The 124,362-nt window shown below is 47.0% G+C and overlaps 1 protein-coding gene across 3 annotated transcripts; it reads right to left on the reverse strand.

Annotated features, from left to right (window-relative positions):
• Positions 1-41,253: 41,253 nt before the first annotated feature.
• On the reverse strand, positions 41,254-98,613 carry LOC140427771 (interferon alpha/beta receptor 2-like). Of its 3 annotated transcripts, none has more exons than XM_072513407.1 (8): positions 98,374-98,613; positions 86,947-87,028; positions 73,458-73,587; positions 69,269-69,492; positions 68,459-68,637; positions 58,276-58,447; positions 53,967-54,088; positions 41,254-47,099 (listed from the first exon to the last, which is right to left on the reverse strand). In XM_072513407.1, exons 2-8 carry the CDS (start codon positions 86,993-86,995, stop codon positions 46,428-46,430), a joined length of 1,548 nt encoding a protein of 515 aa, XP_072369508.1. In that variant the 5' UTR covers positions 86,996-87,028; positions 98,374-98,613; the 3' UTR covers positions 41,254-46,427. The 3 variants fall into 3 exon arrangements, with proteins under 3 accessions (XP_072369508.1, XP_072369510.1, XP_072369509.1); XM_072513409.1 differs by lacking the exon at positions 98,374-98,613 and adding an exon at positions 83,840-84,079; XM_072513408.1 differs by lacking the exon at positions 98,374-98,613 and adding an exon at positions 83,840-84,112.
• Positions 98,614-124,362: the final 25,749 nt, after the last annotated feature.

Below are 124,362 nucleotides of genomic sequence, written 5' to 3' on the forward strand. Positions count from 1 at the left end.
GCTGATGTACCACGCTTCGGGACATCCTTTCCTGCAGCGTATGAGGTAGACAACGTTGGCCGAGTCGCACGAGTATGTACCGCGTACCTGGTGGGTGGTGTTCTCACGTGTAATGGTGGTATCCATGTCAATGATCTGGCACGTCTTGCAGAGATTGCCATGGCAGGGTTGTGTGGTGTCATGGTCGCTGTTCTGAAGGCTGAGTAGTTTGCTGCAAACAATGGTTTGTTTGAGGTTGCGCGGTTGTTTGAAGGCAAGTAGTGGGGGTGTGGGGATGACCTTGGCAAGATGTTCATCTTCATTGATGACGTGTTGAAAGCTGCGAAGAAGATGTTGTAGTTTCTCCGCTCCGGGAAAGTACTGGACGACGAAGGGTACTCTGTCGGTTGTGCCTCGTGTTTGTCTTCTGAGGAGGTCGGTGCGTTTTTTGGCTGTGGCGCGTTGGAACTGCAAGGTCAACCTCAAACAAACCATTGTTTGCAGCAAACTACTCAGTCTTCAGAACAGTGACCATGACACCACACAGCCCTGCCATGGCAATCTCTGCAAGACGTGCCAGATCATCGACATGGATACCACCATTACACGTGACAACACCACCCACCAGGTACGCGGTACATACTCGTGCGCCTCGGCCAACGTTGTCTACCTCATACGCTGCAGGAAAAGATTTCCTGAAGCGTGGTACATTGGCGAGACCATGCAGACGCTGCGACAACGAATGAACGGACATCACGCGACAATCGCCAGGCAGGGATGTTCCCTTCCAGTCGGGGAACACTTCAGCAGTCAAGGGCATTCAGCCTCTGATCTCCGGGTAAGCGTTCTCCAAGGCAGCCTTCAGGACGCGCGACAACGCAGAATCGCCGAGCAGAAACTTATAGCCAAGTTCCGCACACGTGAGTGCGGCCTCAACCGGGACCTTGGATTCATGTCCATTACATTCATCCCCCACCATCTGGCCTGAGCTTGCGAAATCCTACCAACTGTCCTGGCTTGAGACAATTCACACCTCTTTAACCTGGGGTTACCCCTCTCTCTGGATCTGTAAAGACTTAATTACCTGCAAATGCTCGCATTCTAAGCATTGTATTGAATCTCTGAATTTGTCTATATATATGTTTCTGGAACATATTCACCTGAGGAAGGAGCAATGCTCCGAAAGCTAGTGTTTGAAACAAACCCGTTGGACTTTAACCTGGTGTTGTAAGACTTCTTACTGTGCTCAACCCAGTCCAACGCCGGCATCTCCACATCATACTTGAAGTAAGTGAGGAACCTTGGCTCACAGTTGATGTGTTGGACTCTGAGTTTAGGACGCTGATGTACCAGGGAGGGGAAAAGTCACCTGGATTTCCAGGAGGCAGCCTTAGGTGAAGTTTTTCAGATTTGATTTGTGGCCAGGGAGAGGAGGGCGTGCATCCGAGTGAGTGGCAGGGGGGTGGGCACGGGAGCAATAGGTCAGAAGGTGAGAGCATTGAGGGAGAACTAGGGAATAGGGACAGTGTGGCTCTGAGGCAGAGCAGACGGGGAGAAGTTGCTGAACACAGCGGGTCTGGTGGCCTGAAGTGCATATGTTTTAATGCAAGGAGCATTACGGGTAAGGCAGATGAACTTAGAGCTTGGATTACTACTTGGAACTATGATGTTGTTGCCATTACAGAGACCTGGTTGAGGGAAGGGCAGGATTGGCAGCTAAACGTTCCAGGATTTAGATGTTTCAGGCGGGATAGAGGGGGATGTAAAAGGGGAGGCGGAGTTGCGCTACTTGTTCGGGAGAATATCACAGCTATACTGCGAGAGGACACCTCCGAGGGCAGTGAGGCTATATGGGTAGAAATCAGGAATAAGAAGGGTGCAGTCACAATGTTGGGGGTATACTACAGGCCTCCCAACAGCCAGCGGGAGATGGAGGAGCAGATAGGTAGACAGATTTTGGAAAAGAGTAAAAACAACAGGGTTGTGGTGATGGGAGACTTCAACTTCTCCAATATTGACTGGGACTCACTTAGTGCCAGGGGCTTAGACGGGGCGGAGTTTGTAAGGAGCATCCAGGAGGGCTTCTTAAAACAATATGTAAACAGTCCAACTAGGGAAGGGGCGGTACTGGACCTGGTATTGGGGAATGAGCCCGGCCAGGTGGTCGATGTTTCAGTAGGGGAGCATTTCGGTAACAGTGACCACAATTCAGTAAGTTTTAAAGTACTGGTGGACAAGGATAAGAGTGGTCCGAGGATGAATGTGCTAAATTGGGGGAAGGCTAATTATAACAATATTAGGCGGGAACTGAAGAACATAGATTGGGGGCGGATGTTTGAGGGCAAATCAACATCTGACATGTGGGAGGCTTTCAAGTGTCAGTTGAAAGGAATACAGGACAGGCATGTTCCTGTGAGGAAGAAAGATAAATACGGCAATTTTCGGGAACCTTGGATGACGAGTGATATTGTAGGCCTCGTCAAAAAGAAAAAGGAGGCATTTGTCAGGGCTAAAAGGCTGGGAACAGACGAAGCCTGTGTGGCATATAAGGAAAGTAGGAAGGAACTTAAGCAAGGAGTCAGGAGGGCTAGAAGGGGTCATGAAAAGTCATTGGCAAATAGGGTTAAGGAAAATCCCAAGGCTTTTTACACGTACATAAAAAGCAAGAGGGTAGCCAGGGAAAGGGTTGGCCCACTGAAGGATAGGCAAGGGAATCTATGTGTGGAGCCAGAGGAAATGGGCGAGGTACTAAATGAATACTTTGCATCAGTATTCACCAAAGAGAAGGAATTGGTAGATGTTGAGTCTGGAGAAGGGGGTGTAGATAGCCTGGGTCACATTGTGATCCAAAAAGACGAGGTGTTGGGTGTCTTAAAAAATATTAAGGTAGATAAGTCCCCAGGGCCGGATGGGATCTACCCCAGAATACTGAAGGAGGCTGGAGAGGAAATTGCTGAGGCCTTGACAGAAATCTTTGGATCCTCGCTGTCTTCAGGGGATGTCCCGGAGGACTGGAGAATAGCCAATGTTGTTCCTCTGTTTAAGAAGGGTAGCAAGGATAATCCCGGGAACTACAGGCCGGTGAGCCTTACTTCAGTGGTAGGGAAATTACTGGAGAGAATTCTTCGAGACAGGATCTACTCCCATTTGGAAGCAAATGGACGTATTAGTGAGAGGCAGCACGGTTTTGTGAAGGGAAGGTCGTGTCTCACTAACTTGATAGAGTTTTTCGAGGAGGTCACTAAGATGATTGATGCAGGTAGGGCAGTAGATGTTGTCTATATGGACTTCAGTAAGGCCTTTGACAAGGTCCCTCATGGTAGACTAGTACAAAAGGTGAAGTCACACGGGATCAGGGGTGAACTGGCAAGGTGGATACAGAACTGGCTAGGCCATAGAAGGCAGAGGGTAGCAATGGAGGGATGCTTTTCTCATTGGAGGGCTGTGACCAGTGGTGTTCCACAGGGATCAGTGCTGGGACCTTTGCTCTTTGTAGTATATATAAATGATTTGGAGGAAAATGTAACTGGTCTGATTAGTAAGTTTGCAGACGACACAAAGGTTGGTGGAATTGCGGATAGCGATGAGGACTGTCTGAGGATACAGCAGGATTTAGATTGTCTGGAGACTTGGGCGGAGAGATGGCAGATGGAGTTTAATCCGGACAAATGTGAGGTAATGCATTTTGGAAGGGCTAATGCAGGTAGGGAATATACAGTGAATGGTAGAACCCTCAAGAGTATTGAAAGTCAAAGAGATCTAGGAGTACAGGTCCACAGGTCATTGAAAGGGGCAACACAGGTGGAGAAGGTAGTCAAGAAGGCATACGGCATGCTTGCCTTCATTGGCCGGGGCATTGAGTATAAGAATTGGCAAGTCATGTTGCAGCTGTATAGAACCTTAGTTAGGCCACACTTGGAGTATAGTGTTCAATTCTGGTCGCCACACTACCAGAAGGATGTGGAGGCTTTAGAGAGGGTGCAGAAGAGATTTACCAGAATGTTGCCTGGTATGGAGGGCATAAGCTATGAGGAGCGATTGAATAAACTCGGTTTGTTCTCACTGGAACGAAGGAGGTTGAGGGGCGACCTGATAGAGGTATACAAAATTATGAGGGGCATAGACAGAGTGGATAGTCAGAGGCTTTTCCCCAGGGTAGAGGGGTCAATTACTAGGGGGCATAGGTTTAAGGTGAGAGGGGCAAAGTTTAGAGTAGATGTACGAGGCAAGTTTTTTACGCAGAGGGTAGTGGGTGCCTGGAACTCACTACCGGAGGAGGTAGTGGAAGCAGGGACGATAGGGACATTTAAGGGGCATCTTGACAAATATATGAATAGGATGGGAATAGAAGGATACGGACCCAGGAAGTGTAGAAGATTGTAGTTTAGTCGGGCAGTATGGTCGGCACGGGCTTGGAGGGCCGAAGGGCCTGTTCCTGTGCTGTACATTTCTTTGTTCTTTGTTCTTTGTTCTTTGAGGCAGGTAGAGGGATTCAGACAATAGCACTGGAGGAGCTTCAGTGTTTGCACTTATCCAGTGCCCAGGCTCGAGTTTCTTGCATAAAAGCAAAATACTGTGGAGGCTAGAAATCTGAAATAAAAACAAAGCATGGGACATACTCTGCAGGTCTGGTAGCCTTCACAGAGGGAGAAAAAGGGTTAACACTTTTGAAGATGAGTCATATTTGACTCAAAATGTTAGCTCTTTCACCGATGCTGCCAGACCTGCAGGGTATTGCTTGTACTTGTTTTTATTTAAGATTATTGCAGCCTGTTTGGAAGAGAGCAGGAGTTGCATAAGGAATGAGTAGACCACATCATAGTGATACAGGGGGACATTCAAATTGCAGGAGTCAAAAGGAACATAATAGTAGTTGAGGCCGGTATAGTAAAGGGGACAGATACTGTTCTCTGCAGCTAAGAGCATGAGTCCCAAAGACTTGCCTGGTGCCAAGCTAAAGAGTATTTCCTCAGGGCTGGAGAAAAACTTTTGGTGGGATTCTCCGCAGCCCGACGGCGAAATCGGGATCGGCGATCGGGCGGAGAATGGACTCTGACGCCGGATCCAGGGCATGCACTGATTTTATGCCGGTTTGCGATGCTATGCCCCCTGAAAACCGGCATCATTGGGACGAGCGCCGTCCTCTACCTCAATGTTTTTCAAACGTTTTGTCCCGGGACCCACTTTTACCAACTGGCTAATCTTCGGGACCCGTGCCGGCCAACCTTCACGATCAATGCCGGTTGACCTTCGCAACCGAGGCCAGCCAACCTTCATGGCCCACCATTATTTCTTACCTTTAATGCAACAGGTGAGCCTGCTTCACCCTCACGATCTCACTTGCTTCATCATTCAATGTTACATTTCTGCTAAGGACTTCAGCTGACAATTCAAGTTCTTGCTGCATCCTTTGAAAAAAAGAGGTTTGTCCTCGAACACGTCATGTCTTTGAAGTTTTGCGGGTTTTAAACTTTCATTTCCCTGTACCTCCCTGCATATAACACACATGGGCTTTGCATCCTGATTTTCATTGGCATTATTAAGAAAGCCACACCTCAGTAAATTATTTTTAGACTGCTTTGTACCCGACTTCAGTTTTTTCTTCGTTGAGTGTTCACCAGAGGCCCTGGAGCTCTGCATACAGCTCACACCAGCTCTGCTTTGTCCTGCCGTGGACTCTCCTGTGAAGCCCTCTCCAGCAGATTCAGTTGTGAGATCCAGGCCTGTTTGTGTCTCTGGCCCTCTCTTCCTTGTTACAAATAATCCATCTTCAGTTCTTCACACAATCCTGGTGCTTGCTTGCTGACAGCAACAATTGGAGGAATCTCGCCTTCATGATTTTGCGCCCGTGGCATGGGCGTAATGGGTGTGTGATGTCAGTGTACGTGCCGCGCTCGTGACTTGCTCTCTGCCATCGCTTCTGGTCAGAAGACTCCATCGTTTGTATTTAAAGGCCAGTCGCGGCCAGCATTCTTAAAAGCCCATGGCGGCCGTTGGATGCTGCGACTGATCGCTCCATGGCCTTCCTGATACACACCCGCGACCCACCCGCGGGTTGCAACCCTGAGTTTGAAAAACCCTGCTCTACCGGGTGTAGTCCATCCCGATCCACACGACACTCCAAGCATGTAACTTCCTGAATGTAGAATACGCACTTTGCTCTCTTGAGCGGACACCCGTTTCAGAAAACCGATGGAGGACTTTGTCCAGAGTTGTCAGATGCTCCCTTTCTGTGGCTCTGGTCGCCAGTACGTCACCCAGGTAGACTGCCACATGCAGTAACCCTCTCAGGATGTTCTCCACAATGCGCAGAAAAATTGTACAAGCTGATGTCACTCCAAATTGCAGCTTTGTGTATTTGTAGAGGCCTCTACGTTATGGGGTCTTCGGCATTCCTGCTATGGATAGGGATCCCCCTTTTGGGTCGCTAGCCTTGGCTCGGTGTCCTGCAAATTCAACTGTTGAACTCCAATACTTATTCTCTCTAAGGTCTACGTCCCAATTACCGAAGCTGTGGCCTCCAGCTCTAACGAGTGGCCATTCACCTGGATGGTAATCCTTATGGGGCAACTCGTGGAGTGGCAATGCAATTCAACTACATTCATTGCTGGTCGTCAGGTTGTTCGAAGTGGAGGGGCTGGGCTCTGGGCTGGCGTCTCCCTTGGGTAGAGTGGTGAGCTTGCTGGTTTCCTATCCCTGCGGTTTTGCCGGCCACATGTGTCGCGCCGCCTTGATCATCCTCCATTGATTCCAGGAAGATGTCCCACCTTGCAGTAGCGGCCTTTGATTAACGGGCCTGGTCCTGGTGGTTTTTGGGCCAGGTGGGGTTCCGGGGGTCCCAATCGCAGTCTAGCTGTGTGCCTGAATGGGCAGCATCCTACGTCCCACAGGTGGTCAGAAAAATAACCATCTGATGATCATCTCTAACGATAGCGTTCGCCTTAAAAATATAATAATTATGCTCCAGGTATTGAGTGCAGTCCTCTGCATCCACATCGAATGCATCAAGCCTTTTCAAAATGGTGCAAACCAATCCCTTTGTGAAGGCTGTGTTCCAAATGGTTCGCAGTGCCGACTGGATTTCCGCTTTAACATCGTCGCCAATTTAGAAGTCACCACGGAGTCCAGAAAGGAGAGTCAAACGAATATTTTATTTCCAAAAGTGAAGAATGGACAAGTAACAGTCCCACTCGGGGCGACTCTTCAGTTTGGCTCTTACCTGGGCCGGTTTTTAAGGTATTAAGTTAACTATCCGCTGGCTGATGGGCCTCCGCCCCCTCAGCGGGAGAGATAGTACTGCACAAGGCTCACAGGGAGATTAATCGGGTCGTCTCTGTGGAACTCGTGGGGGTTCTAACACATGGAAGTCACCCTGTAGAGGGCAGTAATGAAATCAACGTCATTAATTACCTTGGCCAATTTAGGAACATAACGTGGATCCTGTAAGTTTTTGTACTGAAAGCATTTGATTTTGAAATGGAGAACTGAAATTAATGCGATTTGAAAATATTTCTTAAATAGTGGTTCAGCCACAAACAGTTTTCAATAAGCCTACAGACAACTTCAGATGTATTATTATTTTTGCTAAATTTAGGTAATTTTAAATTTTGTATTTAAACAGCTGTTGGGGAGGAAAAGCTGAAATGAAATTATAGAGAGAGTTAAATAAAAGAGCGACCATAATCTCACTGAATGGTTTAGGGATTAAATGGAATAAAAAACTAAAAGTAACAAAATTCAGAGTTGAGAGGATGACACAGCTCTACCTTGGCAGCTTCAAACAGTGGTTAGCACTGATGCGTCACAGCGCCAGATTCCCGGGTTCGATTCCCACTTGGGTTACTGTCTGTGCGGAATCTGCACGTTCTCCCTGTGTTTCCGTGGGTTTCCTCCGGGTGCTCCAGTTTCTTCCCACAAGTCGCGAAAGACGTGCTTGTTAGGTGAATTGTACATTCTGAATTCTCCCTCTGTGTACCCGAACAGGCGCTGGAATGTGGCGATTAGGGGATTTTCACAGTTACTTCATTGCAGTGTTAATGTAAGACTACTTGTGATAATACTAATGATTATTATTATTAAATTCACCTTTTGTTTCCTAGATGAGCAGTTTTTATTTGAAAATATTTTATTAAGGCATATATAATAATTTTAACAGTTTTCAAGATGAAAAAAGAACAAAACAAATAACACCCACCCAACCAACAACCAAACCCAGCCAACATGGCTTCATACACAGTTCCCCAGTGCCCCTTTCCCATTAACTATTTTCCACCTCAACCAGCCCCCCCATGCCTTCTTTCCCTTTAGCCCCCACTCTATCTGCTGACAGCTTAATTTTCCCCAAAGATGTCGATAAACGGTTGCCACTCTGGATGAACCCTAACATTGATCCGCTCAGGGCAAACTTGCTCTTCTCAAGTCTGAGAAACCCAGCCATGTTACTAACCTATACCCCCGATTTCGGGGGTTCTGAGTCGAATAAGATCCGTCTCCGAGATATCAGGGAGGCAAAGGCCAACACAACGGCCTCTCTCGCCCCCTCGACTCCTGGTCTTCCGATGCACCAAAAACCGCCATCTCCGGACTCAGAACCACCCATGCCTTCAGCACTATTGACATGACATTGGCAAATCCTTGCCAAAATCCTCTAGGCTGCGGATATGCCTAAAATGTGTGGACATGATTTGCGGGTCCTCCCGCACACCTATCCTCCACCCCTTCAAAGAACCTGCTCATACAGGCCACAGTGATATGCGCCCTGTGGACCACCTTGAATTGTATCAGGCTGAGCCTGGCACAGGATGAGGATGCGTTGACTCTACTCAGGCCATCCTCCCACAACCCCGCCTCTAACTCCCTGCCCATTTCTTCCTCCCACTTCACGCCCCTATCGGGGCTCCCTCCCATTCCAAGAGTTGTTTATAAATTTCCGAGATCTTCCCCTCCCCCACTCCCATTTTAGACACTACCTTAAACGTATCCCCTGGGGCGGCAGGTGCAGAAAGGTCGAAACCTATCTCCGTGCAAAGTCCCTCATGAGCAGGTATTGGAACCCATTTCCACCCGGCAGCTCAAACTCCTCCTCCAAATCCTCCAAGCACGGAAAGCTGCCGTCAATAAACAGGTCCCCAAACCGCTCGATCCCAGCTCACTGCCACCTCCGAAACCCCTATCCAGCCCCCCCCCCCCGGCGCAAACCGGTGGTTACCACAAATTGGTGTCCGTACCGATGCCCCCTCCACTCCCATGTGCTTCCGCCACTGTCCCCTCACCCTCAAGGCCACCACTACCACTGGGTTTGTGGAGTACCGAGCCGGCAAGAACAGCAGAGGTGCTGTTACCAGTGCCCCTAATCTTGTGCCTCTACATGAGGCTGCCTCCACCCGCTCCCACACCGTCCCGCCCTTGCTACCCACTTCCTAACCTTTGCTATGTTCGCCGCCCAGTAATAGTTGCTGAAATTCGGTACGGCCAGCCCTCCCCCCTCCCCCCTCAACCCCGCTCCAGCAGCGCCTTCTTTACCCGCGGGGTCTTACCCGCCCACATAAACCCAGAAATCACCACATTCACTCTCTTAAAGAAAGCCTGGGGGATAAAAATAGGCAGACACCAAAAAACAAACAAAAGCCTCGAGAGAACCGTCAACTTTACCATCTCCCCATATTCGTACACCGCCCCTCTCGCCTTTCTCAACTGCCCCACCGCCTTCCCTGTAGAAAGCAACCCAAACTCCATCTGCAGCTTCTGCCACTCCTTCAACAACCCCACCTCCGGGGCCTCCGAGTACCTCCTGTCTACCTGGAGAATCTCCTTCACTAACCTATCCATCTCCACCCGCTCGCCTTCTACCTGTGGGCCCATATCGAAATAAACTCCCCTCTCACCACTGCCTTCAATGCCTCCCATACCATAATTTCCGAAACCTGTCCCGTATCATTTATCTCCACATACCTCTGAATGGCCTCCCTCACCCGCACACACACCTCCACTAATAGTCCTGCATCTAATCTCCAGTGCGGCTGCTGGCCCCCTTCGCATACTCACCTGCAAGATGCGGGGTATGATCCAACACCACAATTGCCGGGTATTCAACGTCCACCAACCCCACCAGCAACATCCTATCCATAACAAAAAAGTCAATCCGGGAGTACACTTTGCGTACATAGGAAAAAAATGAGTACTCTTTCACTCTCCACCGCCCAAACCTCCACGGATCCACCCCTCGCATGTGTTCCATGAACCCCATCCCACTCACCATGACGTATCTGCCCTCCGAGACTGCCATTATACTTCCCACTTCAAACACCACTTGCTTATTAATCAGAATCGCCTCCCCCCTTGTTTTAGAATCTAGCCCCGAATGGAAACCTTCCCTACCCACCTCTTCCTCAGCCTTGCCTACCCACCACCCTCAGATGTGCACGTCCGCCTTTAAGCTTTTCAGATGTGCGAACACACGGGCCCTCTTGACTAGCCCATTCAGCCCTCTCACATTCCATGTGATCAGCCTAGTCGGGGAGGCATTCTCCACCCCCCCCCAACCCCTGCCTCCTGGGCCAGCCTCCAGCCCGTGTCCTGTGCCTCCTCAGGCCATCCCTCAGGCGCCCACCGATATCGACCCTTACCATGTCACCTTTCAACAACCCCTCCCCTGTCAGCAGTCTTCTACCCCCTCCCTTCCCCCCACCCCATAACAAAATAACAATCCCAACCCCCATTAACACACAAACCACCTGCTCACCCCCCACTGCGCTTCCGTGAGCTAGCCCGCCCAGCTAGCCTGGTAGCTCCCGCCCATGGCACCAAGCATCCTACCCCCCACTGATTCCCCTCCCCCTGCTCAACCATTCTCCCAGTGCAAACTTTACAATCCCCACCAAACACAAAGAACAGAGCAACCCACCATCCCCCATCAAGAATGAAACAACCCAAAACAGAGCAAGGGCCCCAAATACAGTGCAAAGGTGGTTCATACAAACCAGATGAAATCCAAAACAGGAACATCTCCCCAGAGTTCAATGTCCTCCTTCTCCTGCCAGTCCATTGTCTCCAACAAATTCCATTGCCTCCTCTGGCGACCCAAACTAAAGTTCCCGGCCTTCATATTTTACCCACAGACACGCTAGGTATACCATGTCGAACTTCAGCCCCTTAAAGAGGGCCACCTTCACCTTACTGAAGCGCGCTCTCCTTTTGGCCAGCTCTGCACCCAGGTCCTGATAGACGCGCAGCTCGCTGCCTTCCCAAGTACAGTGCCTCGTCTGTACTTGCGAAATCCTACCAACTGTCCTGCCTTGAGACAATTCATACCTCTTTAACCTGTGATTATCCTTCTCTCCAGTTGCTTCGTCTGGACCTGTAAAGACTCACATTCAAAGTATCATACTGCATCTTTGACTCTGTCTATATATATGTTTCTGGAACCCACCTCTTCATTCACCTGAGGAAGCAGCAGAGCTCCAAAAGCTAGTGATTCAAAACAAACCTGTTGGACTTTAACAGAGAACAAAGAAAAGTACAGCTCAGGAACAGGCCCTTCGGCCCTCCAAGCCTGCACCTGGTGTTGTAAGACTTCTTACTGTGCTCACCCCAGTCCAACACCGGCAGCTCCACATAATAAATTGTAGGGCACCACTCTCATGGAGGGCGGGGAAAGACAATGGTATAGTGGTAATGCCACAGGACTAGAAATCCAGAGGCCCAGACTAATGCTCAGGAGCTATGGGTTCAAATCCCATGGCAGCTGGTGGGATTTCAATCAGTTAATAAATCTGGAATATAACGTGAGTACTTTCCTTTACCACAACCTGCAATGCTTATTTTTGTAATTTTTATCCGGTCTAACTGTCTTGTGTCGTGTAGTCTATTTCCCGTTTGCAGTTTCAACCACCATTTGGTCTGTGGTGCCAAATAATATCTACAAAATCTAAAGGTTAGTTTAAAATACCGAACATACGAACCTACAAATTAGGAGCAGGAGGTGGCCATTCGGCCCGACAATCCTGCTTTGCCATTCAATAAGATCATGGCTGATTAGATTGTAGACTCAACTCCACATTCTGCCTAGCACCAAAACAGATAACTCCCTTGTTGGTCAAGAATCAATCTACCTTTGCCTTAAAAATATTCATTGACCCTGTCTCCACCACCCTCTCGGAGAAGAGAGATTCTAAGATTTACAACCCTCTGAGACAAAAAATACTTCTCATCTGCGTCTTAAATGGGAGACCATTATTTTTAAACTGTGTCCCCTAGTTCAGTGTTCTTTGAACTTTTTTTCCAGGGACCCATTTTTATTTTTGAAATATATTTTATTGAAATTTTTCAAACAGAAAATTTCTGTTTTTACAACTTAATAAAGGAATATACATTAAACGTTGTTTAAATAATATATTAAACTAACAACAAATGAAAAAAAGAGATAAACAAAACGCAAATATCAACAACTGGCAAAAAGCAAAAACGCAGGATAATACCACCCCCCCCCCCCCCCCCCCCCCGGGTTGCTGCTGCTGTCCTTTCTGTTTTTCCATTATCGTTCCGTGAGATAGTCAAGGAACGGTTGCCACCGCCTGGTGAACCCCTGAGCCGATCCTCTTAACGCATATTTTATTCATTCCAGTCTTATGAACGCTGCCATGTCGTTTATCCAGGCCCCCACGCCCGGGGGCTTCGCTTCCTTCCACATAAGTAGAATCCTTCGCCGGGCTACTAGGGACGCAAAGGCCAAGACATCGGCCTCTTTCGCCTCCTGCACTCCCGGTTCTTCTGCAACCCCAAATATAGCTAACCCCCAGCCTGGTTTGACCCGGACCCCCACCACCTTTGAAATCACTCTTGCCATACCCTCCCAGAACTCATGCAGTGTCGGACACGACCAGAACATGTGAGTGTGGTTCGCCGGGCTTCCTGAGCACCTTCCACATCTATCCTCCACCCAAAAAACCTGCTCAGTCTTGCTCTCGTCATATGCGCTCTGTGTAGAACCTTAAATTGAATCAGGCTAAGCCTGGCACATGAGGACGAAGAATTTACCCTACTTAGGGCATCTGCCCAGAGCCCCTCCTCGATCTCTCCCCCCAGCTCCTCTTCCCATTTTCCCTTCAGCTCCTCTACCATCGCCTCCCCCTCGTCTCTCATCTCCCTGTATATTTCGGACACTTTACCTTCTCCAACCCATGCCCCCGAAATCACTCTATCCTGGATCCCTTGCTTCGGGAGCTGCGGAAATTCCCTCACCTGTTGCCTCGTAAATGCCCTCACTTGCATGTATCGGAAAGCATTCCCTGGTGGCAACTTATATTTTCTTCCAATGCTCCCAGACTCGCAAACGTCCCGTCTACAAACAGGTCCTTCAGCTTCCTAATTCCTGCTCGCTGCCAACATTGAAATCCCCCATCTATCCTCCCCGGGACGAACCTGTGGTTATTCCTTATCGGGGACCACACCCAGGCACCCGTCACTCCCCTGTGTCTTCTCCACTGCCCCCAGATCGTCTAGGTCGCCACCACCACTGGGTTTGTGGTGTACCTTTTCGGGGAGAACGGCAGCGGCGCCGTCACCAGCGCTTTTAGACTCGTTCCCTTACAGGACGCCATCTCCACCTTTTTCCATGCCGCACCTTCTTCTTCCCTCATCCACTTACAGACCATCGACACATTAGCGGCCCAATAGTAGTCACTCAGACTCGGCAGTGCCAATCCCCCTCTGTTCCTACTGCGCTGCAGGAACCCCCTCTTTACCCTCGGGGTCTTTCCCGCCCACACAAAGCCCATAATACTCCTGTCTATTTTTTTGAAAAAGGCCTTTGTAATCAGGATGGGGAGGCACTGAAACACGAAAAGAAACCTCGGGAGGACCACCATTTTAACCGCCTGTACTCTGCCCGCCAATGACAGGGGCACCATATCCCACCTCTTAAAGTCCTCCTCCATCTGCTCTACCAGTCGCATCAGGTTAAGTTTATGTAGGGTTCCCCAGTTCCTGGCCACCTGAATCCCCAGGTATCGAAAGTTCCTTGCCACTCTCCTCAATGGCAGAGCATCTATCCCCCTGCCCTGTTCCCCGGGGTGCATCACAAAAAGCTCACTCTTTCCCATATTTAATTTGTATCCCGAGAACTCTCCAAACTCCCTGAGTATCTGCATTACCTCTGGCATCCCCTCTACCGGGTCCGCCACATATAGCAGTAAATCATCTGCATATAGTGACACTCGATGTTCCTCTCCCCCTCTAAGCACCCCCTTCCACCTCTTAGAGTCCCTCAGCGCTATGGCCAATGGTTCAATTGCCAACGCGAACAGTAACGGGGACAGGGGGCACCCTTGTCTTGTACCCCTATGTAATCAAAAGTATCCCGATCTTTGCCTGTTTGTAACAACGCTTGCCACCGGGGCCCCGTACAAGAGTCTAACCCATCTAATGAACCCCTCCCCGAACCCAAATCTCTTCAGCACCTCCCACAGATAGTCCCACTTCACCCTATCGAATGCCTTCTCTGCATCCATCACCACCACTATCTCTGCCTCCCCCTCCGGTGGGGGCATCATCGTCACCCCCAGCAGCCTTCATACATTGGCATTCAATTGTCTCCCCTTTACAAACCCTGCCTGGTCGCACTGCAGCGGGTCTTTGTCTCGTTTCAGAATTAGCGATATCGTCGCCTCCGACATTGTCGGGGGTAATATCCCCCTTTCCTTAGCCTCATTAAAGGTTCTCGCCAAGAGCGGGGCCAGCAGGTCCATATACTTCCTATACAATTCCACCGGGAACCCGTCTGGTCCCGGGGCCTTCCCTGCTCAGGGACCCATTTTTACCAACTGGCCAACCTTCGGGACCCACACCGGCCGACTAGCGCGACCCACACCGGCCGACCTTCCCGACCCACGCCGGCCGACCATTACGCCCCACCATTTTCTCTTACCTTGTTTGCTGCTGACAAAAATGGAGGAAATGGTTTTGGGTCCCTTTGGCCCTCGTACACGCTCCTCCAATGGAACCAGTTGGATGAAGGTGAAGCCTTCCGGTGTCGGAAAGTATGGAGTCTCCAACTGTCCAAATTATTATTCTGCATTTTTTCCTGTAAAATTTTATCAAATAAACCCCCCCGAAATTGTAAAAAAAATAAAATTAAATGATACAATAAATGAAAAATATAAAAATTAAATGAATAAAATAAATGAATAAAATGAATAAACCACCCCCCCCCCCCCCTGGAACTTGTAAAGCAAAAAGCTGCGACCATTTAAAAAAAAAGCGGCCGCACTGCGCATGCGTGCCCGATCATTGGCGCGCACGCGCATAGCTTTGCGCATGCGCGCTGATGATCTGGCACGCATGCGCAGTGCGGCTGCATTTTATTTACATGTTCGTGGCCATTTTGAAGGCTGCTTGCAGCCGGCGTTCTTAACAGTCGGCTGCTGTGGCTGTTGCGCGCAGATTTGCGCGTTCTTGAGCGCAATGACGGACGGCTCTGCGGCCCTCCCGACACCCGCTCGTGACCCACCTGTGGGTCTCGCCGCCGAGTTTGACAATGCCTGCCCTAGTTCTAGTCTCCCCCACAAGGAGAAACATCTTTCCAGCATCTACCCTGTATAAGAGTCTTATATGTTTCAATAAAATCACCTCTCAATCTTCTAAACTCCAATGGATACAGGCGTAGTCTGTCGAACCTTTCTGTAAGATAACACTCCCAATCCCAGGTATTTTTTTTAAGAGTACCCAATTATTTTTTCCCAATTAAGTGGCAATTTAGCATGGCCAATCCACCTAACCTGCACATCTTTGGGTTGTGGGGGTGAAATCCATGCAGACACGGGAAGAATGTGCAAACTCCACACAGACAGTGACCTGGGGCTGGGATCGAACCCGGATCCTCAGCGCCATAGGCAGCAGTGCTAACCACTACGCCATCGTGCTGCCCTTCAATCCCAGGTATTTGATGGAACCTTCTCTGAACTGCTTCTAACACATTATCTTTTCTCATATAAGGAGAATATCTACAAAACTGTGCACAACACTTTAGACATTGTCTCACCAATGCCCTGTTCAACTATGGTAAAACACCCCTATTTTGAAATTCCATTCCCCTTGCAATAAATGGCAACATTCCATTTGCCTTCTGAATCACTTGCTGTACCTGCATTCTAACTTTTCACGATCTATTATACCAGGACACCCAGATCCCTCTGTACTTCAGAGTTCTGCAATCTCTCCCCATTTAAATAACATGCTGCTTTCCTAATCTTCCTGCCAAAATGGAGAAATTCATACTTTCCCATATCATACTCCATTTGCCAAATTTTTGCCCACTCACTTAACCTACCTGTGCAGACTCAATGTCCTCCAAAATATTGTGTTGCTGGCAGCAAACTAAAACTAAGAAGGGTCAGTGTGTGGGAAACTATCTACTGATGACAATGTTATCAAGGTTTCATTTGGTTTTACTGATTTTTTAATACTATAACAATACTCCACTTCAGGCTAAGGATTCAATGGAACAATTCTGGAGAAAACTTTAAAAACAGGACACTGGGTAGTGGGAAGATCTGGATTGATGCTTCTTGTTAGCGTAAATGAATCCAAAAGAATCACTCATAGAACTGTACAGCACAGTAAAGGCCCTTCGGCCCACGATGTTGTGCCGAACTAGTCTGAAACAAAGATCAAATCAACCTACTCCCAATCATTCTAGTGCAATCCAATCATAACAATTATACATTGATTTTTAGAACCAATGAAATTGGTTGCTAGGCAGCTGGGAAAGGTGAACTCATCTCATGGACAACTAGGGGGTTACTCATGGTCTCATGATATCTTCCAGATGCCCTTATCACCTGTCCTTGGGTCTTATGCATACATGGCTCCCCTTATCTTAATTTTGTTAAAGGCTGGTACTATTGTCAGCATCCCACAAGAGCATCTGCCCAGGGGCCGCTGATAAGGAGCATTTCGGCTGAATGCGCTTTTTCTGTTTTGTGTCTGTGTGAGACAGTCCTTACAAGGAATGTGGCCAAGTTAGTTAGCTAAGTCCCATGATGCCTCGCAAACATTTCACTGCTAGTCATGATTATATCTTTTGGTATACACTATATTGTGCTTTTAAAAATGCATGTGGCTTGTACAATATTTATTGCAGGTGCTTCTGCACTGGGAAACACACTTCAACACTTCTGTATTAGCTATGCTTACTGGAATAAAAGTATTAAAATAACTGCTTAGCTTTAAGGTTTTAGTGAGATATTTGATTGACAGCTAAAGTTCACTAAGCTTAACAAACCTTTCTTTGGAAGGTAAGAACTGCAACATTTTGATCATGCTTGAAAGAAGAAAATGCATTACTTTTTCCATGGAGTTCTAGGTGCTGCAAGATCTGCAGATCTGAAAATGGGATGTGGATTGCAACGAATGATTAATTTCATCTGCATTGGGGTGCATTAGCAGGCCTGTCAAACAGCATGGTGGACCAACTGTGCATGTGGCTTTGTACAAAGTTTGGAGTCTATCGTTCAAGTAAGGGAATGCTGGCCAACTCCACTACTACACTTATGGACTAAACTGAGCTGCAGCATCTTATGACTGGTGTCTCAGCTTCCTTTGCAGCTCAAGCAGAAGCCACTGCAGTGGAAGCTCATTCTTAAATTTGAAGTCATGTTGTGTGTTGGCATGCAATTGCAATTTGCTGTTATGCCTGCTTGGCTGCAGATACCATTGTTCAAAGGGGCTTGCAAGGACTCATAGCAGCCCAGCAAGTTGTCTTTCAACAACATGCAGGGGTGTTGGGGTAGTGGTACTGTGGAACATGAACCCACACTCCTCTCTCAGTATTAAAACAGTTGTCCTCTCAATGCTGCCTCTCTGCCAATGCCCTTCCTGTGGCTTGATAGCCAGCCAACCTAGACTGCCGATAGTCATGCAATGGTTGTGCATTCCATAGCTGTACCGTCTAGAAAAAGAACTGCAAATAGCGATTTTGCAAGGCCATCTGCAGTCTCTTCCACTGAAAGCCAGCAGCCTTCCACTAGCCCTGCTGCAATCATGGGTAAGCATTGCACTAGAACAACCAAAGGCACCCAGCAGGCAGACACTGAATCAATGAAGGGTGATTTTATTGCCCTTTTTATGGAATATTGAATTGCTTGATTTTATAAAGTGTGTTTGTGATGTTTCTTTTGTGGTGGCTTTTATTTCAGCATTCTGTCCAAGCGGACATTGTTATGTACAAAGAACACAGAACAAAGAAAAGTACAGCACAGGAACAGGCCCTTCGGCCCTCCAAGCCCGCGCTGACCATGCTGCCGTCTAAACTAAAATCTTCTGCATTCCACGCCCTGACTACTCCCTGAGTAAAGAACCTACCTCTGACATCTGTCCTATATCTATCTCCCCTCAATTTAAAGCTATGTCCCCTCGTGCTAGACATCACCATCTGAGGAAAAAGACTCTCACTGTCCACCCTATCCAATCCTCTGATCATCCTGTTTGCCTCAATTAAGTCACCTCTTAACCTTCTTCTCTCCAACGAAAACAGCCTCAAGTCCCTCAGCCTTTCCTCATAAGATCTTCCCTCCATACCAGGCAACATTCTGGTAAATCTCCTCTGCACCCTTTCCAATGCTTCCACATCCTTCCTATAATGCGGCGACCAGAATTGCATGCAATACTCCAAATGCGGCCGCACCAGAGTGTTGTATAGCTACAACATGACCTCATGGCACGGAAACTCAATCCTTCTACCAATAAAAGCTAACACACCGTACGCCTTCTTAACAACCCTCTCAACCTGGGTGGCAACTTTCAGGGATCTATGTACATGGACACCGAGATCTCTCTGCTCATCCACACTGCCAAGAATCTTACCATTAGCCCAGTACTCTGTCTTCCTGTTATTCCTTCCAAAATGAATCACCTCACACTTTCCTGCATTAAACTCCATTTGCCACCTCTCAGCCCAGAGCTGCAGCTTATCTATGTCCCTCTGTACTTGTAACATCCTTCCGCACTGTCCACAACTCCACTGACTTTAGTGTCATCTGCAAATTTACTCACCCATCCTTCTACGCCCTCCTCCAGGTCATTTATAAAAATGACAAACAGCAGTGGCCCCAAAACAGATCCTTGTGGTACACCACTAGTAACTGGACTCCAGTCTGAACATTTCCCATCAACCACCACACTTTGTATTCTTCAGCGAGCCAATTTCTGATCCAAACTGCTAAATCACCCTGAATCCCATGCCTCTGTATTTTCTGCAGTAGCCTACCATGGGGAACCTTATCAAACGCTTTACTGAAATCCATATACACTACATCAACTGCTTTACCCTCATCCACCTGTTTGGTCACCTTCTCAAAGAACTCTATAAGGTTTGTGAGGCACGACCTACCCTTCACAAAACTGTGTTGACTATATCTATCAAATTATTCCTTTCCAGATGATTATACATCCTATCTCTTATAAACCTTTCCAAGATTTTTCCCACAACAGAAGTAAGGCTCACTGGTCTATAGTTACCGGGGTTGTCTCTACTCCCCTTCTTGAACAAGGGGACAACATTTGCTATCCTCCAGTCTTCTGGCACTATTCCTGTAGACAAAGATGACTTAAAGATCAAGGCCAAAGGCTCAGCAATCTCCTCCCCAGCTTCCCAGAGAATCCTAGGATAAATCCCATCCGGCCCAGGTGACTTATCTATTTTCACACTTTCCAGAATTGCTAACACCTCCTCCTTATGAACCTCAAGCCCTTCTAGTCTAGTAGCCTGAATCTCAGTATTCTCCTCGACAACATTGTCTTTTTCCTGTGTGAATATTGACAAAAAATATTCATTTAGCACCTCTCCTATCTCCTCGGACTCCAAGCACAACTTCCCACTACTGTCCTTGCCTGGCCCTACTCTTACCCTAGTCATTCTTTTATTTCTGACATATCTATAGAAAGCTTTAGGGTTATCCTTGATCCTACCTACCAAAGACTTCTCATGTCCCCTCCTGGCTCTTCTTAGCTCTCTCTTTAGGTCCTTCCTAGCTAACTTGTAACTCTCAAGCGCCCTAACTGAACCTTCATGTCTCATCTTTACATAAGTCTCCTTCTTCCTCTTGACAAGTGTTTCGACTGCTTTAGTAAACCACGGTTCCCTCACTCGACCACTTCCTCCCTGCCTGACAGGTACATACTTATCAAGGACACGCAGTAGCTGTTCCTTGAACAAGCTCCAGACTTCCATTGTGCCATCCCCTGCAGTTTTCCTCTCCATCCGATGTATCCTAAGTCTCGCCTCATCGCATCATAATTGCCTTTCCCCCAGATATAACTCTTGCCCTGCAGTATATACCTATCCCTTTCCATCACTAAAGTAAACGTAATCGAATTGTGGTCACTATCACCAAAGTGCTCACCTACCTCCAAATCTAACACCTGTCCTGGTTCATTACCCAGTACCAAATCCAATATGGCCTCGCCTCTCGTTGGCCTATCTACATACTGTGTCAGGAAACCCTCCTGCACACATTGGACAAAAACGGACCCATCTAATGTACTCGAACTATAGCGTTTCCAGTCAATATTTGGAAAGTTAAAGTCCCCCATAACAACTACCCTGTTGCTTTCGCTCCTATCCAGAATCATCTTTGCAATCCTTTCCTCTACATCTCTGGAACTTTTCGGAGGCCGATAGAAAACCCCTAACAGGGTGACCTCTCCTTTCCTGTTTCTAACCTCAGCCCATACTACCTCAGTAGACGAGTCCTCATCAAAAGTCCTTTCTGCCACCGTAATACTGTCCTTGACTAACAATGCCATACCTCCGCCTCTTTTACCACCTTCCCTGAGCTTACTGAAATATCTAAATCCCGGCACCTGCAACAACCATTCCTGTCCCTGCTCTATCCATGTTAAAAATCGCAGTTAAAAATCCCGAAGAAAAGCAGGCAGTAGCAGACATACAAGCCGTTAAAACACACCAGAACCCCGCATGGGTAAATGAAGGAAAGAACAACCCCCCACAAAAGTCACAGGAGTGTTACAACTGTGGACAGTTGGGACACTTTGCAAGGGAATGCAATGCCCCACGAAAGCCACAGAGAGCACAGCAGACGGGCACTCTAAGTAAGAATAAGACAGAGCCCATACATAGCGTGAGCACCCGTTCAGATCAGACGGCCCTGAACGGAACGGACTGACGGTGTACGGGCTCCCCCAGTTGGGTCTGCGACATCCTTTGGGATAGGTCCGGACGACCGGTAGTTGCAGCGAAAATACGGGGACAGCCCATCGAGTTTCTCTGGGACACAGGAGGGTTCTGCACCACAATAAATTCCTCCAACATGTTCCAAAAGGACACGTGGCCCACTACAGCCACCATCACCCTCAGTGGCTTTACAGGCCACTCACAGCAGGGACACATCACAGGCCCTGTACCCATTCAAATCGGCAACATCACCACCAAGCACCCCGTAGTTTTAGTTGACCTGTCCCACACAGCAGAACACATTCTGGGAATAGACTTCATGAACTCCCACCACCTTTCATTTGATCCAGTCAACCAATGTGTCTGGAAAATGGCAAAGTCTGCAAGAGCCCCCGCAACGGTCACAATAGGTGAATACGCCAACAAAATTAGCGCAGTAGGCGAATTTTGGTTTAACCCGACGACAATTAGCACGGACAAGCAGGTTAGGGCAGTTTTACAGGAGAACAGGACAGCATTCGCGACCCACAAGCACGACTGTGGATGGATGGCTGGTTCAGTACAAATCACAGGACCTGACCCTAGACCCCAAAAACAGTATGGATTTCCCCAAGAGGCAGAGGGAGAAATCGCAAAAGTAATCGAAAGTTTATTAGAGCAGGGTGTACTTAGATCAGAAGCCTCCACTAATAATGCCCCGATTTGGCCAGTGAGAAAGCCCGATGGATCATGGCGACTGACCATCGATTACCGGGAACTCAACAAAATCACCCCCGCAGCAGCCCCACAGTAGCAACAAGTCCCGAGATTTACAAGGCTGAAAGATTTCACAGGCTGAAAATCCCTGCTCTACAGCATCTAAAACTCTGGAGGCGTAAGACACGGGCCTTAACTGTTCGTGCCGTTCCTGAAGGAGAACGGCCGAAAGGGTGCGGTCTGTGCTTGCTACCTCTATCGTATGGGGGAATCCTACACCCCCCCGAAAGCGCACTAGTGAATGCAGTTCAGGTCTCGCAGACTAATATCGAGGATTTAGTGCAGGCCCAGAAGCAGGACAGCAATCTCAGGGAGATTTTGAAAGGAAACTATCCAGCACCCTACGAGAGATTTAAAAATGCTCTGACCACACACGACGGTGTGGTGTTAAAAGACACCCTTTATGTGGTTCCTGAACAGGACAGGAATCAACTGATTTGTTTATTCCATGACAGTCATGGACATCAGGGAATTGATCCCACTACAGCCCACCTCAGGCGGCTGTGTTGGTGGCCGAGTTTAAAGGACGATGTAAATCACTACATTTTCCTGCTCAAGCAGGGACTCAATTCCCGATACTTTACGGTTTTGGACATCAGTAATGGATTCTGGTCCATTCCATTGGCAAAGGCGTGCCAGTACAAATTTGCCTTCACCTTTAAAAATCAACAGTACACGTGGACATGCCTTCCACAAGGATTCCACAACACCCCCTCCATTTTCCACCGACAGCTGGCAAATGGTTTATCAAAATTTTCTCGCCCCGAATGTCTGGTCCAGTACGAAGACGACCTACTACTGCAGACAGACACCAAGGAAGAGCACATTGAGCTGCTGGCCGAACTCCTGGAACTCCTACAAGCAATTGGATGTAAAGTTAACCCCAAAAAGGCCCAGATTTTGGAAGATAAGGTGATATTTGGGTACAATTATCACACACGGTAAACGCGAGATCGAGCACAAAAGAATTGACTCGATTGCAAAATTGCCCCTTCCCTAGAACGTTTCAGCCCTCCGGTTGTTTTTAGGACTGGTTGGCTACTGCCGAAACCACATTGACGGTTTCGCCAGCAAGGCAGCACCCCTCTCAGACCTCCTAAAGAAAGGAGCCCCCTGGGAATGGCTTCCACAGCATACGGATGCTGTGGACTCTTTGAAACAAGCACTCATAGCTGCCCCCGCACTACAAGTTCCAGACCCACTTTCCCCCTATGCGATAGAGGTAGCAAGCACAGACCGCACCCTTTCGGCCATGCTCCTTCAGGAACGGCACGAACAGTTAAGGCCCGTGGCTTAGGCCTCCAGAGTTTTAGTTGCTGTGGAGCAGGGATTTTCAGCCTGTGAAAGGCACCTGCTCGCAGTATTTTGGGTAGTACAGTATTTTCCGTACATCACCGGACTGAACCCCATCACAATCCTCACAGAACACCCCCCCCACCCTACCTTTACTGGACGGACGACTCAAGGACGGTACAGTTAGTCAGATTAGAGCAGCCAGATGGACCCTTCTTTTGCAGGGACGGGACATCACTGTTAAAAGGACAAAGACCCACACTTTTTTAGCCGACAACCTACAGTACCCCGGAACCCCCCATGAATGTGAAATTATATCTCCACACCACAACACAGGCCCCTTTATTGCTAAAACACCCCCCCAGAAAGATAGGTAGTTCCAGAGGCCCCCCAGAGCCCCAAGCACACAGACACGTGCGAACCCATAAAGATATATGTGGATGGATCTTCCACAATATTAGAAGGGAAGCACATAACAGGATGCGGTATTTATGTCGAGGATGCGCAGGGACGCGCCCTAGAAGAAATAGCAATAAAACTTCCAGGACACTTAGGCGCACAGGCAGCAGAACTTGCGGCCATTGCATACATAGTGGAACACCCAGATTCCTTCCCCAGCCCAGCAGACATATACTCGGACAGCCTCTATGTCTGCAACAGCCTCACGGAATTCCTGCCCCTGTGGAAAGCAAGAGGATTTGTTTTGCAGACGGAAAACCCCTCCCCTCAGCCCCATTGCTCCGTCACATTTTAGAGAGAGCACAGAACAGGACTTTTGGGATAGTCAAAGTTTGAAGTCACCATCGTTCCTCCCCCCCTGGAAATGTAAAGGCTGACGCACTGGCTAAAGCAGGTTCCAGGCACGGATATTTTTGGACACCCTCCCGAAACCGCACCAGTGAATGCAGTTCAGGTCTCGCAGACTAATATCGAGGATTTAGTGCAGGCCCAGAAGCAGGACAGCAATCTCAGGGAGATTTTGAAAGGAAACTATCCAGCACCCTACGAGAGATTTAAAAATGCTCTGACCACACATGACGGTGTGGTGTTAAAAGACACCCTTTATGCGGTTCCTGAACAGGACAGCAATCAACTGATTTGTTTATTCCATGACGGTCATGGACATCAGGGAATCGATCCCACTACAGCACACCTCAGGCAGCTGTGTTGGTGGCCGAGTTTAAAGGACGATGTAAATCATTACATTGAGAATTGCCTTATCTGTGCCCAGAACAACCCGGACAGATACGCCAAAAAGGCTCAGCTCAGTCACACCCGACCCGTTAATGGCCCCTGGACTAACCTTCAGATTGATTTTATAGGACCATTGCCCCCTTGCAGGAATGGTTATAAATATGTACTCGTGGTGATAGACACGTTTACAAAATGGGTGGAAGCATTCCCATCCAAACACTGCAAAGACCACAGCCAAGATCCTAACTCACCACATCTTTACGAGATGGGGAGTCCACCGCACCATTGAATCCGACCAAGGTTCCCATTTTACGGGACGTGTCATGAAGAACGTCCTCACGATATTTGGCCTTACCCCAAAATTCCACATTGCATACCACCCCCAGTCAAGTGGTATCATGGAGCGCATGAATCGGACCCTAAAATCAACCCTGAGAAAAATGGTCCAGCAAAACAACACCACTTGGGATTCAGTCCTCCCTTTTGCGCTGATGTTTCTGCGAAATACTGTTTCCACATCCACAGGTTACACCCTACACACTCTCATGACCCGACGCCCCATGAAAGGCACAGAATTTTTATTGGGATTAGACTTGACCAGCCCCGAAGTGACGGCCCTCACACACGAGAAAGCAGTAGAACAATTAGTGGCGAATGTTAAAACGGCTCAGCTAGCAGCCGCAGTGAAATTGGGCACAAGGAAGAAACAGAGCAAGGCCTGTTTCGATAAGACAGTGCATGCGACTGAGTTCAGTGTAGGACAGCAGGTCATGCTCTCCGTATACTATCCCAGCACATTCCTGTCACCTAAGTACTCGGGTCCGTACTCCATTGCGGACAAAGTAAGCCCTTCCGTCTACAAAATAAAGTACCCCAATGGAAAGACTGCGTGGTTCCATATCAACCAGCTGAAGGCATATGGAACACAGTCTAACCACGCACATCACGTCATGCTCGATGCAGCAGACCACACCCCGCCCACAGCCAACGTAACCCTACCCTCCCCCAGAATGTCCAGCCCAGCCACGGACTCAACCTCGACTCCACCCCCGAAATATACACTCCGCCCCAGAACGCCCACAGACTGCAGCAGCAGCGACAGCGACTGTGACTCGGACAATAGCCACAGCACACCACCCTACTATCCCCATGCAACAGGCCCCACACCCACCGAATCTGAGCACGATTCGAGTGATCCCTTCACGATCACTTTCCCAAACAAACCCCACCACCGACCACCGACCTACAATGACAACCCCGATTCCGTCCCCACAGAACTAGACACCACCTATTGGCACAGAGATAATTCGTACAGACTCGTCCCGAACGACGAGAGTGATCACACCATGCAGCCCTATCAGCCCTGATACACTCAAGAGTTTGGCATCCGGGAGAAGATGATGACTTGGAGTCTGACTCCCAAAACGAGAACCCCTTTGCGACCCTGTTCGCAACCGATAACTGAGGTGTCCAGATGATGTTTTAAAAGGAACCGCTTGGGAGAAAACGGTGTCCTTCCTGATGGAACCTGCAGCATGTTTTATGTTGTTTGTAGTGTTTTGTTAAATGTTGTATGTCAGACCGGAATTTTTTTTTTTCCACGGCCCTACGACACCACCCTTCTGATGCCCACTGGCAGTCAGAGAAACTAGTTTGGCCAGACGCTAGTTCAGCGGAACTAGTTTGTCCGCAGAGACTTGTTAATGTCCCAGACGCCAGTTCAGCGGAACTCGTCTGTCGACAGATACACAGACCCCTGTTCATAACTGCTCTTCTGGTTCGAGGGAAGAACCAATACGGCAGCCCCCCACGATGACTACATTTCTTGCCCGTTCTTGTTGGTTGCTCAGTCAGTGGAGAAACGGCATTGGGACCCGCCCTGCCTGGGAAACCCCCCTCTGGTCAACTATGCTCGGGTAGGGCACACGCGGCATTGGTCGCTGTCCTACCCGGGGACTCCATCCAAATCGTACCCATACGCACCTCATTTCGGCAAAGTTTTGTTCACAAAGTTTTGTTTGTTTTCAGGTAACCCTTAGGTTGCCAACCTTATGCTATTTACATCCTCATACATTTGGATGGTAAATTGCACAGCCTGCGAGACGGCTCGCACTGGTTCATTATTTGTAAGGGTGTCTTGTCCTGAAATTTTGTTTTTGAAAAAAAAAAATGAGGGAGTCACACATAGTGACCAATTATAAAGGGAGTAATTGTCACTAAAGGACAGACAGGATATCATATGAGATATTAAACCAAGATAGTAACAGACACTATGCTTGATCACACAGAACTCCAGAAGCTCCAGGAGAAGAGAAGAGACGAGAAGAAAAGAGAAGAAGAACCATGAGGACATCCTCCGCGTGGCTCATCACCCTCATGGACATTTGGTTGCGCGCGAACGCGAACCCGCTGACCTCAACCCCCCCCCAGCCGTTAATGATTCACTCCCCCACAGCACCCAGAGCCCAGTCACGAGCGACACCACACCATCTTGGTGTGACAGGTTTATAACCTGGTACTCCCTGTCCTACTTGATAGAATCCCTATTGGTATTGGCGATACTCTGCTGCATCGTGCAGACTATTCGTCTGAGAAAATGGAGAAGGAGAGCCTACCGCAATCGCACCCCGGTATATAGAATAAGATCCCCTATTTTCGGATACGACCAGACCCCCCGACCCCCGCGATCTATAATAAAGAGCATTCGTTGTGATTTGTTGTAAATAAAGAAATGTTCATGAGCAATTGTACAATCCTGAGCTTGACTGCCAAGCCAGAAAATGTGTATAAAACTGCTATGATTTTGTTTATATGGTTTAGGAAGTTAGTGTGATGAAATGTTTAAGTGAGTGTAGTATATTAAGGATAGTTAGAGGGTCCCATTTTCTTGTTTTGTAATGCATGTCGCTGTTTGACATAGCGTCCCTCAGAATTGTCAGTTAAACATTTTTTGCATAGTTATGGTCAGTGTAGAGGCCATAGGCGAGTGCTCGCCGGGTCAGGGAATGAAAAACAACGCAGTTATGTGATCCTTCACGCTTCGCGTTAGGATCACAAGGAGGGTGTGTAGCCACCTGGGTTGGCCAAGTCCCGATTTAAAATGGAGAACAGCAAAGGCTGGAGGGAAATTCAGCCAACACAGGCAGAAACCAGCAGGTGCAAGTTTACTGTGTATCAAACTCTGCAAAAGCCCAGACAGCATCGATACAAGCAGCCATCTGCATTAGAATGTAGCAGCCATCTACATACTAATAAGCAATCCCCGTGAACAATCGCAACATTTGGGACAAACAAAGCTAATCCAGACTCCCCGGCGCCAGCAGGAGCCAACACAAAAGAGGTTAATGGACACCTCAAGACCACCCATCGATCAGGGAACCGCTCCAGTATTGGAGAAATCGAACCAAGTGATTGGAACGAAGTCCAATCACCTGGAACCAGGTACAGGGTCTGCCCCGAAAGGCGGGAAGCCCCAGGGGACTATAAAGTTAAGCACCCAAGTTCAAATCGTTCTTCTTGACCGGGTCACTCAGCAACGCGAACCAACCTTGACCGTGACCGGTTCAACTGTCGCCGATATCCAGTAAGTCTTAAGTCAATGTTCGCTCCGAGATAGGTGCTCCTAGCTACCAATCCGTACCAACTTCGAATCCCGCAGACTCGGAACCCGAACGAAAGGCCATTTCTTCCCCTGACCTGGTGGACCAGTCCGAAGCTAAGTATAGGCCTGTTAGTCGTAGAAGTAGCTTAGACGTAGAATTTGTGCATGAGTAGCGATTACTGTGTACAATAAATGTGCTTTGATTTGAATCTTACTAATCGGTGTATTGAGTTATTGATCATTACTTGGACTTGAACCTCGTGGCGGTATCATAAAGATACCTGCCGATTCGAGAGCAAAGGTTATAAAACAGAGCCAATTGAACCAACCAAAAGTTAGCAACACCTTCTCCCCATACTCGTACGCTGCCCCCTGCACCTTCCTCCACTGGGCCTCAGCATTCCCCGTAGTCAGCAAATCAAACACCGCTTGGAGGCTCCGGCATTCCTTCAGCAGCCCCTCTTCAGGGGATTGTGCGTATCTCCTATCCACCCTCAGTATCTCCCCCACCAATCTCTCCCCCTCCATTCTCTCCCTCTTCTCCCTGTGAGCCCTGATTGAGATTAGCTCTCCCCTGACCACCGCCTTCAGAGCCTCCCAGACCACACTCACCAGTACCTCCCCATTATCATTGGCCTCTATGTACCTTTAAATGCACCCTCGGACCCCCCCACAGACCTCCTCATCCGCCAGCAGTCCCACATCCAGGCGCCACAGCGGGCGCTGGCCCCTCTCCTCCCCCAACTCCAGCTCCACCCAGTGTGGGGCGTGGTCCGAAATCGCTAGGGCTGAGTACTCCGTCCCCTCCACTCTTGGGATCAACGCCCTACTCACCACAAAGAAGTCTATCCGTGAATAGGCCTTGCGCACATGGGAAAAGAAGGAGAGCTCTCTCGCCGCTGGCCTGGCATACCTCCACGGGTCCACTCCCCCCATCTGATCCATAAACCCCCTCAGAACCTTGGCCGCAGCTGGCCTCCTGCACGACCTCGACCTGGATTGGTCCAGTGCCGGGTCCAGTACCGTATTGAAGTCCCCCCCCATTATCAGGTTCCCTGCCTCCAGATCCGGGATCCGGCTCAGCATGCGCTTCATGAACCCTTCATCGTCCCAATTCGGGACATATACATTCATCAGCAACCCCCGAGCCCCCTGCAGCCTACCACTCACCATCACATAATGGCCCCCTCTATCTGCCACAATACTCACCGCCTTGAAAGTCACCCGCTTGCTCACCAGGATTGCGACCCCCCTGTTCTTCGCATCCAGCCCAGAGTGAAAGACCTGCCCCATCCATCCCTTCCTCAGCCTGATCTGATCCGCCACGTCCAGGTGCGTCTCCTGCAACATAGCGATGTCTGCCTTTAGTCCCTTTAAGTGCGCAAACACCCGGGCCCTCTTGACCGGCCCATTCAGGCCCCTCAAGTTCCACGTGATCAGCCGGATTGGGGGACTACCCGCCCCCCCCTCACCCTGCTGACTAGCCATCTCCTTTCTTAGGCCAGCCACGTGCCCACGCCTCCCGCACTCTCCAGCCCCCCAGACGGGGGCTCCCCGCCCCGACTCTCCCTCTTACCTCTAGCTCCCCCTCCGTCAGTACAGCAGCAACCCAGATCCGCCCCCCCCCCCAACTCACCCCTCCCCCGGCCAGGCAATTTCTTAGCCCCCCTGCTCCCCCCATTGCACTCCCGTAAGTCAGCTGACTCCTGCTGACCCCGGCCGCTCCCGCCTCTGCCGACGATTCCCCGATTGAATTCCCCCTCGAAGTCCCCCCCCCCCTTCCCCACTCCCCCTACAAACCAGTGCGAGCTCCCGTCCGGTACCGCCCTGATACACGATCAATGACTACTAAAGCGAGGTTGTAGTCCAATTGAAGGCTTTAATAAGCTAGATGTTTCCCCCAGCAGCTCAGGTACAGAAAGAAGGCTGCTAGGGCGGCACAGGCTCTTATACCCCGCCTTGCAGGGCGGAGCTACCATACAGCTTAACCAATAGGAAACATACAATATCTACCAATGGTGTTCCAGCATTACCAGGTACTGTAATACCTCTACACAGACTACCACACACCCCTCACGTCGGGCCACGCCCCCCCTTTTACGCGGGAAAAAGCCCGCGTTCCTGGCCCCGCCCCCTGTGGCACAGCTCCTTTCTCCTGCAGTCTCTCCCCGATCCCCAGGGCCTCTGGCCCCCACACCCTCCTTCAAACGCGGGGAACAGCCCCTCCCAAATCAATACACATACCCAGAAAACACACTCATCAAATCAAATTGCGCCTTCCTACTCCCCAGCATCCTCATAACCTGCCACAAACCAGCAATTCGAGTCCAGCTTTTCATTTTGGATGAAGGTCCACGCCTCGTCCGGCGCATCAAAATAGTGGTTTTGGTCCTGATGCGTGACCCACAGCCGCGCTGGCTGCAACAGCCTAAACTTCACCCCCTTTCGATGGAGAACCGCCTTGGCCCGGTTGAATCCTGCCCTCTTCTTAGCCAGCACTGCACTCCAGTCCTGGTAGATGTGGATTTCAGCGTTCTCCCACCTGCTACTCCGCTCCTTATTCGCCCACCTCAGGACACACTCCCTGCCGGTGAAACGGTGAAACCTCACCACCACAGCCCTCGGCGGCTCATTCGCCCTCGGCCTCCTTGCCAGGACTCTGCGTGCCCATCCAGCTCCAGTGGCCTCAGGAAGGCTCCCATGTCCATCAGCGTGCCGAGCATCGTAGCCACTTACGCCCCGACATCCGACCCCTCCACGCCTTCAGGGAGACCCAGAATCCGCAGATTCTTCCTCCTCGACCTGTTTTCCAGGTCCTCGAACTTCTCCTGACATTTTTTGTGTAGCGCCTCGTGCGCCTCCACTTTCACCGCCAGGCCCAGGGTCTCATCCTCGTTATCAGAGGCTTTCTGCTGCACCTCCTTAATCGCCTCTGGGTCTCCACCAGCCTCTCGATCGACGCCTTCATAGGGGCCAACATCTCCGTCTTCAACTCCGCAAAGCAGCTTTTCAGAAACTCCTGCTGCTCCCGAGACCACTGAGCCCACGCTGCCTGGTCTCCACCCGCCGCCATCTTGCTTTTCCGCACCCGCTCTCCTCTCTTTTCCAGTGACGTTTTTTTGACCGCTCCGCTCCTGGTCCACTCCATTCAGTACAGGGGGAACCTCACTGCTTCCTTCCCACACCGGGAATCGTCGTCCAAGTGCCGCTGGGGCTCCTTTAAAGGGCCCAAAAGTCCATTCACGGCGGGAGCTACCGAACGTGCGACCTACCCAGGCATAGCTGCAACCGGAAGTCGTGATTCTATATTTATACATACACAAAGAAAAAAATCAGATGTTACAGTGACAGCAAAAAGCACTGGGGAGCTTTTAAAATCTTATGGCCAAAATCTAAATTAAAACTAATGAATAGTTTTAAGCATGCCACATGTGAAGTTATACAATAATATAGCTTAGATTTAAAGTTTCACAGATTTAAAATAAATAACAAAACTTATGTTCACTTACAAATAAATAATAATCAATTAATTCTGATGAAGAATTAAAGTTGAATGTGCTTTCAATGCGTGATGAGTCACACCGTTTTTGGGTAGTGCCAAAGTTGCACAGGGCACCTATTAAAATGGAAGTTGATAAGGGAGCTGCTGTCTCCCTAATTCTTGAGACCATCCATGAACAGAAACTTAATCACCTGCCTTCAAAACCAGCAGGTGTATTCTTGAGCGCCTATACTGAAGAGACAGTACCAACGAAAGGTTACGTCACAGTCAAGATTGAGCTAAATGGACAAACCGCAGTGTTACCATTCCATGTGGGGTGAGGAGGTTTTCCAGCTCTCTTTGGCCACTCTTGGCTGGAAAGGATTACGTTGAAATGGAACGCTATCAACAACTTAGTTGATTAAAAGTCAGACTTACAAACCCATAATGGAAAAAGACACACTGTGGTCCACACTGAAAGATGTACAAGCTTCCCTGAAGATTAAGGAAAATAGCCAGCTGAAATTTCTCAAGGCTAGAGCTATACCGTTGCAATATCTCCAAAGGTTGAAGCGGAACTACTGGATTTGTGGAAATAGGATCTTTGAACCCGTCACTAGTGACTGGGTAACCCCTACTGTACCTGTCATGAAATGGGATGGTACAATTTGTATCTGCGGAGACTTTAAGACAACAATCAATCCGGTACTACATGCGGATCAATACCCACTATTTGATCACAGGCCTAGCAGGACGGCAAAGGTTCACCAAGGTTGACCTATCGCAGGTTTACCTGCAAATAAATGTGGCAGCTGAATCTCAACATCTACCTATCCAAGGCCGGAATTGAACCCGGTCCCTAGCACTGTGAGCCAGCAGCACTAACCACTGTGCCACTGTAGTCCATTATATCTGGGCGCCGTATTGAAAATGCACCCAACATCTGTGATGAATGTAATTGGTATATATATTATATTATATGTATTTGTTGCAGTAATGCTTTGAAGCGTGAGTTCGAGGTTGGTTTAGCACAGTGGGCTAAACAGCTGGCTTGTAATGCAGAACAATGCCAGCAGCGCGGGTTCAATTCCCGTACCAGCCTTCCTGAACAGGTGCCAGAATGTGGCGACTAGGGGCTTTTCACAGTACTTCATTGAAGCCTAATTGCCACAATAGCGATTTAATGTTATTATGTTAGGGTGTGGCTATATCTGCTGCAGTAAAATTTTTAAATATCCTGGTTTAAAGACAGGCCAACTTTGTGGTGGCAGAAAGTGTAATTAAGAGATCGTAAAAGTGAGATCATCATTCTACAAGAAGAGGCTCTCATGGGTTTTTGTTATAATTTTTGGGGAGTAGATAATTGGAGACATTGGGAGCGAACTTCTAAGTGTGATAGCGAGTGGAAAATACCGCAAGCTCCCCCATGCTCAGTCAGGCAAGGCCATCACTGCTATAAAACATTAATTGGTCCACTGAACGAGGCCCCACGGGGTTCACGCCGCAAATCTTGGTTCACCGGCTGCTTCGCCCGGGACCGCACTCGCCAGACCCCCACTAACGCGTGACAGCAGCATTTAAATTGCCCCTGAACAGCCAACCCCACTCCACTCGCAGCCATGCCGCCATGGAAACCAGCCCCACGCTTTGGTGAGACTGACCTGGCACGACTGTTGGACTCGGTGGAGGCCAGACGGGGGATGCCCTGTAACTCCGAAGGTTCAGGAGGGTCAGCCACAGGGCTGCCAACTCTGCCTGGAGGAATTGGCAGCAGGCATCAGCTCGGGGAGCATTACCAGGAGGACTGGCACCCAGTGTCGTAAAAAGGTCAATGACCTCCACCGGGCCGCGCGGGTAGGTTTGCACCAGAGTCTCTCCCCCCCCCATACTCTCCTCCCCTACTCCCCCGCAATATTCCCCAGCAATGCTTCCCATTCCCCCCTCCATATGGCCTGTCCACCCAAGCCCCTTCCAGAAACCCCAAGCCCCCACCTCGTGAGTAACTACACCTACGGCTAACGATACCCGCTCCCTGTCCCCGCAGGAGACGTTGGCCCATAACCGACGGGAGAGGGCCCACACTGGTGATGGAGCGCCGGTCATCAGAGTCTTCACCCCCTATGAGGAACGGTCCCTGGAGGTTGTGGGGGTGTCCGAGGGCAGATCGGCCACCAACATAGAGGTGGACGCACGGCCCAGAGGTGAGGATCCACAGCCACCACCCAGAAGAACTGTCAAACATGAGTTGTTATGACTGACCCATCCCTTCCACTGACATGTCCATTCTCCCGCAGGACCTCCAGCCGACAGCAGCGGCCAATCCGGGTGGCGCCAGCAATGCGTGGCACCGAGGCCAACACTGCTGGGGTGGGGATTCCAGTGAAGAGCATGACATCAGCAGCATGAGTGGAGGTGACTCAGTCGGTAATGGCCATGGCTGAGGGCCTCGGCAGAATGCCCGACTTGCTTGGAAAGTGACCCAGTACCGGGCGGACATTGATGAAGTGCTGCGGGACATGTCCCCATCTCAGATAGGAATGGCCGAGGCACTGTGGAGCTTGTCCCAATCACAGGTGGGCATTGCCGGGGCACTGCAGAGCACGCCCCAGAGCGTCAAAACCATGCTGCAGGCATTGGGAAGCCGCCAGGGATGGCAGAGCCAGAGGATGCAGGGGTAGCCAGGGCTCAAACCAGTTGCCCTTCCATCTTGACGTGACACCCAGAGCTATACAGGCACGGACAGGGAGGAGAGGACACTGGATGCCAACCCGGACCTATCCCATGGTGTGGAGGCAACCAGCGGGTGAAGCAGATGAGGATGAAGGCCTCCCTGGCCCTCTGGGCTTGCTGGACTCTCACTGCTGCCATCTTTCCCCCATCCTCCGGTTGGTCCTGTGGGTCTCCCCAGGTTCTTCCTTCAGCCCCTCCTCCGTCTCCTTGGTGGCTACATATTCCTCCCCCTCCATCTCCAGAATATCATCCCAGTGCTGTACCAAGATGCGCAGAGCGCAGCAGACCACCATAAAGCAGGCAACCCTCTTGGAGGTGTACTAGAGTGCACCACCAGAGTGGCCGAGACATCGGAACCGCATTTTGAGCAGTCAGACGCACCGCTCAATGACAATCCGTCTGGCCTCATTGTATCGGTCTCCACATCAGTCACCAGCTTGTGTACTGGCGTCATTAACCAGGTCCTGACCCTAGAGCCAACCAGCCCAGAGGCTGGGGATGTCCAACTGCCCTAGGATGAAGCTGTCATGCACACATGTGCATGATCTTCATGTTGTGGTTGCACACGAGGTGGAACCCCTCCTTGTTGATCCCATTGACCGTCTGGAGTAACGGAGAATCCCGCCGGCGGGTGGGGCAGATATGTGGCGCGGTGGGGAGGAGAATCTAGCTGCTGGTCAGTTTGTTTCTCTGGCCCTCTCTTCCTTATTACAAAATGACCCATCTTCAGTTCTTCACACAGTCCTGTTGCTTGCTGGTAGCTACAAAATGGAGGAATCTCACCTCTGTGATTTTGCGCCCAAAGCACTGGATGTGTGACCTTCTCTCTGCCGCTTCCTCTGGCGGAAAGACTCATCGTTCAAAGTTAAAGGCCGGTCGCGGCCGGCATTCTTTTTTTAACTTTGAAACTTTACTTCTAATACCAAACTTTTCCAAATTTATGACATTTTACTGCTAAAGGTTAAAGCAACTTCAATTGAATATGTGCAGCCTTACATTTACACACAAGCTTTGTTTTAAAAATATTCCCATTTCTTTAGAAATTTAACCAATTCTGGAAAAAAGTACAATCTTGTTTTTATTTTACAAACAACTTCAGGGGAGATTAAGTAACTTGTCAAACACACACAATGTCACACTATTTCTTTTTGGTTCCACTGCATTGCACTATCCAAACATCCAAGTCACCTCCTGCTCCATTCTCACCAAAAGCACTTACTTTCCAGAGAGTGGTGACGCAAAGTGATGCCCTATTGACTGGCCTCGTTTCATCAAACAAATTTTGTCCAAACGAACAAGTGTCTAAAAAAAGGTTAGGTGGGGTTACTGGCTTATGGGGATCGGGTGGAGGTGTGGGCTTAATTAGGGTGCCCTTTCCAGGGGCCGGTGCAGACTCGACTGGCCGAATGGCCTCCTTCTGCACTATAAATTCTATCTATGAACCAGTATTCCGACAAACCTGGCCTGGCTTCCTCACTGTATCCACCCCAGTCACAGACCATTCCCGACCAGTGCTTACTGTTGTGGGTGTGCAAATGGACGTTGTGCTGGCCGTTGAACAGATTGACCAAGTAGCCGCAGGCTGCATACTGCCGATTGGTGGTGGGGGACGGGCCAAGCAGCGCGCGAAGGACGAGCAATAGAGCGGAGCTCCAAGCTGGGGCCTTCACTGTTAGCATCGCGTCTAAGTGGACGCTTGTCAGGCCCATTCCCCCCCTCCACCGCTCTGTGCGCGGTGACCAGCACACAGCCCAGCATTGCGCCGCCCGCCCCCTCAAACGCCGCAACCATTCGGGACTGCCCATGGCCGGCATTCTTAAAAGCCGGTCGCGGCAGTTGGGAACTTCTTCCCGCGATCGGAAACGCCACAACTGATCGCTCCACGACCCTCCCGACACCCAGCCGTGACCCACCTGCGGGTCCCGATACGGAGTTTGAAAACCCCTGATGTAGGGCACTCCCAGACAGCTGGTGAGCGCAAGGTGACATGCGTGGCATCTGCTAGCCCGAGACTTGGGACATCCTGTCGATGACGGAGAACCCTGCTGCCTGGGCACCTTCTGGGCCTGGGTCCATGTTAAAGTTTTTATAGTTTGTTGCCCAGGCAAACAGGGCGTCCTATTGGGATGCTAGGCGATAAACCCCGCATGCTACATGGCACACCTACCCATGGGGATCCACTTGGGAAATGCGAGGTGCTCACTACTATGGTAGTCAATTCCAATTGGCAACAGTCTTCAGCCGCGTGGACAGAGGCCTCTGCGGTTAGTGGGAGTTATGGGTGGTTAGTGGGGCAGACAAGCAGGGGCTAGTGTTGGCATGGCTGACTCGGAGGCAATTAAAGCCCCCTCCCAGCCAAAACCATGGGCAGCACCCCCTGCTCCGCCTCCCACCCCCATGGTGGTCCACCCCGACTGAGGTTGGTCCCCAGTTGCCCCCCACCCTTCCGAGCACTGGGGTTGCAACCCCAGTGCCATTGAGCTCTTTGCCTGTGAGTGAAGATTGCTTCTCACCTCCTCGGTCCCCGCAGGAGCTCTTCCACCAGTACTAATCAGCACCTGCGTGACCACTTGCTGGGGAGGCCATTAGATAGGAGGTCGCTCCCGTTAATTGTATGGAGATTGGATTTAAGTGATGATTATTGGTTTCTCGCTATGCTAAGGTGCGATCTGGATTTCGCCAAGGTGAGCAGGCCGGTTAGATTTAAAGAGATCGACAGCCGGCACGGTTCTCAATTTTGGCTTCTCCGCGATTTAATGGTCTCATCTTGCTCTTGCTTAAGTGCAATACGGCCATTAAATTGCGCTCATTGTGTTTAAACTTAAGTAATTAGGTCATGGGGTTTGAGTGGGATAAAGCTGATGTAGTAATGAGTGGAACCAGGTCTGTGGCAGTCAGTTTTTGGAAGCTGTGAACTGAACAGCAGCATTTGGCAAAAGGTTAAGCAGTCGTCTGACTACTCGGACAGAACGTCTCTCCCTCTCCAAGCAGCATTTCCAAGAAATCTCTATTCTAAACAAGTAATTCTGTGTTTACTAACTTTATTTAAAATTATTTTTTGACCCGTGATGGATTTTGCTTGTTTGGAGATGAAGAAGGTATCAGTTAGGAGTTGAAGTGTTGCATCTTATTGTTGAACAATTGACAGTTGAACAATGCATAACTGGTAATAATAAGCTATAATTCTGTGATAAGGTAGTTTAATAGTGTTGCTAAGTTTGTTTTAATATACCATATCCCTATGTGTGTGTGGGATCTCTCATGGAGCAAAGAATCCTTCCCTCACAGTTCTCCAAATTAAATAAAGTATTGGGGTTCATGTCCACGAGGGGCTTTTCACAATAACTTCATTGCAGTGTTAATGTAAGCCTACTTGTGACAATAAAGATGATTTCTTATTTTTTTTATATCCTGGTAAATGTTGGGGTCTGGTCTGGGATGGTGGTACATCACTGACCCATTATTGAAGTAAGAAGATGGACGTCCAAAGGATATGCAGAAACATTGAGACTGGATGATGGACCTCCTCCAGAACACCACATCTGGAAGATGCAGTTGAAGATCCCCCAACCCACTGCTGTGGTACTCCATGGTCCTGTGTGGGTGGTGGTCTCCATCCTGAATTCTGGATCTAGCCCCAGGCATTGTTCAGATGAATCCCAACATCTGCATCCATGTGTTCCAAACGTGTGCTAGTGTGCGGTCAATTCCACCCTACTTGACCCAGAGTCGTAACACAATTGAATTAACCAACAATTCTTGGAAAATACCCAAAGTTTTGCCCCAATAGTTAGTCTGCGGTTTGTAAATTTGAACAATTACTTTTCATTTTTAAAAATAACTTATGAATTATGAGCAGCAAATACAACTGGTTAACGGTTACTATTCCTAAACCCCTACTTTAACTTTCCTCCCCACTCTCTCAATAGATTCACACACACACACGACAAGACAAACACAGCGGGGAGGTGAAAATAGTCTTTCTTTCAGATGGTTGCCTTTAAGCAGACCTTCCTTCAAAGTAAGCTATCAGACCTAGGTCGCTGTTGCAGCCTGTAATCTTTTTCTCTATAGACTCATTAAGGTCGATGCAAGTTCAGAAATACTCTCTCGCTAGAGAGGCTGTGAGTGCTGTATGAGAGAGCAGCTCCTTTCCCCAGAGGGTCCAGGATTCACTGAGCTCCATGGGTTTCTGTAAATCATTCCTCAAGAAGGACCCAATCACCACCTGTTACCAGGCAGAATACAGCCTTTTGGCCAATTCATTGGCCACCAGCCAAACAATCGAACCGAGTCCCGCCACATCTCGGGGGTGGTGAAAAGTCAAGGTCTTGCTGTCTAAAGCTAGCAGCACCATATACTACGTTGCACTTCTCGAATTCCTCCTTCTCTCTGCTACTTGACTTAAAGATACATGTCCATTAAGCATCCATGGGTCAAAAATAATAATGGCAGAAAAGGGGAAATAAGAGAATCAGCAGGAAGGACCCTAACACGTGTTTCACGCTCGCTTGTTTTCCCGCCAGCATCCAAGACAATTGGGTATTTGGAGGTGGCGGTGGGGGAGGTCAGACCTGCGTTTGCATCCCATTAGCAGGATGCAGATGGGTTTAATTCCAGCCTCCAGTGGTGTTCCTGATCTACCATGGTAGGCACCATAAGATCCCGCAGTAAACCCACTGTGGCGTAAAACAGATTTCTGGCCTCCCGCTGACCTCTTTCCTCCCTGCTCACTGTTAAACCCACCACCAGGGGAATGGCAGAATAGAGCCCTGCAAGTCTGAAACAGGTTGCAGATTTCAGTTAAGCACCGCCTGAGTGAAATCAAGATGTTACAGCATTTATTTTGCCAAAGTCAAAATAGAAATATTCCTTGAAAATCCTGGTGGGTGTAGCCTCCTGTTGATATGGGTTTTGTTCTCCACTTTCTTCTCCTTTAGTGCAGCTTGTTCTCTCGTTGCCTCTCGTCATGCTGCAGGCCCAAGGAGGTAAAAACTCCGACACTCATGAGGGGGAGAGCAAGTGGTCTGAGCAGAATTAGTAAAGCGAGAACCAATGCCTTCACTTTATGCCACACCATTCCCTCTAAAATAACTGCAAAACAAAACACTTCTTGCTCGGTAACTGCCAATAGAACCAAGTGGTTGATAATCCCTCCTTCCTTTTGCTAAACGCATATTCAAGTTTTGACAGTGCACGTTAGTTGAAGCATTCATATTGAAAATGGCATACTAAATTTGAATCAGCATTACATACAGAATATAGACTTTACATATTTTCTGTGCCTCTGCCAGTAACTTGCCTAAAATGCCATCTGGCATGGTCTGCACCAGTCACGTGCGTGTAGCACAGGCACAATTTTGGACCAAATCAGCACAAGGTAGCACCCAAAAGATCAGTATTATGTGGACAAATTTGAAGTTGTGTCATTATACACCAAGAAATGTTTGTCCTCAAGAAAGAGGCATAATTGTGGAGCATTATGGAATCGTAGAAACCCTCCAGTGCAGGAGACCATTCAGCCCACCGAGTCTGCACTGACCCTCTGAAAGAGCACCCCTACGTCAGCCTAAGCCCCCATCTTATCCACATACCTTTTGGACACTAAGGGGCAATTTAGCATGGCTAATCCTCCTAACCTGCACATCTTTGGACTGAGAGAGGAGCACCCAGAAGAAACCACGCAGACACAGGAAGAATGCGCAAACTCCAGTGTCATCCAGGGCTGGAATTGAACCCGGGTCCCTGATGCTGTGAGGCAGCAGTGCCAACCACGGTGCCACCCTTAATTTTGCATGAAAAGGAACTAATATTTCATATCCTCAATTTAAATTTAACTGCATGCAGCACTACATACCAAAGTATTATTGTAGATCTCCATAACAATCAGTCTTTCATGTTCTTGTAGTCCTGACCTCTAAATCCTTAAAGCTATTTAAATGCATATTCTTTGTCTCCTTCCCTTATAATCAAGACCAATCATATTCCTGCAAGTATGTGAGGGATGGCAGAGGGACAGATGTTATTTTCATTGTCAGAACTAAAGAGAGGGAGGTTCTGACAAAGAGCCGAACTGACTCGAAACGTTAACTCTGCTTGCTCTCCTTACAGATGCTGCCAGATTTGCAGGTTTTTCCAGCATTCTTATTCTTGTTTCAGTCAGATTCCAGCATCTGGAGTACTTTTCTTATTTTACTTTTAGTTAAAGTTCACACTGATATTACTCACTATCATACAACAGAAGTACAAAAAGAGTCCTAAATCAGGGGAATAGTTAAAGAAAGATGTGATGTTAGACCAGAAAGGAATGTACCACATTTACTGTTGGCATGGGTTCCCAGGACAGAGGCAACTGCATTATATGTTATATTTATATTCAATATACACCGTTTGCTATTACATTAAGAATGTATAAATCCTAACCAAAATGGAGGATAACAAGTTGCAGAGGCATCATGGGTTTACTTGGCCACATTCTTGCAGCAGGTCAGTTTACACGGGACACACAATGACTCATCAGCAGCGAGACTGGATCAAATCAACACAATGACCCATTCAGCAGCTGGATGAGATTACGCCAGGCTGTTGTCTCCGAACAATTGAACCAGCTAACAAAGTCAAGATGAGGAAGCCTCATAGCTTGCAAGCAATTGTGAAAACCAAGGGACAGTTGCTAAGGATCAGGTTATCATTAAGAAACTTCTGCCCGTCTACGAGTTGATCATGCAGCCCCACCATGTCTGATAACTAATTTAATTGGGTCAATATGTAATCTATAATCTGTACAATTGGCTCGTGTCCAGCCAAAGTGGGCTGAGGAACTGTTCAAAAATGCTAAATATCGATGATTTGCCTTTGTTCAGGAAAAAAATGCATGTTGTGCCCAGTGGCTTGCTTCCCACTGGGGTAATCAATAAACTGTTTGACTTTTGGAGCAGACCCGAGTATGGAGTGATTCTTTCCCGCTAACATCTACTGCACGTATCAAAAGGTGCATTGCCACCCTTTAAATAAAACACATTACAATAAAAGTTTATATTGAAAAGTGTAATGTCATTTTATTTTTCATCAGCTTGAAGACAATGGCAAATATCCACATTATATTGAACAATTAACTTGAGAAGACTTGCATTTTACACATTATAAAATTCAATTAGTCCTAAAAAGTACAAATCAATATTTGCAGTGATATTAATAGAAAGGTTACAATATCCACACTGCATCCTGCATATTCTGATAGCACTCACGACACTAGAAAGTGTGATATTATTAACCATTCTTTTCACAAAGTAGTGCCAGAAACCATCATCCTAACATGATTCTAGTTCAAATTTGTCATAAGTTTTAAATGATTAGTACTCTCATGGCTCGTCCAATATTGTTCAGGTAGCTTCTTAGAATGAATAAACATACTGTCAAGTCAAAAATGGGATAATTTTTTATTTAGAAACAACTGTTCCATTTTTTAATGCTGTGGTATTGACATGAGGCATAGGATTCAGCCCAAACTACAGTGATCAAATCAAATTCTTTGTACTTAGGTGAAGCAAGTTCAATGATGTGTCATGGAACAAGCTTTCTGCCTGCTCTCTCTTCCTACCCATGGGTTAGTTAACTGATCTGAGGTGACTAGAGGTACATGGCAACTTTGGAATGCAGCAAAGACGAACAAGCAATTCTGCATACCCACCTCTTTGCTATCTGCCGGTGGGTATGCCCATGGAGTAACCACACAAGTGGGCAGGTGAAAATACATATGTATATATGAAAGCAACATGAATAGCAGGCAACAGTTTTTAAATGCTGAGATGTTATATTGTTAGGATGTGTGAAGGATTCCTACCATTCGGTTACCAAGAGTACTTTGTGATTACTGGAACTCAGTAGAAATTTAAGTTAAAACTTCTCAGTTGAAGGATTTCTACCATTCGGTTACCAGCAGCAGTTTGCGATTACTGGAACTCAGCAGAAATTTGCAGTTAAAACTTCTCAGGTGCCAATAAGAATGGTTTTATTTGTCTTCTATTGATTACAATTTGAAAGTCATTTAAAAGGCAATTCGTAGACAATTTGAAGCTTTCAAAAAAATCACAGACATTATCTTCTTGCTCAGGCAGACAGCTCGACAATAACTTTTAAAAGATCAAAGTCTGAAAATGAAATTCAGTAATTGGCCCTAGTATTCCTCCAATTAACACTGCTGTCTCACAGCGTCAGGGACCTGGGTTTGATTCGGACCGTGGGTGACTGTGTCGAGTTTGCATGTTACTGCGCTGTATTGTTCTATGTTCTACGTGGGTTTCCTCCGGATTCCTCCTATAGCCCACGGGTGTGCTGGCAAAGTGGACTGGCCATTCTAAATGGCCTTAGTGTCCAAAGGCTAGGTGGGGTTAAGGGGAACGTGCGGGAGAGTGGGCTGAGGCTTGGTGCTCTTTCAGAGGGTCGTTGCAGATTTGATGGTCTGAATGGCCCCCATTCTGCACTGTAGGGATTCAATGAAATTGGGATAAGGCACATTATGGGGAGGCACAAAGGCAACTTACAATTTGTGAACTACTAGACTTGAATACTCAACAGTGTACTATTTCTCAGCAGACAAAAGAACCAAAGTAACAGGAACAGGACCATACTACTGCCTCTCGAGCTTCCTCAATCAATCATTACAACCATGGTGGACTTTCTACCGAAATTCCACTTTCCTGTCTACTTATTTTATCCCTCGTTTACCTGAGAGAACCAAATCTATTTATGCAAGTCTTGAATATACTCAACCATGGTACATCCATACCTTCTGGGGTTGATAATTCCAAAGATTCGCAACACTGGTTGATGAAATTGATCATCTTAGCCTTAAATGATCAACCCCTTATAATGAAGTTCTGCCAGTGTTCCTAATTCCCCAGTCGGGGGAAACAGCCTCTCAGTCTCAAATCTGATCTGTCAAGTGCCTTCAGTATCATGTATCTTTCACCAAGATCACCTCTAATTCTTCAAAACTCCTGTGAAACAGGTCCAATTTACTTGGCTTCTAATCCCAGGGACTGATCAAGTGAACATTCACTGTACTATCTCCTTTGCAACTTTATCCTTCTTGAGATAGAGACAAAACATCTACTCCAGGTGCGGTCTCACCAAAGCCCTAAACAACTGTTAAAAGACTTCTTTATTCTGCTACTACCACCCCTTGTAACAAAGACCAACATATCATTTGCCTTCCTAATTGCTAATTTTATGTCTGAGTATCAGCATTTAAAAGTTTCACACCTCTTTAGAAAATATTATTTTTTTCTATTCTTACCTGACAAAGTCAATAACCTCACTTTTCCATATTATAGTGTTTCTTTGTTGACCATTGACTTAAACTGTCTATTTGCAGCCTGTCTGTCCTCCTCACATCTTATATTCCCATCTAGCTTTCTATTGTCAACAAATTTAGACACGTTACTCTTGGTTTCTTTGTCCAAGTTATTAACAGGCCTCAGCAGGAATTCTCGCTACACTCAAGTCACAGCCTGCCAACATGGTCCATTTATCTCTACTTCCTGTCAGTTAATTAATCCTTCATTCATAACAATGTATTGCCCTGAACTCCATGAGCATTTACCTAGCCTATCAACCTTTTGTGTGGCATCTTATCGAATGTCTTTTGGAAATCCAAGTATATCTACCGGTTCCCATTTAGCTAGTCTATTAGTTACATACTCAAACACGATTTCCCCTTTTTTTGGACCATACTACGATTTTCTACATGCATTGTTAAGATTTCCTTAGTAATAAATTCCAGTATTTTTCCCAATGACTGATGTCAAGTTAACTGGATTTGCAACTGCATGCTAACTGTCAGAACACAATTGTGGCCGAGGCAAGGAGGGCTCAACTTTGCACCACAAGGTATTCTGCGATCTGCAGCCGTGTAAGAATTACAACTAGAATTAGATTTAAAACAGTTTGCCTAATATAAATTAATTTCGCATAAAGCAGTCTATGAATTGCTGCATAAAACATGGGAAATCACATTATAAAAATACAATAGGCCATATGGAGAAGGAAGATTTTCCAGCCATTACACATCCATAGTGAGAACACCCCTCCTCTAGCTGCAGTTAAAACTGCATTGTTGCTAGAGTGAAGACTTGGTTATTTTAAAACCATTAGTTGAGGAATAATGCCGCCAAGGAATGTAAATACCCTGTGGGTATCAGTACATCTTTGTGCAAGGAGGCAATGGGAATAAAACTGCATATATAGCAAATAACAGTTATTTATTGGATTTCATCAGAACAACAAATGAACATACAGCAGAGCTCACCAACACGGAACATTGACTTTTCTCTCACCATAGGTGTTGTCTAATATGGTATTTCCTAGATTTTCACTTTTTCAGATTTCCAGTATTTTCAGTATGCTAAATTTGTTTTACAGGAGCAATTTGCTTTCAGTTCAAAAACAAGTTTCCTTCAAGATGACAAAGATAAATCATGAATAGCTGGTCACTTCCCTTAAAAGGTGGAATAGCAGATGCCAACACCAAGAAATTCTTAATTTATAAAACAGCATTCGACAAAAAGTTCTCGCAAGCTACGGAGAATCAAAGGAACGTTATGTACCTTCATATTTTGAAGGGAACAAGCCACACTACCATAACTAAACTTTATTAACATAGAACATACAGTGCAGAAGGAGGCCATTCGGCCCATCAAGTCTGCACCGACCCACTTAAGCCCTCACTTCCACCCTATCCCCGTAACCCAATAACCCCATCTAATCTTTTTGGAAACTAAGGGCAATTTAGCATGGCCAATCCACCTAACATGCACGTCTTTGGACTGTGGGAGGAAACCAGAGCACCCGGAGGAAACCCACGCTGACTCGGGGAGAACGTGCAGACTCCGCACAGACAGTGACCCAGCGGGGAATCGAACCTGGGACCCTGGCGCTGTGAAGCCAGTGCTATCCACTTGTGCTACCGTGCTGCCTAAATGTGAATATTGAATGCGAAAGAAATGTAGAATGCTGTAGACTGCCATGAATGAAACCAGAATGCACAGAAACAAGAAGTCTAGAAGAGGTGTTTTGTACTGTATGTCTTGCTTAGCTTGCCATACATTGCAAGCCAGTGCAATATGGGATTGCAGAATCCATGTTATTAGTTAGTTCGGTTGCTCCATCACTTCAGCAGCCAAACTAACTAACAACATGGATTCTATGATCTCACAATCACTGGCTTACAATATACGGCAAGCCCAGCAAGACACAGTACATAATTGGGAGGGGCAAAATCATTCAGCACATCAATTTCCATGCATGATGATGTGATTATGGATTTCTCTCCAAAGCACCTGATAACCTTTGTTTTTGTTAGCTCATTTTCTTTTCCCCACCTCCTTTGAAACCCTTCATTTCATTTATCAACATGCCAATCCAGAGCATTTGTAGAAGAAACGGACAGACCCAAATTAAGTATCTTCTTTGGTAGTTTCTTCCACATATCTATAATCCTATGATTTTTGCACTTATGTCCCTATGTTCGTTATCCAAATTATTTAATATTCATTTCATCAATATTTTGTAGTAACAAAAATGATCAATTACTTATTGGAAGCACTTCTTTCCCTCAGGTGCTCATCAATATTCACATCATCAGCCCCCAGCTTTGGCAGATAAATTGAAAACGGAGACATCTTAATAAAATGAGGCACGATCAATTGAATAAAGACTAGAGTTGGATACAACTGAGGCTTTATTGCTCTAAGATGTGTGGCCTCCCACAGCAGTTGGCGAAATGGCTGCTGAATGGAGGACACGCATATTTATATTCCGCCTACTGGGCGGAGCCAGCAGGCAGGAACTACCGGCGAACCTGTAGTACAGGTCCTACTTATATCACCTAATACAGGTGCAACAGTGGTTTACCACATAAAATATATCAGCACCAAGCTGGACATTCTACTCAAGCTCTATGGGGATATGAAGACCCAACATTTTATTTTTTGCTAAGCTAAATTAGTAATTTAAATTCCTCTCAGCAGCTTAAAAAGCTCAGATTGGTCACTTACTGCCAGATCCAAAAGGAAAACCCCATCAGCTGAACCTGTTAAAATGAAGACATCAAAAACACAAAGCAGCAGTGTTTTTGCTTCGAAAAGTTCCAAAGATATTCCAAACTATTTTACAAAAATACTTATCCCATCTCATGCAAATATACCTCAGCGCCTCATATAATCAGAATGTAAAGCCTGGGGAAGAAGTGAAGTGCCTGGTATGTCACAGCGACTCGGTTTTTCGTACTGGTAAATTGAAGGATTGTCACAAACCTTAGAAAGCAAAGAATTGCTCAAATCATCAGATTCTACACTATCAGGTTCATGTGCCTCCTGGTCAAACATATTTTCATTTGAAAAGTCTACAAAGCAACAGTCTTCGTCATGGATTTGGATAGACCACAATGGGACATCAGAAACATTGTTTGCAGAAGCTGAACTGCTCTTTCTGCTGTGGATTGTCTCTGTCTGGCTTGCGGTCTCAGCACCTGGGAAATCATTTTGTATCACGTCTATTGGAGCCACCCGACAGTCATCGAGATTAGTGAGAAGATGTCCAGGTACTGAGTCACATAGTCGATCATCACAAGACATTGTGCTGGCTTCATCGGTTCCTACTTTAGAAAATGTACTGGAACTCTGAGCACTGTTCTGCACAGGTACAGTTAATGAATTCTGTTCATAGCCGGCTTCCTCAAAACAATTCATTAATTCCTCTTCACTGTCTTCTTCAAGGTTTTCAATTTTCTTTTCTTTGAAATGAACAGGTTCCAAACTGCTGAGTTTTTCTTGCACATTATTACAATTGTAGACAGGATGGATGTGTTTCAAATTATTCTGATGGGGAAGACAAAGTAATACATTCAATTTAAGTGTTCAAATTACATTACGACTCTTAATTTTTTTTCTATTTCACCTCAAGTTGGGGTGCTAGAATGTGATCCAATTCAGCAGAATTTGTGGAAATGCACAGAAGCGGGAATCTTGGATCAGCCCCACCCTCCTTACTTGCAGCACGTTTAGGTCAATTGGAGCAACCTCATGATCAGCTGGCAAATGTGGGCAGGATCAATATAAAATTAGGAAAGATCATTGCTGTGCCCTTCTGGCTTGTCCGGTTACATGTCATACCACATGGTACACTCCGTTGGGGAAATCCCTTATCCGAAATGCTTGGGGCCATGTGCGTATCAGATTTCAGGATATGCTGCGCACATGTGGTGCGCATTGGGAATTGCGCATGTGCAATTAGCGTTGGGAGCTGACCATCACCTGGCAGTTTGTGGGATTTCCCATCCTTGACATCACTTTGGCGCTCGAAAAAAAGGGCAGATTTTGGAATTTTGGGGTTTTCAGATAAGGGATGCTCAACCTGTACTCCCAACTGGGATTTCATGGAGATACTGCTGAATCGTTACACTTGAAAATGTAGCCATTAAAAATAAATTTATGATTTATTAAAGTTTATGACAATCAGTGTCATTTAGGTACAATGTATTAGCAGCATCGTTCTATACTAATGTATTAGTATAAAATAGGATATTCAAATAGATAGCCTGAAAAACAAATGTTTTCACGTACAGAAAAGGTCATTCTGCTCAACAGTTTTATCCCTTAATGCAACAATCAATACAGTATCATCTTGCTCGTGTGCCTTTGTAATATCAATCAGGTCACTTCACGTCTTCACTCCCCACAAATTTTCTTGGCCTTTATAGAATTTAAATTTCCAGTACCTAGAAGCATCTTTATTGCATGCCTAACTCGTCCATGAAGGCAAAATATATTCTTTCCTGATTGGTACCATGCCAAAGATGAGATCTGACTAATACCTTTCATAAACAGTACAATCTATTATGTTGTACTTAAAATTCTAATGCAGCCCTTTTCTTATTTTACTGTACTGAGAGTTTCATGAATCTAGCTGCTATGTTTACGACTCTTTAAAAATTATTTCATGGGATGAGGGCATTGCTGGCTAGGCGATCATTTATTGTGCATTCCTAATTGACCTTGAGAAGGTGGTGGCGCGCTGCCTTCTTGAAACGGTGCAGCCCATGTGGTGTAGGTACACCCACAGTTCTTGACTAGTACACGTAACAGACGAGGACCTGCGAGTGGGTATCTTTGCATCAGTCATCATGGTGGAAGACACCAGTAGGATGTCAGATCTCCAGGAGAATCAGGGGGCAGAGGTGAGTGTAATGGCCATCTCCAAGAGGTTCTGGGGAAACTGAAAGGTCTGAAGGTGGATAAATCACTTGGACCGGATGGACTACACCCCAGGGTTCTAAAAGAGATAACTGAGGAGATCGTGGGGGCATTGGCGGTGATCTTTCAGGAATCACTAGAGGCAGGGAGGGTCCCAGAGGACTGGAAAATGGCTAATGTAACACCCCTGTTTAAGAAAGGAGGGAGGCAGAAGAAGGGAAATTATAGGATAGTTAGCCTGACTTCAGGCATTGGTAAGATTTTAGAGTCCATTATTAAAGATGAGATTGCGGAGTACATGGAGGTGCATGATAAAATAGGACTGAGTCAGCACGGCTTCGTCAAGAGGTGGTCATGTCTGACCATCTGTTAAGAGTTCTTTGAGGAGGTAACAAGGAGGTTAGATGAAGGAGGACCGGTGGAGATGATTTATTTAGATTTCCAGAAGGCCTTTGTCAAGGATTGGATAGGATTTTTTTTATTGTCACATGTATGGAGGAGGTACAGTGAAAAGTATTGTTCTGCGTGCAGCTCAGACAGATCATTCCCTACATGAAAAGTACATAATACGGCAAACATAAAATACACAATGTAAATACAGAGACACAGGCACCGGGTGAAGTATACAGGAGTGTAGTACTACTCGGTAGAGAAGATCATAGATTATCATAGAATTTACAGTGCAGGAGGCCATTCTGCCCATCGAGTCTGCACCGGCTCTTGGAAAGAGCAGCCTACCCAAGGCCAACACCTCCACCGTATCATAGCCCAGTAATCCCACCCAACACGAAGGGCAATTTTGGACAGTAAGGGCAATTTATCATGGCCAATCCACCTAACCTGCACATCTTTGGATTGTGGGAGGAAACCGGAGCACCCGGAGGAAACCCACGCACACACGGGGAGGATGAGCAGACTCTGCACAGACAGTGACCCAACCCAGAATCGAACCTGGGATCCTGGAGCTGTGAAGCAACTGTGCTGTCCACAATGCTACTGTGCTGCCCTTGTGATGTGTGAAGAGATCATATCAGTCCATAAGAGGATCGTTTAGGTGTTTGGTAGCAGTGGGGATGAAGCTGTTTTTGAATCAGTTAGTGTATGTTCTCAAACTTTTGTATCTCCTACCCGATGGAAGAAGTTGGAAGAGTGAGTAAGCCAGTTAAATAAGTTATGAGACAATGGTGTTAAGAGTAAGATCCTGGCATGGATAGGGGATTGGCTGACTGGCAGAAGGCAGAGTGTGGGGATAAAGGGGTCTTTTTCAGGATGGCAGCCAGGCGACTAGCGGTGTGCCTCAGGGGTCAGTGCTCAGACCACAACTTTTCTCAATATACATGAACGATCTGGAAGAACGAACTGAAGGCACTGTTGCCAAGTTTGCAGATGATACAAACATATGTAGAGGGACAGGTAGTATTGAGGGAGGGAAGGGGGGGGGGGGGTGTTGCAGAAGGACCTAGACAGGCTAGGAGAGTGGGCAAAGAAGTGGCAGATAAAACAATGTGAAAAAGCATGAGATTATGCACTTTGGAAGGAGGAATGGAGGCATAGACTATTTTCTAAATAGTCCCCCTGTTGTCAGCACCTCATCCAAGAATGTGGAAGTCGGCTCTACTGGGAAGCCCTGTATCTCCTTCCTGGCAAAGTCTTGTACCTGCATGTATCTAAACATTTCCCCCTGCCTAGGAAATCAGAAGCAAAAAAGAACTTAAGGTCAGTGTTCAAGATTCTCCTAAGGTTAACGTGCAGGTACAGTCGGCAGTTAGGAAGGCAAATGCAATGTTAGCATTCATGTCAAGAATACAAGAACAGGGATGTACTTCTAAGGCTGAATAAGGCTCTGGTCAGGCCCCATTTGGAGTATTGTGAGCAGTTTTGGATCCCGTATGGAAGGAAGGATGTGCTGGCCTTGGAAAGGGTCCAAAGGAGGTTCACAAGAATGATCCCTGGAATGAAGAACTTGTTGTATGAGGAACGGTTGAGGACTCTGGGTCTGTACTCGTTGGAATTTAGAAGGATGAGGGGGGATTTTTTTATTTTTATAAATATTTTTTTATTCTCCTTTTTCACATTTTCTCTCAAATTTACACCCAATAATAAACAATAATCAGTAACGAATGTAATGTCAATTCCCATATCACTAACAACGATCCCATCCTCCCACCAAACCCCAGACATTGGCCCGCATGTTAACATTAACAAATGACAAAAATCAGGAATCAGGAATCACCCACAGTCACCATTAACACATACAGTTCCCCTCCCCCCAACCCTCCCAGCCCCCAACCACCCTAATGTTCGATGTGATCCAATTCTCGAAAGTGCATAATGAATAATGCCCATGAATTGTAGAACCGCTCCATCCTTCCCCCCAGTTCAAATTTGACCTTTTCAAGCGTTGAGAATTACAGCAGGTCCCCCCGCCACGCCAGGGCACAGGGTGGAGAGGTTGATTCCCACCCTAAAGGATCCGCCTTTGGACCATCAACGAGGCGAAGGCTACAACATCTGCCTCCGCGCCCGTTTCCAACCACGGCTGGTCAGACACGCCGAATATGGCCTCGCGAGGGTCCGGGCCAAGTTTCAGGTGCACCACTTTAGAGATTACCCTAAACTCCTCCTTCCAGTAATCCTCCAGCTTTGGACAGGACCAAAACATATGAACGTGGTTGCGGGGCCTCCTCCGCAACGTTCACACACATCTTCTACCCCCTCGAAGAGCCGGTTCATCCTCGCCCTTGTGAGGTGCGCTCTATACACCACCTTCAGCTGGATTAGCCCCAACCTTGCACACAAGGTGGAGGTGTTCACCCTCCGGAGCACCTCAAACCAGAACCCCTCCTCTATACCCTCTCCCAACTCTTCCTCCCACTTTGCCTTGATCCTTCTAGTGGCGCCTTCTCCTCCTCCAAAATAGCCTCGTAAACCGCTGATACTACCCCCTTCTCCAGTCCCCCGGTCGTCAGCACCTCCTCCAGCAATGTGGAAGTCGGCTCTACAGGGAAGCTCTGTATCTCCTTTCTGGCAAAGTCTCGTACCTGCAAGTATCTAATTATTTCCCCCTGCTCCAGCCCATACTTCGCTCCCAGCTCCTTTAATCCCGCAAAACAACCCCCAAGAAATAATTCCTTCCCCCTCCCATCTCCGAAAATTTCCATCCCACTTCCCTGGCTCAAATCTATGGTGCCCCCGAATCGGCATTTCCCTTGACCCTGCCCCAACCCGAAGTGCTCGAAACTGACTCCAAATTCTCAACAAAGTTATTACTACTGGACTCCCTGAGTTTCTCCCCGGGGCCGTCGAGAGCGGCGCTGTCGCCAGCGCCTTCAATCCCGACCCCCTACACAAACTCTCCTCCATTCTGACCCATTGGGAGTCAACCCCTCTGACCCAGCTCCGTACCTTCTCCACATTCGCCATCCAGTAATAATACAACAGATTTGGAAGACCCAAACCCCTGCCTGCCTCTCTGTAGTAGCACCTTTTTAATTCTGGCCACCTTCCCTCCCCATATGAACGAGGTAATCATCCCTTCAATCTCTCTAAAAAATGCCTTTGGCAGGAAAATCGGCAGGCATTGAAAAATAAACAGGAATTGCGGCAGCACATTCAATTTAACCACCTGTACCTGACCCGCCAATTACAGAGGGAGACCATCCCACCTTGCCAGATCAGCTTTCACTCTCCCCACCAAACTGGAAATGTTGTACCTACTGACCAACCCCCCCCCCCCACAACAATCTCGGGCAACCTGCACCCCCAGGTATCTAAAGTGAGTCCCTGCCTTACGGAATAGCAGCCCCACCCCCCCCCCCCCCCCACCCCTGGCCGAGACACCACAACATTTTCACTCTGGACTAGATTTAAATTGTGCCCTGAGAAAGACCCAAACACCTGAAGCAGCTCCAGTATTCCCTATTGACACACTTGGTTCCGACACGTATAATAGCAAGTCATCGGCATATAAGGTCGCCCTATGCTCTATCCCCCCCACCGTACTATCCCTTTCCATACCCCTAAACTTCTTAATGAGATGGCCAATGGCTCAATCGCGAGTGCAAACAGCAGAGGGGACATAGGACATCCCTGCCTAGTCCCACGGTGGAGAGGAAAGTATTCGGAGCTGATGTTATTTGTGCGGTGCTGGCCCTCGGCTCCTTATATAATAGCTTTATCCAGCCCACAGATTAGGTCCAATTCCAAACTGCTCTAGAACTGCCATCAAGTACCCCCCATTCGACCCGGCCAAACGCTTTCTCGGCGTCCAATGCCACAACCACCTCGGTTTCCTTCCCCTCCGCCGGTACCATAACCGCTTTCAATACCCTCCTAATGTTCGAAAAGAGCTGCCTCCCTCTCACAAACCCAGTCTGATCTTCACCTATCACCTTCGGGAGGCACTCCTCTAGCCTACCTGCCAGTACCTTCACCAATATCTTTGCGTCCACGTTTAAAAGTGATATGGGCCTATACGACCCACACTTCGTTGGATCCTTATCTTTCTTAAGTAACAGGGAAATTGATGCCTGCCCAAAGTTTTGTGGTAACACCCCTTTCCCCATCGCCTCCTCAAACATCCCCACCACCATCAGTGGTACCAGCTTATTTTTCAATTTTAAAAATAATATTCCAACGGAAACCCATCTGGCCCTGTCGCCTTCCCCGACTGCATCCTCCCAATCACATCTTTTATCTCCTGCTCCATTATCGCCCCCTCTAATGTAGCCCTGTCCCCCTCCCCTAACCTCGGGTACTCCAGCCCATCTAGAAATTCCTGCACCTCCTGGCCTCCCCCAAGTGGCTCTGACCTGTACAATCTCTCATAGAATTCCTTAAATACCTTGTTAATCTGATCTGGAGATACCACCACCAACGACGAGGGGGGGATCTTATTGAAACTACAGGATACTGCGAGGTCTGGATAGAGTGGACATGGAGAGGATGTTTCCACTAGTCGGAAAAACTAGAACCAGAAGGCACAATCTAAGACTAAAGGGACTATTCTTTAAAACAGAGATGAGGAGGAATGTATTCAGCCCAAGGGTGGTAAATCTGTGGAACTCTTTTCCGCAGAAGGCTGTGGAGGCCAGATCACTGAGTGTCTTGAAGACAGAGATAGATAGGTTCTTGATTATTAAGGGGATCAGGAGTTATGGGGAGAAGGCAGAAAAATGGGGATGAGAAAAATATCAGCCATGAATAAATTGCGGAGCAGACTCGATGGGCCGAGTGGCCTAATTCTGCTCCTCCGTCTTATGGTCTAGGTATCACTAGAAATCATTAGAAACCAGGCACTGCTCAAACAAGGGCACTGCTCATAAATCATACATGAGAAAAATGCCTCTCTCTCTGAGCCAAAGGATTGAATTGCTAAAATTGTAAATCACACATTCTAAAGCTATTCCATTAAGCTCTTCCATTAAGCACTGAAAAACTATTGTTGCATGCAATGTTTCAATCTGACAATCTTTTTGAAAATCAGTTACTTACCAGAGCTTGTGGACCGTATTTGCTTAAGAAACCAAGGTAGCCTCCTTTGTATAATACTACGATGACCATGACCAAGCCAACTCCCAAGCCACACAAGAAAACTATTAGTAGTGTTTGCGGTACTGCAAAAGAATGGGATATATGAGAAACATTTCTTTGTGCCAATTTTCCCCTCCCTTAGGACTAACCAGATCAATGCTGAAGCAAATCCCATTTTTTAATTTAAACTCTGTATGGTCTTCATTTAAAATTTAAATGCGGTCAGACCTCTTTGCAAAAGCCAATTTGCGTTCTTTAATCCATACTAGCTGATACCTGAAGACACACTAACATTATCAGCGAAAAATTATATAGGATATATAGCACAAAAGCAGGCCATTTGACCCAATCAGGCCATGCTGGTGTTTGTGATCCACTTGAGCCTCCTCCAATCTTCTCATCTAAATCTACCATAACCATCTATTCCTTTCTCCCTGCGATGCTCATCTAGCTTCCCCTTAAAAACATCTAAACTATTCACTTCAACCATTCCTTGCGGTAACGTGTTCCACGTTCTTACCACTCTTTGGGTAAAGAAGTTTATTCCAAATGTCCCAGTGGGTTTCTTGGTGACTATGCTCACAAGTTTTCCTTTGTTCTTCATTTTTATATGTTAACAAGTTAAAGTACCAGACTTAGGAGTGTAATTATTGGCGACTACCAATGGTTGCATGTAAACTTGGGCAAAGTCATACTGTATGAGCATACTAGTCTGGTTTTGCTGCAAAGCTAGGTCTGATGTGACAACCTAAATTGCACGTGCAGGGATAGCAGTTTCGTTTTAGAAATGCAGATACATTGGATGAGCTCCAATGGGATTCTAGCTCAATATAGCTTTGACACTGTCATTGGCCAAGCACATGCAACACACGCTATTAAAAGCATTAATAGGTGGATCTCTTTCATAGTTTTCTCCCTCAGGTTATCTCATTAGCATGTTCAGTGAATCACTCAGCCATAACATTTAGAAATATGTTAGATTAGGATTGTGTGGAGTTAGCAACATTTCGGCTCAAATGAAAGAAGAAAACAATCTTCTAAAGTTCCTGCTCATCATTATGCAGCTAGTTTAACCTCAGTGGTGAGAGAACTACTAGAAACTTCCTGTCTGAGCTTAATCCATGCTTCTCCAAGTGAGATTATTATAAATTATAGCTAGCACAGATCTTTATTTTTTTTAAAGACACATTGTGACAGTCCTAATCTGTTGAGTTCTTTGAAGCATCAAGAGAAGTAAGGTTGTTCAGTGCAATGTTACATATGGACTTTTGAAAGGACTTTGAAGTATCACATAACTAACTTATTTGAAAAACGGAAGCACGTGGGACCAAAAGGTCAGTGGTAAATTGGATGTTTAACTGGTTAAGGGGTAGGAAGCAAAAGATGGTGGTGAACAGATATTTATTGGACTGGGTGTCAGGGTGAGTGTTAGGACACTTGCATCTGCGTAAAGGGAGTGCAATTTTGAAATTGCAGATGATACTTGGCAACATAATGAATAAAATTGTAACTGACTTCAGGAGGACATTAACTGGTGAACCGGGCACACATATGACAGATGTAATTAAATGTAGTCAATACTTGTCCCTCAAGCATCATCAATGAACAAAAAATGATATGGTTGTTTCTGGGAGCTTGCTAAGTGCAACTGACTGCCGCATTTCTTAAATTACAGCCAGCGTAGTGACATGTAAAAGTCATCGATGGCCCGAGGTGCTTAAAAAGTGCTAAAAATGCAAGGTACTATTTTCTTCCCTCAAATGTAAGATTATACACTTCGGGAGAAATATAAAGAGACAGTAGAATATAAACGCAATTTTGAGAAGGGCGGGACATATTTACAAATTTTTTTAAACCAGCAGCACAAATTGATAGTTAATATGGTAGATAAAGAGCATATGATGTTTGGTTTTGTAAGTGGGGGCATTAAATAGAAAACCGAGGAAGTCATGCTAAACCGTACCAATATCCAGTAAAGCTTCACAGCTTGAGGAAAGTGCACAATTCTGGGCAACATGTTTCAGGAAGGATTTTAGGCTATGGAGGGCTCAGAGGAAGGGTTAAAGAATTTCAATAATGTAAAGTGACTGGAGAAGCTGATGTTCTTCTTGGTGCACAGAAAACCAACGGGAGATTTCGTAGAAGTATTCAAAATTGTGGGTTTTCATTAGAGCAAGTGCAGAGAAAATGTTACCTTTGGCAAGTGGGTCAGTAATCAGAGGTCAGAGGTTTAAAGTAAGTGGTAAAAGAATTTGAGGGGAAATGAGAATTTTTTCCCTGGGTTCGATCTTCTAGGAATTTCCAAAATACAATTGGATACATACTTAATGGCTAATTTGTTGGGTTATGGTGAAATAACTGGGGTGTGAGACTATAATAATAATGATCTTTATTAGTGTCAAACGTAGTGGCAAAAGTAGGCTTATATTAACACTGCAATGACGTTACTGTGAAAATCCCCTAGTCGCCATATTCCGGCGCCTGTTCGGATACACAGAGGGAGAATTCAGAATGTCCAATTCACCCAACATGCACATCTTTTGGGACATGTGGGAGGAAACCGGAGCGCCCGTAGAAAATCCACTCAGACATGGGGAGAACGTGCAGACTCCGCACAGACAGGGACCCAAGACGGGAATTGAACCTAGGCCAATAAGTGCTGTGAAGCAACAGTGCTAACCACCGTGCAAGTTAGGCAGTTCTTACGATAGGTCAGCACAGGCGTGATGAGCCAAATGGCCCCCTTCTGCGCTGTGAGATTTTAGGTCTGTTTTGGGAGTTTGTTGTAATACCCTTGCAATTGAACACCCAGCCAAGAATATGAAGGAGTCACCAAGATGGTGTTCAGCGCCCACAGAACCATGCTCCAGCTCAATGCCTTTCTAGGAAGGGAGCGGAGAAATTTGGAATAGTGCAAAATCTTTTACATAGAAACATACATAGAAAATAGAAGCAGGAGACGGCCATTTGGCTCTTTGAGCCTGCTCTGCCATTCATTATCATGGCTGATCATCAAGTTCAACACTCCTGATCCTGCCTTCTCCCATATCCCTTGATCCCTTTAGCCCCAAGAGCTATATCCAATTCCTTTTTGAAATTACACACCGTTTTCACCTCAACTACTTTGTGGTAGTGAATTCCACAGATTCACCATTCTCTAGGTGAAGACATTTCTACTCACCTCATGAGTCTTAAAAGGCTTCCCCATATCCTCAAACTATGACCCCTAGTTCTTGACATCCCCACCATCAGGAACATTCTTTCTGAATCTATGCTGTCTAATCCTGTAAGAACTTTGTACGTTAATATGAGATCTCCTCTCACACCAAGCTCCAATGAATATAATCCTAACCAACTTAGTCTCTCCTCATAGGACAGTCCTGCCATCCCAGGAATCAACGTGGTAAACCTTTGCTGCACTCCCTCCAGAGCAAGAACATCCTTCCTCAGATAAGAACACCAATACTGCACACAATAATCCAGGTGGGCTCACCAAATCCCTATACAATTGCAGTAAAACCTCCCTATTCCTATACGCAAATCCTCTCGCTATGAAGGCCAACATACCATTTGCCTTCTTTACTGCCTGCTGTACCTGCACGCTTACTTTCAGCGACTGATGCATAAGATCAAGGTCTCGCTGAATATCCACCTCAGTTTACACCCAAAATATAATCTGCCTTCCTATTTTTGCAAACAACGTGGATAACCTCACACCACCTCCATTGTAGCATTGTGCGGATACAAACTGGGACAAAATGAGCAACGTCAAATTTTTCTTAATTCCTCTCAAGGAGGAAAATTTATTTCAAGAAACAAGACCGATAGTGTCCAAGCAATGCATTATAATTGTGTTTAGTTAATTTTCACGCCAAAAGAGATTAAGGGGTTAATTTTACAGATGCTGCCAGACCTGCTGAGATTTTACAGCATTTTCTCTTTTGTTATCAGATTCCAGCATCCACAATAATTTGCTATTATTAATTTTAACCTAACCCGCCTAATTATGTCATATTGGGCAGGGAGTAACTCTGGCATTCCACCCAATCCTGTCAGATTCTGCCCAGGAATGTTAGGTTAAAATTACATCCTAAACTCCAATTGATTTACATCAACTTTAAATCAGCCTGAGTAAATATTAATCCCACCCCACGCCCACAAATATGGTTTGGATGGAAAATGTTGGTAATTTGAACTAAAACTTGGGGTTTAAAATTTAAATGAAGAAAGCTGGATCCCTGTCATCCCAGCTCGTGCCACCATTCTGTACCTTTAACTTTACTCTCATACTGCGTGACTATACATTTCGTTTCCAGAGGGTCGGACTGGTCTTTATCAAAAGTAAACAGTCTTATTGTGACACAGTAATTTGTGTTAGGTTGCACGTTTGCAAATATTTCTTCAACACTTATTTTCTCTGTGCGTTCAAGCACATCTCTAATCTGTTGAAGGAAAGAGGCCAGAGTTATATCCAAATCAATATAGAACAATTAAAATTCTAAACTTAGAAAATGGACTATTGAGACAATATTGCATTCAAGTGCTTTGTTGTAGACCAATTTATATAATAATAATCTTTATTGTCACAAGTAGGCTTACATTAACACTGCAATGAAGTTACTGTGAAAAGCCTCTTGTCGCCACATTCCGGCCCCTGTTCGGATACACAGAGGGAGAATTCAGAATGTCCAATTCACCGAAGTCTTTCGGGACTTGTGGGAGGAAATCCGTACAGACATGGGGAGAACATACAGACTCCACACAGACAGTGATCCAAGCCAGGAATCAAACTTGGGTCCCTGGCGCTATGAAGCAACAGTGCTAACCGCTGTGCTACCATGCCACCCATGCAATGAAAGGTAAACTCAAAACAGGCACAGAAGTGTTGCTCAGATGCAAGTTTTAACAATTTTGTTTTCTCTATTTAAGTACCCACAAAGAATTGAAGTGTTTATTATAAATAGATAGAAATGTCATTTTTGACAAACCTGTCCCCTCTAGACCCAGATCCTTCAATCACATAAATCTTTAAACTTTCGACTGAGAAAGAAAGACTACGAGAAGGATAGACTCTACCAGAAGAATATACCATCAGTGGCTAAATAACGAAGTTAAAGGTGCTATCAAATTGAAAGATTAGATATATATGCTGTGAAAATTAGTGCTAGGCCTGAAGATTGGGACTGTTTTAGAAACCTGCAAAGGATGACTTAAAAGGGAGAAATTGACTATACTGGAAAACATAAATAACATTCCAAGAATAGTAGAAAATCATGAGGCAAAAGGGGAGGAGTCTGTAGGGAAAAAGTAATGGGAATATTAAAGGCTGACAAATGCCCTGGAGCCACTGGCCTGCATTCTAGGCTTTAGTAAAAGTGCATGCTTTTGTGATATTCAAATTTCCCTAGATTCTGGAAAGGTCCCATCAGATTGGAAAATCACAACTATCACACCTCTGTTTGAGACAGGAGGAAGACAAAACTGTCAACCAGTTAGTTTAACATCTGTCAAAATACTAAAATTCATTATTAAAGATGTAGTAATGGAACATTTAGAAAATCATAAATCAGTCAGCATAGTTATCATAATAATCTTTATTATTGTCACAAGTATACATAGAACATAGAAAATACAGCACAGAACAGGCCCTTCAGCCCACGATGTTGTGCCGAACTTTTGTCCTAGATTAAGAACAAATTAATCTACACCCCATCATTCTACCATAATCCATGTACCTATCCAATAGCTGCTTGTTTCAACCCAACTACTTCCACAGACAGTGCATTCCATGCCCCCACTATTCCCTGGGTAAAGAACCTAACTCTGACATTCCCCCCTATATCTTCCACCATTCACCTTAAATTTATGTCCCCTTGTAATGGTTTGCTCTACCCAGGGAAAAAGTCTCTGACTGTCTACTCTATCTATTCCCCTGATCATCTTAGAAACCTCTATCGAGTCTCCCCTCAGCCTTCTCCGTTCTAATGAGAAAAGGCCTCGCACCCTCAACCTTTCCTCGTAAGACCTACTCTCCATTCCAGGCAACATCCTGGTAAATCTATACTTACATTAACATTGCAATGAAGTTACTGTGAAAATCCCCTAGTCGCCACACTACGGTGCCTGTTCGGGTACACGGAGGGAGAATTCAGAATGTCCAATTCATGTAACAAGCACGTCTTTCGGGACTTGTGGGAGGGATCCAGACACCCGGAGAAATCCCATGCAAACACGGGGAAAATTTGCAGATTCCACACAAGCAGTGAAGGAAAATAGTTTTTAGTTATTTGAGGATATATTAAATAGGTATAAAGGGGAACCAGTAGATGTAGCGTATTTGGATTTAAGGTGCCATGTAAAAGCTGGCACAAGATAAGAGGCTGTGGCTTTGTGTTGTTGATATATTTGCATGGATAGAGGACTGGCTAACGCAACAGTTGGGGTAAATGAGTAAGTTTCAGGATGGCAAACCCGATCTTGTGGAGTGCAATAGTTGAGCCCTCAACTATTTACAATCTATATTAATAATGAATATATTTTAGCCAAATTTGCAGACAATATAAAGATAGGTAGGGTAAGTTGTGGGGGGATACAAAGAGTTTGAAAAAAGATATAGATAAGTTAAGTGAGTGGACAAAATTTGGCAGATGGGAGTATGTGGGACACTGAGGTTGTCCACTTTGGCAGAATAGAAAAGCCGAATATTGTTTAAATGGAGGAAGAATGATGAATGCGGCAGTTCTGCGGGACCAGGTGCCCTTGTACATAAATCACCAAAAGTCAGCATGCAGCTATAGTAAGTAATTAGAAAGGAAAATGGAAGGTTGGCCGCGATTGCAAGGAGAATGGAGTGTAAAGGTAGGAAGGACCTGCAGCAACCATATAGGGCATTGGTGAGACTGCCCCTGATGTACTAGTTTTGGTCATCTTACTCAGGAGGGAAATACTTGCATTGGAAGCAATTTCAGATAAGGTTCAAGAGGCTAATTGCTGGGATTAATAATCGCTTGTCACAAGTAGGCTTCAATGAAGTTACTGTGAAAAGCCCCTAGTCGCCACATTCCGGCGCCTGTTCGGAGAGGCTAGTACAGGCATTAAACCCGCGCTGTTGGCCTTGTTCTGCATTACAAGCCAGCTGTTTAGCCCACTGTGCTAAACCAGCCCCTGAGCTTACACTTCCAGCATGAGCTGTGATGGCTATCTGTTCAGGTTGCTTTTGTGGTATCTGTCTGGGGAAACTCCTGGTCTTATATTCTCCTGTCTATCTCCTACAATGGGCCTCAGTGCTATCTTAGGAGGAAAAATTGAACAGGTTGGGCCTTTGCACACTGGTGTTTAGAAGAACTGGGGGGGGGGGGGAGAGAATCTTATTGCAGTGCAAGATTGTGAGGGATTGACAGGATAGATGCCGAGAGGATGTTTCCTCTTGTGCATGAATCTACAACGGGGGTACAGTTTAAAAATAAGGGGGCTCCCATTTATGTGGGGGAGAGATGTGGAGGAATTTCTTCTTTCTTATTAAAAAAAAAATATTTATTAAAGTTTTTTACCAACCAACACAATTTTTTCCCCTTACAAACAATAACCTCCACCCCCGTAACAAAATAACACAAAATCGCACTGAGCAAGGTATATACATGGCAAAATGGTATATTTACATAGCTTTATACACTGGCTCTCTCCCGCACGTGCCAGTTTCCCACACCCTTCATGTTATCTCCTGCTCATCCATCCCCCCAAGCAATCACCCATTCCCCCACCCCCCCTCCCAGGGTTGCTGCTGCTGCTGACCGACCTTCCTCTAACGCTCCGCGAGATAGTCTAGGAACGGTTGCCACCGCCTGTAGAACCCCTGCGCAGACCCTCTCAAGGCAAACTTAATCCTCTCCAGCTTTATGAACCCAGCCATGTCGTTTATCCAGGCCTCCAGGCTAGGGGGCTTCGCATCCTTCCACATTAGCAAGATCCTTCGCCGGGCTACTAGGGACGCAAAGGCCAGAATGCCGGCCTCTTTCGCCTCCTGCACTCCCGGTTCGTCCACTACTCCAAATATTGCTAGCTCCCAGCTTGGCTTGACCAGGACTTTCACCACCTGAGATATTGCTCCCTCCACTCCTCTCCAGAACCCCTCCAGTGCCGGGCATGACCAAAACATATGGACATGGTTCGCCGGGCTCCCTGAACACCTTCCACATCTGTCCTCTACCCCAAAGAACCTACTCAACCTCACCCCCGTCAAGTGCGCTCTGTGAACCACCTTAAATTGTATCAGGCTGAGCCTGGCACATGAGGAGGAGGAATTAACCCTACTCAGGGCATCAGCCCACAGACCTTCCTCGATCTCCTCCCCCAGCTCCTCCTCCCATTTACCCTTCAACTCTTCTGCTAGTGCTTCCCCCTCTTCTTTTATCTCTTGGTGTATTGCCAAAACCTTGCCCTCCCCGACCCATACACCCGAGATCACCCGGTCTTGAACTTCTTGTGCCGGGAGCAACGGGAATTCCCTCACCTGTCGCCTTACAAAAGCCCTTACCTGCATATATCGAGAGGCATTTCCCGGGGGTAACTCAAACTTCTCCTCCAGTGCCCCTAGGCTCGCAAACGTCCCGTCGATGAACAGGTCCCCCATTCTTCTAATCCCCGCCCGATGCCAGCCCTGGAACCCCCCGCCCATCTTCCCCGGGACAAACCGGTGGTTACCCCTGATCGGGGACCACACCGAGGCTCCCACTGCACCCCTGTGCCGTCTCCACTGGCCCCAGTTCCTTAACGTTGCCGCCACCACCGGGCTCGTGGTATACTTTGATGGCGAGAACGGCAGCGGTGACGTCACCAATGCCCCCAAGTTCGTTCCTTTACAGGACGCCATCTCCATCCTCTTCCATGCCGCCCCCTCTCCCTCCATAACCCACTTGCGGATCATCGCCATATTTGCTGCCCAGTAGTAGCTCCCTAGGTTTGGCAGCGCCAACCTTCCTCGGTCCCTACTGCATTCCAGGAACCCTCTCCTTACCCTCGGGGTCTTATTCGCCCACACAAACCCCATAATACTCCTACCTACTCTCTTGAAAAAGCCCTTGGTGATCACGATGGGAAGGCACTGAAACACAAACAAAAACCTCGGAAGGACCACCATTTTGACCGACTGCACTCTACCCGCCAGCGAGAGCGGTAACATGTCCCATCTTTTGAAGTCCTCCTCCATTTGGTCCACCAACCTCGTCAGATTCAGTTTATGTAGGGCCCCCCAACTCCTGGTTATCTGGATCCCCAGATACCGAAAACTCCCCACCGCCCTCCTCAGCGGTAGGTCCCCCTATCCCTCTTTCTTGGTCCCCTGCCTGTAATACAAAAAGCTCTCTTACCTACATTGAGCTTATAGCCCGAGAACTCCCCAAACTCCCTCAGTCTGCATGACCTCCACCATCCCCGCCACGTACAGCAACAGGTCATCCGCGTAGAGCGACACCCGATGCTCTTCTCCCCCTCGGACCACCCCCCTCCATTTATTAGACTCCCTCAGTGATATGGCCAAGGGTTCGATCGCCAATGCAAACAACAGGGGGGACAGGGGGCACCCCTGCCTCGTTCCTCGGTACAGCCGAAAGTACTCTGACCTCCGCCGGTTCGTCACTACACTCGCCACCGGGGCTCTGTAAAGGAGCTTAACCCAGCTGATAAACCCTCCCCTGAACCCAAACCTACGCAGCACCTCCCAGAGGTACTCCCACTCTACTCGGTCAAAGGCCTTTTCCGCATCCATAGCTGCCACTATCTCCGCTTCTCCCTCCACCGATGGCATCATTATCACGTTTAAGAGCCCCGCACATTAGTGTTTAATTGCCTGCCCTTTACGAATCCCGTCTGGTCCTCACGAATCACCCCCGGGACACAGTCCTCAATCCTCGTGCCAGCACTTTTGCCAATAACTTAGCGTCCACATTGAGGAGCGAAATCGGCCTGTACGATCCACATTGCAGTGGGTCCTGGTCTCGTTTTAGAATCAAGGAAATTGTCGCCTCCGACATAGTCGGGGGCAGGGTCCCCTCCTCTCTTGCCTCGTTAAAGGTCCTCACTAGTAGCGGGGCCAATAGGTCTACGTACTTTCTGTAGAACTCCACTGGGAACCCGTCCGGCGCCAGGGCCTTCCCCGCCTGCATACTCCCCAAACCCTTGCTCAGCTCCTCCAACCCGATTAGTGCCCCCAAACCAGCCACCTCTTGCTCCTCCGCCCTCGGGAACCTCAGTTGGTCTAGGAATCATCTCATTCCCTCTTCCCCCCCTGGGGGCTGGGATCTGTACAGCTCTTCATAGAAGGCCTTGAATACCTGGTTTATTTTTGTTACACTCCGAACCGTGGCTCCCCTTCCATCTTATGATTCCCCCTATCTCCCTCGCTGCTGTCGTCTTAAGGAGCTGGTGTGCCAGCATCCGACTAGCCTTTTCCCCGTACTCATAGGTCGCCCCCTGCGCCTTCCTCCACTGTGCCTCCGCCTTCCCCGTGGTCAACAGGTCAAACTCCGTCTGGAGCCGTCGTCTTTCCCCAAGTAATCTTTCCTCCGGGGCCTCTGCGTATCTCCTGTCCACTCAAAATCTCCCCCACTAACCTCTCCCTTTCCATGCCCTCTGTCTTCTCCCTATGAGCCCTGATGGAGATTAGCTCTCCCCTGATCACCGCCTTCAACACCTCCCATACCACCCCCACTCGCACCTCCCCGTTGTCGTTGGCCTCCAAGTACCTTTCGATACACCCCCTCACCTTCCCACACACCACCTCATCTGCCAGCAGTCCCACATCCAGCCGCCACAGCAGGCATTGGCCCCTCTCCTCTCCCAGCCCCATTTCCACCCAGTGCGGGGCGTGGTCCGAAATGGCCATGGCCAAATACTCCGTCCCCTCCACCCTCGGGATGAGTGCACTGCCCAGAAGAAATCTATCCAGGAGTAGGCTTTGTGCACGTGGGAGAAGAAAATTCCCTGGCCTGCGGTCTTGCAAACCTCCATGGGTCCACGCCCCCCATCTGATCCATAAACAACCCCCCCCCCCCCGCCCACCTTGGCCGCCGCCGGCCTCTTTCCCGTCCGTCCTTGATCTGGAGCGGTCCAGTGTTGGGTCCAGCACTGTATTGAAGTCCCCTCCCATTATCAGGCCTCCTACCTCCAGGTCCAGAATGCGCCCCAAAATGCGCTTCATGAATCCAGCATCATCCCAGTTCGGGGCGTATACATTTACCAACACCACCCACGTCCTTTGCAACCTACCACTCACCATCACATATCTCCCTCCATTATCCACTCCGATAGTCTTGGCCTCAAATGGCACATGCTTTCCCACCAAAATTGCCACCCCTCTATTTTTCGTGTCCAGTCCCGAGTGAAATACCTGTCCTACCCATCCCCTTCTTAACCTGACCTGGTCCGCCACCTTCAGGTGTGTCTCTTGGAGCATAGCCACGTCTGCCTTCAGTCCCTTCAAGTGCGCGAACACTCGAGCCCTCTTCACCGGCCCATTCAGGCCCCTCACGTTATCAGCCAGACCCCCCCCCCCCCCCCCCGGACTAGCCATCTCCTTTTCTGGGCCAGTCCCGTGTCCGTGTCTCCCTCGCCCTCCAGTCCCCCAGCCGGGGGACCTCCGTCCCGACCACCTCTTCTGTGTCCCATTCCCTTTCGGCCAGTGCAGCAGCAACCCTTTTTCCCCCCCCTCTGCTAGACCCGTCTAGCTTTTTTGCTCCCCACATATCACTCCCGTAAGTCAGCTGACACCTGCTGACCCCGGCTTCCCCCGCCGTCCCTTTGACCCCCCCCGTGTGGGAGTCTCCCAATCAATATACGTTCCTTCGTTCCCCTTCCCGCACGCGGGAAAAAAAACCCGCGCTTTCCAAAGCCTGCCCCGCCCCCTCTGGCGCAGCTCCTGTCGCGGCCTTGTCTCTCTCCCCCAGCCCATATAACATTTCCTGCGCGTGATTGACCCCCTATATACAACAACCATCATACATCAACCCTCAAACACCCCCCACCCTCACAAACCCTCAGTTAGAGTCCAACTTTTCAGTTTGTATAAAGGTCCACGCCTCTTCAGGCGTTTCGAAGAGTAGTGTTGGTCCTTGTATGTAACCCACAGTCGCGCTGGCTGCAGCATTCCAAATTTCACTCCTTTCCGATGCAGCACCGCTTTGGCCCGGTTGAAACCCGCTCTCCGCTTAGCAACCTCCGTGCTCCAGTCCAGGTATATTCAGATCTCTGCATTGTCCCACTTGCTGCTCCGCTCCTTCTTGGCCCATTTCAGGACCCTCTCCCTGTCCGTAAACCGGTGAAATCTCACCACCATCGCCCTTGGCGGCTCATTTGCCTTGGGCTTCCTCGCCAGCACCCGGTGCGCCCCGTCCAGCTCCAGCGACCTCGAAGGGGCCTCTGCGCCCATCATCGCCCCAATCATCGTGCCCGCGTATGCTGCGGCATCGGCCCCCTCTACTCCTTCTGGGAGACCCAGGATCCTCAGATTATTTCTCCTCGACCTGTTCTCCAGGTCTTCGAGTCTTCCCGCCCACTTCTTGTGTGGCGCCTCGTGCCGCTCCACTCTCACCGCCAGGCCCAAGAGCTCGTCCTCATTCTCACTCACAATTTTCTGTACCTCCTGGATCTTCACCTCTTGGCCTTCTGGGTTATCCCTAGTCCTTCAATTACCGCCAGCATAGGTGCCAGCATCTCCTTACGCTGCTCCTCGAAGCAGCGCTTGATGAATTCCTGCATCTCCTCTTTGTCCCCGGCCGCCGCCATTTTGCTTTTTTCCCCTCGCTTCTCCCGCTGCTCCAATGCCGCTTTTTTGGCCGTTGCACTTCGGGTCCGGTCCATAAAAGTTGGTAGGGGACCTCTCCCTTCTCTTCCCCACGGGTTGTCTGTGAAAAGAATTCCGTTGGGGCTCCTCTAGCGAGCCCGAAAGTCCGTGATCGCGGGAGCTGCCAAATCGTGCGGCTTAGCTCCGCATAGCCGCAACCGGAAGTCGGAATTTCTTCTTTCAGCAGGGTGGTTAGTGTTTGGATTTCTCTTCCCCAGCAAGTAGTGAAGACTAGGTCACTGAATACATTAAAGCCTGAGTTTTGATTGACAAGGATGTTGAGGGTTGTGGGGAAGCAGGAAAGTAGAGGTAAGGCCACAATCGGATCAGTCTTGAATGGCAGAGCAGGCTTGAGGGGGCTGAATAGCTTACACTTATTTCTTAGGCTTTTATGCTAATACACATCTTCACTTTAAAAGCAGTTAGTGGTTTCCTTTCAAAAGCAGTCATCAGTCATTTGGAAGACACCAATCTGTTCAACTAGCTTTCTTAATCATTTTTTATCTCTTCAGAATTGTTTGGCTTCTGCCATTGGTAACACTGAGCAACATCATAATTGACATCCTCTGTAAATGTGTTTTGTAAATAAGATTCCGATTTACATTATTAAATACAGTTGACCACTCCAGTGCCTATCCTATTCTATGTCAGTCCTGTGTGGTACAATCCAATTGGGTAATGTATCTGTCATTATGGAGTATCTGGCAATGTTTGCAAGCTGTGAGATGCAAGTTAGAGGCTTGCAGCAGTGCTAGGTTCGTTAGGGAAAGGTGAAGCAATGAATGTTAGGTATGTATAGTGATTGATAATGTTGATGGGCGAGTCTTGGGGTGTGACATTTGAAGATGCATCCACCTACTAACCTTGACAACTGTGTGTTTGATCATGGAACCTTTTACGGCACTATACGCAGGTCCTTGAGCCTACACTGCTAGCATGGGCTGTGATGGCCACCTATTCAGGTTGCTTTTGCGGTATCTGTCTGGGGAAACTCCTGGTCTCCTGTAGGTAGAGGAGTTTTATATTCTCCAGTCCACCTCCTACAATGGGCCTTCAGTACTGTGGGGAACTTAGGAGCATGTGCTCTGTGCTGGTGAGGCGCTATTCAGTGTGCTTCCTGCTTGGGCAGTTTCCCTAGGTACCTTCTGCACTTGTTACAGCCAGACTGCATTTCTGCTGCAAGAGCACATCCAAACACCAGTCAGCAGTGTTGAGTAAACAAACATTTTGAATGAGAAAGGAATGAAGGAACAAGCTTATGTAGCACAACCTCATAACCTATAAATTAATTTTGATGTTTTTTGTACGTTTTTAATTACATTTGAAAGCATTTGACAGGTAAGTTGTAGATCTGCACACAGATGATCATTTATGAGGATTTTCTTTTTTTTAAAGATTCAAAGGAAGAAAAATTTACCCTTCCTAAACAATCAAATTAGGTTTCTCAGGTTTTAGGTGGTGTTTTGAGGGAAGGCTTTCCAGAGAACAAAGTAGCACTTATAACAACCAGAACAGAGTTTTGAAAACATTCACCCAGTTGTGTTATTTGGAAATTAAATGTTTGTGGAATTGCATTTATCCAGAAAACAAGACTGTTATTCATTTTATTAAATCATACCTTTTCCAGCTCTCCACCTTTCGACACAGTAATGCTGTAGTACAATGCAAACAGAATATCTAGGAACGATTTGGATCCAAAGTCAGGTATAAATGGTGGGATTGATGGAATATCAAAATTAACTTTCAGCTCGCCGATAGTGCTCTCTGAGAGATTAAAATTAACTGGTCGTAGTTTTGCTGGAGAAGAAAAAAAATTTGAATTGAGAGGTAAAACATTTACAAGTTAACAGCATTCAACTGTATTATCAAAATAAACTAGCACCAGAAATTGAAAGAAATATTGAACTTTCTAGTTTAAGAAAATCATATATATTCTTGTCCTGTTCAAACTTATGCCATCTGAAAATATTACATTTGATTTCTACAACCAAAGTTTTACAGAGTTAAACTTACCAATATGCTGAAATTTGGTTTATCTTTCAGGCTTTCTTTTTTAACTTTCATTGTGAGCAACATGGTACACGATGGCAAGGTTAGTGGTAACATTTCATATACAGTTAAACAAATAAACCTTGCCGGAGCACGTTATTTGAACAACATTCGCACATTAAAGTTTCTACAAGTTTGGAAAGAGTACACACAAGCACAAAATGGTAAAATAGGTTAAAAAAAATTCAGTGAGAGGGAACTTGTGCAAAAGTATGCAGGAACAGAAAGTGCTTGGCAGCGAAAATATATGTAGTGGGTAGTTATAAATAAAAATGATTTGCAGATGCGCAATAACAATGAATATAATGAGTAAGCCAAACATGATTATGGTCTGAAGAAATGCTGTACAGAGCCAAGAACTAAAAGATGACATGCTTACAGTCGTCAAGGGGCTGAAACACGTTTGAGGAAGTCCAATTGGATTCATCCATTTCTGTAACTGCTTTAACCCGAGTAAAGTAAGATTCATAGATGTCAGTGAACTCATTGGTTAGATCACATGTTCGATTTGAGATCAATGAACAGTTCTGCACAACAACCCATGCACGCTCTTCATCGTTTGTTTGGTTCACGTTCTGTGGGTGTTCTTCCATACCGAGTGTGCTATTTGGAATTTAAACAAACATTTTGAACAGAGGAGACATATCAAGGTAACCTATTATGTCTCAAATGGTTACTGCAAAAATAAAATCATGCCATCAACTATTTTGTGAAGAAGTAGTAACCCTAGCTAGACTAGAGCTTTAATCCCACTGTTTACACCTGACTAGATTATAAGATTACATAAAATATAGGGCACACAAACAAGTCATTCCGCCCAACCAGTCTATGCTGGTGTTTATGTTTCACTTGAACCTCCTCCAATCTTTCCTCATCTAAATCCATCAACGTAACCCTCTATTCTCTTTTCCCTTATAGGCGTGTCCAGTTTCCCCTTAAATCTTCCATACTATTCCCTTCAACCATCCCCTGTGATACCATGTTAACCATGCACACCACGTTTTGGGTGAAGACATTTATTCTCATTTACTTGTTGGATTGCTTGGTGACCATCTTATATTGATGGGTCTCTAGTTCTGCTCTTCCCCAGAAGAAACATTCTCTCTGTATCCACTATCAAAACCTTTTTATTTTACTGATCTCTTTTAGGTCAAGCCTCCGCTTAATTTCTTCACAAGAAAAGAAACCCTGCTTGTTAAAATATTTCCTGATACGTATACTCCTGCATTTCTGGCATCTATCCCTGTAAATCTTCTCTGCACCCTCTCCAGTACCCCTACTTCCTCTTTAATATGGTGACCAGAGTTGCGTAACCAAGATTCAATACAGGTTTGGCATAACCTTTCTACTAGTCAATTCTATCCTAGAAATGAAACATATTGCTTGCTTTTATTTTTTTTAATGGCCTTGCTAAACTGTGGCACAGCTTTTGGTTATTAATGTATTTGATTTGATTGAAACCTTTTAAAGACCCTGAGGGATATTGACAAGGTAGAAAAGATGTTTCCTCTTGTTGGAGAATCTAGAGCGAGGTCACTTTTTTAAAAATAAGGCATCACTCATTTAAGATGGAAACGAGGTGAAAGCACCAAGGAGAAAGTGTTGAATAGACTGTTGGTCTAGACTTAGAGTTGACCAGATACCAGAACCGTATGAGATGCATCCAAGGATAGTGAAGGGAGCAAAAATGGAAATTGCAAGGGTGCTGGCAATAATCCTCCAGTCTTCTCTAGACTCAATGGAGGTGCCAGAGGGCTGGAGAATTGAAAATGTTCGTTGTAAGAGTAGCTCCAGCAATTACCAGTCAGTTTAACCTCAGTGGTGGGAAAGCTCCAAGAAACAATTATTTTAAATAGAATTAGTAGTCACATGGAAAAATGGGGGTTTATTAGCAAGAGCCAGAATGGATTTCTAAAGTGAAAGTAGTGCTTAACTAACTTGCTAGAGTTTCTTGAGGTAACAGAAAGGGTCGATGAGAGCAAGGCAGTTGATGTGGTGTACATAGACTTTCAGAAGGCATTCGATATAGTGTCACACATCAGACTTGAGAGAAACAACAGACTTGAGAGAAAAGTTATAGCTCATGAAATATAAGGAATAGTAGCAGCAAGGATACAAAATTGGCTGAATAATAGGAAGCAGAGAGTAATGGTCAATGGATATTTTACGGGCTGCAGGAAGGTTTGTAGTGGAGTTCCCCAGGGGTTGGCATTGGGATGCTTGCTTTTCCTGATATTATATTAATGATCTAGATCTTGGTGTGCAGGAGACAATTTCAAAATTTGCAGATGACACAAAACTTGGACACGTTGTAAACTGTGTAGACAACAGTGCAGAACTTCAAAAGAACATAGACATGTTGGTGGGGTGGGCAGATAGGTGGCAGATGAAGTCAATGCAGAAAAGTGGGAAGTGATGCATTTTGGTAGGAAGAACATGGAGACACAATAGGGGTAAAATTCTTAAGGTGCAGGAGCAGAGGGACCAGGATGTATGTGTGCATAGATCATTGAAGGTGGTAGGACTGGTAGAGAGGAAAGTTATAAAATCATATAGTATTGTGGGTTTTATTAATGGGCATAGAGTACAAAGCAAGGAGGTTATGCTGAACCTATTCAAGATACTAGTTAGACCTCAGCTGTAATATTATGTACAATTCTGGGTGCCACACTATAGGAAGGATGTAAACACATTGGAGACAGTGCAGGGGAAGTTTACAAGAATGGTTCCAGGGATTAGAAACTTCAATTATGAGGATAGATTGGATGTTGGGACTTTTCTCCTTGGAGAGAAGGCGGCTAAGAGACGTCCAAAATAATGATGGGGCTGGATAGAGTAGATAGGAAGAAGCTGTTCCCACTTGCAAAAGAATCAAGAAAGAGAGGGCCCAAACTTAAAGTGATTGGCAAAAGAAAAAAATGTGATGCTAGAAAAAAACCCAAAAAACTTGGTTCAGGTCTGGAATGCTCTGCCTGGAACCATGGTGGAAGCAGGTCAAAGAAAGGCATTGAAGACAGCATTAGGTGATTACATGAATAGAAATATGCAGTGGTATGGGGAAAGGCAGGGGAATGGTGCTTAAGGCTTATTTTGGAAAGAGGGTGCAGACATGATGGGCCAAATAGTCACTTTCTACGCCGTAACAATTCTTCTCAAAAGGTTGTGGGTTTCTGAAACTCTTTCCCTCAGAAGGCAATGGAAGCAGAATTTGTGAATATTTTTAAAGCAGAGCTAGATAGATTCTTCATTAATAGCCATGATCTTATTGAATGGTGGAGTAGGTTCAAGCTCCTGCTCCTAATTAGATATGTTTGTATGCTGCAATAACAAAACATACTGCATTTTGAGATGATCGTTTGACCTCATATTCATGTCATCATTGCTCAACTTTGCCCCGGTCTCAGCATATCCTCTGCTGAAACCCACATTCATGCCTTTGTTACCTCTAAACCTGACTATTCTAACATACTCCTGGCTGGACTCCCACCTTCTACCTCCAGTAACTTGGTCATCCAAAACTCGGTGTCTTAACTCACAGCAGGTCCCATTCCACTATCACCCTTGTGCTTGCTGGCCTTCATTGGTTCCTAGTCAAACAACTTCTTGATCTGAAAGCTCTCACGTTTTGTGCTCAAATCCCTCCATGGCCTTCTCCTTCCCCCAATGCTCTAACTCCATAACCCTCCGAAATATCTGTGCCCCTCCAATTTTACCATTCATGCATTTCCAATCATAACTGATCCAGCATGGATGGCTGTGCAGTCAGCTGCCTAGGCCACAAACCCTGGAAGTCCCTCCCTTCACCTCTCCACATTACGCTCCTCCTTTAAGACACGTATTAAAACCAACTCTCGGACCACGCTTTTGGTCATCTTATTCAATATCTTCAGAAGTGTTCCAAGACCCTTCAAAAAGGCCCAGTCGAACAAAAATGGACAGCAAGCGACAGCAAGCCAAGTAAGAAGATCACAGTGACCAAAGAATTGCTGACAAAGGTGGGTCTTAAGTGCTTCAGCAGAATTCCAGATCACCAAAAAACATTAATTATGTTTCTCCATGGCCATTGACAAACCTGGTGAGTATTCCAAGCATTTTGTGCTTTCAATTCATCTTATTTATTTAGTTAAGTTAATTAAAGGCTGTGGCTGAGGCAGAAACACGCCTGAAGAAATTCAAACATTGGGTAGCAGGAAAGACAGCCACGGATTTAGTAGGCAAAATGTTCAAACTGTGGACGGGAAAGAGACACTGGGAAAAAAGGTGCGGTAGTTTGAAAGGACCGAGGTATTGAGTACGTCAAATTCGAAAGCAAGGAGCAGGAAGGAGCTGTTATGTTCTTTTCAACTGATTGGAGACACAATTAGAACTCAGTTTCAACCAAGATACTGAAGAAATTTTATTTTCTTCCCTTGAATGTACATTCCTCACTCCTGATCGTCTTATAAGGCTGCTCCACTACAGTGTCCAGCCAAATATACAGGCATACAATTTGACTTTAACAGGTCAACAAATACTTGCGTTTTTAAATTATAATTTGAAAAGATGAGAAAAGACCAGGATGTACATACCTTAAAGCTAAGTATTGCACTGTGTAGCGAGTTGTGAATGGTGTACCGGTTCCTGCTTCCCACATTAAGACATGATGCAAGTTTTCCGATGGAAATGATAGTTTGACAGGTGGAGGGACCACAGCAATAACTGTAACAATATTTTTTTAAAGTGTAAGTATCAATTTGCAGAAGTTTAAGCACCACCCCAACACCTCTGCGCAATGCATCCCTGGCCCGACCGCCAGAACATGAAATGTGCCAGCTTGGCACCCTGGCAGTGCTACCTTGGCAATGCCAGGCTGGCACTCAGGTAGCACTGCCTGGGTGCCAGCATGCCTAAAGGGCATGCACTTATGGGATTCCGATCCCCTGGGAGACTCCCACGAGCGCTGTTCCGTCTGATCTCCATTTGCAGGAGCAATTCGCCAAAGGTCTCCGCGGCAAAGGGGAGAGATCCTCAGATGGTTTGGGAATCTGCACATTAAATTGAGACTAGCTCTCTCGCTCCCGCCTTTCATCGGCCAAGCTGCACGGTGGCATGCTGCATACTGGGCGCAGCGTGGCAGTTGGGCGCGATTATCCCAAAAGGGAACATGATTCTCCCAAAAGGGAACAAAGTCCCCTGGCGGGCGCATTTAGCGATGTTTCCCAGCGCTCGAAGTGCCGTGAAACACATGGCTATTCAATGTTGCTTGCGATGTACAAGGGGCCTGAACGGCGAACACGCAGCCAAGGCCGCACATAGCTCCGTTTTGTACAGTGGGGAGTTCTGCCGGAAATCCCCAGTGTAGCAAGAGATTGGGACACAGATGCCCCCGAAACAATCCCCGAGCTCCCCTGAGCCCGAATGCACTATAGGTGGGTCTCCGTCTCGCCCCATAAACATCCAGGCCAGATGCCTCGGCCTGCCGCATGCAACAAATGCCAGCTTGGCACCTTGGCAGTGCCAATGCTGCCAACCCAGCAGTGCCAGGGTACCACCCTACCCAAAGGACACACAACTGGGGGCCTCCGAATGCCTGGGAGACCCCCACGAGGCTAGCTGCCTCGCTTTAATATACAGATTTGTCCAAAAGTGAACCCGCCCATAATGGCCGGGATTTACATTGCGAGCCGGCTGGATTTCGGGACCCATACATATAGCTTTCATCGGCCAAGCTGTGTTGTGGCAAGCTGCTTTTCTGACACAGTGTGGCCGTTGGATCGCGGCCATAGTCTATTTACCACATAGCATATCGTATTTACTTAAACATTTTTTTTTTTAATAAAGAGTCCCCAATTCTTCTTTTTTACCAATTAAGGGGCAATATCACATTGCCTTTCCACCTCTCCTATACACGTTTGGATTGTGGGGCGAGACCCATGCAGACACGGGGAGAATGTGCAAACTCCACAGGGACAGTGACCCGGGTCCTCGGCACTGTGAGGCAGCAGTGCTAACCAATGCACCACCGTGCCGGCCCCATTATATCGTATTTGCAACACAGAAACTGGCCATTTAGCCCAACAGGTCTATAAACATCCTCTCACACTTAACCTAACTCCATCAACATTCTCATCTACATTCCCCTGAAATACATTCATGCAATTTGCCTCAATTACATAATAATAATCTTTATTAGTGTCACAAGTAGGCTTACATATAACGCTGCAATTAAGTTACTGTGCAAATCCCCCAGTCGCCACACTACGGCGCCTGTTCGAGTACACGGGAGGGAGAATTTAGAATGTCCAATTCACCTAACAAGCACATCTTTGGGGACTTGTGGTAGCAAGTTCCATATTATAGAAACATTTTTTAAAAAGGAGGCCATTCCCCCTTTCAAGCATTCTCCATTTAATATCATGGCGGGGTTGCATTGTTAGTAAGGAATGAAGTTAAATCGATAGCAAGGAGTGATATAGGATCAGAAGGCATAGAATCTCTGTGGGTAGAGTTGAGGAATCGCAAAGGTAAAAAGACCCTAATGGGAGTTATGTACAGGCTCCTTCGCAGTAGTCAGGATGTGGGGCAGAAAATAAATCAGGAGATAGAAAAGGCATGTAAAAAAGGCAACATTACAATAATCATGGGGACTTCGATATGCAGGTGGACTGGGAAAATCAGGTTGGTAGTGGATCCCAAGAAAAGGAATTTGTAGAATTCTAAGAGATGATTTTTTCAGCAGCTTGTGACAGAGCCTACAAGGAATAGGCAATTATGGATTTGGTGATGTATGAGGCAGACTTTAAGGGAACTTAAGGTGAAGGAACTCTCAGGGAGCAGTGACCACAATATGATGGAATTTAGCCTGCAGTTTGAGAGGGAGAAGCTGCAATCAAATGTAACAGTATTACAATTAAATAAGGGTAACTACACAGACATGAGGGAACAGCTGGCCAGAGTTGATTGAAAAAAGAGCCAAGCAGGGAAGACAGTGGAACAGCAATGGCAGGAGTTTTTAGGGATTATTCGGGAGGCACAACAGAAATTCATCCCGAGGAGGAAATATGCTAAGATGAGGAAGGGATGAGGGGCAGCACGGTAGCATTGTGGATAGTACAATTGCTTCACAGCTCCAGGGTCCCAGGTTTGATTCCGGCTTGGGTCACTGTCTGTGTGGAGTCTGCACATCCTCCCCGTGGGTTTCCTCCGGGTGCTCCGGTTTCCTCCCACAGTCCAAAGATGTGCAGGTTAGGTGGATTGGCCATGATAAATTGCCCTTAGTGTCCAAAATTGCCCTTAGTGCTGGGTGGGGTTACTGGGTTATGGGGATAGGGTGGAGGTGTTGACTTTGGGTAGGGTGTTCTTTCCAAGAGCCGGTGCAGACTCGATGGGCTGAGTGGCCTCCTTCTGCACTGTAAATTCTATGATTATCTATGAAGTCAAGGACAGCATAAAAGCAAAAGAAAAAGCATACAAAATGACGAGGATTAGTGGGATGCCTTTAAAAGATGGCAGAGGTCGACAGAAAAAGCAGTAGAGGGGGGGGGGGTAGAAAAATGAAATATGAGTGCAAGCTAGCTGGTAATATAAAAAAGATAGGAAGAGTTTTTTTCCATATATAAAAGGTAAGAGTGAGGCAAAAATAGGACCACTGGAAAATGCGGCTGGAGAAGTAATAATAGGGAAACAAAGAAATGACAGAGGACCTGAATAATTACTTTGCATCAATCTTCACGGTGGAACACAACAGTGTGATGTCAGAGTTCCAGGAGCTCCAGGGGTGGAGGTCATTACTAAGGAGAATGTTCTGGGAAAACTGAAAAGTCTGAAAGTGGATTAATCACCTGGACCAATGGACTACACCTCAGGTTCTAAAAGAGATAGCGGAGGAGATTGTGGAGACATTTGTGGTGATCTTTCAGGAATCACTGGAGACAGGGAGGGTCCCAGAGGCAGGGAGGGTCCCAGAGGACTGGAAAGTGGCTAATGTAACACTGCTGTTTAAGAGGGAGGGAGGCAGAGGACGGGAAATTATAGGCTAGTTAGCCTGACTTCAGTCATTGGTAAGATTTTAAGAGTCCACGATTAAAGATGAGATTGCGGAGGACTTGGAAGTGTATGATAAAATAGGACAGAGTCAGCACTGCTTCGTCAAGAGGAAGTCACGTTTAAGAAATCTGTTAGAGTTCTTTGAGGAGGTAACAGGGAAGTTAGACAAAGGACAACCAGTGGACGTGATTTATTTAGATTTCCAGGAGGCCTTTGTCAAGGTGCCGCATAGGAGACTGTTAAATAAGTTAAGAGCCCATGGTGTTGAGGGCAAGATCCTGGCATGGATAGAGGATTGGCTGACTGGCAGAAGGCAGAGAGTGGGGATAAAGGGGTCTTTTTCAGGATGGCAGCCGGTGACTAGTGGTGTGCCTCAGGGATCGGTGTTGGGTCCACAACTTTTCACAATGTACATTAATGATCTGGAAGAAGGAACTGAAGACACTGTTGCTAAGTTTGCGGATGGTACAAAGGTCTGTAGAGGAACAGGTAGTATTGAGGAAGCAGAGGGGCTGCAGAAGGACTTGGACAGGCTGGGAGAGTGGGCAAAGAAGTGGCAGATGGAATACAATGTGGAAAAATGTGAGGTTCTGCATTTTGGAAGGAGGAATGGAGGCATAGACTATTTTCTAAATGGGGAAATGCTTAGGAAATCAGAACCACGAAGGGACTTGGGAGTCCTTGTTCATGATTCTCTTAAGGTTAATGTACAGGTTCAGTCGTCAGTTAGGAAGGCAAATGCAATGTTGGCATTCATGTCAAGAGGACTATAATATAAGACCAGGGTTGTACTTATGAGGCTGTACAAGACTCTGGTCAGACCCCATTTGGAGTATTGTGAGCAGTTTGGGGCTACATATCTAAGGAAGGATATGCTGGCCTTGGAAAGGGTCAGGGGAGGTTCACAAGAATGATCCCTGGAATGAAGAGCTTGTTGTATGAGGAACGGTTGAGGACTCTGGGTCTGTACTAGTTGGAGTTTAGAAGGATGAGGGGGGGGGGGGGGGGGGATCTTATTGAAACTTACAGGATATTGCGGGGCCTGGATAGAGTGGACGTGGAGAGGATGTTCCCACATGTAGGAAAAACTAGAACCAGAGGACACAATCTCAGACTAAAGGGATGATCCTTTAAAACAGAGATGAGGAAGAATTTCTTCAGCCAGAGGGTAGTGAATCTGTGGAACTCTTTGCTACAGAAGGCTGTGGAGGCCAAATCACTGGTGTCTTTAAGGTAGAGATAGATAGATAGGTTCTTGATTAATAAAAAGATCAGGGTTATGGGGAGAAGGCAGGAGATTGATATCAGTCATGATTGAATGGTGGAGTAGACTTGATGGGCCGATGGCCTAATTCTGCTGCTATGTCTTATGGTTGATCCTCCATCGGACTCAGCGTTGTCCCATACCCCTGGGCACCTCTAGAGTCTAGAAATCTATTTCTTTCTTAAATATGTGCAGTGTCTTGGTTGCCACAGCCTTCTATGGTCGAGAATTCCATAGGGTCACCAACCACTGAATGAAGATGTTTCTCCTTATCTCATTCCTAAATGGCCTGCCCCACATCCTGAAACCCCTTGTTCTAGGTCCCCAGCCAGAGGAAACAATATCCCTGCATCCAGTCTGTCCAGCCCTGACAGAATTTTATACATTTCAATTAGATTCTATCTCATTCTTCTAAATTCCAGTGAATACAGGCCTAGTCGACCCAATCCCGCCACTCTCTTGACTTAAAGTTTCACCTGAACTCTCTATTGGATTTATTTGTGACAATCTTATATTTTTGGTCCTTAGTCCTGGTCTACCCTGGAAATTGAGACATCTGTTCTAAATCTACTCTGTCGAACCCTTTCTTAATCTTGATGACTTTATCAGGTCACCCTTCAGTTTTCTCTTTCTAGAGGAAGAGTTCCAGCACATTCAATATTTGATAGATTTAACCTCACTTCTGGTATCATTCTAGCTAATCTTTCTTATTGTGCCCCTATATCCTGGACTCCAGAGCTGTTTCTTTCTCTGCAAGATCCTATTCAGGTTTAACAGAACTGCACTGCTTTTCAATTCTATTCCCTAGGATCCCAGCATTTTGTTTAATTGCTTTATGAAGGGGGGGGGGTTCAGCGATAATATCTCTTAAAACTGAATCGTTGGCATGAGTAGTTTTACATAAGTTGTTTTATTCATTTGTTTAAATATAAATTTAGAGTACCCAAATATATATATATTTTTCCAATTAAGGGGCAATTTAGTGTGGCCAATCCACCTACCCTGCACATCTTTTGGGTTGTGGGGGGTGAAACCCACGCAAACACGGGGAGAATGTGCAAACTCCACACGGACAGTGACCCAGTGCCGGGATTCGAACCCGGGCCCTCAGCGCCGTAGGCAGCAATGCTAACTACTGTGCCACCGTGCTGCCCTATAAGTTGTTTTATTAAGGATTGAGATGAATTATAGGACTGAGTAATCATTATTAACCATTAAACATGTATTTTTAGGACATAGCAGTACTAAGTACTCAAATGGGATTTAGGATAGCTCACTTGACCAAAAGGACATTACTTCTGACATCTTGTCTTTGTGAAACAATTCAGGGTACTGGTTCTGTGTTGTTCTGTTTCTTACAGTCAGCAAGCTGCTGGGATTGTAAGCAGCTGTCAGGATGATGATCATAAGAACATAAGAACTAGGAACAGGAGTAGGCCATCTGGCCCATCGAGCCTGCTCCGCCATTTAATGAGATTATGGCTGATCTTTGTGGACTCAGCTCCACTCTCCAGCCCGTACACCATATCCCCGAATCCCTTTATTCTTTAGAAAGGTATCTATCTTTTTCTTAAAAATGTTTAAAGAAGGAGCCTCAACTGCTTCACTGGGCAAGGAATTCCAGAGGTTCACAACCCTTTGGGTGAAGAAGTTCCTCCTACACTCCGTCCTAAATCTACTTCCCCTTATTTTGAGGCTATGCCCCCTAGTTCTGCTTTCCCCGACCAGTGGAAACAACCTGCCCGTATCGATCCTATCTATTCCCTTCATAATTTTATATGTTTCAATAAGATCCCCCCGCATCCTTCTAAACGCCAATGAGTACAGTCCCAGTCTACTCAACCTCTCGTCATAATCTAATCCCCTCAACTCTTGGATCAACCTGGTGAATCTCCTCTGCACTCCCTCCAGTGCCAATATGTCCTTTCTCAGGTAAGGAGACCAAAACTGAACACAATACTCCAGACGCTGCCTCACCAACACCCTATACAATTGCAGCATAACCTCCCTAGTCTTGAACTCCATTCCTCTAGCAATGAAAGACAAAACTCGATTAGCCTTCTTAATCACCTGTTGCACCTGCACACCAACTTTTTGCGACTCGTGCACCAGCACACCCAGGTCCCTCTGCACAGCAGCATGTTTTAACATCTTACCATTTAAATAATAATCCATTCTGCTGTTATTCCTCCCAAAATTGATAGCCTCACACTTGGCAACATTGAATTCCATCTGCCAGACCCTAGCCCATTCACCTAACCTATCCAAATCCTTCTGCAGACTTCCGGTATCCTCTGCACTTTTTGCTTTACCACTCATCTTAGTGTCGTCTGCAAACTTTGCCACATTGCACTTGATCCCCAACTCCAAATCGTCTATGTAAATTGTGAACAACTGCAGGCCCAACACTGATCCTTGAGGGACCCCACTAGTTACAGGTTGCCAACCAGAGAAATACCCATTTATCCCCACTCTCTGCTTTCTGTTAGTTAACCAATCCTCTACCCATGCTACCACTTTACCCTCAATGCCATGCATCTTTAGTTTATGCAGCAACCTTTTGTGTGGCACCTTGTCAAAAGCTTTCTGGAAATCCAGATATACCACATCCATTGGCTCCCCGTTATCTACTGCACTGGTAACGTCCTCAAAAAATTCTACCAAATTAGTCAGACACGACCTACCCTTTGTGAACCCATGCTGCGTCTGCCCAATGGGACAATTTCCCTCCTGGTGCCCCGCTATTTCCTCCTTAAATGATAGATTCCAGCATTTGCCCTACAACCGAAGTTAAGCTTACCGGCCTATAATTACCCACTTTCTGCCGACCTCCTTTTTTAAACAGTGGTGTCACGTTTGCTACTTTCCAATCCTCTGGGACAACTCCAGAGTCTAGTGAATTTTGATAAATTATCACTAGTGCGTTTACAATTTCCCTAGCCATCTCTTTTAACACTCTGGGATGCATCCCATCAGGGCCAGGAGACTTGTCTACCTTTAGCCCCATTAGCTTTCCCAATACTGCCTCCTTAGTGATTACAATCATCTCAAGGTCCTCACCTATCATATCTTTATTTCCATCAGTCACTGGCATGTTATTCCACTGTGAAGACTGACCCAAAAAACCTGTTCAGCTCCTCAGCCATTTCCCCGTCTCCTATTATTAAATCTCCCTTCTCATCTTCCAAAGGACCAATATTTACCTTAGCCACTCTTTTTTGTCTTATATATTTGTAGAAGCTTTTACTATCTGCTTTTATGTTCTAAGCCAGTTTACTTTCATAGTCTACCTTACTCTTCTTTATAGCTTTTTTAGTAGCTTTCTGTTGTCCCCTAAAGACTTCCCAGTCCTCTAGTCTCCCACTAGTTTTTGCCACTTTGTATGTTTTTTCCTTCAATTTGATACTCTCCCTCACCTCCTTAGATATCCACGGTCGATTTTTCCCCTTTCTACCGTCTTTCTTTTTTGTCGGTATGAACCTTTCCTGAACACTGTGAAAGATCGCTCGGAAGGGTCTCCACTGTTGCTCAACTGCTTCACCATTAAGTCTTTGCTCCCAGTCTACCTTAGCTAGTTCTTCTCTCATCCCATTGTAATCGTCTTTGTTTAAGCACAAAACACTAGTGTTTGATTTTACCTCGTCATCCTCCAACTGTATTTTAAATTCCACCATATAGTGGTCGCTCCTTCCAAGAGGATCCCGAACTATGAGATCATTAATCAATCCTGCCTCATTACACAGGACCAGATCTAGGACCACTTGTTCCCTTACATACTGTTCCAGGAAATTATCCCAGGCACATTCTAGAAACTCCTCCTCAAGGCTGCCTTTACCAACCTGGTTAAACCAATCGACATGCAGATTAAAATCTCCCATGATAACCGCTGTACCATGTCTACATGCATCCGTTATTTCTTTGCTTATTGCCTGCCCTACCATCCTGTTACTATTTGGTGGCCTATAGACTACTCCCATCAGTGACCTTTTCGCCTTACTATTCCTGATTTCCACCCAAATGGATTCAACCTTGTCCTCCATAGCACCAATATCATCCCTTACTATTGCCAGGATGCCATCCTTAAACAACAAAGCTACACCACCGCCCTTACCGTCCATTCTATCCTTTCGTATAGTCTGATACCCTTGGATATTTAACTCCTAGTCGTGACCATCTTGTAACCATGTTTCAGTAATGGCCACTAAATCATAGTAATTCACGATGATTTGCGCAATCAACTCATTTACCTTATTTCGTATACTGCGAGCATTCAGGTAAAGTACACTTATGCTGTTTTTTATGTCTTTGTTATGAATCCTAACACCTTGATCAGTAAACTTTTCGCAATTTATTTTTCCTCTTACCCTCTCCTAATTTTCCTCGTCTTTAAACCCATATTTCTACATAATGACCTGTCACGTAACCTGCTGCCTTGATCTCCATTAACCATTATACTGTCCAGAGCTTTACACTTCCCTTCCCCCCAACTTGCTAGTTTAAAGTCCTTGTGACCAACCTATTTATCCTATTCGCTAGAACACTGGTCCCAGAATGGTTCAGGTGAAGACCGTCCCAATGGTACAGGTCCCTCTTGCCCTAGTACTGATGCCAATGCCCCATGAAAAGGAATCCCTCTTTCCCGCACCACTCCTTTAGCCACATGTTAACTTCTCTAATTTTCTCAACCCTATGCCAATTGGCACGTGGCTCGGGTAGTAATCCAGAGATTATAACCCTGGAGGACCTGTTCTTTAATTTAATCCCTAGTGTTTGACAATCCCCAAACAGGTCCTCTTTCCTAGTTGTTAGTCTACTAGCACCTATGTTGTTAGTCCCAACGTGGACCACAACAACTGGATCCTCCCCCTCCTTCTCCAAAATCCTTTCAAGCCGATCAGAGATGCCCCTCACCCTGGCACCGGGCAGGCAACATACCATGCGGGACTCTCGATCTGGCTTACAAAGGATGCCATCAATCCCCCTAATTATAGAATCCCCTACAACTACCACTTGTCTTTTTGCTCCCCCCTCTTGAATGGCTTCCTGTACCACGGTGCAGTTGGGTCAGTCAACACATCCTCCCTACAGCCATCTTCCTCATCCACACAGGGAGCAAGTACCTTATACCTGTTGGACAAGGTCAAGGGCTGAGGCTCCTCAACTCCTAAACTCAGTATCCCCCTACCTGCCTCCCTTGCAGTCACACCACTCTGTCCCTGACCACTGTCTGAATTAACAGTACTTATTCTACCGGGTGTGACTGCCTCCTGAAACAAAGCGTCCAGGTAATTTTCCCCCTCCCTGATGTGCCGCAGTGTGTGCAGCTCGGTCTCCAGCTCATCAATTCTGAGCCGAAGTTCCTCGAGCAGCCAACACTTGCTGCAGATGTGGTCACTGACGGTCTCAATGGGATCCACCAGTTCCATCATCATACAGCAACAGCACATCACCTGTCCAGCCATAATCAATTAATTAATTTAAATAATAATTTTAAAAAACATTTTTTAATAGACCCTCAAGGATAAACCCGAACACCAACAAAAACACAGCTCTCTCTCGCCACTCACCCGAACTCAGTCACTCACCTAAACTCAGATGCACTCTGTTCCAATCAGCACTCTGTGACTAAAGGCACTCCTGCCACACCTTTTGTGCACTCACCTCTCCCAGCACTGTCCCGGCTCTCTCTCCTCCCGTGCTGTTTTCGCTGTCCCGGCTCTCTCCTCCCGCGCTTTTTAAATCTCCCAGCTCTCTCCTCCTGCGCTGTTTTCGCTGTCCCGGTTCTCTCTCCCTCTCGCGCTGTTTTCGCTGTCCCAGCTCTCTCTCCTCCCGCGCTTTTTAAATCTCCCGGCTCTCTCCTCCCGCGCTGTTTTCGCTGTCAATCATGTGCTGCTTGCGACTCTATTGGGTGAAGTTTAAACACTGCTTGCAATTCTATTGGATAAGTTTAAAAGAAGCAGCTTCAGGGATTGGATAGTATTCAACTGGGGTGGGCTATTGATTTTTGAACGTTGTATAATTACGGTGCTCGGCTCTTTGTTCGGTCGAACAGTCTTGGCTGATATCCAGTCTGTTCTCCGTGTACACATAACAAGCTTGATTAAATAGCCATCTTGTCCTGGTTGTGGTGTTTTTGTTTCTCTCTGTACTGAGCTGAGCCACAGGGAATAACCCCACATGGAAGAACTCAATACACAGGTCTTGAAACCGCTCCTACACTTTAAAAAGTGCCTTATTAGCCTGTATCACTGCATTTAATGATTTGTGTAACTGGACGAACGTTTAACTCTTGGAAGTATTTGTGCATTCGACAATAGTGACATATACATTATCAGACTGCTGCAATATAATGGGCTAAAAGTCTATACTTTCACCTAATTACCTTTAACATTAGACCGTAGGGAGGGAGACGTACTGCAAACTTGGCAGGATTAGTAGCGAAGCTGGGTGAAAATCCTGGAAGCCCCCTCCCTTACAGCCTGGACTGCAGCTGTGGTGCACCCCAATCAATGACATATCACTGAAGGCTGCTGAATTTTTGTCAGGGGGCAGAGAGCTCAATTTCGCCACTGTGGAAGCTATTGCCTGGCAGTTATTCCACATACTAAAAACACCACCACCTTCTCGGGGCAATGAGAAATGGGTAATACATTAAATGCTAGCCTAGCGGAGATGCCCATATTTCATGAATGAATAAAAAGTATTTAAAAGAACAACAAAAAAATGAGAAAGAGGAAAGAGAAAGCAGCCCCCTGTATTACATCAATTAACGTTCTACATGTGTTGTCCATGGTCTTGCAAGAGGAACAAAATGGATGCATATTATAAAATAGCCAGAGCACTATTTACTTTAAATGAGTTGAAATATTAATTTGAAGTTCAGTTTTTAAGGTGGTGCTCAGTAATTACATGATTGTAGTTCTATTACACATTTCTATTTATATATTTTGTTGCAAAATTGTTCCAGAGAAAGGTTCATAGTTACTGGAGATTTGGCTAAAATTCTGATGGAGCGACGGAGGGTAAATCAATGAGTCATAACTCCAGCAAGTGAATTATAGTACCATTTATATAGAAAGATTGTCATGCAAACATGATGTCCCAATGTGCTCTCCAGCTAAAAAAAATCCATTTGAAGTGTAGTTGGCAAGTATTATTATTTGAGAAATCCAAGCAATCAACAGAGTAAAAAGCTCGATTCATTAACAGAAGTGTAAAAATAAGAGATTTGCTAATTTAGTAGTGTTGGTTAAGAATATATGCTGCGCTGATTACTGGAAGAGCTCCTGGGCTTTTCTTTGAATAGTGCCACAGGATTTACTTATATAAAAAAAAAACACCTGAATTGGCAGACAATGCCCAAACTGAATGACTCATCAGAAAGACAGCAACTCTCAGAATGCAGTGGACCATTGGTGCTGCATGAGCAAACGTTGTGTAATGAAATCCTAGACTTGGGCTTGAAGCCATCATTTGAGCTTTGTTCAATACATAGACAGAAGCTGGAATACAAAGCAAGGCAAGGAAGGTCCACTGAAAGTATACCTTTATGTCCAAAAGCATTATGCAAAATATTAATGCTACATTACTTTCCCGTACTGGCCTGCCCGAACAGGCGCCGGAATGTGGCGACTCGGGGCTTTTCACAGTAACTTCATTGAAGCCTACTTGTGACAATAAGCGATTATTAATGTCTGCTATTTTTCATTGATAAAACAACACAAACTGCTGGCATCCGAAAGATCAGAGCAACCTCTGTTAATTTAGCCTCTCAGTTAAAGGACATATCATTTCCTCCAACTAAACACGAATAAGGCCATGAGAGATTTGCCAGTGTTCACAATTATAAGCAATGGATGGTACCGTAATTGAAACCAATCTAGCAGAGGCCAAGCATTCAATTATGCTTTCTTATGATTTTGAGTATCCCTTTTGTGAAAGGATGAGGAGTAACCAATGGCATTAAGAGCTTGCATTTATACAACACCTGAATATTAGGATAATACCCAGCACAATACTAGGGCATTCTAAAGTGCTTCACTATTTAAGGCACGTTGAACTACAGTCGCTGTTGTAATGTAGTAAAACATGGCAGTCAATTTTGCACAAAACAGACTCATATACAAGTCATGATATAAACAGATTGTAGATTAATCTCATCTATTTCAGTAAAAAAATAATCTTATCTATTTTCGTAGACCATAAGATGTCAGAGCACAAGTAGACCATTCAACCGCTCAAGTCTGCTCTGCCATTCAATGAGATAGTAATATTAGTTAAGGTATAAATTTGGCCAAAACGTCACCCTTTCTTGAACATTTCAATTTGATCTTTATGGCCACTTTAGAAGGCAGATGAAGACCCTGATTTAAAGTCACAACCTTGACCGTATAAAACTGCACCAAAAAGGTCAGCCTAGATATCACAAATCTCTGGAAGGAACTTTAACCCACACCTCTCTCAGGAGCAGCTGTATTACTACCACACCAATATTGCACCCAAGGTAGCAATTTTTCAATGTTAAAATAATTCACATTATTGTTCCACAAAATTCTCAAATGCATGAGTTGAGATGGCTGCCAAATACTTTAATTTAGAAACAGATTTTATTCTGAAAGCTTGATAGGAAAATGAATTATTTTTACTAAATAAATGGGATATTTTTCAGAGAGAAAAAAATATTTTGCCAGAAAATACAATGTGGAGTACATCTATGAAGCAGGAAAATATTTGAATGATGCTTTTACATTGAAAAAGAACATATTTACCGGAATTCAGAAACTGAAGGTTGTACAAGAGGCTCACTATTGTAAACATAATTAAGGCTGATTAAAATCATCTTCTTTAATCCTAGAATAAAAAAGAAAATTGATTATAAAGAACAATTTATTATATAATCAAAACGGTTAACAGTTTTGTTACCGGTCCTTGTAGAAATAAGTTCAAAAACAAAATTAACCAGCTTATTGTAGCAGAAATAGATGCTAAGACTCCCATTTTTGGTTTACTGACTAGTAAAAATGAGATGCTTTTATCAATAATAATAATAATTTCCAGTGTGACAACTTTGAAATAATTTCCTCACATTGCAAGCCTATAGACAAACATTGTTATTCTTTACCCTCTGAAACAGATTACACCAAAAATGCAGACAAATAAACTAGTATACAAATTTAAGCTTTTAAATTCTGTAATGGCAGATATTTTATTCAATTCTCCTTGCTCTTCTCTTGATTTGGTTCCTTCAAGTTTGGCCTGCTTTTCATATTTCTCCAAGCGGAATGTAGTTACTAAGTCTCCGACATAGTTGATATCGCTGACCTTCTAGCAGCCTCAAATTGGAAACAAGACAGGTTTCATAGAATTTACAGTGCAGGAGGAGGCCATTCGGCCCGTCGAGTCTGCACTGGCTCTTGGAAAAAGCACCCTACTTAGGCCCCCACCCTATCCCCATAACCCCAGCTAACCTTTTTTGGACACTAAGGGCAATTTATCATGGCCAATCCACCTAACCTGCGCATCTTTGGACTGTGGGAGGAAACTGGAGCACCCAGAGGAAACCCACGCAGACACGGGGAGAATGTGCAGACTCCGCACAGACAGTAACCCAAGCCGGGAATCAAACCTGGGACCCTGGAGTTGTGAAGCAACTATGCTAACCACCGTGCTACCTGTCAATGCCTGTTGAATGAACGTCAAAACTTGACCAAATGTTATAAGTCAGGATGCTTTGCAGAGTCAAAACATTCTCCCCCCACTCCCGAAAGTAAATTGCTGAATTCCACAAATTGTCTTTCACAGTTAGAACAAACCATTAGACCATGACAGAAAACAAGACTCGCCTGTGCAATAGGAAGTCTGGCTATGAGGCCCATATTCATTTTCAAATAAACAAATAAATAATAAAGAGCAGCTCTAAATATGAATAAATGATAACAAGCCAATAACAATTGCAAAGAAGCATTGCGCAGGTCAAGGAGACACAGCTTGAGTGAGTGAGACACAGACAGAGTGAGAATTTGGTAATTTGGTGCAGTGAGGTAATTCAGTGAAGAGTGGGAGGAGGTGCTTTTTCCCAACTGTTTTGTTCTCTCTTTTTCTTCGGGGCTAATTTCGGGAGCCGTTCGGAGGAGGAGTCTCTGTGAGTATAAAAACCCAACGGTAACTTCCTGTTTTCCCCCCAAAAGTGACGCCAGAGGGAAGCTGTGATCTGATTGGTTGATAGCAAATCTGCCCCAAATTTTTAAAAAAACACAGCTAAACTCGTAAACTTAAATTAAACTAATTAATTAATGATGGCTGGTCAGGTGATGTGCTTGAGCTGCTTGATGTGGGAGCTGGCAGATCCCATTGCGAGCTGCAGCGACCACATCTGCAGTAAGTGTTGGTGCTCGAAGAGCTCCGGCTCAGAGTTGATGAGCTGGAATCTGAGCTTCAAACACTGAGGCACATCCGGGAGGGGGAGACTTACCTGGACACTGTGTTTCAGGAGGCAGTCACACCTATCAGAGTAAGTAGTTTAAATCCTGCCAGTGGCCAGGGACAGCAGGGTGTGACTGCAAGTCAGGCAGGTAAAGGGAACCAGCAGTCAGGAAGTCAGGAGCCTCAGCCCCTGACCCTGTCCAACAGGTATGAGGCACTTGCTCCCTGTGTGGATGGCGAACAGGGCTGCAGGAAGGATGAGTCAGCTGACCAAGGCACCATGGTTCAGCAGGCCATTCAAGGGGAGGGAGTAAATAGGCAAGTTGTAGTTGTTGGGGATTCTATTATCAGGGGGATAGATAGTATCCTTTGTGAGCAGGATAAAGAGTCCCGCATGGTATGTTGCCTGCCTGGTGCTAGAGTGCGGGACATCTCTGACCGGCTTGAAAGGATACTGGAGAGGGAGAGGGAGGATCCAGTTGTTGTGGTCCATGTCGGTACCAACAACATCGGCAAGTCTAGGAAAGAGGACCTGTTTAGAGATTATAAAGATCTAGGATGCAAATTAAAAAACAGGTCCTCAAGGGTCATAATCTCCGGATTACTGCCCGAGCCACGTGCAAATTGGCATAGGGAGGTAAGAATAAGGGAAGTTAACACGTGGCTGAAAGAGTGGTGTGGGAAAGAGGGGTTCCTTTTCATGGGACACTGGCATCAGTTTTGGGATGGGGGGGGACCTATACTGTTGGGATGGTCTCCACCTGAACCGAGCTGGGACCAGTGTTCTGGCGAAAAGAATAAATAGGGTGGTCAATAGGACTTTAAACTAAAGATTGGGGGGGAAGGGAAAGTCAGGGAACCAAGAGGTGAAGTAATCAGTGGGAAGCGTAGCTGCTTAGTAATACAAAAAAGCACGAAAAGACAAAACTCAGGAGAGGTTACGATAGTCCCCATCCCACAAAATATGACACAGTGTATGGAAAGGCTCAGTAAACCAAGGTCCACCACACTAAGAAAACAAAAAGGGACGGTCAATAGAGAATTAAAGGTGCTATATTTAAATGCGCGCAGTGTACGGAACAAGGTAGACGAAAAAACATAATGGGAGTTATGTACAGGCCTCCTAACAGTGGTCAGGACCGGGGGCACAAAATGCACCACGAAATAGAAAGTGCATGTCAGAAAGGCAAGGTCACAGTGATCATGGGGGACTTCAATATGCAGGTGGACTGGGTAAATAATGCTGCCAGTGGACCCAAGGAAAGGGAATTCATTGAATGTTTACAGGAGGGCTTTTTGGAACAGCTTGTGATGGAGCCCACGAGGGAACAGGCCATACTGGACTTAGTGTTATGTAATGAGCCAGACTTGATTAAAGATCTTAAAGTAAAGGAGCACTTAGGAGGCAGTGATCATAATATGGTAGAATTCAATCTCCAATTTGAAAGAAAGAAGGTAGAATCAGATGTAAAGGTGTTACAGTTAAATAAAGGTAACTACAAGGGCATGAGGGAGGAACTGACGAAAATCGACTGGGAGCAGAGCCTAGTGGGAAAGACAGTAGAACAGCCTTTGGCTGGAGTTTCTGGGAGTAATTGAGGACACAGTACAGAGGTTCATCCCAAAGAAAAGAAAGGTTATCAGAGGGGGGATTAGGCAGCCATGGCTGACAAAGGAAGTTAGGGAATGCATCAAAACAAAAGAGAAAGCCTATAATGTGGCAAAGAGTAGTGGGAAGTCAGAAGATTGTGAAGGCTACAAAAACAAACAGAGGATAACAAAGAGAGAAATAAGGAAAGAGAGGATCAAATATGAAGGTAGGCTAGCCAGTAACATTAGGAATGATAGTAAAAGTTTCTTTAAATACATTAAAAACAAATGGGAGGCAAAAGTTGACATTGGGCTGCTCCAAAATGATGCTGGTAATCTAGTGATGGGAGACAAGGAAATAGCTGAGGAACTAAATAAGTACTTTGCGTCAGTCTTCACAGTAGAAGACATGAGTAATATCCCAACAATTCCGGAGAGTCAGGGGGCAGAGTTGAATATGGTAGCCATCACAAAGGAGAAAGTGCTAGAGAAACTAAGAGGTCTAAAAATTGATAAATCTCCGGGCCCAGGTGGGCTACATCCTAGAGTTCTAAAGGAGATAGCTGAAGAAATAGTGGAGGCGTTAGTTATGATCTTTCAAAAGTCACTGGAGTCAGGGAAAGTCCCAGAGGATTGGAAAATCGCTGTTGTAACCCCCCTGTTCAAGAAGGGAACAAGGAAAAAGATGGAAAATTATAGGCCAATTAGCCTAACCTCGGTTGTTGGCAAGATTCTAGAATCCATTGTTAAGGATGAGATTTCTAAATTCTTGGAAGTGCAGGGTCGGATTAGGACAAGTCAGCATGGATTTAGTAAGGGGAGATCGTGCCTGACAAGCCTGTTAGAGTTCTTTGAAGAGATAACAAATAGGTTAGACCAAGGAGAGCCAATGGATGTTATCTATCTTGACTTCCAAAAGGCCTTTGATAAGGTGCCTCACGGGAGACTGTTGAGTAAAATAAGGGCCCATGGTATTCGAGGCAAGGTACTAACATGGATTGACGATTGGCTGTCAGGCAGAAGGCAGAGAGTTGGGATAAAAGGTTCTTTTTCGGAATGGCAACCGGTGACGAGTGGTGTCCCGCAGGGTTCAGTGTTGGGGCCACAGCTGTTCACTTTATATATTAACGATCTAGATGACGGGACTGGGGGCATTCTGGCTAAGTTTGCCGATGATACAAAGATAGGTGGAGTGGCAGGTAGTATGGAGGAGGTGGGGAGGCTGCAGAAAGATTTAGACAGTTTAGGAGAGTGGTCCAAGAAATGGCTGATGAAATTCAACGTGGGCAAGTGCGAGGTCTTGCACTTTGGAAAAAAGAATAGAGGCATGGACTATTTTCTAAACGGTGACAAAATTCATAATGCTGAAGTGCAAAGGGACTTGGGAGTCCTAGTCCAGGATTCTCTAAAGGTAAACTTGCAGGTTGAGTCCGTAATTAAGAAAGCAAATGCAATGTTGTCATTCATCTCAAGAGGCTTGGAATATAAAAGCAGGGATGTACTTCTGAAGCTTTATAAAGCATTAGTTAGGCCCCATTTAGAATACTGCGAGCAATTTTGGGCCCCACACCTCAGGAAGGACATACTGGCGCTGGAGCGGGTCCAGCGGAGATTCACACGGATGATCCCAGGAATGGTAGGCCTAACATACGATGAACGTCTGAGGATCCTGGGATTATATTCATTGGAGTTTAGGAGGTTGAGGGGAGATCTAATAGAAACTTACAAGATAATGAATGGCTTAGATAGGGTGGATCTAGGGACGTTGTTTCCATTAGCAGGGGAGACTAGGACCCGGGGGCACAGCCTTAGAATAAAAGGGAGTCACTTTAGAACAGAGATGAGGAGAAATTTCTTCAGCCAGAGAGTGGTGGGTCTGTGGAACTCATTGCCACAGAGGGCGGTGGAGGCCGGGACGTTGAGTGTCTTTAAGACAGAAGTTGATAAATTCTTGATTTCTCGAGGAATTAAGGGCTATGGAGAGAGAGCGGGTAAATGGAGTTGAAATCAGCCATGATTGAATGGTGGAGTGGACTCGATGGGCCGAATGGCCTTACTTCCGCTCCTATGTCTTATGGTCTTAAAACCTCCAAAAACTGCTTCAAAGATCAGAGCTGGTTTACTTCAAAGGAGTCATAAAACCAGTCAGGGGGAATGGTACAAGATAAAGTAAGGGAAGGTGGTTTAATTTTGTTCAAATTTGTGAAAAAGCCATTAGAGTGTAATACAGTAGAGAAGTGGCCCTTCTGCCCATCGAGTCTGCACCCAGAAAAATTACACTAAATCTACACTAATCCCCCTTTCCCATAGCCTTGAATGGTTTTGACATTTCAAGTGCTCATCCACATACTTTTAAAAGGTTTGTGAAATTTCCTTCCTCTATTACCTTTCCAGGTAGTGCATTCCAGACTCTCTCCACCATTTTGGCTCAAACCCCTCTAAACCTCCTGCCTCTCACCTTAAAATTATGCCCCCTTGTTATTCATTCTTCAACTAAGGGGAACAGTTGCTTATTATCCTGCCAATAGCCCTCAATCTTAATAGCTGCATTTTCAAGTATTTCACCAGACAGCAAGACAGAGTTAAGGATTTACTGGAAAAGAATATTTCTGTATAAACATTTTAATTTGAAAAGTTACTGTTTTTAAAATTCTACTATCCAAATAGTAGTCAGTCACAAATAATTTAATGTCGTATCTGTGAAATAATATAAAAATGCGCCTTTAAAGAGCCAGGCCATCCTTAATCTTTTGAAATTATCGGTCAACCTAACCATGATATGTATTTCACCATTGACTGCCATTACTAATTAACGGTGACTATTACTAAACCTCAACCTATAGTATCCACGCTGTAGGTGATGACGATTGCATTGCAAATGAAGTGAAAGTTCACCTAAAACAGGTGTGGCACTGCCTTGTTGGTTATTGTTTTTGATCAGACAGGTTAAGTACAGCATTTTCAAACACCATTTTAAAATTATAAATCCCTTCATGACTTCATCCATCTTTGTTTACCTGTCCCAGCCTCCCCCTTCTATATTTTTCTATGCCATTACCTTACACTTCAAAGTTTGGCATCTTTGAATTTGTCTATATATGTGTTTCTGGAACAGACCTCTTCATTCACCTGAGGAATGAACAGCGCTCCGAAAGCTAGTGACATCGAAACAAACCTGTTGGACTTTAACCTGGTGTTGTAAGACTTCGTACTGTGCTCACCCCAGTCCAACACCGGCATCTCCACATCATGGCTACCATCGACACCGCAAACTGCCGGCTCAAAGTGGAGAGGATCTCCAGGAAGAACGCGCATATAGACACTGACATTAAGTTTCTACAAAGATGCAAGAAAGCAGACAAGATCCCGAAAGGGCTACAGATCACAAACCCACTCAAGTCGACCTACAACACAGACTTCGCTGATAGACTCTGCCGTCGCACCTCTCTCACACTCCTCAACCACCTCGTCCGCCAGCTCTACAGCAGACGACGCAACCTGGAAACCAAGATAGAGGCCATATTCTCAACTTGCGCTCAGGATGCAGCAGACCAGCTGCGGAACACCGCCAGACAGATGAGACAACAATACTATGCCACCTATATGCATACCAAGAACAGAAAGCTTGAGAAACTTGGCATCACCACCGGCAGCAACCAAGCCACCCCCGGTGTCACAGTAGAAAACAAAACAGGGAAATCTATTGTCAACTTGTCAGACTACACCCTTCAACCAGACGAAATCGAAGTCCTCAGCAGAGGGCTTAATTTCTGCACCACCACCAAAATGGACCCCATCAGTCTCGCGGCAGACACGGAGGAATTCATCAGGCGAATGAGGCTCCGGGAATTCTTCCACAGACCCCAAGAGGCCAACAGCGAACCCAAGCAGACTACCAATGAACCGGAACAGCAGACCGAGAGATCTGCGGTGCGGCAACCGAAGAGGAAAGAGTCGAATTGGACCCCTCCGGAAGGCCGCTGCCTTAGACTCGACATGTATGCTCAAGCCGTCAGGAGTCGTGTCAATGCCAGATTCATCAGTCGCATTCACAAGACAACCCCGAACGTCACCCAAGCACAACGCAATGCCATCCGCGCTCTCAAGACCAACCACAGCATCATCATCAAACCAGCAGACAAAGGGGGGGCCACTGTCGTACTGAACAGAACGGACTACTGCAAAGAAGTATACCGACAACTGAACAACCAAGAACACTACAGAGTTACCCGCAGATCCGACCAAGGAACACATCCGCCAACTTAACAGACTGATCAAGACCTTAGATCCAGATCTTCAGAGCACCCTACGTGCTCTCATCCCACGTACTCCCCGCATTGGAGATCTCTACTGCCTCCCGAAAATACATAAGGCCAACACACCAGGCCGCCCTATCGTTTCAGGCAATGGGACCCTGTGTGAGAACCTCTCTGGCTACATCAAGGGCATCTTGAAACCCATCGTACAAGGTACACCCAGCTTCTGTCGCGACACGACGGACTTCCTACAGAAATTCAGCACCCATGGACCAGTTGAACCAGGAACATTCCTCGTCACAATGGACGTCTCGGCACTCTACACCAGCATCCCCCATGACGACGGCATTGCTGCAACAGCCTCAGTACTCAACACCGACAACTGCCAATCTCCAGACGCAATTCTGCAACTCATCCGCTTCATTCTGGATCACAACGTCTTCACCTTCGACAACAAGTTCTTCATCCAGACGCACGGAACAGCCACGGTGACCAAATTCGCACCCCAATACGCCAACATCTTCATGCACAAGTTTGAACAGGACCTACTCACCGCACAGGACCTTCAACCGACGTTATACACCAGATACATCGATGACATTTTTTTCCTTTGGACCCACGGCGAAGAATCACTGAAACAACTACACGATGACATTAATGAGTTCCATCCAACCATCAGACTCACCATGGACTACTCTCCAAAATCAGTTGCATTCTTGGACACACTCGTCTCCATCAAGGACGGTCACCTCAGCACTTTGCTTTACCGCAAACCCACGGATAACCTCATGATGCTCCACTTCTCCAGCTTCCACGCTAAACACATTAAAGAAGCCATGCCCTATGGACAAGCCCTCTGTATACACAGGATCTGCTCAGACGAAGAGGAGCGTAACAGACATATACAGACGTTGAAAGATGCCCTCGTACGAACGGGATATGGCACTCGACTCATCGATCGACAGTTCCAACGCGCCACAGCGAAAAACCGGACCGACCTCCTCAGAAGACAAACATGGGACGCAACCGACAGAATACCCTTCGTCGTCCAGTACTTCCCCGGAGCGGAGAAACTACGTCATCTTCTTCACAGCCTTCAACACGTCATTGATGACGATGAACATCTTGCCAAGGTCATCCCCACACCCCCACTACTTGCCTTCAAACAACCGCGCAACCTCAAACGAACCATTGTTTGCAGCAAACTACCCAGTCTTCAGAACAGTGACCACGACACCACACAACCCTGTCATGGCAATCTCTGCAAGACGTGCTAGATCATCGACATGGATATCACTATTACACGTGAGAACACCACCCACCAGGTACGCGGTACATACTCGTGCAACTCGGCCAACGTTGTCTACCTCATATGCTGCAGGAAAGGATGTCCCGAAGCGTGGTACATTGGCAAGACCATGCAGACGCTGCGACAACGAATGAACGGACATCGCGCAACAATCGCCAGGCAGGAATGTTCCCTTCCAGTCGGGGAACACTTCAGCAGTCAAGGGCATTCAGCCTCTGATCTCCGGGTAAGCGTGCTCCAAGGCGGCCTTCAGGACCCGCGACAACGCAGAATCGCCGAGCAGAAACTTATAGCCAAGTTCCGCACACGAGTGCGGCCTCAACCGGGACCTGGGATTCATGTCGCATTACATTCATCCCCCACCATCTGGCCTGCGAAATCCTACCAACTGTCCTGGCTTGGTACAATTCACACCTCTTTAACCTGGGGTTACCCCATCTCTGGATCTGTAAAGATTTAATCACCTGCTAATGCTCGCATTCCTAGCATTGTTTGGCATCTTTGAATTTGTCTATATATGTGTTTCTGGAACAGACCTCTTCATTCACCTGAGGAAGGAGCAGCGCTCGGAAAGCTAGTGACATTGAAACAAACCTGTTGGACTTTAACCTGGTGTTGTAAGACTTCGTACTGTGCTCACCCCAGTCCAACGCCGGCATCTCCACATCATGGCTTACACTTCCTGTCTCATGTCTTGCTCCACCAATCATGATGTGGAGATGCCGGCGTTGGACTGGGGTGAGCACAGTAAGAAGTTTTACAACACCAGGTTAAAGTCCAACAGGTTTGTTTGGATGTCACTAGCTTTTGGAGCGCTGCTCCTTCCTCAGGTGAATGAAGAGGTATGTTCCAGAAACATATATATAGACAGATTCAAAGATGCCAGACAATGCTTGGAATGCGAGCATTAGCAGGTGGTTAAATCTTTACAGATCCAGAGATGGGGTAACCCCAGGTTAAAGAGGTGTGAATTGTGTCTCCACCAATCATGGCAGAGGTTTTTGTCCTGTTCAGGAACTTCTCACTCGCATCCTCCAACCTGTCACCTCAATTCATACCTTTTCAGTCACTTCAAACCCTACCGCTTTGGCCATCGTTTTTCTCCTGTGTAGACTTTTATTAAAAAATATTTGAAAAATACAAATCATAGACAGTTGGTTTGTGATGCAGAGCGAGGCCAGCAGCGCGGGTTCAATTCCTGTACCCGGCTGAGATTATTCATTAAGGCCTCGCCTACTCAACCTTGATAACAAAGGTTGATAAAGTGGGATGATCCTCAGGTTAAATCGCCACCAGTCAGCTCTCCTCCTCAAAGGGGAAAAGCAGCCGACGGTCATCTGGGACTATGGAGACATTCGCATTACATTCCTGATCATTATAGTGAAATAGAAAACAAGAATCCGGTACAGAAACGCTGGTCGAAAGGAACTTCAAAAGCAAACACAATTAAAAAGAAATTCCAAGGACATTTCCACAAACAGCGACTCGAAAGATCCAACACTGACTTTAACATGCACTCGCCCTGCGATTGTGGCTGGTTTTGAACTAAACTGTCGCCCTTTCACGGGACTCAATAAGCTGCACTTCATTCTGGAACAGACTTCCTACCCGTTACCTTCCGCTGAGCTGATTAGCAGAAATTTTTAAAAAAACATTGGTGCGGAACTCGCTTTCCCTGTGGGTCACACAGATCTTAATTTAATCAACAAAGTCAGTCACCCTGACCTTGTTTTGGTGTTGGACACTTCCGCATAACACCAGAAAATTTCAAGAGATTAGAATAATATAATTTAATAATGTTCCATAATTAAACTTCACTTACAGTGCAATGTGCAAAACAACAAGCCTCACCCAGTCCATGCCCCCCCATACACACACCACCCAGATTCTGACAACCACCCCAACCCCCCCCCACAGACTGCCACCTCCCTCCACACCCCCCCCCCCCACTCACACACACCCCCAACACCCCCCCACACACACACTGACACCCCCCTCCACACCCACCCAGACTCTCACCCCCCCCCAACCCCACACACACACACACTGCCACCCCCCCTCCACACCCACCCAGACTCTCACCCCCCCAACCCCACACACAAACTGTCACCCTACACCCAATCAGACTCACACACACACACGCCCAACACCCCCCCAACCCCACACACAAACTGTCACCCTACACCCAATCAGACTCACACACACACACGCCCAACACCCCCCCAACCCCACACACAAACTGTCACCCTACACCCAATCAGACTCACACACACACACGCCCAACACCCCCCCAACCCCACACACACACACACACAAACTGTCACCCCCCTCCACACCCAATCAGACTCACACACACACGCCCAACACCCCCCCCCCCCCTCCACACCCAATCAGACTCACACACACACGCCCAACACCCCCCCCCCCCCCCCTCCACACCCACCAACATCCCGATCCCGATCCCCCTCCAGGCCCTCACATCCCCTCCAGACTCCCCCCACCACCCACAGTTCGTCACCTCCCCCACCCCCCCCACCCAGTTCGTCACCTCCCCCACCCCCACACCCCAGGCTCTCACCCCCACCCAGCTGCTGAATCTCCTCGTTATTGTTATTTACCTGAAGTCTATGAGTGATGATGTTCGCTGCTGCATTGGGTTTTTTTTCGGGGGGGGGTGAGGGACAATACCAAGTCCTCTCCCCCCACACACAAACTAAATTGTTTCCTCTCGAATCCCTCGCAACTCGGAACCTTGCTGCAGCTTCGATGGCAGCACTTCCTCAACCACTTTCCCGTCAGCCTCCGTGAAAACCGCTGGCATTCTCCGACCTGCCTCTCCGCAGCAGGAGGCCCCGGAGGAGGGCGGGGGGCGGATCCTGGGCCTGTCAATCACGGCCCCCGGCCGGTGACGTCACAAAGCCGCAGCTGTCAGCCTTTACCGGCAATCACGTGATCCGGGGATGGGCACCCCCCAAGGATGACCTCTGAAGTTCAGATAGAAAGTGCAGATGGTTTTAAATGCTGATTCTAGATGGACGCTCCCTTGAAGACGTGTCTCTGGTTGTCTGGGGGAGGGGTTGCGGCACTGATAATAATATCATTGGACCTTGTTGTTAAAACCCCCCACCTGGTTCACTGGGTCCTTTAGGGAAGGTAACTTGCCACGCTCACCTGGTCTGGCTCATGTGTGACTTTACTTCCACAGTAGTGTGGTTAAACCGAGCTGTTCCAAGGACAATTAGGAGTGCCAGCAACGCCAACATCCCGAAAAAATAAATACAAGAATCCTTAAATTTAAAACCTCCCAGAAAATAATGGAAACACTCAGCATGACAGTCAGCTTCTGTGCCAAGAGGGAGGTGGGGTTAATGTTTTGTATTCGTTCTGCGGATGTGGGCATCATTGGCTGGACCAGTATCTCTTGAACTGAGTGGTTTACCAGACTATTTCAGTGGGGGGCAGTTAAGAACCCGTAACAGCCTCCCCGAACAGGCAAACTTAATTTGAAGCCTACTTGTGACAATAAGCGATTTTCATTTCATTTCATTTTTCATTTCATTTCATTTCAAGAGTGAACCAAATCGCTGGGTGGATGTAGTGTCACATGTAGACCCAGACCAGGTAAAGACAGCAGATTTCCTTCCCTGAAGGACACTAGGGAACCATATGGGTTTTTTTTTTACAACAAATGACAATGGTTTCACGGTCAGCATTACACTTTTAATTCCAGATTTTTATTGAATTCTGCCCTGGTGCAATTCGAACCCAGGACTCCAGAGCATAACCCTGGGTCTTTGGATTACTAGTCTAGTGACAATACCACTCCACTATTGCCTCCAGGTTGTCCACTTGCAGTGCTATTTGTTTCTTTCCACAGATTCTGATCTTTTGGATGCTTGAAGTGTGCTCAGTTTTTATTTCAGATAGGAATTATCCAAAAGGGGAATTTTATTTGAAAGGAGTTGCTAGTCACGATAAACAAAAGTGAAACCCTTTCCAATTGCAAATAAACATGAATTATTGGACTCAACTCCAACTCTGCTCCTCTCTCCACAAATGCTTCCAGACCTGCTGAGTTTTCCCTGCACTTTCCATTTTTATTTCAGAGCTCCAGCATCTGACTTTTCTCTTTTTAAAAAAAAAAAGTTGGTCAGGTCAGAGATTTTGGGTGGGATTCCCCCCTTATCCACCCACAGTGTGTTCTGCAGCAGTGAAGGACTACTCACCACTGGCCATCGGCAGGACCTTCTGGTTCCGCTGTTGTCAGTGGCGCTTCTCGTTCAGCGCACCCCTCGCCACTGCGAAATCCATGGCTGAACACACATGATCTTCCGCTTTATGGCTTATTAATTATGTATCCATGAGGAGCTTGGCAAATCTTGTGCCAGGGTGGCAAGAATTCTGTCGCTCTGCTGTTAACTATGGTCCCGGTGCCATATTTAAACAACACACAGGCAGCCATTCACCCACTGCAGGCTGGGAGTTCCAGATTGGGCATTAATCACAATGTCTAAGAGGAAAAAGCAACCTTCGGGCCCACGGTACAACAGCGCTTCTTTGGAACCTTTCCTCCAGGCTATTCTGGAAAGGCAGGAGGTGCCCTTTTCAAGAATGGGGGCAGGATGCTCTCCCATCTGACCATGGTGGCCTGGGAAAATAAGAAGAAATCGCTTATTGTCACAAGTAGGTTTCAAATTAAGTTACTGTGAAAAGCCCCTAGTCGCCACATTCCGGCGCCTGTTCGGGGAGGCTGGTATGGGAGGAGGTCGCTGGAGTGGTTAGCAGCCATGGGATCCAAAAAAAAGGACTGACCTGCAAAGCTGGAAGAGAATGAATGATGTGCTTAGCTCCACCAGCATGAGTGAAATACCTTCTCATTGGAAACTCAAACTTTCATAAGGGTATTGGGTTTAGCCTGGTTTAGCTCAGATGGCTGGACAGCTAGTTTGCAATGCAGAGCAAGGCCAATAGCACAAGTTCAACTGGAGGCCGGTGTCCAGCAGCACACCACAGGGATCAGTGCTGGGTCCCTTACTTTTTTAAATTTATATGTATAAATGATATAGATGAGAACATGGGGAGAATGAGAACTAAGTTTGTAGACGACACCGAGATTAGTAGGGTGGTTAACGCTGTAGGTTACCGGAAGATATAGGTGGGTTGGTCACATTGGTAGAGCAGTGGCAGATGGTATTTAACCTTGATAAGTGTGAGGTGATGCCTCCAGTTACTCAAATAGCCTTCTCTCACCATCTTTTGTGTCCTATTACTAAGCCAGTTTCGGATCCACCTTGCCAAGTTTCCTTGAACTCCATGTGCTTCAACCTTCTCAATCAGACTCCATGTAGGACCTTGTCAAAGGCTTTGCTAACATCTATATAAACTACAGAAACCAGACTTCCTGCATCCACACACTCAGTCACTTTATCAAAAGATGCTATCAAATTTGTTAAGCATGACCTCCCTCTGACAAAGCCATGCTGACTATTCCTAATGAACCCATGCCATTCCAAGTGGAGGTTAATTTTCTCCATCAGAATTTTCTCCAATAGTTTCCCTACCACTGACGTGAGACTCACCGGTCTGTAATTCCCTGGCTTATCTCTACCACCCTTCTTGAAAAGTGGACCCACATTAGCTCTTCCCCAGTCCTCTGACACTTCCCCCGTGGCCAGAGAAGAATTCAAAACCTGTGTCAGAGCCCCTGCAATTTCCTGCCTCGCCTCCCACAGCAACCTGGGATGCAATTTGTCCAGGCCTAGGGACTTGTTTATTTTTAAGTCCATCAAAGCCCCCAGTACAGCTCACTTCCTATGTCAAACTGCTTAAGGTTCTCACATTCCGATTTCCTGAATTCTGTACCTACGTCTCCTTCTCCTGAGTGAAGACCGATGAGAAGTATTCATTTAACAACCGAGCAATGTCCTGCGGCTTCACACAAATTGTCCTCTCGGGTTCTAATGGGCCCTACTCTTTCCCTGGTTAACCTCGTCCCCTTAATGTACTTATAGAATATCTTAGGGTTCTCCCTAATCTTATTTGCAAGTCCTTTGTCATGCCCTCTTTTTGCTCTTCTAATTGCTTTCTTAAGTTCCCTCTTGCCCTTCCTATCTTCCTCTCGGGCTGCAGTTGATTTACTCCCTCTGGACTTGATAAAAGCCTTTCTCTTCCTCCGGATCCAATACTGGATTGTCCTAGATATCCAGGGTTCCTAGATTTCCCTCTATAGTGAACATGTTGGACCCATACTCTTACCATTTTGAATGCCCTCCACTGCTCCGCTGTAGATCTTGCAAGAAGCTATTCTCAGTCAACTTTGGTCGGATCCTGCTTTATTTAAGTAAAATCTGCCCTGCCCCAGTCCAAAATCATCTTTTGCATGTCATTCTTTTCCTTGTCCATAACAAACTTGAACGTACCGTGTTGTGCCACTCTCACTAAAATGCACCCTCACTACCACATTGAACAATTGTCCGGCTTTTATCCTCAGAACCAGATCCAGTACTGTTCCATCTCTTGTTCGTCCTTCTAATAATAATAATCTTTATTAGTGTCACAAGTAGGCTTACATTAACACGACAATGAAGTTACTGTGAAAATCCCCTTGTCGCCACATTCCGGCACCTGTTTGGGTACACAGAGGGAGAATTCAGAATATCCAATTCACCTAACAATGCATCTTTTGGGACTTATGAGAGGAAACCGGAGCATCTGGAGGACACCCACGCAGACACGGGGAGAACACGGAGGCTCCACATAGACGGTGACCTAAGCCGGGAATCAAACCTGGAGCCCTGGCGCTGTGAAGCAACAGTGCTAAACACTGTGCTACCGTGCAACCCTATAATGAATCCAGTGTCCATCTACATCATGCGAGCAATGATGTGGATATTCCTGTTCTCCCCCCATTCCCTTCAAAGTGCATGTCTCAGTGCACATTTTAAATCTGACCCATCCCCTTCTAATGGCCACTGGAACCCTCACTTTCAGAGATCCAACCCCCCTCCCCATCATGAGACCGTTCATTACCCTTGCTGACCATTATCTTAGAATTACCACTCTACCAGATCCACATGCCTCCCCTGAATGTGAATGTGACCTCTGCATCAAACACCCAGGACCAAATGACTGAACACGGCCCACACACAATTCTGTAAATGTCTGTCAATGCCCTGAGAGGCCTTGTTGCACCCAATATTGGGACCAAGACATGCGTTGTAGCCACCTAAAATGGCTGATTCCCTATTAATTTGGCCAAAACCCGATATAAAATGGCTAACCGAAAAGGCTGATGGGAAAAGCAGCCAACAGGACACAAACGGACAGCTGCAGACAGAATAGCGTATTCAGCTCTGGGGAAGTCGGCCCAGATCGATACCTACGACTATTAGCAGCACCTCAACACAGACATCTGCAGTTTAATCGGCTATCCCCGGGAACAATTGCAACATATTAGCAATTGAATGCCGGGCCAGACCTGTCGGCGCCTGCAGTGGCCGAAACAAAGACAGGTGAACGACCACCCCCGATCGAGGAATCGCCCCATTATTGGAGCATATCGAACCCAGTGATTGGGAACAAGTCCAATCACTTGGGACTCAGGGTCAAGGGCCGCCCCGAGAGGCGGGAAGCCCCTGGGCCCTATAAATTGAAGGGCCAAGTTCAGATCTCTCTCTCTCTCCCTTCTTCTCCTGCTCGCAACCTTCGCAAGAACATCGACCAGAAACTGTAAGTTTGACTCCTGCGATCGCTACCCGATAGAGACTCCTAGCCATCGACCCGTATCAGCCTTTTGAATCCCGCAGGCCAGATCTAATTCGATAAGCCATTCATTTCCCTGACCTGGTGGGCCCTTCCTAAAGTTAAGTATTGGCCAGTAGTGGTAGGTTTCTATATAGATAGTAGGATTATTGTGTAAGTATCTATTGCTGTATATAATAAATGACCGTTAATTTAATTCTTACTAAGCGGTGTGCTGACTTATTAATCATAACTCGAGCTTGAACCACGTGGCGGTATCAGAAAGATACCTGGCGACTCGTGAGCAAAGGTGACATTATCAGAGCTAATAAAACTAAGGCTAAAAAGAGCAACAGCGTGCTATCGGGGAAGTTAACTCGGAGAGGAACATGATTCCAGCAAGTTGACCTTTTAATAAACATTCTTACCAGGCTGATGAATTCAATGGTAAACACAACCTGCCTTTAAGCTGCCTTGAAAATCAGGAGAACACAATTCCAAGCTATTTTCCGCCATTAAGAAAGCAATTTTTTGATTAACAGCAAATTAAGTGCCACCACCTATCACAATTCCCTCTGCTGTCTGGAGCGGGTGATTCCCCCATTGGGCCGGGTTTATATAAAAACACAATTTCTTCCCTCCTTTCGCCTTGTGCTTGGGTATGCTGGACAATTTAAAGCAGTGGTTTCGTGGGACTGGGTGGGTGGGGCAGCAATCCCTGGCCATGTTGACACTCCCTTAATTGGTCACACCCCCCCCGAACATCCCATCATAACCTAATTATAGTACCACCTGAAAGGCAGCACTTGTGCATTGCAGCTGCTTCTGACAGTGCACCATTCTCTCAGCACTGCATTGAAATGTCAAGCAAGATTATGTGCTCAAATGTGCTCAGGGGCTGGTTTAGCTCACTGGGCTAAATCGCTGGCTTTTAAAGCAGACCAAGGCAGGCCAGCAGCATGGTTCAATTCCTGAACAGGTGCTGGAATGTGGCGACTAGGGGCTTTTCACAGTAACTTCATTGAAGCCTACTCGTGACAATAATTGATTTTCATTTCATTTCAAATCCCTGGAATGGGGTTTGAACCCACAACCTTGTGCCTCAAGAAGCAAGATGGCTGCCACTGAGCCAAAACTAAAACACCTTCTATTGTCTTTGGAGGCCCTGTGATCCTCCATAGGTCCCCTAGGATCCTGGGATCTGCCCTGCAAGAGAGGTGTCCAACATGTAGCGCAGGTCTCATTCATGAGCTCCATTTTTCAGATCTACAAAGCCCTTGCTGATCTCTTTTGTCTTTAGATGTTTGCACGCAAAATCAATTCAGACTTCAGTTCAGCTTTGGTTCTTTAAACATAGACTGGAATGAAATGGCAAGGGAAAAAGGGAAATGCGTGAAAATAGCAGGGACTGGTTGACACAGCAGAAAGTAATTTCATAGAGGAACTTAACTAGCGTGGGCACAGAGAATGGAAATTTCCATTGGATCAATCTGGCTTTGATTTCAAATGTTTTCAGATGGTCAGTATTTTTTGTTCTTTTCATCCCTAGTGCAGCGATACCTTGCCCACTTTTAATGGTGTTTGTAAGTGTACTAGTGCATTTTCTGAGGTGTGAGATAAATGAAAATATATCAGCTATATTTTGGAGCAGAAATAAATGATGCAAAAGAAACTCATGCAAAAAGAATGAATCTTGGCAGATCTGCTCAGGAACCAAACACTCCTGCCAATTTTTGATGTTAGTTTTGGAGGGAAAAGAGCCTCCATTTTAATTTCACTGAACCTTTGCTAAGCAACAAAGCATACATTTGTCAGGTATGTTCCATTTGTGAAGAGTGAATTTGTTCCATCTTACTGGGTTTTACAAACCTGCCTCTTAAATTAGCATCTGCCCGCTTAATCTGTCAGGAGTGATATGATTGTTATGACACGCAGTCACATTCTTTCACTCACTCACTCACACACATAGAATCACAGAATTTACAGGGCAGAAGGAGGCCATTCGGCCCATCGAGTCTGCACCGCCTTTGGAAGGAGCACCCCACTTAAGCCCACAACTCCACCCTATCCCCGTAAACCCATCTAACCTTTTTGGACACCAAGGGCAATTTAGCATGGGCAAGCCACCTAACCTGTACTTCTTTGGACTGTGGGAGGAAACTGGAGTACCCGGAGGAAACCCACGCACACACAGGGAGAACGTGCAGACTCTGCACAGTGACCCAAGTCACACACACTCTCACACACACACATACCCTGACTCACAGACATGCACATGAACACTCTCACACAGTTAATTGAATGGACAATGATCCATTTGATATTCAATAATCATAGAATTATAATGAAACAGGTCAATCAGGCCCAAAACGTTACTCGTGTTTATGTCATTTATATTAGAATTATTTCTCCCCCTCCGTTCCATATGTAGTCACAAGCATTTAACACCACGGGCAGAATTCTCCCATTTTGAGGCTTTGGGTGAAATCTTCCCAGAAATGCAGTGTTGGCTCAGGCGTGAAAGCCAGTGTGAAGCTCGCAGGCTTCATGGCCGGCATTTCTTGTTGTATTGAACAACACTCTGTGCATTATAAAAGAGGAAGTGAGATTCACACCGTCAGCTGGAGGGGTGGGCCTAAAGGTGCCAGCAAGGCCCAGAATCCCAACACTGGGGGCATCTTGATCTCCAACTTAAATAATAATAGGCCCCCCTGCACCCTCAAGGAAATTGGGGACCCCCCCCCCCTAGCAATGGGACAACCCACCACGCACCAACATTGCCCTTCCCCCCTTCTCAGGCATCGGCCTTTCACCCCCACCACCTCTCCCCTCACGGCAGGCATTTGGAGATTCCCCTCTTCTCCCAGCAGGCATCAGGGTAGTCCCCTATACCCACCCCCTCTTTCCCACAGGTATCAGGGGTCTCCTCCACCCTCCCATCACCACATATAATGGGAACCCCCCTTCCCATGGGGCTCTGCAGGTGGCACGACCCTGGCAGTGCAAGGATAGCACTGTCAGATTGGCATTGCCAGGGTACTGGCCATGCCCTTCACCACCCAAAAGTTATACTGACCTCTATGTCCCAGCGTGGTTTCCGTTTTTGAAAACCAGTGGTGATTTGCGCTGGCGTGATACCGACCGGGTGGAGGGATAAGGCATGGGCAGATGTTACGGTGTCAAAGTCGGTAAGCACATGTTAATTTATCAATATGTATGGTGATGAGGTCCATGCCCTTTCAGGGTATGAATCTGAACATGTCACCAGTGAGGGGCAGGGAAGATCTCAAATTGTGATTCTGCAAGCTCAAATCCGGATTTGGCCCTCTTGCGAGATTCAACCACCATACGGGAGTTGTGTCCATGGCTAGTGTGGCTGCTAGATCGTGGCCTACATATAGTAGCAGGTGGCTCCAACGATGATGCCAGAATTCTGGGCTTGGCACCTCATTAATTATGCACAGACGAGTTTGTTGCACTCACCCCGAAGTCTGTTGCCGACTGAATTCCGTCTTGTTCATGTCACTCTTTAGCAATTGAGTTTGATGCCAATGTGATTTCCTGCTGGCATGAGCAGGGCCCGATGGGATGTCGGTGGACAGCTGTTTTAATGAGCATTCATGCAATGCAAATATATGTAAATTAGATTCACGCCACCTGGCTGTGGGAAGACCGAGCCACGATTAACCCGCCATGGGGAGAATTGGGAGGGTGGGTTTCTGACATTTTGGCTCCTGACAGATTTCCGCGCCTGCCCAGCACCAAACCCGTGGGATATGAGGGTTTCACCCTATGTGTGCACTGAATGGGTTCGCATGCCACAGGATTAACAATGATTCCTCCATAGAATTGTTTCCCACTGAAGTTCTATGTGAGTATGCACCTTTGTTTGTTTTTTAATAGGTTGAAAACCGACCATACAATTCAGGGCAGAATATCAGTTCTATCTTTACCCTTTGAGGTAAAGAGGCTGATATTTAAAACATTGGCATAGACTTTGCTCTGAAAGTAACTCAGTTTAATGAAGATCGCTTTTACCATATAACTCGTCCTGGTCTTGTGGGAAGTAAGAACCTACTTTGGGAATTGTGACCTAGCACATATTTCTGGGGGATTTGCACTGTTCTGCTGTCCGCCTCATGAAAATGGTTGCTCGCTCTCACCACCCTTGTGAATTTTGTGAGATTACTGTCTTTACGCATGATGCACGATCAATTACACTCAAGACAAAGTGATTTCATAACTGAAGGCTTTAATCGACTAGAACTTGTTCCCCAGCAGCTTCGGTACAGAAAGTGAAGGCTGCTGGGACGGCACCCGTTCTTATACTCCGCCAGTCAGGGCGGAGCTACGTATCAACAGCCAATGGTAAACTCCTAGGTTTAACCAATGGTCATCAGCCTCTTAGGTACCGCAATACCTGATAATACCACAACGCATTAATTGCCAATTAAACTTGCTGTATGGGCAGCACAATGGTTAGCACTGCTGCTTCACAGCACCCGGGTCCCAGGTTCGATTCCAGGCTTGGGTCACTGTCTGTGCAGAGCCTGCAGGTTCGCCCCGTGTCTACTTGGGTTGCCTCCTGGTGCTCCAATTTCCTCCCACAAGTCCTGAAAGACGTGTACGTTAAATCATTTGGACATTCTGAATTCTCCCTCTGTGTACCCGAACAATTTCAATTTCAAAAGGGAACAATTTCAGTTGTAGTCTCATTCCTACAGACAGGAAATTGTTGACGTTTAAAATTAGTTTCCTTCATTGCCTCTTTTTCTCTCTCTTCGTCCAATCTTTCTTTCTATATTGCTCTTTTTTGCACCTGATTTGACTTAATTCATTCTGTTTCCTTCTCCACCGTTCCTGTTTCTTTCTTAATTTTGAAATAACATTGAGTGAAGGGCCCAGATGCTATGAGTTTGTGTTCTTCCAGCAACTTGGAGGACAACGTTTTCTGTAAAAAAGGGATGGCATGGAGGGACAGTGGTTAGCACTGCTGCCTCACAGCACCAGGGACACTGGTTCAATTCTGGCCGTGGGTGACTGTCTGTGTAGAGTTTGCATGTTCTCCCTGTCTCTGTGTGGTTTTCCTCCGGGTGCTCCGGTTTCCTCCTACAGTCCAAAGATGTGCAAGTTAAGTGGATTGGCGATGTAAAATTGCTCCTTCGCGTCCGAAAGATGTCTGTTGGGGAGGGGGGGTGTCGGTGCAGACGTGATGGGCCAAATGGCCTCCTTCTGCATTGTAGGGATTCTAGAATTCTATGATTCAACTGAAGAATGAAGGAAAGGTCTAATTAATGGGGCACATCATGAGATGACACTGCAGCAAGTATGGATCAGTAATTAGTTCTAGCATTTGAGCAGAGGGTGATGTGAATTACTGCCATATCAATGCTTAATAGCACAGGCTGCGATCAAAACCTTCCAAATCAAGGCGTTAATGTTGAGATGTCAGTCATGCTGGATACATCCAACAACATTGGTCAAACCGACCAATAACATTCCCTGTCTGCTTCCTCAGTTATCCTACTTGCAATTCTGCAACGTTTCAAAGTTTGATGTATTTAACAGTCCTGTTGCATTTAATATGCTCATGATTCCTTTCTGGGAGGTTTGTTTACTTACTATCTACAATACCATGAGCAGCCTGGACCAGAATGATTTAATCACTAAACAAGAGCCAAAATAAAATAACTAACAGGGTCACATTTAACCTTTGCAACATTAGCTCAGATAAAAGTTCATATTTTTATAATATGAAGCATTTTCGAGCTTCAAGTCACATTGATATTGGATTCTCAAAAGTTTACAATAGCTGAATCTAGAGGACAGACAGTTAACTTGCTCTTATGATTCTGGTAATGCTATTCTGCAACCATGTCTGAGAAATATAAATTGTCCTTTGAGTATGTCCCTTGTCATGATATTCAAACACACACATCATGATAGACACACCAACAGACAAATCAGCACACACAACACGACAACCAATCATAGACAAGGACAGAGACAGTATAAGAGAAGAAACACGACACCTGGTGGCCAGTAGATCTGGAGACCAGGACAAGGACAGGACCTGATTAACATCACACACATAGGGCGTCATTCTCCGACCCCCCGCCGGGTTGGAGAATGGCCGTTGGCCGCCGTGAATCCCGCCCCCGCCCCCGCCGAAGTCTCCGCTCCCGGAGATTGGGCGAAGGCGGGAAGCCGGCCACGCCGGTTGGCGGGACCCCCCGCTGGATTCTCCGGCCCGGATGGGCCGAAGTCCCGCCCAGGAATTGCCTGTCCCGCCGGCGTAAATCAAACCTGGTATTTACCGGCGGGACCAGGCGGCGTGGGCGGGCTCCGGGGTCCTGGGGGGGGGCGCGGGGCGATCTGACCCCGGGGGGTGCCCCCACGGTGGCCTGGCCCGCGATCGGGGCCCAACAATCCGCGGGCGGGCCTGTGCCGTGGGGGCACTCTTTCCCTTCCGTCTCCGCCACGGTCTCCACCATGGCGGAGGCGGAAGTGACTCTCCCCACTGCGCATGCGCGGGAAACTGACAGCGGCCGCTGACGCTCCCGCGCATGCGCTGGGAAACTGACAGCGGCCGCTGACGCTCCCGCGTATGCGCCGCATTTCCGCGCCAGCTGGCGGGGCAACAAACGCCATTTCCGCCAGCTGGCGGGGCGGAAATCCCTCCGGCGTCGGCCTAGCCCCTCAATGTTGGGGCTAGGCCGCCAAAGGTGCGGAGACTTCCGCACCTTTTTGCCGGCGCGATGCCCGTCTGATTTGCGCCGGCTTTGGCGCCAGTCGGCAGGCATCCCGCCGTTGGGGGAGAATTTCGCCCAGGGAGTCACCACGTGCAGAGTATCAAGGCAGAACTGTAAATAACAAGTTGAAATAAAACAGCGTTGTACCAAATACAACCGTGTTGGTTCATCTGTACATCAGAACACCCAACACTACATGGTACAGGAGTGGATCGATACCTGCTGGAAAACCTGCCATCCTGAGATATGGACATCGCCAACAAACCGCAGACGTTGCAAGTCGCTGGGAACCTTGGCACCAATTGGAAGCTTTTCAAGCAGCGATTTGAACTGTACATGCGAGCCAACGAGAAACAGAGTGCCTCGGACGAATCAAAGATTGCGATGCTCCTCACCACCGCAGGTCAGCACACCATCGAGGTATTCAACTCACTGGTGTTCGCGGAAGGCGAGAACCAATCCAAGTATGACACGGTCCTCCTCAAGCTAGACCAGCACTTTAACGTTGAAGTGAATGAAAGTTTTGAAAGGTATATCTTTCAGCAACGCCTGCAAGGTAAGGATGAGCTCTTTCAACCCTTTCTGACGCACCTCCGCATACTCGCGCAGTCCTGCGGTTACGGCAACACCTCAGAGTCCATGATCCGGGACCAGATTGTTTTTGGCGTTGCCTCCAGTGGCCTACGCCAGCAGCTTCTTAAAATTAAAGGCCTGACCTTAGCGTCTGCGGTGGAAGCTTGTGTCCTCCATGAAAATGCAACCAGCCGTTTTGCCCAATTTCAGGCGACCGAATCGGCACGGAGGGGGTCCCTAGCCGTCGAATCGGCAAGACAGGCCGCCCACGAGGCCGAACGCATCTAGGCAATTGATTATCTCCCAGCCCGCGGCCCGGACGAGGGCGGCCGTTTCCCGTGCTTTTCGCGGTCTCCCACGCTTGTGCGCGCCAAAACCAACGGCAACATCGAGGGACGCACTGCGCAGGCGTGCCCGATGCAAGACCGAACTGCGCATGCGCAGTGGCGCAACGAACGCCGTGACGTCATGACGTGCGGCAACTGTGGAGCTGTACATTTAAAAGGGCAATGTCCTGCTAAAAACCGACAGTGCCTACGATGTGGCAAGATGGGCCACTACGCTGCCTACTGTCGAGCGGTTCAACCGATGGATCCTACACATCTCCGACAACCTCGCAGACACGTCAGGACCGTCCAGCCCGAACATCAGGACATCCAGCCAAATGACACAGATGACCAAGATACCTTCCGGGTTTCAGTCATTAATGTGAACAGGGTCAACACCATCAATCCGGCCGATGAATGGAGTGCCACCCTGACGGTCAACCTGAATTCGTCGCACACCTACTAGATTGGACTTATGAGACTGTTCACACGTTAAAGTTGAAACACTATTGTATTGTAACATGTTACTGTTTTATCATTCCAGATATCGTTTGACCGGACCACACTTCAAAGTTTTTCATCTTCCTGTTTTGTTATGGTACAACCTCGTTAGCATGACACACCCGACATCGCTCCATGTATATAGTTACGCCACATGCACCTGCTGCAAATATCACGCACACACACTTTTAGATGCACTCACGACACATTCGTATTTATAACCACGTAGGCACATAATTTTGTAAAAAAAGGGGGGATGTCATGATATTCAAACACACATATCATGATAGACACACCAACAGACAAATCAGCACACACAACACGACAACCAATCATAGACAAGGACAGAGACAGTATAAGAGAAGAAACACGACACCTGGTGGCCAGTAGATCTGGAGACCAGGACAAGGACAGGACCTGATTAACATCACACACAGGGAGTCACCACGTGCAGAGTATCAAGACAGAACTGTAAATAACAAGTTGAAATAAAACAGCGTTGTACCAAATACAACCGTGTTGGTTCATCTGTACATCAGAACACCCAACACTACATCCCTCTTAACTCCCTGCAGAGTGGGCCTTTAGTGAAAACATTCTTCCTGTTGAACTTGAAAAGTGCAACATTCAAACCTGAACCAACTTTGAATTCTAGTCAGAAATCCAGCGCGTCTGATGGGTATGCATAACTCCCTCTCACAGAGTGGCCCTTCACAAATTCATACAATCAGCTGGGGTAATGATAATTATGTTAGTGGAAGGAGAATTCACATCATGGTCTTTCAGGCTATTATTCAACCTGTAAACCTTTCTGAAATATTAGACGAATTGAATCTAACTGAGACCATGGGTGGGATTCTCCGAACCCCCCCCCCCCCCCCCCCCCCGCAGGGTGGGAGAATCGCCGGGGGTCGGCGTGAATCCCGCCCCCGCCGTGCTCCCAATTCTCCCGCCCCCAAAAACCGGCCCGGCGTGAGTTGCGCCGCCCGCCTCGGAGAATGGCGGGGTCCGGCGCGACTCAATGGGCCCCGGGGCTGTCTGGATTCTCCGGCCCGCGATGGGCCGAAGTTCCGCCCGTTCTATGCTGGCGTAAATTAGAGTTGGTCCCTTACCGGCGGGACCTGGTGGTGCGGGCGGGCTCCGGGGTTCTTGGGGCGTCGCGGGGGGATCTGGCCCCGGGAGATGCCCCCACGGTGGCTTGGCCCACGGTCGGGGCCGACTGATCCGCGGGCGGGCCTGTGCCATGGGGGCACTCTAGTCCTTCCGCTCCGGAGGCCGTGGTCATCCGCCATTCCCAGTGCGGAAGTGTATCCCTGTGCGCATGCACGGGGATGACGCCAGCACGCACTGGCGCTCCCGCGCATGCGCCAACTCGCGCCGGCCGGTGGAGGCCCTTCGGCGCCGATTGGCGTGGCGCCAGGCCCCTATCCCGCCAGCCGGAGGGGTGCCAACCACTCTGGGGTGGGCCTAGCCCCTGAAGGTGCGGAAGATTCCGCACCTTTGGGGCTGCCCGACGCCGGAGTGGTTCACGCCACTCCGTCCTGCCGGGACCCCCTACCCCGCCGGGTAGGGGAGAACCCCGCCCCAGAATCTAATGGCTATCTCTCACATTCTTCAGTGTTGCTGGTGTACACCTATTGAAATGTTTCAATCAGTGTATAGTGGTATCTTACCGGAAATGCTCATTTGCATGCAGACTACTGAAATTGCAAGCACAGGAAACTTGGCAGAAGCTATTTTCGTCTATATGAAACAAGCTGACGCAATTTTGCAATTATCAGTCACAATCAAAATGTAATTAATGCCATGATATTGCAATAGAAATATGCACCAATAGGAATTAGACAGAAGAAGCTCAGAAAGGCTGGCAAGGTTGAAATCAATAGTAAAAGGGCAACTTTAAGCACCCATATAAAATTAACCCCTGCACTAAAAAAGGACACCTGCTTGGGAAGAACTGGATGCGTAATCCCGAGACTGTGGGCTGGATTCTCCGATTGCTGGTGGCGAAATTACGTTCGGCGATTGGCCGGAGAATCCGTTTTTACGCCACAATCGGGGACGGTGCCGTTTTCCGGATGCTCTGCCCCCTCAAAAACAGCGCCATTGCTGAGTATGAAGCACGTCATTGGGACAGCCTCGGGACGTCACCTGAAGCCCCGCCACTCATGCTCCGCCCCCGATGGGCCGACTTCCCGACCACATGGGGCCCGTGTTCTCACAGTTTTCGGGGACATCGCGTGGTGGTTGTGGACTCTGTCCAGTGCCGCAACAGTCAGATGGGGAGCCGTTCCGCTGGCTGGGGGAACTTTGGCAGGGACTGGGGGGACTGGAAGGGGCCTGTCCGGAGGTGGCGAGGGGGGTTACAGGTGGGCACTATCTGGCAGGCCAGGTCCGCGCACGGCCGCACCATGTTGTACGGCACGGCCGCAGCAGGTCGCGGCCGTGCACAAGCGTGGCTACGGACCCGGCAATTCCCTATCTGTATCTGCAGGTAAAGCCGGGGGCTTTACGTCGTGCGGCTGTTAGCCCCCCAGCGGACGGAGCATTGGTGCGGGGGAGGGGGGTGTTGACTTTTGGTCGTAAGTATAGACACATGCTCCAGGCATAGCCTCAAAATCGGAGAATCCAGCCCTGTGAGTTCAAATCCGATACTGCAGTTAGAGATTTTGAATAACATTTTTAAAAATGGGTAAGTAAAAAGCAGTTGGATTGGTATACAGCGCAGCTGCTTCAATCGTGTCCTTAGAAAAAAAGAGACCAGCGCTTTTCATGGTTTCAGGACACCCAAAAACATATTTTTGAAGTGCCATCGCTGCTGTAATGAAAGAAAAACAGAGCAGCCAAATTGTGCTCAGCAAAATTCCACCAATAGCAATTTAACACGTGGTCGGAAACAGCAGTACAGCTAGACATTGCAATCATCTCAAATGATGCAGAAAGGAGACATTGATTCATATCAAATTTGATCTCAAAGCCGCAGACTCAGAGCAGCCCACCTTCCAAGACACCGCTGACATCTGCAAAACAACATTTACTTTTTCTTTTCTTTTCTTTTCATGTACTAAATGATCTGTTTGAGCGGCTCGCAGAAATATACTTTTCACTGTACCTCGGTACACGTGACCATAAACAAATCCAAATCCAAAGAAAGCTGTACAGCAACTCAAACCTGAGTTAGTTGTTGGGCTGGACAAATTAAGTTGACTCTAAGGACAAACCTTAAATATTACTTAAGGTGCAAGTCATTATTTAACACATTCCAGTTCCTGTATTATTGATGCTTAGTTCAAAATTTGTCTTTGAGATGTGTGTGTTGTTGCTAACTTTAGTTGTTTCTTAATTTGGCTCTGTTTAATTATTCAAGAGTCGCCAGGTATCTTTCGACACCGCCACAGGGTTCAGAACCGAATACTGATCAATGACTCGATACACCAGTTAGTAAGTTCAAAAGCAATGCTCATTTATTTACACACAGTCAAATCTACTCATGCATAAACTCTACAAACTAAACTATCACTATTACTAAAGCCTATACTTAGCTTCGGGTGCCCACTCAGTCAGAGGAACAATGGCCGTTGCTCGGTTCTGAGGCTGCTGGGTTGAGCTGTTTACAGGGTAGCAACTAGGAGCGTCTATCTCGTAGCGTGCGTTGACTTGGAACTTACTTGGTCTGATGTAGCTGCTAGGCTGGTCTCTCTCTTCGCTGAGAGCCAAAGCCAAAGGAGAAAGATTCTCCCTTGGGGAATATCTTTTTTTAAATTTAAAAAAAATATTTTATTCAAGATTTTTGGCCAAACATAACAGTACGTAGTGTTTCTTTTACACAACAATAAAGCAATATAAATAACAGTGGCCAGTTTTAAACAAATAAATAAATAATATATAAACAAAAACAAAAACAAAACTGAATGGCAACTGCCGTGTCCAAAATAAATACTCACCAAAAATACAATCCAACAATCCAATATACAATTACCTATAACACATACCTATACATATTATACAGAGACAATAACATATCTGAGAGTCCGTTCGATTCCACCCCCCCCTTCCCCCCACCCCCCTGGGTTGTTGCTGTTGTCTACTTCTTTTCCATTCCCTCTATCTTTCTGTGAGGTAATCGACGAACGGTTGCCACCGCCTGGTGAACCCCTGAGCCGAACCCCTTAACATGAACTTAATCCGTTCTAACTTTATGAGCCATGCCATGTCGTTTATCCAGGTCTCCACACCCGGGGGTTTGGCTTCCTTCCACATTAACAATATCCTGCGCCGGGCTACTAGGGACGCAAAGGCCAACACGTCAGCCTCTCTCGCCTCCTGCACTCCCGGCTCTTCTGCAACCCCATATATAGCCAACCCCCAGCTTGGTTCGACCCGGACCCCCACCACCTTCGAAAGCACCTTTGCCACCCCCACCCAGAACCCTTGTAGTGCCGGGCATGACCAGAACATGTGGGTGTGATTCGCTGGGCTTCTCGAGCATCTCGCAGACCTATCCTCTTCCCCAAAAAATTTACTGAGCCGTGCTCCAGTCATATGCGCCCTGTGTAACATCTTAAATTGTATCAGGCTTAGCCTGGCACACGGGGACGATGAGTTTACCCTACGTAGGGCATCAGCCCACAGCCCCTCCTCAATCTCCTCCCCCAGTTCTTCTTCCCATTTCCCTTTCAGCTCATCTACCATGATCTCCCCCTCGTCCCTCATTTCCCTGTATATGTCCGACACCTTACCATCCCCCACCCATGTCTCTGAGATCACTCTATCCTGCACCTCCTGCGTCGGGAGCTGCGGGAATTCCCTCACCTGTTGCCTCGCAAAAGCCCTCAATTGCATGTACTGAAATGCATTCCCTTGGGGCAACCCATATTTTTCCGTCGGCGCTCCCAGACTCACAAACGTCCCATCTACAAACAGATCTCTCAGTTGTACTGGCTCTTTGCCATGCTCCAAATCCCCCATCCATTCTCCCCGGAATGAACCTATGATTGTTTCTTATCGGGGACCGCACCAAAGCTCCCGTCCTTCCCCGATGCCGTCTCCACTGCCCCCAAATTTTCAAGGTAGCCACCACCACCGGGCTTGTGGTGTATTTCTTTGGTGAGAACGGCAACGGTGCCGTCATCATTGCTTGTAGGCTAGTCCCCCTGCAGGACGCCCTCTCCTATCTCTTCCACGCCGCTCCCTCCCCTTCTCCCATCCACTTACACACCATTGAAACATTGGCGGCCCAGTAGTACTCACTTAGGCTCGGTAGTGCCAGCCCCCCCTGCCCCTACTACGCTGCAAGAATACCCTCCTCACTCTCGGGGTCTTCCAAGCCCACACAAATCTGATAATACTCTTCTCGATTCTTTTGAAAAAAGCCTTCATGATCACCACCGGGAGGCACTGAAACACAAAAAGGAATCTCGGGAGGACCACCATTTTAACTGCCTGCACCCTACCTGCCAATGACAGGGACACCATGTCCCATCTCTTAAAGTCCTCCTCCATCTGTTCCACCAACCGCATTAAATTAAGCCTGTGTAATGTACCCCAATTCTTGGCTATCTGGATCCCCAAGTACCGGAAGTCCCTTGTTACCTTCCTCAACGGTAAATCCTCTATCTCTCTGCTCTGCTCCCCTGGATGCACCACAAATATCTCACTTTTCCCCATGTTCAGTTTATACCCTGAAAAATCCCCAAACTCCCCAAGTATCCGCATTATCTCTGGCATCCCCTCCGCCGGGTCCGCCACATATAGCAACAAATCATCCGCATACAGAGATACCCGGTGTTCTTCTCCCCCCCTGAGTACTCCCCTCCACTTCCTGGAACCCCTCAATGCTATGGCCAGGGGTTCAATCGCCAGTGCAAACAATAACGGGGACAGAGGACATCCCTGCCTCGTCCCTCTATGGAGCCTAAAATAGTCAGACCCCCGTCCATTCGTGACCACGCTCGCCATCGGGGCCCTATACAGCAACTGTACCCACCTGATATACCCATCCCCAAAACCAAATCTCCTCAGCACCTCCCACAAATAATCCCACTCCACTCTATCAAATGCTTTCTCGGCATCCATCGCCACCACTATCTCCGCTTCCCCCTCTGGTGGGGGCATCATCATTACCCCTAGCAGCCTCCGTATATTTGTATTCAGCTGTCTCCCCTTCACAAACCCAGTTTGGTCCTCATGAACCACCCCCGGGACACAATCCTCTATCCTCATTGCCATTACCTTGACCAGAATCTTAGCATCCACATTCAGGAGGGAAATGGGCCTGTAGGACCCGCATTGCAGCGGGTCTTTTTCCTTCTTTAGGAGGAGTGCTATCGTTGCCTCTGACATAGTCGGGGGCAGTTGCCCCCTTTCCCTCGCCTCATTAAAGGTTCTCATCAGTAGCGGGGCCAGCAAGTCCATATATTTCCTATAGAATTTAACTGAGAATCCGTCTGGTCCCGGGGCCTTCCCCGCCTGCATGCTCCCAATCCCTTTCACCACTTCCTCCGTCTCAATCTGTGCTCCCAGTCCCACCCTCTCCTGCTCCTCCACCTTAGGAAATTCCAGCTGATCCAGAAAGCACATCATTCTCTCCTTCCCATCCGGGGGCTGAGCTTCATATAATCTTTCATAAAATGCCTTGAACACTCCATTCACTCTCTCCGCTCCCCGCTCCATCTCTCCCTCCTCATCTCTCACCCCCCCTATCTCCCTCGCTGCTCCCCTTTTCCTCAGTTGGTGGGCCAGCAACCTGCTCGCCTTCTCCCCGTATTCGTACTGTACACCCTGTGCCTTCCTCCATTGTGCCTCTGCATTTCCCGTAATCAACAAGTCAAATTCTACATGTAGCCTTTGCCTTTCCCTGTACAGTCCCTCCTCCGGTGCCTCCGCATATTGTCTGTCCACCCTCAGCAGTTCTTTCAACAACCGCTCCCTTTCCCTACCCTCCTGCTTTCCTTTATGTGCCCTAATAGATATCAGCTCCCCTCTAACCACTGCCTTCAGCGCCTCCCAGACCACTCCCACCTGTACCTCCCCATTATCATTGAGTTCCAAGTACCTTTCAATACACCCCCTCACCCTTAAGCACACACCCTCACCTGCCAATAATCCCCTGTCCATTCTCCAGGGTGGACGCTGTTGTTTTTCTTCCCCTATCTCCAGGTCCACCCAATGTGGAGCATGATCCGAAATGGCTATCGCCGTTTACTCCGTCCCCGTCACCTTTGGGATCAGTGCCCTTCCCAAAACAAAAAAATCTATTCGTGAATAAACTTTGTGGACAGAGGAGAAAAACGAATACTCCTTACTCCTAGGTCTACTAAATCTCCAGGGGTCTACTCCTCCCATCTGCTCCATAAAGTCCTTAAGCACCCTAGCTGCAGCCGGCCTCCTTCCGGTCCTGGACCTCGATCTGTCCAGCCCTGGGTCGAGCACCGTATTAAAATCTCCATCCATTACCAACTTCCCCACTTCTAGGTCCGGGATTCGTCCTAACATACGCCTCATAAAGTTGGCATCATCCCTGTTCGGGGCATACACGTTCACTAATACCACCGCCTCCCCTTGCAATTTGCCACTCACCATCACGTATCTGCCCCCACTATCCGCTACTATAGTCTTTGCCTCAAACATTACCCGCTTCCCCACTAGTATGGCCACCCCCCTGTTTTTTGCATCTAGCCCCGAATGAAACACCTGCCCCACCCATCCTTTGCGTAGTCTGACCTGGTCTATCAGCTTCAGATGCGTCTCCTGAAGCATAACCACATCTGCCTTAAGTTTCTTTAGGTGTGCGAGTACCCGTGCCCTCTTAATCGGCCCATTCAGCCCTCTCACATTCCACGTGATCAACCGGGTTGGGGGGCTCTTTCCCCCCCCCCCCTCCCCTTGACGACTAGCCATCTCCTTTTTCAATCCAGCTCCTTACCCGGTTCCCACATAGCCGTATCTCCCCCAAGCGGCGCCCCCCCGCCCCGACCACCACCCCCCATACCAGCTCCCCCTTCTCCCCAGCAGCAGCAACCCAGTTAACGCCCCCCGCTAGATCCCAAACTAGCGTAATTGCACCCCCATGTTGCTCCCAGAAGTCAGCAAACTCTGGCCGACCTCGGCTTCCCCCCGTGACCTCGGCTCACACTGTGCAAGGCCCCCTCCTCCCTGCTTCCCTGTTCCCGCCGTGATTACCATAGCGCGGGAACAAAGCCCGCGCTTCCCTTTTGGCCCCGCCCCCAATGGCCGGCGCCCTCAGCTCCTCATCCTCCCTCCCCCACGACATGGGGAAGAGAGAAAAGTTACAGGGTCGCAAGATTAACAACTTGGGAAGTCATCTCTTCCCTCTTTTCCCCCCCTTCATCCCACATATTCACCCCCCCACTTTGTCCCAAACGTTCTTTTTATGGCCCACTCACTCCAGTTTCTCCTCGACAATAAATGTCCACGCCTCATCTGCCGTTTCGAAGTAGTGGTGTTTCCCTTGACGTGTGACCCACAGTCTTGCCGATTGCAGCATTCCAAATTTAATCTTCCGTTTGTGCAGCACCGCCTTGGCCCGATTAAAGCTTGCCCTCCTTCTCGCCACCTCCGCACTCCAATCTTGATATACGCGGATCACCGCGTTCTCCCACCTACTGCTCCGGGTTTTCTTTGCCCATCTGAGGACCATCTCTCTGTCCTTATATCGGAGAAATCTTACCACTATGGCTCGAGGAATTTCTCCAGCCCTCGGTCTTCGCGCCATAACTCGATAGGCTCCCTCCACCTCCAGCGGACCCGTCGGGGCCTCCGATCCCATTAACGAGTGCAGCATCGTGCTCACATATGCCCCGACGTCCGACCCTTCTACACCTTCGGGAAGACCAAGAATCCTTAAATTCTTCCTCCTCGCAGTATTCTCCAGCACCTCCAGCCTTTCCACACACCTTTTGTGTTGTGCCTCGTGCATCTCCGTTTTCACCACCAGGCCCTGTATGTCGTCCTCATTCTCAGCAGCCTTTGCCTTCATGACCTGAAGCTCCTGTTCCTGGGTCTTTTGCTCCTCCTTTAGCCCCTCAATCGCTTGTAATATCGGGGCCAACAGCTCCTTCTTCATCTCCTTTTTGAGTTCTTCCACGCAACGCCGCAGGAACTCTTATTGGTCAGGGCCCCATATTAAACTGCCTCCTTCCGACGCCATCTTGCTTTGTGCCTGCCTTCCTGGCCGCTGCTCTAGAGGATCCACCGCAATCCGGCCACTTTCCTCTCTTTTTTCCATCCGTGTCCAGGGGGGATTCCCGTCTGGATTACAGCACAGTGTTTTTTGCCGTTAAAATTGCCGTTGGGGCTCCTATCAAGAGCCCAAAAGTCCGTTCCACCGGGAGCTGCCGAAACGTGCGACCTAGCTGGTCATCGCCGCACCCGGAAGTCGGGAATATCTTTTATAATAAGAAGGGCTTCGCGCGCTTTTGGGCGGGTCTTGAACTTGGCCTCAACTAATTGGGTCTTTCCCAATCATCCGTATCGATCTTCCTCCAATAGAGGGGTGGTTCCCTGATTGCTGGGCGTGTCCTGGTGACCGTTGGTCTGCTATGTTTTAGTCTTTTCTGGCGCCGGGGTGTTTGCCTTAACATTGTTTATCTAAATGTTTCCCTTTTGTCCCCGGAGATGGCTCATTAGTATGTAGATTGCTTAGCAGTTTCTGTCCTGTCTGAGCGGCTAAGGTTCTAATCAACCGACAGACCTTGCACCTGCTCGTTTCTTAGTATTGTCCAATTTTCCCTGCATTCTTTGCAAGTGTCCATTTTGTAATCGGGACGTGGCCATCCCAGATGGCTACAGTATGTAAGTGCTTTCTTATGAGCAGTAAATATTACTGCAGATTATCAGTCATCCTGTACTCAATATCCTGCACTGATCTTTCTGACAGTCTTGGGCAGAGTTCTAAATACCGAGGGGGAGGCAAGTTCATTTGCAGGTGATTTGGACATTCTGAATTCTCCCTCTGTGTACCCGAACAGGCGCGGAGTGTGGCGACTATAGGCTTTTCACAGTGACTTCATTGTAGTGTTAAGCCTACTTGTGACAATGAAGATTATAAAATATAAAAACAGGGTGATTAAAAGGTGACATCTGGTTGGAAACCTGGCATAATCCCTCCCACAGATGAGTGGGGGATTCCCATGCAGTTTATTAAAATAGTCAAAGAGGCAACTAACTGTGAACTTGAGCCAGCACACGGATTTCCTGAGCTGTCTGCAATTTGCCTGTGGAAATGCAGAGAAAAGCGCAGACATTTCCAATTGCTGCTCCGCACTTTCCCTTTTGTGCGGAATTCCCAAGGCTCACCATTTACGTTCATCTGAGCAGAGTTTGGAGGGTCCGGCCCCCCCCCCCCCCCCCCCCCCCCCCCACCCCGAAGGTGAGTCACCACTGCTGTCTCTGCTTTCAACACCTGCTCCTGCTCATATGTGATGTGCTCCTTACTATTTGACAAGCTAGCCCTCTCTGCTGCACAAGGGGTGTGTATCTGCACTGATGCTGGGTACACATGAGTCATGTGACAATGCATCCTGAAAGTGTTCACCTTCCTCTGAGGACTGCTTGGCTTGGCCCCTTGTAAGGTTGCCCGTTCTCTAACTATCCATGAGAAGTTAAAACTATACCTTAATTCTATTTGAACTACCTTTGCTTTCCTGACACTAATTTATGTAATTCAAGGTCCCGTGTTCACTCAAGGATCAAGCCTCCAATGTGGCACGGCGGCACAGTGGGTAGCACTGCTGCCTCCCAGTGCCAGGGACCTGGGTTCAATCCCGGCCTTGGGTGACTGTTTGTGAGGAGGTTGCACATTCTTCCTGTGTCTGCATGGGTTTCCTCCGTGGGCTCGGGTTTCCTCCCGCTGTCCAATGATGTGCATCATTAGATGGATTGGCCATGCTAAATTGACCCTTAGTGTCCAAAGGTTAGGTGGAGTTATGGGGATAGAGCGAGGGAGTGGGCCTAGGTAGCGTGCTCTTTCAGAGTTATGTGCAGACTCGATGGACCAAATAGCCTCCTCCTGCACTGTAGGGATTCTATGACTTAATGCTGATAAAGGACACAAATGCAGCATAGTACATATCATGACATTTCTATTACTGGTGACATCAAATCAACATGAATGACTATTAAGTGACAGTGGTTATCTGATGCTATCACCAGGTCTTTAGGCCATCTCCTTTCTATCACCGAAGCCTAGTATGTGTACCACCCTGCCTTTCTCCAGGGCCTCCTCCTCATTTGGTTAAGGTGGCCATGCCTGTAGGTCCACTTTGGTTTTCTGACTCTCTCTGGAGTTGTGGTCTCTCCTGCAATGAGAGAAAGCAGAGTTAAGAGTATGAGAAGTGAAGGAATGTATATTGAGGTTGGAATTAGAACATTTGAGGAGAGTGAGTGTGAAAAATGGATGCAAAGGGCAATAGGATGAGGATCTGTGTGCATGTTGATTCTTCAGTTGGAGATTTGAGGACGTATATGGAGAGAAAGAAATGTGTAGAACTGCACGGTGTGTTGGTGAGTTAGCTGTACAAGAAATGCCCAGGAAGTCAAAGAGTGTTGGATGCCATTTCAAATCAGTGTGCCACTCACCTTCCCTGATCTAATAAGGTGATTAAACCTTTTCCAGCACTGAATTCAGATTCTGGTCGCCACAGTCCTGTTGTTCATTTGCTGCTACTTCCAGTCACAAAGTTGGCTGGCTGGCCTCTTTCTGCTGTTCACAGGGTTGAGGACCCTTGTTCTGGTCCTTGCCATCTCCAGCATAATCATCATGGGTCTCAGAAAATTGAGGCATAGTCTTCCCACCTCTTCCTTCCATTTTCTCTGCCTTCAGGCCCCTCAGAAGCAAGGTTTCCTGAAGCTATTCTGAACCTGGGCATGGTGCTTTTAAATCGAAGGCCTTCATTGACAGCTAGCGTGGGTCAGGCTACCTGGAAGGTGGATACCAATACAGTGGCTAAGAACTATGGCAAGACCCACTTCAATTTGAAATGGGTACCTGAACTTCTACCAGCCCCCTTGTTGCATGTGGCTCTATTACGTTAGGATTCTGGCCTTACTTATTAATTAAAAACTTGGAGTGTTTAATTGGAATTAGAACATCCATTGATAGAAGCTGGACTGTGGGTTATGATGCGTCACCTGTTGTAAAATGTGCAAAACTGGTCTATACATTTTTACCCTTCAAATGTCCTGTTTATTTCCTCTTCTGTTACAAATCACCTACGCTCAGAGTTGTAAATTCCAGTGTGAGATTTTCAGCCAAAAATCTGAAGCAAATTCCATTCCAAAGCAGCTCTTCGCCATATCTGGAATTTACTTTCGAATGGCGAGGCGGGCATTTAATCGAGCATTACATTCACCCCCCATCATCTGGCCTGGGCTTGCGAAATCCTACCATCCTTTTGACTTTATTGTATATTTAACTACAGTTAAAATGAACGCTGCTTTGATGACCCTGCCATAAAATGCAAGACTGGCAACTGCGTGAAAAAGGTACAACTGTTTTTTGGTTAGACAGCAATTTAAAGTAATTGTTGTACTGTATGAAAGCAGGATGTTGTCAGAAAATGAGTGATTTCCCAGTTACTGTCAGGCATCAAAATAAGCGAGCTATTAAAATATCAGAAAGTCAGTGTGTTCCAAGACATTGGGTGGAATGTTCCACTCCTGCCAACAGTGGGAATCATGGTGGACAGGGGCACAA

This window comes from Scyliorhinus torazame, chromosome 8 (genome assembly GCF_047496885.1).
Source record: "Scyliorhinus torazame isolate Kashiwa2021f chromosome 8, sScyTor2.1, whole genome shotgun sequence".
In the NCBI taxonomy this organism is placed as follows: Eukaryota; Metazoa; Chordata; class Chondrichthyes; order Carcharhiniformes; family Scyliorhinidae; genus Scyliorhinus; species Scyliorhinus torazame.

Excerpts from the sequence above, each read along its gene's own strand:
- LOC140427771 (XM_072513407.1), bottom strand. The coding sequence starts at position 86,995 with ATGTTTACAATAGTGAGCCTCTTGTACAACCTTCAGTTTCTGAATTCC. Across the intron at positions 73,588-86,946 it reads CCTTCAGTTTCTGAATTCCG|TTATTGCTGTGGTCCCTCCA; the intron begins GTAAATATGTTC and ends ATATTGTTACAG. Across the intron at positions 47,100-53,966 it reads AATACGGTCCACAAGCTCTG|AATAATTTGAAACACATCCA; the intron begins GTAAGTAACTGA and ends CTTCCCCATCAG.